This window comes from Poecilia formosa, unplaced genomic scaffold (assembly GCF_000485575.1).
Source record: "Poecilia formosa unplaced genomic scaffold, Poecilia_formosa-5.1.2 Scaffold675, whole genome shotgun sequence".
NCBI classification, from domain to species: Eukaryota; Metazoa; Chordata; class Actinopteri; order Cyprinodontiformes; family Poeciliidae; genus Poecilia; species Poecilia formosa.
In genome coordinates, this window is record NW_006800614.1 from 25,785 (window position 1) to 157,164 (window position 131,380).

Here is a 131,380-nt window from a genome sequence, read left to right on the forward strand (position 1 = left end):
CCAGTAATACCAAGATAATGTCATTGTTTGACTTGGAATACAATCCCTTATGAATGTATTAATACCCCTTTAAAGTTTTTCACATTTTTACAAGGATAGTGAAAAAAACAGATATCTAATCTTCAATTTTTTGTTTGTTTTTGTTTTAAATGCATTTACAGAGTATATCTGGTTTGTCAAAGTGGTTGATTTCACTGACAGACACTTCTTTAAAATCCTTGCTTTTTAAAAAGTGTCAGTTATAGGGAATTTTGGTTGCCCAACACGATTCAAATTGTGTGAGTATCACAGATGGCCTGAGGTCCCTTTCCTGACATGAATCATTTATAACCATCAGGGGTGGAGGTGGCTCCCATTACTTCTTGGTCCTGTTTGTTCTCTTTTTTATATTTTTTTCTCATATGCACACATGAACCAACATGTATACATTAAATTTCATTTTACTAGAAAGCACTTAGACAACTTTATTATCATACACTTCAGTAGTTGCAATTTTCTTGCCAAACTTCAAGAAAATTGAAGTTTAGCAACTTCAATTTTCGTCCTACAATTTTAGATTTGGGCAATAAAAGAACATTATGTTTTGAATTTTAGCCCTGGGATTTTATTTTTTCTTTACAGCTCTCATAATGTTCAACTTCTTTGCCTGAAGTTACAAAACTAAATAATCAAATAAGACATTTGTTTGTATTCAGCAGCTTTGAATTCTCCCAGTAAGGGAACGCAACAAGCTGTTATCCCAAATATCGCTAAACTCAGCACCACCCGCCCCACCTTCCTATCCATCAATGCAGCAACCAGTGATGTCTGAAGAAAAGGGATCAGCTCCTTCTGGTGTGTTCCCTTGGCCCATTAAGAGTAGGTCTCCACCCTGGGGCCTTCGGGTATGGCTCTGTGCCCTGACAGAGCAGTCTGGGGGAATGCACACCCCTGCTGAATGCTTTCTAATGGCTCAGAATCGGCTTTAATGAGCTTGAAGTTGCAGCGCTCCGTATGGTGCAGATCACCTGGGAAAATCACAATCTGTGCACTTGATGACGAGGCTTGGGTCTGAAACGGACACGCTCTCTCACACACATAAAAGTAAAAGTAGAAGCACACACTGAACTGGCTTTATGCAGCCTCAGCACACTATTGTCCCAGCAGTGAAAGGAGCTGAAGCATGGTCAGTCATGGTTCCTTTAGGGTGCTGCTAGCTGGAGGTCCGCTCTTGTTTGTGTTTGGGTAACTATGTCTAATTTTCTGTTTGTTGTCTTGCAAGAATTGATCTTGTTGTTCCCCCTGCCCCCACCAAAAGTTACTTTCTTTTTATTTTCTTCCATAAAGTGAAGTGCATCACAATTAGCTGCATTTTTAACAGATTCTCCCACCTGAGCTATGGATCGCTGCAACTCCTCCAGAATTACTATGAGCATCTTTTCTGCTAGTTTTCTAAATTCTTCCTTTGCCTGGGTTAGTAAATTAGGTGGATGTACCGTGCTATTTTTTTTCATTAATAAAAGATTTAACGGTGTTCCATAAGTTATCCCAAGGTTGGAATTAGTTTTATAACCTAACACTGTAGAAGGGCCTGAATAAAAACACAAGATAACGTCCCAATAAAATACATATTTACGGTTGTAACGTCAGAAAATGTGAAACATTTCAGGGGGTCTGAGTGCAAGGAAAGCTTCTGTAGTTACAAAACTCAAACTTCAATTGTCCTTAAAGTCAGCTTATATAAATCCCATGTTTTATGCATCTTTCCAATGCAGATGTGCTCTCGGTCCTGCTTCACACCTGAGTTACATGGTTCCACTTCACAGAGTCTCAGTGGTCAGGTTAGTAGAGCATTGTGAGCCTTGGACCCTAAGTCACCAGTTCAGGGCTCTTACTGCCCTGCAGAGGGAGTTCCGCTGGACGTAAGGGGAGGGACAGGGTGGCCCCGTTTGACAGCTCAACACACAAGGTCTGCTGGTGACCACGGGGCCATCTAGGGGGCCTTAACTATACTGCTTTGGATAGTACCACACCCCAGTTCCATCCCCCCGGCCTCAAGGCTGTTGTTCTCTTGCAGAAAAGGGTGTGTTAGCAGAAGAAACCAGGCAAAGACCGGCATGGCTGAGAACAAAAGGCGATCCTTGTGGCCAGCACTGTTCTGCATGGTAGCGGCTGTATTCTTCTCCCCTTTTTTTTTTTCCTGCCTTCTCTATTCTTTGGTTTAGCTGTCTTTGTGGAAGCATGATGAACGGTTGGGGTGGGGTGGGGGCGGGGGGTAGATATGATGGATGGAACTAGGGGGCATGTATGAGCTGAGCGGGGAGGGACCCACAGGGTAGATCCGTATAGAGGGGCCCAGTGTCGTGCTGCCTTTTTGAGAGGAACGTGCGAGGCGTGGGGTGGGCCTCGAGGCTCAGGTTAGGGGTAAAAGCGGTGAAAATCATTCAGAGAATGATGGGAGCCACATTGAAGTTGGTTTGCATTTTTGTTTGAATAAATAGTTTTTAAGACAACTTTTTAGCAAGCAGTTAGTGATATAACAGAAAAAGGAGCTTTCCAAAAGGCCAAAACACCTTCACACTAAACGAGATAATCGTATCTTAATAGCCCTAGTGGTGCAGGACTAAAAAGTGGTAAGTTATACTTGTTTCTAAAATGTGGTTGTTTGAAAATAGTATTTTGTATTCCCTCTGGTTATATTTGACCAACGTGCAACACAGAGTAAAAAGGAGAGGTCTTTAAAGAGACAGAGGCCCAACCTGCTTATTAAAAAGTTAAATTAGCAAGTAAAATTTTATTTCAAGTGATGTTTGCTATATCTAGCATTTTTATATTAACTGCAGTTAGCACAGTTCTTGATTATGCTATAAAACATAGCATAATCAATGCACACAATGTGCATTGAAAACAAATAAAACTGGCCCTTTAAATTGCCAAAGCTTGTATACTGCTGTGTTTCTGACAGTTACATCAGGTAAAAGGGGTCCAACAAATAAAAAAAAATAGTAATGAAGGAGCCTGAGGTGATTTGTTATTAATTACTTCTGGTTGGTATTGTTTACCACATCCTCATACCTGCTTAGGATACAAGAGAAAACAACAATGAAGTAGTCGTTCAAATAGTTCCACTTTAATATAGATTTAAAGACCTGAGCACATCTAGCAATTACATCCAAATATGCAATATGGGAGATGTTTTATCGTAGAAGTGAAATAATACTTGCGTGTTACACTGCCTGCTGCCCTACTAATGAAACGATGTGTGTAAAAGAAGTGGGTGCTGCTGTATGGCGAGCCCAGTTCTCTGGGGGTGAGAAAGACAGATGAGGGTGCAGAGTTGGGAGGAAGTCACAATATTTCATCATGGACAGTATAGGACCAGAACTGGATAAATTCTTTAAAATATTTATCACACGGCTGTTCTCTTCCCAAGAACATGTGATGCCACACATGTGGCAGATGATGTTGTCATCAATTCTGAAAGCTAACTATGGTCTCCCGAATTCTCGTCATCTGAGGTGTTTCTTTTATCACAAATATAAAGACTTGCTGTTGCTTTTTAATGGTGTACCCAGAAGAATCAACTCCTTCACTTGCCTTTTTACTGCACCTTGCACTCTGGAATGTCATCTCAGGAAATCAATGAAAGCCCGTGTCACTTCCTTCTCCCACTGTCCACCTTGCAGTGTGGAATGTCCTAATCCATAGAGAAACAGAGAAAGGTTCACATAACTTTAGGAAGTGTCAGAGCTAATGCTGCTCTGACATTTCATCAATTTGCATGAAAAAGCCCCCTTCTCCTTTTTCTGACATGGTTTTATTTGGGAACGTCTTGGTACTTAAGAGGCTATTGCACTCATACATTTTAGTGTCAAGTATGCCCCTTTCTGTTGCCAGCAAAATAAGCATTTGCAACTCCTTTATTTTGTAATCCAATTTTTTTAAATCTTGTTTGGTTTTCTTTTGCTTATTGTTAAGGTCACTGGAAAAAGCTGCAGGTCCAGCTGCAAATGTAGAAACCTCTGGCTATCCCTGCTTTGGTCCATTATATTAACTGGAGCCCTTTGCGGACCCATACCAACCACCTGCTGCATGACAAAACTCTCCAATGTCAGCCTTTCACATTTTTTCCCCTCTAAGAAAGATACCAAACCTCCTCCTGCTCCATCGAAATTAGGAGAAGACATAGAGAGAAAATCAGCCCAGACGTCAATCGTCAGCCCATCATCCCTATCATGAACTGGCAACCTGCTGGCATCCCTATGGAGGCCCAGGGATCAGTGTCTAGCAGCATGCTGTCTGTCCAAAGCAGGCAGGCTGGTGGCTGTCACCCAGTGCCCAGAGAGAGACATCCTCTTAAGGCTGGAACAAAGGTGGCTGGTCCTCAGGGATTACCCATTAGCATTCTAGTTTGTGTGTTTAACACTGGCCTGAATGGAGAGGACAAGAGCCAACACCCTGACCTATTCTTAGCCAGGGAAGTGTTACTGTTACAGCTGCTAATGCTGCTCTGACTTATGCATATATATGCATAAATGCATGTATATAAAGAAATTATAATTCCCTTGATCTACTGACATGATCATTTTGATGGAATGTTATACAGACAAATACAACTGGTTGTCCATTTGTCTAATTATATATAGTGTGCATACAGAGAGAGAGAAAACAAGTCAGAACTCATGCAAATAAAGATCAAATTTCTTGCAACGAAAAATCTTCAGAACCTATGTTGAAGTCCAATAAAATGTACTCATCCTCTATATTCATGCCATCTGAACATCTCCATTCTTGCTTCTTGAGATGCCATCTACCCAAATGTAGCAGAATTAACTGTTCTTTCTTTAGTCTGTTTGTTAAAAAGCTTGGATTTTGCTTTCTACGGTGGTGGAAATCCGTTCTTCATTCCACAGCGGTGCTTCATTGTTAGTGTAAAAACATATACCACCAGATATCAGATTAAAAGTATATATTTTTTATGTTAACTTACAATTGCTATAGCAAGCTGATAAATTAGAGTGACACATATTTGTAGGAACAAAAACAATCTTAAATTCACAGATTAACAGGTTAAAAGTTGATGTTTCATTCTTGAATTTCTGCTTAAAGATTAGAAAATGAATTTGAAAGCAGGTGGAGGAAGTGGATGCTTATAGTGTGTTTCTGAAAGTTGATGTAACTTATCTAGTGCTCCAAGGTAACCATAGTTCCTCTTTTTCCATGTGTTAGCCACAATTATGTGAAAAGCATGCATGAAATCTGAAATTTCATTTGTGTTGTTGTGAGCGTGTGTAACTGTGATTGTGTGAAACGTCCATCCCTTCCTGCCACCGCTGTGTGTGATTATGTGCTCAGCCCTGCTGGCTGGCGGCTGATAATAACACAAGAGGCCGTATTTCGTGAATCTCTTAGTCGAGGAGATTCCCACCGTGCTCAGCATGTCTGGGCTCTGTGTGTTTTTGGGGTTGCACGCGTGACTCCGCCAGCTGTTCTATTCTCCCGTTGGCCCCCTCAACTCTACCCGGCCGTCGTCCCTCGCCGACCCCCTCCTTCCCTCGGAGGCCTGCTCTTCATCTGATAAGGGTCGTCCTGGCCAAACCCTCAGCAGAGCTCCTCGGAGCCGCTTAGAGCTGCTCCATGCTTACAATGCACCCTCCTTCCTCTCCATCCACACACAATTTACATGTGAAAACCCTGGGTCTTATCTCCAGCTCACTGGAGCCTAGTTAGAGTGTGTGTTGGTATATGTATGTGTGAGGGGCCTTGAAAGAGCTGAGTGAGTATAAGCAAAGTGAATGGAGAACAGTCATGCGCCCAGTACTATATGTATTTTCAGCCTTTACTGAGTTTAGTTACTTTTTCTTAATAGAAAACACGTGAAAAAATGTATTTCACAGTCATTTCAAGAACCCAATGGGACATTGGGCAGCTTCATCAAACTTGCACCACATCTGAAGGCTAAAGACATTGACGATGGAAAACAGAAGGGAAACAGAAGAAGAGACAAAAACTTGTCTCCGTACTGTATCTTTTTGGAATATGGCCACGCAGACTGTTAACATTCATATTAATAATTTATTTAATAAAGTGGCTCTCAAAAGTTTTCAGAACCACAATAAAGAATTTCAATTTGTTTTCAACATTTATTGGGACATTCATCCTGTAAAAATTCACCTGACAGCAAACAAGTCTGTTAAAAGAAAGAGAAAAGTGCAGTAAGTTTGCTGACTCTTATGCTATAGTGCTTTGTGGAAACCCCTTCTGATTTAGCTTTCAGCCCAGGAAGGGAACTGTTCAGCATCCAGCATCTTGACTGTAATATTTGTTCTCCACATCCAATGAGTTTGTGAGGTCATCTCTTGTCCACAGACCCTTTTCAGGTGGCCCCAAACACTTTCATCAGAATTTAGCTATGGACTCTTGCCATCAGTTCTTGTGCTTTAAGCTTCCTCTCATGAACTCATTGGTTTGTTGAGTTGAATGTGTACGCTGAGGCACTTATATGCTGCCAAATAAAATTTGTCTTGATCTTCAGTTTCCTAGAAGTCACCGAATGGTTTGGAATCAAAACTAACTAGTATCTAGAAATATTCATAACTTCATGTACCATGGTAAAAACCTCAGTCATACCTTAAGATGCATTATCCTCTAATGTGGGAATGGCGGTGTTTTGGTGATCTATAGTTTTCAAATTTACCTTTGAATTCTGTAGGTCAGGTTTAGACTATAAAGTCTGGATGGTGTCAGCCCCAGAGTCCTGAAGAACTGTGAACCAGCTATGTGGCATTTTGCAGCACCTTTTCAACCTTAGCCTGACCCAATAGAAGGCTCCAGTTCTGTAGAATACATCTTGATCTGTCTTGATCCAGTACCTTAGAATGCTTGTGCATCAGTCTTCAGCTCCTTTAAACCTGTCCCCAGACTTATTACATTATGACCGCCTCGGAGAGACTCGGAGTGGATTTTTGGTGTCATTTTTCCAACTGATATCTGATACCATTTGTACAACCAAATCATTTCAATCCTTTCTAAGCAATCTGAAAACTGTGGCTTTAAGATAAAAGGTGAAAATGAGCAAATGTCAGGAAAGTCCAATTAGGAAAGTATTGGCAAGACTATAATTGATGGCAGATGGGAAGCCAAAAAGACTGAATCCTGGAAGCGAACCGAACCGAAAGGAGGTCAATTTAATTATCAATATGAACACTTTTGCAACCAGGTTATTGTACCTTTTATGTTATCTCATTTACTCCTCCTGGCTCTGATTGGTTGTCTGTCTAAGTGGTTTATTTCTGCAGATGACAGAAGGACCAAAGGGAAAAGGCAAAAGAGGTCAGTTTTTACAGATGATCTATTTCATATTATGTCATGGCATAGTGACAGTTTTAACAAATATGTAAAAAACAAGCAAACAAACATTTTTTTTTAAAATAAAAATTACCTATTACAGTTTGAAGGATAGAAATAATTCTTATCTTGATGATTCTCACCTTATCTTGGTTTATCATTGCTTCTGTTTTACATTAGTGCTCCTTTCACTAACATAACATGACATTCATGACTGACTATTGATCAGTCATGCTCAATATAGCCTACTGAGCATGACTGACCAATAGGTTATACTTTGCAGTATAGCACGATTCCCATCCTGCTTGTGCACCAGCTGCCATAAAGAAAAAGTGTACAACAGGCAGAGTAAGAAGTGTGCAGGCTTTTAATTAAAGTCTGTGTAGTTAAGGGCTCAGGCTAAGCAAACATGGGCCTCCAGCATCAGAGTTTAAGATGAGGTAAAGAAGAGTGCAGTGTCCAGAGAAGACTGGATAATTTTAGAAAATGGAGAGGGGGGTATAAAGGGGATGAAAATGAGTTATGTGCTTGGATGAAGGGGGGGGAAAGGACGAGCAGGCTGGAATAAAGGGTTCGAATGAAGTGATGTTCAGATAAAGTGACGGGAAACCCAAGCAAAGGGAACAGGCAGGGAAGTCAAAGATGGTATCATGCTATCTGATGTGTCTTAATGTGATGCGGATATTAGGGTGGGAATGGCAAAAGGAGATGGGAGGTTATAAGGGGATCATTACGATGCAAATTTGAGGCGGCTGCTAAACGCTGTTTGATTCAGAACTGAATGTGAGACACATGGAGTAGACGTTTACCCTCAATGTTATACATCAGAAGACAAATTTAAAGTCAAATTGTTGTAACAAACAGCTTAATAGATACTGTCCCTTTAAAAGCAAAGCAAACAATGGGTAAAATGTTCAAAAACTAATGTGCTAAACATCCAAAAACATCCAAGACAGGCGTCCCTTTGACATCCTGGTTTACTGAACTTTATCCTGGATGGTGACCTAGTGACATCTATTGGAAAGTTTTGGAACTGCATGCCCTTGGTTAAGCCACCCAAACAGTCGATAATGATAATAATAATAATACAATAACTTTTTGACTTAATTTGGTTTCTGTTGAATTGATATTTAGTTTCACCAGATATCCCATTTTACATGTTCCATAATTACACTGAATATTTTTTTTTCTACCATTTCAGTACTGTTTAACTGCTTTAGTCACAAAGCACTTCATTTCTCACTCCCTGACCTGGAGGAAACAGTAAAGTTACTGGTGAGCATGGAGTCTTTTCTGAGGGGGGTTTCATTCCACCTACAAAGCTTTTCTTGTGCACACAAAAAGCTGTGAAACTACATCTCTATTAATAATGTGCATCTGAATTTGCTCAATTTGAGCTTGTAGAAGTTAAATGTTTGGGCAAGCTGGTTCTGTGAAATGCACATGTTGTTGATCTGCTTATGAAGTGTAGGTTTTGCAGATGTTTTAACATTTCATTTGATTATTAACAAAATAGGAGTTGATAAACTCTCCTTGTGTCTAAACTTCAACTCAGTAGTTAGAATCTAACACGTTTTTGAGTAATTCAATTGTTGAATTGAAGTAAAATTATCTGTACCAGAACAGATCTGCAGGCTTTATATAATAAATATAATATAATATAATATAATGAATACTTGCAACCCCCCACCAAACCAACTAGTCAAATTATGTTAATGCTGACATCACTTTTGACATCCAGATCTACTGTAGTCAGTTCTAGCAGCTGACTACAGTAGATCTGTACAGCATCTCTTTCTCGTTCTTTTTATCTGGATACTGGTGTAAGTTCAAATAAGCGAAAGCAGTATTCCGCTTCAGAGTATAAACTTTGACAACCCTTTATCTAATCAGTCTCTATTACTGGAGCTTTAACACGCTGATTATGGATAATTTAGTATCTTAAGTACATGATTCTAAGCTATTGGTCAAGAGAAAAGCCTGACCAACAAACAATAAGACATTTAGTTTGACAGTAGAAAAAAAGAAATATCAACTCAGGATATGAATCGGAAATTTGTTTTACTTCAAATGTACACACTACATAGAACAAAGAAATCATGAAAGAAAACTTCACAGATGTGGGATTTGTGTGGATAGATAAAGTTAGGACTAAAAATCAGAAATGAAGAAGGACTTGATCACAACAAACCCTCAAATCAAAACCGAGATCAGCACTGGTGGGAATTCGACCTGAGACTCATGTCCAGTTTCACCCAATCAAACATTTGCAGTCGTTTTGGTGATAAAATTACAAACGCATAGTTGTTTCTTTTATTGGTAAACTTTTAGTATTCATATATTTGGTTTCATTTGCTTTTGTACCAGAATTAATTGCATTATAAAAGGAAAGGAAGGTACAAATGAGACCTAGAAGGTCTTACAACACAATCATATTTTACTTCACATTCTAAGTAGTGTTCTGTTTTAAATAGATTGATTTGTTTTGTCTTGTGCACAATTTCTTTACATGTGCATTTCAGACTAATGCCTTTTCTACTTCACACCCAGCTGTTGTTCCAAATTTGAAAGAAAATAAAAAAGGTAGTATAGAATCTAATGGCTGTTTGTGTTATTACTTGTCCCATCCCTGAAATGGAAGGAAAAAAATATATATATATATTGTACCGATGGCTAAAATGTTCAACTCAAGCTGGGATGTGACAATTTAATTTGTTTCTAAATCATTGAAAAAAAAAAAAAAAACAGAAATTGTTTCTATTTTAAAAGTTCATACATTTTTCTTTTAGAAAATCAAATAAGCAATAACATATTTTGTCAAACCACATTTTCCCCTTTGCATTCTTATGGAATATAAAGCAGATTGAACCCTGTTGGTCTTACAGGATCCAAACGTCTCGGATCCAAACGTCTCGGTTCTTCTGCTTAGAGGAATGATTTTAGAACATCAAGTACAAACATCGTCTCCTAAAACATAGGTGGTCCTATTACATATTGTTATTGGTATTTAACTAAATGGCAAGATGAGACACAAAGGAAAATATTTAATGAGTTAAAAGAAAAAAAAAAAAAGCCTAAGCTGATCTGTTTAAAATTGTTTCAAACAAGCAGCAAGGTATTAGTTTGTGTCTGTATGTCTCATATGATGGTTCATTTGATGAACTGGGAATTTAAGCTAAATCTAATTTAATTATATTTTAAATGCAAATAGGCACATTGTGGAGTATTTTAAAATATAGCAAAACTCATCCTACGCTAATCAGAAGTGTACCACAACAAAGACAAGCAGTTGATTTCTTCTTTGTAGTCTTCAGTATATTCACTGATAAGTATAATAGATAAAATGTCTTCAAGGAACTGAATTAAAACCAACTGAACACTTTGAAATGTAATTAACCTATCATGCCAGCAGAGGGAACCAGCACACAGGTTCAGTCTACAGGAGAAATGCTGGAGCTTCAGCAGGCTGAAGTGAAGGCAGCCAGTTTTGGACCCTTTTGAAGTTGATTAACTCTCCCGAATCTTTTCCTAAGGGTCTTTATTTAGGACTGTCCTTTAGTCTTTGACAGCTCTATATGGCTGGATTAGTGAATCCAGCTGTTTGACTGTCCAAAGTCCAATCAGTATACATGACGGGGCTACAGCTGGTCTGACTCCTCCGTAGGACTGGGACCCGTCTGCGAGTCCGGGGGAAGCATCCTGGGAGGTGGGGATGCAGAGCCCGGCGACGTGCGATGGCTCAGACCATCCTGCAGATCGTCGTACTGAGGAAGATTTCCCTCTGAAGAAAGTTCGCTGTCTTTGACGTAAGGCGGAGGGGGGAGGTCAAACCAAGGAGGCCGACTAGGGAGAAACAAAGCACATTGAGGCTTTACAGAGCAATTACACAGAGTGCCTTGTAAAAGTTTTCATACGGCATCAACCTTTTCGTACTGTCACATTATAACATCAAACTTCAATTAAGTTTTACGTAACAAATAAAAAGTACCATATAAATGGGAAGTGAAAGAAAAATGACACATGGTTTTCGAAATCTATTTCAATTACCTAAATGAAAAAAGTGGTTTGTTTATGTATTTATCTCCCTTCACTTTCATACCTGTAAGCAACATCTAATCGAACTGAACAGTGAGTGTTAATCAGAGGAGTCCAGGTCCAATGTGGCTCCGGACTCATAGTTATGATATAAGAAGGTTGTGCGGTCAATTGAGAGCATATTTTGTGTCAGTACAAATACACACACTATCTGTTCTTATTTTCATATATGTTTTAAAATGCTAAATACATTGTTACATTTTCTTGCAAAGGATTTTGAGAACCTTCCTCATCCTTTGTTCCACTTCACAATTATACAATACTTTGTATTAGTCTGTAGACAAAATCCCAATAAAAATCTATTATTTGTGGTTATAAAGTATGTAATAAAACTTCAACGAGTGTGAAAACTTTGTCAAATCACTACGAAAATTAAACAAGAGGTGCTTTTTTTTATACAAAAGAAGAAATAAGTAAAAAAAACAACAACATATGTCTGGAAAATATTTTAGGAAACCTTAATCTTGTAAAACTTTTTCTTATTGTTCAAATATCAGCCCTCAAATAAAAGGGCTATTTATAAGCCTGTTTATTCGACGGGTAGGCAGGAAAGATTTAGACACAGAGGAAGATGAGCTGTGGAGATGAAGAGCCGGGGGGAAAAGGCTATACAAGTCTGTTTATTCGGCTTATGTAGTCGAATAAACTTCATAATAGGCTAGTTGTACTTTACAACAGGCGAGCTGTCTGTTGTATTTTACTAAAACAGATTTTAAAGTGCAAAATGCCAAGAACGTTCATTTACCTGACATCCAGAACCGATTCAGAGTAAGAGGGAGGCGAGTCTAAGGACACTGAGGAGGGATACATGGCCCCGGACAGCAGATGCAAAGCTTGAGGAGCTGCGGTGTACTGGCCCGCAGCACTGCTGGAGCCGGGGCTGAGACCCAGACCTCTGGCATTAGCGTGACCCCGGTCCAGGATGACCAGTCGGGACAGCAGGAGGGGCTGGTGGTGATGCGTGCTCCCCCTTACGCTCCTGGGCAACAGGACGCTCCGTTTCCTCTGGTGATGAAGCACCAAGGCCAACAGGGCCACCACCAGGACGAAGATGATGGCGCTGCCGATGACACCGTATGTGATGCTGGGGTAATAGCGCAGACTGTGGTCCAGTGTCACAAAGCCAGGAGCTTCTGTGTGGAAGAAAAAGGAGAAGAGAAAACAGATGATAGCGTATGTTTCCTGATATAAACAGGGATGCTGTAGGGGAGGAAGGAAGGATTTAGATACAGAGGCTGAGGAAACAGGAAGATGAGGCGTGAAGATGAAGCGAGCCGGGGGGAACAGAGACGGGAGCGAAGGAGACAGCCGTGAATACAAAGCAGTAAATTGTTTTCACAATCATTTTGAAATATATCCTGCGCGATTCAATAACAAAAGCCCCTCTTGGAGATGAGAGGTGAGGCCCAATGAGCTCCATGAGACATAAAGGACAAGTCATGGATCACTGCTGAGACTTGTTGAGGGCTAATATGAAGGAACCAGAACAGAGACAGAAAGTAAATGAGTCTTTGTGAGGACAAAGCCACCCCCAGCACTCTGATATCGAATGCAACTTGCTCCGCATCAACGATGAGAGATGGCCTGCAGAACACCGGCAGCTGTCACACACCACCATGTTTGTCACAGTCACATAAGGACTCTGAAAAACACTTGGAAGTGCAGGAAACTTATTGGCCACAATGAAAGCTCGGGCTGGGAGGAACAAACTCAGAGCGAGCCAAACTACTAGCTTAAAGGAGGAGTGGGACGACTATAAAGCCAGAGAGCACTGCAGCTTATTATCCTGGATAGGATGAGGGAATAGCACTTAAACATTTCCACTGACTGATATTACAGTGAGAGAATTTCAATCAGGCACTTGGCATGGGGCTCGTGTAAATGGTGTTTCAGCTTATCAGCCGACACCACTGTTGTATTAAGCAGAGAAGAAGAGCGAAGGGAAGGAATCTTATTTATTACAGAGCTGCAGAAAGCATGTGCTAATGAGGAACGAGCTGCATAAAAGTATTTTACAGTTGCCGTTTCACTTCAAATTAAACTTCTGCCTCAGGGGACTGCGAACATCAAACGTCTGCACGTCACATAAAAAAAGCTTAAAAACACTCTAATGGAGGCTTTCTAAGCTTCGTCGTCCAGGCTTCTGTGGTGCTACTTAAAAGTTCATGTGCATCGCCTGGAACGTAAACCAGTCTCTGTCTACCAGCCATCAAGCAGGCTGTCGAGGATATTACCCAGAATGCTTGCCAGGAAATGACCATTACAGGAAATCTCAAGTTTAAATCAGTAGTCTAAAAAAAAACATTTCCTTCTGGAGGGATTTGATAGCAGGAAAATTGCGAGCAGGAAGCCATCTTGCAGCTTTTTGAATCATCGCAGGCATGGATACACTTATGGGCTTATAAATAAAACGGCGTTTGAACCAGTTCCACATTTAAAGAGCAGCGAGAACAGGGAAAACAAAATAAAGCAGACCAATGTGACTCATTTTGATCCACTTTGTCACTTTGAAGGCTTTTGAAGGTAGTATACGGTTTGTTTACGCACTGGAGCTGAAATCATGCACATGGAGTTTCCAAAGAACCTTTAATGTAGTGCAAAATACAAAACCAAGCTGCTATTCGCTTTATGCATTTCGTTCCACATGGACAACCGAAGACAGCGATCCACATGATTTATGGAAATCGACATGTTCAATCAACTTTTTTTTTTTTTCTTACTTACTTTTTTTCTTACCGATCTTTAATTTTCCGAAGCAAATTGTTGGCACCAAGGTAAAAATGAGCTGAAAGTTTCAAAAATAAAATACTTAAAGCTTATGTTAGTGTTGATCGATAAAATGTAATATAGAAGCAGATCATTAAGTAAACCACACTGAGGTCAAATATTGATAAGCAATTAAATCAGCTTTTAACGATTTCCTACTTTACTGTTACAACTAGCAGATAAAAGTATTTCATGGTTCTTCCATTTGATTGAGCAAACTTGCTTCATCACTTTAGGAGAAATGCCCCAAATGACTGAGTTCCTCTCACTGATTTATAAGTATCCTCATATCGGACTTTGCTGTGTAAGAGAGCTGTGATTGGCTAAGACTCCACCTTTCTGATTTGGGCAACAGCATATTCCTGTACTGAAATTGCAATCATTTTATTATGTTAATGTTAGTTTGGTTTGTTAATTATTACAAAATGTATTAGTTATATAGCTGCTTCTTAATATTGGTTACTAATTCTTGCTGATTAAATAAAATCTAATCATGAGACATACGCAGATATATTTCTTACGCTGACATGAAATAAAGGTTGCTTTATTTTTGTCATTTCAATAGATCACGAGTGATTTGTTTGTGAATATGTACAAATGCTATTAAACTGTCACTAAAAGCCTGATGCAATTGCTGAGATCTGTCTTGAAAGAAATATTATATTTCAATGAGTATTTCTTTTGCCTTGATAAATAAAGAATATGTATGTCGCACAATTTTTTTTCTGAGAGTACAATGCGTAAAAACAAGCACCCTTACAAATGATAAATCTTGATTTTCTGTGTTTGTCTTTGCTTTCAGACAACACAGTGCTTTTTTCCTCTGTCTATCTGACCTTGAGGGCCTCAGGGAGCTTCTTCAGTGTGTGAGTAACTGTGTTCGCACACATTGTTGAATACCTACCAACAACTATCCTGGCATACAGCCTTTGTAATGTACCACTGCAGTCAGGGGGCCCATGCCTTAATTAAATTTAATCTAATTCAGATGCTCCACCCGCATGCTGTCCCAACCAAAGGAAGAAAAAACAGCCAATAAAACAAGACCCACAGGTCCCTCCCTTGTGATTTAAAATTGGTCGGTCCTTCACGCTACCAATTAATCACACGCCGAACCCTCAGCAGAGAAAGGCCAAAACAAAGAGGAATTATTCACATAATTACCTAGCAGAAAAAGAAAAAAAAACACAAAACAAAAAGCTAAAATAAAGAGATCCCACCACTGCCAACCTATGCTGCTTTCAAGATTCATTGAAGTCTTCTGGGAGCAAAGAGAAACGCACACAAAGGAATCTCATAATGCTGTAACGCGAACAATGGGAGCATCTTCGAAAAGATTTGTGACGGAGCCCTGAAAGCCTGCCGCAAATGACGCACTGACTGAAAAGAAAAAGGGTGGAGACAGGCGCAGGCCCCGCTTTTCTGCCAGAGAAGAGGGGGGTCCCAGGAGTCTCTGGCCCCCTGCTATGTCTGTGATTGAGTTTTGGAATCTGTCTTTTAACCATGTTAGCTCTAGCAACAGAAAAAGGCAAGCTGTAAGGATTATATACAAAAAAAAAAAAACAAAACACAAAAAAGTGAGGTTAATAACATTTTGTTTTTCAAAATATGCGCTGCTAAAAACAACTTAATGTATTTTCCTTTTTCCAGATTTGTACAATTCTTTTGTTCATTTTTTGCTGAAAATCTCTTGTATCTATGTGTTTGTGTGACCTTGTTTTTTACATTTTACCTATTTTTGTCTTTCTTTTGCCTGAAACAGTGTACCTTCAGCTTTTTATGGTTTGAACATGTTTCACTTCTCTCTCTCAATCTTTCACCCTCTATTTATAGTTTATGTACTTGCTCAAAGTTTTTGTTTCAGAACTTTAGTGTATTTTGATTTTTTTTTTTTTTTTGTTCCTTACACCTACAGTACTTTGGATGTCCTGTTCAATGGTTTTGCTTTGAACTCTAAGCTTAAATTACACCAAATCCCTAGCCAGGACCTTTCAGCTCACACTCAAACTTGGTATTTAACAATTTGAATTGTAAACTCTTACCGTCGGGTACCTCCAAATTGAATTACAGTAATGAATGACTTCACACATCAAAGTCTCGGAAGGCTAAACTGATCAAAGATGCTGAGTACAGGGCACATGAATGAATATGAGCAGGGCAAAAAAAAATAAATAAAAAAAAAGCACTCAAATGCAATATTCTTCTGATGTATGCTAATATTCCATCACTTTTGATGATCAGATATGTAGTTGCTACAATGAAATACTATACAGGAATTGCTGGAATTTATTTGCAAGATTTACATGCAAAATCCTTTTAAAATTCTGCTAAAACCCAAAAGGAAAGAAAACTGACATGGTTATGTAAATGCATAACATTATATTTTAATCTTTTTTTCCCTTGTATGTTTTGGTTTGTAGATTTTAGGATCTGCTTTTAGTACTATATAATATAATTCATTTAGGGGAAGTTCAACATCCAGCTCTGGCATTTAGCTCATAAAAACACTGTTAAGTTAGTTTTAAACAACCGACAAAGATACTGTTGATCAGTCAGCGATAAACACATTCCTCATTCTCTTAACAAACTCTTTGCTGCAACATAAAAACAAATATTTTACAAAGCGCAGCTGCGGGGAAATAAGCCTCCATGTTGACCTTTTTTTCCAGCTGAAAGTATATAAAATCCACAAAGTACTTCTGATGTAAGCAAATGATAACTGCTTAGTCATGAAGCAGCAAACCTTACATAAATATTTGTTGAAATTCAAATACCTGAAATAAACAGGTAAAATAGGAAAAACTAGTAGATGTGAAGTTGAAACTAGTGATGTCCTGATTGTGTTTTAGTTGATCAGAGTCCATGGCAAAACTCAGACTTCTGCTTGTTGGTGTGCAGTTGGCAGTTCACTACAAACTCAGCATTTTCAGTTACATTGCTCATAAAGTTACATTGCAGGCTGTACCTGTTATTTTGTTAAACTAACAAATCTGAAATTTTGTGCTTTTTGAAATGAGGTTAAGAGTGAAAGAAAGACTGTGTTTACAACTCAACCTTCCTGTCTGAGTGTTTTTAAAACATTGACCTGCTCTGCACATCTTTCCCAGACATCTGTGTGTGTGTGTGTGTGTGCGTGCGTGTGTGTGTGTGTGTGTGCGTGTGTGTGTGTGGGAGAGAACAGATAAAAGAACATAACAAAAATGTACAATCTTCAAAACAAAAAGTTAAGCTTCTGATACAGGGCACCATCACATGATTTACTGGAACCGAATCAAACTACTAGACGAACTGTCAACGAGGCATGTCAAAGCAGAGAAAAACTTACCAACATTAGCTTAACTCTTTGGGAAATTAAATTTAAAAAATCATTATATTACTAAATACAATGGTTTTATATGTAGAGCATGATGTACATGTTAAAACCACATCTGCTTAACCCTGTGTGGGTATGAGAGAATCTCCAGTCTAACAATGCTTAGCCTTGTTCTTTTAGATTCTAATGTCAGAAACAATGTTATCACCACCTGCTGGTACTGCAAATGTTTAACAAGTTTTATTAAAAACATTATTCTTAAAAAAAATAGAGGCCTCAGAGGTAATGTTAAACTAAGATTAGAAGATTTTATAAATTTCTTTGTTTTGACTGATTGGGAATAAACATTAGCAGCTAGGTGCCTAATCTTAAAGGACTTGCTATGAGGGAAAATCCTAGTTTAAGCAATACATGTGCCTCTCATGTGCCAGCTAGTCATTTCGTGTAATTGGGGCAGCACAGATGCACTTAGGTTCCTTATTAACAATCTCACGCTGCAGTTCTCCCTGTGACACCGCCGCCTCTCTCCCACTGCATCCATACTGTATTCATAAACTCCTAAACCTTTCATATGTGGAGGCTTGGGGGAGAGGTGCAGCCTTTCAAACAGGCCACTTTAATTACATCAGAGTGCCATCTCCCCACATCCCTCGTCTACCCTCTTTCGCCTCCACTCCACTGCTCCCAGTGCATTTTGTGCCCCTCTTGTCTCTCCTCTGTTGTTTCCCGCGCCCTCTTCTCTGCTCTGTCGCTCTATTCTCTCCTCCTTCACTCTCTGTTTCACAGCATTCACCTCTTCATTTTGTTCAGTTGTCCTGGAGATGACATGTACCTTGCCGTTTTAAAATGCAACAAATATATGGATGGGGGAAATAACTATCTGTGATCAGAAACAGTCTTTCCAGTAGTTTGAGGATTTTGTCTTTTACCTTGTGATTTCACCAATACAATCCCTTGTAAGTAGACGTGCACCGATTGCTGTTTGTGGCTGATCGCCCATCTTTAAAAAGCCTGATTTTGGCCAAAACCATTTTTTTTTTTACTGAAATGTTGCTAAATATAGCAAGAAAGTTGCTGAGTTGGGTGACTATTGTTAACTGCAAACGGGCAGACATGATCTGGTCTGATAAATGCAATTAGCAAATTGCAACGTTTTTGGATAAGTCTGCATTGCTTTACATTTTGTACGTTGCTTGTGACGGGTGCTGGTGGGGAGAGAGCTTCAGTAAAACTGAAAAAAAGAATCTGAGGTCCACTATGTCTCAAGACAGGCTTTACAGTCTTGCCATATTGTACATTGAAAGCCATTTGGCTAGTCTTCGAGGACATGATCAGTCACTTTATTAGAAAGAAGGCTCGGCGCTGGGCTCTTGGTGAGTCAGGCTGAGCAGGCGCCAGGCAGCTGTCAAATGGCATATTTGAAGAAAACATTTGTGTTTGCAGTGGTTGTTTGTTCTTATCTTGTTAAAAAAATGTGTTGTTTTCACTACTTTTAGATGGTGATATTAGCTTATTTTAATTTAGATTGATTGTAAAATTAAGCTTATGTTACAATTTTATCAACATAATACAGATAAAAACGCATATGTAGAACACTTTTTTTATCTTTCAAGAATGTTTAAATAACTTTTTATTTTCATTTTCTTCAATAAAAAACATAGACTGATAAGACCCTTCGAGACATTTTTAATGTCTACTTTTAATGATGCTTCAAATAGTGAATTGTACGCAAACTGTTGCATGTTAGAGTTTAGATTTAAAACCCGATCCCAACTCGAAACTGGAGCCGGGTTGCACCAAAATTTGCTTATTGGACAGGTCCAGGTCAATCCTCTGTGGCACGTTTCACTGGCCAACAATACATACAATGCAGAGAAAACCAAGGGAGAACGCACAATATAAAGTTGTATTGATATGAAATTGCATGTACAGCAGTAAATATTGTGCTAGTGCCAGTACAAGACTGTTGCAAGCCTTTAAAGGTGGAACTTGAGAAAATTAGGACTAGTTCACAAGAGCGAACGACTGTATATGTTAACATGCTACAGACCCAGCAACACAGTAAAAACATACATACAGAAAAAATAAAACTAACAAACCAGAGACCAGGAGAAAAAAAAAATTCACCCATGAACAGTGCCAGTTGAAATATCTTACACACAGCTTCTTGAAACTTAACTTCACAGTTTCTGCTCCAAAAACCTGCTACAAGAGGCTGAGTAATACAGACCCCCACTGTGTGCTTTGCTCAGCAACAGGAACACACTCGTTTCTGCATGAACGTCTGTGTGCCATCCTTCCCAGACCCTACAGACGCTTCTTTTTCTTTAAAAGGGGAAATTAAAGTAACCATCTGAGTCTTTGTAATGACTCAGACTTTTTCCCAAAACCCCAGCAGTTCCTTTGCCTGCCATGCAGACTAATACTGGAGACTGTGAATGGCCATGAGGGATCACTGCTTTTTGTATGCATAAACACCCACTATTATAACGATAAAGAGAATACGAGTAAAATTAGAACAGAATCCAGTTGAAAGGAGCCGATTGAGGATGCACTCATAAATATCCAACAACACCAATTTGTTTGTGTGGCTGCATGTTAAAATCCTCCACTCTCTTTAAAAACAAAACAAAACAAAAACATCCTCGAAAGGCCAAAGGGATTTACATTATAATCTAAAACAGCCCACAGCAATAAGACGGAAAGCTTTCATATCAAAATCACCAAAAATACACACCAGCGGGAGTTTTTGGAAAGCAGAGATCTGCCGAGAGAGGCCACACACAAGATCAAAGAGCAACTTACTCCCACTGAAGCAAAGCACAATGGGCGACTGAGGATGCAGTGATTAATACAAGAACGAAGCTTTCTTTTGTCTGCTGTTAATCAAATGATGATGCAGATGAACAGCAGACTAGCCGTTGGGTTGCTGAGATACACGATCCTTTATGTTGTTGGAACAAGCTCCTTTGTCTCGTTTGGCTACCTGCCATAGAAAATGCTAATCAACTGCTGTCCGATTAGGCCCATCCGAAGGTGAACAGGCAAAATGAGATGAAAAGAAAGTGGGCTGAAAGAAAGAGCCATCATTTGATAAATGCCACACTTAACACACTTCTGAATAGAGAAAAAAAGAGAGCTGTGTTTTCAGCCATTTGAGGAAAAAAAGTAAGGAGATGAAACGGTGCAGTGTACAATTCACATATTTACAAAATCCATGCTTTAAAGGAGCCCAGGGTAGATGGGGTGGTGGTAGATAGTTTCCTTTGAATTTTTTTATGTCAAATTTCCATAGTTTTCCAGAGCTCCCTGTTCTTTTTATGACCACATTTCTTTCTTTTTTGTTCTTTTTGCGAGTGGTAATATTCAGTTTTACAGGACAGGAAAATGAGTAGATAGAGAAAACATGGAGCAAAGCGCTCAGGTCAGATGGACAGATGGATGGATGGATTAATAGATATTACTGGTAGTGGGATTAAAGTCTGGAAATGCACTTGTTTTTCAGAATCTATTTTCATTTTCTATACTTATCCACATCTGGAAAAGTATAACATTTCAGACATTCAACTTTGGCAGTCCAGGTTTCGCTATTTTTGCTGGCATACAGCAGCTTGGTGCTGGAGAAGGTCGTTTCCTATCTGATGATAAATGCACATGAGAAGCAGTTGACTAATTTGAGATCTGGCATCTTTAAAGATGTAGCTCTTCATTAGGACAAGGGAAGGAAGAGAGCCACTAGGGGGCAGGAATCTCATATTTTTATGCTAAGAATTTGGTAGACACTAGAGTGAGCTCAGGGTGTGCAGTAGGTGGAAGAGTGTGAGAAAGGCAGGATTCTATACGGTGTGAAAAATACCCACAAAAAGATCCACATGATTTCAGGATAGTTTATGTACATCAGATGTAAGATACTGTCATGCATAAATATTCATGCATAAAGATGATTAGAAAGGAAGTCTAAAAAAAAAAAACACTCACTCACACACACACCTTGACATTCGCAGACAGGCCATTTTTAGATTGTCACATGGCTAAAAACAGCAGAACAAACAAACACCAACAACTCTTTCATCCTGAAACAAAGTGAGCTCAGTTCAACTGTGTCATGTTGTGAAAGCTGATAAAAAAACAACAAAAAAACAGGGTGGAAACCAACCACTAAAAGAAACTTGGGGTGCAGTAATGACTTTGCTCTCTTCTGACTCCAGCAACAATGTAGTTTTGAGGTTGAGAGGATGAAAAACAAACTCTTAAAGCGAGCCTATAAACATGAAAAGGACAATAAAACTGAAACTGTTCTGTCTGACCCAGTAAACACGTCAATTTAAAACTAAATTCTGAATCAGGAATGCAGGACATCACTACACTGAATTCCCAGCTTGCAAACTTCTCTCTGGCTCACATTTTGAATGCATTTGGTGACATTCTGGTGCACAAGGAGCAGATATTAGAAGTAATGTGAAAGAACGTAATGTTATGTGTACTTCCATTTCCCTGCAAGGAAAATCTGAATGTCATGTTGCATAACTCTGATCAGTTGTATCTTCAAAATCTTTGTTTTTTTTTGTTTTTGTTGGCTATCTAATAAAAATTAATTATTCTGCAATCTGGGCCATCTTTAAAAGTGGCCTATTGATTCATTTGCATTATGACAACAATGTCTAAGTGCAACTTATTACATTGCCTGTCTAAATAAGACATCTAGATTGAAGAATATAACTATTCACATAAACCCCTCGCCCTCATATAGTTCACAGATTTGGACCAATCAGCTCAAGATGTATGGTGTTTTCTTGTGTTGTTGTATCCCACAGAAGAAACGTCCACTCAGGCAGAGCTGATAAATGGCTATAGATATGGGAGTTATCACCAAGAAAATGGGAAATACTAAAGTATATTTCATTTAGGAGATACTGGGAATTTTTTTTATTTTTATCTCATATGACCTTAAGACCAATCACATCTTTGAGGACAGGATATAGGATTTTTAATAAAGTAGATGATAGGCACAAGGTTTTCTCAGGGCCAAGTCCCAGAATTAAAGCTCTTTGCATAAATGCCCTCATGCATACATTGAGCCAAAAATAAAAATCATATTTTTAGTAGTTTCTTAATAATAAAAAAAAATCATATTTTCATTTTAGGTTTAATAGAAAAGGCTTGTTAATTCTCATAATATGATCACTTGGTTGTAAAACTACACTGAAATGTTTGAAAGCCCTTCTCTCCTAAGATCCTAGGTGCATGCAAGTCTTTACTCAAGTGACTAATCACCCTTACCATCTTCTGGTATGCATTAGAGGTTTTTTTTTTTTTTCTTTTTTTTTGCCAACCTTTCTGCCAACAAAGTTCTCTTTCCTGGAACATAAAACGCTGATTGAGTGAAAGCTGCTCTGCCAAAGCACAGTACAAAGCAAAAGGCTCTAACCGCAGCACTTTTCCAGATTCTCTTTGGCAGCTCACAATTAATATTTATACTCAGTGCTGTCACCCAGCTCCTTCACTTTTGGCCTGTCCTGTACTGCATGTCAACTTCACGTGTTTATTTTCTCATTAGCTGGCACTGAAGAAGGTTTTAACACACAAGAAAGACTGTACCTTATCTTGTATGACCTTGTTTGCGTTTTAGTAGTTTCTTAAGAGAGCATAGATGCTCATGCTGTTATCTGTCTTCCTTTATATTGAGCAGCATAGGATTTTTGTGCAGAAGTGATTATTTAAGGGGAGGAAGAGGCTCATGCTTTTATTGGTCTCTATTTGCTGTCCTGTAATAGCTTGTTTGCTCTATTCACTACCACTGTAGGATCTCATCGCAACACTCAACGTTGTTGTTGCTGAGGGGGAAGGGGAAGAGAAGTCGACTAGTTAAAGGAAGACTTTAGGAAAACAACTGAGTGACTCTAATGAGTTAAAAATGCAGCAATAAAACCAAAAGAAATATTCAAAAAAACAAAAGTAAAAAAATAAACTTCAGTAAATCAGGGCAAAATCAGTAGAGACTGGCAAAAGAAGATGAAATAAATAAATACAATACTGAAAAAGCTCTGTACATGTTATACTCAGGACAAAGAGTTCCCACTAACATGAATTATTCCTGAGGGAGATGTTCTAGTTTAGGAGTCAGCAGTACATAGATAAGAGAAAAAAAAAACATATGAAAGCTGTAGAACCAGATGTTGGTGAGGTAAAAATACTCTAATGAGCTAATTGATGTGGTCATTGACCTTTTAACCACAGGACAATGTTCACACCTGCACTATGACAGCTACCACTAGACAATGGTGTTTTTTGCACCTGTGGAATAAAAACTCTCACCAAAAAATGTTCCTGCTAATTTTAACTCTATTGTTAAGATTTGAACAGAAATGCATGAGGGATTTTTAATGAAGACCTGCTTCTCAAATGCAAGAAAGTTGCCTTTGGAGGACCCTGAAATCTTAATTTCTTGGAAGCAGAAGTCATAGCTTTTGGTTCCAAGAAATTATAGTAGCTTGCAACAATATTAATACCACCAACTTTTGCAACGTATGGATATGCATGAGTAAAGATGCATCCTTGTTCCTTAAGACTGGTCCAGCATCCCTATCCCATCCCCACAGCTTCATACTGCCTTCACTGTGCAGGCAAGCACTGGATCGTGGTGTTACATATTCAGAGGAATTAGAATAAATTAGGTTGAATAAAATGCCTACAAATTCGCAGAATTTTATTTGAACTTTTAATTTAAAAAAAATTGTCCTTCCTCTTTACAAATATTCACTGTGGGTCTATTATTTACAAGAAACTTTTGCAAAAATACACTGAAGATTGTGACTGAAAGGGCAAAAAACGTTCAAGGAGTATTACTGCTTTTGTCAGGCACTGCAATGGCATAAAGAACCGACGATGCGATCATTGATCGTTACGTCGTACAAGAAAGTCCAAAAACTGGAGATAGGAGGTTTATGTTTTAATTATTTAATATTTTAATAAAAAGTTCAAAGTTTAGAGCATTTCTGTTGCAACTGAAAAGGCAAGATGCGAACAGAACAAACAAATCTGTGTAAATACAAGAACTCAAATGCACTTTATGTTCCTTTTTCATAAGGGAACGTGTAGAGAAGTGAGAAATGACACAGAGGGGTGGCTGATGTAATTAAGTGGAGAAAGGCTTTGAGATGTGAACAAAACAAAACACACTGGAAGCTGGTTAAAAAAGGCAAAACATTTCCACTTCTCTTTGTTTCTCACAGAATTCAACAAGTAAAAAAAAGAAAAAAACTAAGAATGTGACACTCAATGTTCCTGTGGTAACATGTTAGATCCTCCATCCGAATCACACGTGCTGGAATTTTTATTTTTGTTAGCCTTTTAGTAGAGCACTGCGAATGTAAAAAGGGTTTGCTATGTTTTGTCTGGAATAAAAAGGAAGAAAGGGGAGGGCGAGAGGTTGCTCGGGATTGTTGAGGGCTTTTGAATATAAGCCTGTCCCACTAAACCTCATGGGTAAAATCTCCATGGCAACTGTTCTTTGGCACCAAAAGGTGAGCTAAGAATGAGCGGAAGGGCATCGGGTAGCCTGAATGTGGACACAAACAGAACTCAACAACAGAAGGCAAGGACATAAAGTCCTGATGTGGTGCAGATGAGTGTTAAGGCTACAAATATTCCTGTTTGGAGGCATTGTGAATTGTGCAGCAGTGTTTTAATGGAGCTCTGGTAAATGGAAGAACGGCCGCTATAAATTGCCGCCTGCAGGCTTCACTGACAGAACAGCCTGCAGGAAGGACATATAGGTGTAGAGACTGAGCCTGTCTGTCATACTTGTTGACAACATTCTGATTAATAAGTGCCTTTAAGACAAAAAATGTTAACACGAGCTGGGAAAATGAATTAGGGCAAAATAAAGTATCCATAGTTTTTTAACACTATATTCATGCAAATGTGCCATTAAAATGCTCTTGTTGTTGAATGCTTATGTAAGGGGAAATCTGGCATGTTCAGTCCATTAACTTTACTTGGCATCCAAAAAAATAAATAGCTTTACAAAGTAAGGGAACCAATTTTCAAGGTTTTAATTAAAATATACCAACAATTGGGGTTACTGTTTGATTAATATTAAAGTTGCAGTATGTAACTCTTATAAATAAAGTGTTTTTAACATGTTTGTTAAAACTGTCACTATAATCTGTGAAAAAGACTGAGCTCTTCTGCCTTCCCCCTGGGTTAGGGTTACCCAGAAATGCACCTCTCCTTGTCAGAATCCACCAATCAGAGCGAAGAGGAAGGTCTTAGCACTGTCAATCACCCTTGTGCATGTGCTGCTCGAGGACAAAAAAGCGTAAAGCTTACTAGACCTTAATACCTCAAACTGCAACATGCCCTAATAATGCACAATTAGTTTATGGTGATAAAATGAAACAAATAAAAGCTCTACCATCAGCTTCACTGTGGTTTTATCAGACTTTAGTCATGAGGATAAGGGAACAAAATTTGATACCAAGATGGAAAATAACAGAAAATGTTGTTCTCACTGTATGGAAGCATGAGCTTATTCCACGGATATTTAAGGGAAAATAAAACTTCTCTGAAGTGTAAAACAGAGGACAGACCTTTTTATGACAAAGCCCAATTACCAACAATCAGGCACCAGCAGCGTGTTTGTTCTGCAGCAGGACAAATTTTCTAATAACTAGATATTACACCAGGTTTTGCAGCTTTTTACTGCTAGTGTCTCACATTTCTCACCCACATTGTGCCCAGGATTTTCCACTGGGTTTTTTCTCTATTCTCTTACTGACTGCTTTAACAGATTTTTTTTTATTATTTTTACTTTTTTACTATCCATATAAGGCTCACTGCCAGCCAAAAATGATTTGCTCAGCTCTTAGAAGCAAAATCATCTTTATCATCAACTGTCTCAGATAAATTGATTTTCAGCTTGATCAGTGTGCTCGAAATGGTTTTCATGTCCTCTAAAGAGAACTAAGTCATTGACTACAAATATGTTTCACTCCAATACTTGCAACTGGGGCAATTTACATGAAAATTTTGGAAAGTTTTCCTTAGTCAAATTCAGACAATGGGACTTCAACCCTTGTTTTCTCACAAAAACATTTTACTTTTCAGATAGATGTTGCAGATAAAAATGAAAATGACAAAAGGTCAGGAGTTGATTTGCTATTTGCAGGATGTTTCCAGGCATTTGGAGAGGTAAGCAATGGAAAATGAGCTGTGTCAGTAATAAAGAGATTCAATAGAAGCGAAAAGACAAACATGACAACAGAGCACATTGGGGACACGAAGATCTGTTCCTGAAAATAAGACACATTTGGTTAAACTTTGGCAAACCTGTAACAAATCCCTCTCTAAAACGGGGATTGAACCAGAGAGTTCTTTGAATTGTTTTATAAAGGTTAGAAATATGAGTATATTAACAACTTGTCCTAATTAACACCAAAAAGAACAATTTGACAGAAAAGAAAAAAAAATATCTGACACGTCAGCTCAAGGTGCAGGTGTGTGGGGCTCGCTATATTTAATAATAATAATAATAATAAAAAAATATCAGTTGTTTAAAAGGGAAGTTTCAAAATAATCAACCACTCATTCACTCATTCACACCAATAAAAACTGAAACATCTCACAGGTATTTTACGTGGGAAAAAGAAAAAAAAGCCTCTGAAATACATAAATTTCATTTATGTATTTAGTTAGTCGCAGTTAGTCGCTCAAATACATCAGATCCCAAAAAAAGAATAATGTTGTGGGTCAAGTGATTCACCAGACTTTGTCTTTTAGAAAAAAAAGATAAGGAAACATTCTCCCCCAAAGTCCCTCCAGGAAGCGGATCCAATCCTTGCCCCGTGGGGCAATTAGTTGAATTTATTATATTTTATCAGTGAAATTATTTATTATCATTAATTGAGTCCTATTGCATGAGCTGGTTCTTGTTAAAAGAGAAGTTGCACAAAACTACACGTGTGTTGTCACAAGCGGCACGATAGTCATATTATGTGCAAGTCACATAATATGAATGTGGCTTATAAATGCAAAAGTCAAATTTATTTTGAAAGTACTAGGATGTAGACGAAGCGCGAGACGAAACGAAAGTTGACATGAAGGCCCACGGATTAAACTGAATCATGAAATGCTCAGTTTTGCCTTTCAGCTAAGTTAGATCTACTAATGTGTTGTGCTGCAGTACAAGTTTAAACACTGTAAAAAATGCCATACCTCCCAAAAAGAAATTGTTAAATATTAAGTCAATTAATATAAAATTGCATAAATATGGTTTGATGTGTCAAAATGTCACCATGGACAGTGCAGCTGCGTTCAACTCTGATTGAGTGCTGCCCCCATGTTCACACTCCGTAGTGATCAAACCGCTGGATGGTTATTGCAACTTGTTTTAAGTGGAGCGAGTCCCCTGTGTAAATGCCACTTTTATTGATCACATAAGAGGCAGTTAAGCTGTCAGTCCTCTCTGGGCTGCAGCAGTACAATCTCATCTGCTCAGTTTGTTCCAAAGAGCTCTAGTAGCTGACTGGATCAGGACCACTGCATCGACAAAGAAATGAACACAGATAAAACACATCTTTGAAAGCCTTTCACAGGCCGTGAATAATAATAATAATTAAAAAAAAACTGGATGGAGAACACATTACCACACACCTCGCTGAGTCTGGAGCTGACATTAGATTACAGACAGTAGACCGACAGCAGGGATCCAGTTGGACTTTTCATGGACTCTAAGACTGACCAAAAAGGTCCCTTAAACGGGATCCAAAGGATCAGGAAGTTCCCAAAATAGTTTCACTATTTATACAGCTGTAGCAGGAAACTAATAATAGTTAAATTATAACAATCAATGCTGGAAAAAACTAACTATACAAAAGTTAAGTTATGTCTTAGTGAGCTGTTCTGATCAGTTGCTAAGGTTGTTATTGTACCTGGTGTTAAATTAGAAAACTCTGATGCCTTCAAGCTGATGCAGATTCTAATGCTAATAGTAAAGAAATAAAATGCAAGTAAATGAAAAATACTAGGTGATGTATTGGCTAAACTCTAAAACAATATCAAACTACCTTTTACTAAAAATGTTACATGCAATACACCAGGTTTACGTAAAGTTGGCATGAAGTAAGTATATTTGGAAATTCCCGTATATGTACCCATGACTTGCATATTCAAAATGTTACCAAATGTTTTGACGAGATTCATGTGGCAATAGAAACTGATAAACATCTGTTTTTTTTATTAGTTATTTCATCATGCTGTTGTGTAAAACAGCGTGAAGTAAATACTATCCTGGTGCAAAGCGAGTATTTTTTCAAATGCCATGTGTAGAACACGTGATTATTACTCGGCTAGTCCTGATATATGCATGTCATTGGAAGCCAGACATAAATGCAGGCAGAGTGCTCAGGATTTAATTGAGTTTTCAAACAAGACTTGGAAACCCCATAAATATACAATTTTTACGGTGTTGCTTGCTGATTTGAAATCTCCCCCCACCCCCCCAAAAAAACTGGTAACCGTCCACCTACTGCACAGGCTCAATTTATCCTGGGAGTCATGCTACATAAAATCTGAGCTCAGAGAGGGAAAAAAAAAAAGAGTGCAGGGTGTCAAGCCAGGCCCTGTGTTTAAATAACGTGGGATAAAATGTATTCAGTCGCATCTATTCATACTGTTTGTACTGACAAAGTATTAGATATACACCAACACCAATACTGGCCAACAAGAACTACAGTGTGCAGGCCCACAGAGTACAAGTCCTCAGTCGTGCCTTATTCTTCACTTTGTAAAGTAACAGAACAAGACACTTGGGCCCATTCCATCTTTTAATCCCTCTTTTAACAATAGGCCTGGTCAGGCAAGTGGACGTGTGAGGAGGCCCTGCGAGGTCCATCAAAGTCAAACAATGGAGCGACACAGTCCGTGACTGAAGGTCTGCAGTTCCCGCTCATATCTACGCTCAGCTAAAGAGGAATCAATGGCCTCTGTCCGAATGATAAGAAGCGAGATGGTCAGTTGTACATCGTGTACCCATTCAATCCAAGTGAGACAGTTCAGCTTGAGGAGGCGTGTAGAATGATGGACCCAAGGGGAGGCTGGTACTTGGAGGGCAGAGATAAGGAAGCATCCAGAGCATTCTCAAAGATAAGTCACTGACCTTTGAAGTGCGGGAACCAGTGTGGAGCCAAAATGTGTCGGGAAGTTAAGCATTCTGTGCAGTTGGTACCAAGAATGAACTGTGTGATAGGTATAAAAAAAATAAAAATAACAATAATCTAAAATTAATTACCTGGTTACTTGTTTTGCTTAATCCTGTCTCCCAAGGGATTTGTCATAATATCCAGTTATTATCACATTTCATCTTACTTTCCTTTTACATACCTGAACCTGTAAGCACACAATATCAGATGTTATTTTAGGACAAAAATACTAAAGTGAAAAACTGCTCCATTTGAAACGCCACAACACTGTCACTCAAAGCATTTCTCAATTGTGCTCTTTAGGACCCACTTTTAGAACCCATCAAATAACTGAATAACCTCCTCAGCCTGCTAATTACCTATAAATTAATATTAGGTGTGTTGAGGCAGAGAAACATCTCAAACATGCCGGTCAGAGGGAGCTGAGGACAAGGGTTGTGACAGACTGCATCAAATCATCCCTCCGAACACTACTTTATTAAGAGAATAAAGTAAATCCTGCATATCGCTGAAGGGCAATGCTTTACCAACATGTCTTGTTAGGATTAAAGCAAAAATCAATTTTGCTTAATAACATAAAGTATATTAAATGACTGTAAAGCCTGGGGCTTCTTGGATAAATTGAAGCCAGAAGTTCAGGGTAAATTTAACCTTTATAATTGGGAACAAGGATGTAAGGGTACCCATCTTCATTTGAAGTTGATAATCTCTTCTTAGAGGGGCTCCAGTGTTATGCAGCCAGATGACTGGGTCAGGCAATCAGCTGGATGGCCTGAAAGTTTCCTCTTGTCAGCAAATAAAAGACATGCAGTTCTAATCTATCCTAAAATAAACTTGTATGATTTGCCAGACAGATATTATCACAAGACAGGGAGAAAAGCCTGTTAGTTGGAACGGATTGCACTGATGCTGACTGGGGTAGAGTGTTGTGCTTTTATGACTGTATGACTTGCAAGCTTCTTGTGAGTCGCGTTGTCAACAGTGACGTGAGTGGGAGCACTTTTTTTCTTTTATGAGGCGCTGTGTTGAAGCTCTCATTAGCCCCCTGCCAGTGCTTTTCTTCCTCAGCAGAAAGCCATTGAAAAGCTTCCAGAAAGCCTTTTAATGGCAGGAATTTTAAGTAGAAGTGGCAACAGAGTTCCACGATATGTCAGAGAAAACATTCCTATTTTTCTATTTGTTGGAGAAAGATGAGCCCAATTTACGTAAAAGCTCGACTTCTGCATGTATTAAGTAAACAAACTGACTCACCTGTCTAGTGTCTTGCATCCACAACTAAAGCTTCAGTTAAACTACCTTTTTCTGTTCTTTGGTCATTTTATTCCATAAAAAATATCCATTAACCTTGCTTTATACTAGCAGCAAATGCTGATAAACTTAGTTTTTAACGCAGATTGGTAATATTTCAATATAGAAGGTGGATAACTTACAGAAAAGCATTTTACATGCTTTAGAAATGCATATTTATTGCTTAGAATTTATATGCAATTTCACATATCCGGCTACCTTTTCTAGTTGTCTAAGGTTTTGTAAATAAGAAAAAAAAATTGAGTGAACAATTTTTGCTAATTTCCAGATACACTAATGTGTTAACATTGGAATCTATGAGACTAATATGACAAAAATTTGATGCGACACAAATAAGGAGGTGATGTCCTTCCAAGAGCATCAACAGAAGGTTTATGTTAAACAGGAACATTATTTTGAAATTTAAAAATTTCTAGCGTCAATGTGTGCAGGCTCACTTTTTCTGATAGCAGACATTGTTTGCTGCTGTCTCAGGAATCTTCCATACCCCATTAACACCACAATATCTCCATTTAAATTAGACGTAGGGACCTAAAAATAACATTTCAACTTTGCCTTCTCATACACTTGATATGGAGGCAAATGATTTTGATAAGCTACTGGTTTACACAGATATTTGGACATAGTGAACAGTTCTGTGGCATGAGTGTCAAAACTTATACAATATACAAAGTACAAACTTGATAATGTTTCATCTATATCAAGGCTTAGCAAATGTTTGTGGTGATCAAAACTCTCAGAACTCAGCATGCCATCTCAAAGATGGCGTCTGGAGAATTGAACTTTCATCCCCAGATCATAAAGCAAACACTAACGGGTTACTTCTGATTTTTTCTTTTTTTTTTTAATAATCCCATATCTGTGAAGCTATAAGATAGCTCTGCTACACAAACTCTAAAAGATTTTGTGTAACAGAAAATGGTTTAATCACTCTGAGGTTGTTGGAAAAGGGAATTAATCATATAGTACAAAAGGCAGAAGGTTACCAAGTTAGTGAAGCGTATCGGCTGTTTTAGCTGTCCTCAGCAATTTAACCCCTTTTGCCTGACAAAGTAGCGAAACTAAACTTTTGACACCCTTCATCCAAGTAGACATGCACTATAAAGAGATCGTATCAGAAGCAACCCACATTATTTCATATTTCTTGCACTTCATTTCTTCACATTTATACCTATCTGAAATCTGTTTTTAGATACAAAAAGATGAGTTAGCATGACGGCAGTTTTAGTCTTGTATCATAAAGAACCTAATTGTGTTCATTATTCCAATGTTTAAGTTTCTGGAATGCAAGATCGCTCTGCTAAGAAAAAAAACAACACAATAAAAAATACAACTTTGATATTGCTGCAGAGGATCTGTCATTAAGGACGTATATACTTTAACTGAGTCTGAAGATTGTGGCTAGACTCATTAGACATGTATTACGTATATTTTTTATATTTTTTTTATTGCACTTTTTCATGTAACTCACATTTTTAATGTAAATCCTCCTTTGCTGTTCAGTCATCTCCTTTCTCACTCTCTTTAAAGTATCAGCAGCTTTTTTGTATTCATTCGAATACAATGTCAGTACTTCTCCTGTGAGCCGCTTCTTTACTGTAGTGTGTTCGATATGAAGGGTTCTGCACCTCTGTTAGTTTACAGATCAGATGTCGGGAAATAGGGGGCTTTATCTGTGATGCGCTGTGTTATGAGTTTTCCAGTTTCAAAGTAGACTTTGGGAATCTCAGTTTACATGAATGTGTCAATCTATAGAATTCAATCATCTAAAATATTGACTTAGGTGTATTAATATGTAGGAAGAAGACATATGTAGGCATATGACTTCTTCCTAGTTATGTTAGCATGATGGCTACCATGATTACCTGAAAGATACAGAAACTTCTTGTCACAAAAATATTTAAAGATTTACCTGAATCCATATTTCTGTGCACATAGATGGGAATCTGATTTATGGACATGAATTCAGCTACTTACAGTTTCCTGCTTCCTTTGAAGTTTTGTGCTGTTTTCAATCCCTTTTCTGAAACCCACTGAATGGATGTGTGTGTTTGTACTCTTCTCTCCAACTCTGCATCCCCTTCATGTTGAAGTGATGAAAAGAATAAGGCTCAGAGAAAAACGCAGACACTGCTACACAAGAGGCATACAAACACATGCACACTCCATTATAGATTGACAGACTGGACAGCATAGTAGTACCCTACAAACACTGAGAGCTGCACAAAGCTTTAGTTTAAACAAGTAGCATTTATGTGTTGATTATTGCTGCTGCAAATCACATTTACAGCAACTTGCCAGCTAAAATGATCTTGTTTTCAGTTCTTTTTAGAGATTTGGATGTTGATCTTGTCAACCTTTAGGAGGTTCCAGTTTTGTTCTATAAGCTTTTTAAGTTGGATTGCACTTCTTTTGCCTCATAGACGTCATATTACATCAATTGTTCAAATTCTCCTTTTACCTCTTCTTCCGACAATGTCTCTGTCATCAAAGTCCAGCATTAGAGTCTCTTGGGGTGCCCCAATCTTGTCTTGTCCTTGTTTACATGATTGAATCTGTAACAAAACTAAAATCCAATACTTCTTTCTGTACATTATTACCAACTGCACCCAAGAGAGAATGACACACACTCAAGTTATATAAAAAACACAACAAGATTTAAGAGTAGGAACATGAGCCTCATGAAAAATCTTTGTCTTATAAAATCAGAAGTCAATGTGAACCAGCAAGTTTGCTTTGTGTTTAAAAAATATTGTTTTCCTCTTTGAGGAACTTTTGTTTATGCAAATTATGGGTTGTCAAGCCATCACTTATAAAAATAACGGTGCAGTTGCTGTAGATTGATTGCAAAGCTGCAATATATATATAATATTTTGCTGTTCTGTTAAATTGAGGTGTTTTCCAAAACTGCAAAGTGTTTCTCACTTTGCAGTTTTGACGACAGAGGATGAGAGTTTGCATTGGCTGCTTAAGGTACTTGTCTGTCTTATGTGACTTAAAAGATCTCCAGCGCACCCGGAGTGAAACACAAAACAAGGCGCTGTGTTTACATTTCTGCCTGCAGAAAATGAAAATGAATAACACACCTAAATATGCTTATATTGCAAATGGTAGCCAAGCACTTCAGCAAACTGCTTCAGATGAAAACATTGTCTGCAGGAACGTAACACAAGTTTGTTGAGGTCTGCAGTTGTTTGTGTTGAGTCAGATACATATTTAGAAACAAATGATAAGTTACCCCAGGTTGGAGCAGCATATTGAGGACGATAAGCAGAAACCTTGAAAAAAACGAGTCACTGTATAAGAGAGATTGCATCTTCAGCAACATTACTGAATGAGTAAAGTGTAGCACAATCAATTTCCTAACATAGAGCATGTCATAGACATGATATTGATTTTAATGAAGTACAGGAATGGAACTCAATGTCAGCAAATATCTTTTCTCAAATGATCCAGACTGCTGATGGGCTGCAAACAATCCTGATCAGAACATCCAATCATTAAGCCTAAATGAGTTATTTCTGAAACTGTAACCTAGGCAACTAACTCCATCTATCATTGGAAGGATTTTTCCCGTCTTTAGCAGGAATATTTTTGTATGTGACGAATAATCGATGAGTGGAAACTTGTTCTTCTCTCAGTTGAATTTCATAGAGATATCAGACAATTTACCTCACTTCCTCAGACCAGTGGATTTTTCTTACAGTAAGAACCCCAAGTGATTTTTTTTCCCTCCACATGAATGGATTACTCTATATAAATAACACACAGCTGATTTATTTGTCAGGGAACACAGCTGCGTCAGTGTTATCAATCCTCATCCTTGCACTCACATATTTTTGTTTCATCTCTGCAATTAGGGCTTTTGAAATAACACACATTTGCCGAAGATGCCATCCATCAGCACTAGTCCCAGGCATGCTTGGCCTTATTAGATAACGCACAGAAACACAATCTCTCAACCGAATAGCCACAGCTGGGACAGACCACACATATGATTGTGGTGCAGAGAGCAGGTGCCAGTCTAATTAATATTTCAGCTTCCAGCTTCTCACCGTCTATACACTGAGGAAGTTAAATGACACTACAAATTATGACTGGTTGCTGGCAGGCATCAGTTGGTGTCTTTGAATAACTAATGGTGATGTCTTCTCGGAAACTATTTGTAATTTATCTGTGACTCCCAAGTTCCCCCACAAACTGAATCACATAACACACAAAACAAAACAAAACAAAACACTCATGTTACTAGAAAACTCTCCATGAGTTTATAAACAAATAACTCAAACTTAATTAAATCAATCATAATGTGTGTTTATGGTTATATAATTACATTTTTTCCACCCCATTTATGTGTAAACTGAAAAGGAGTATCTAAGTTTGTAGATATTCATTTTCAGAAAAACAAATTTTTTTCGTCTTTGATGATATTAGCAAAATAAATTACTCTGATAAGAGCCAAACATCTCAATTGCCCAACATCAACACTGCAAAGGGATGGCATATAGTACTTCTTTGAAAGGTTGGTATTATATAAAATCAATGTAAAATCAACCTCTTATGTGGAAAAGCCATTTCTGCATTGATAAAACATGAATGTACTGCCACAGTCAAGCATTATTACTGCAAAAAAAAAACCCAAAAAACAACCGAAAACTGTACAAACAAGCAATGCCTTTAAATGAACAACACTAAGCAGACCCCACAAAGGAGCATATCATTCACCCATTGACAGAAATTCAAAAACTGGAGAGAAAAAAAGTCACTGACATCAATTTTTCAGCAGAACATTAGCACAATAGCAAGTCCAACTCACAAAGGCCAAAACAATGTTTTTTTTTGGTTTCGATTCTATTTTTTGTTTGACTATGCCATTCTTACAAATAACTGCATTTGCCTGAGGACAGACGGAGAAATACAGTACCATGTGTTAGTTTTGCTGAATATCTTAACCTTGTTAGGGTGAATTGGCCCACACGGTCTGCAAATGTTTGACATCTACAGTCCAATTTAATAAGAGATCTGCATGGAAACAGGACTGAGTGAAGTGTTCGATGTCATAGCTCCTGTTAAAAACTGGCAAGAAAGAAACAACAAACATGGAGTGGACCATAAAAAGAAGGCAAGAAGGAAAACAGCAGGGGTGCTTGTGTTTTTTTTATTTTTTATAGATAGAGTGTGAAGGAATGAAGCAGGTTTCCCAATACATATAGTGTTCATGAAAAAGTGCCGGACAGTTGGGCAATACATTGCGGTATTTTAAAATTATCCGATGAAAAATTATTAAATTGGCTGTTTTAGGGGTGATGTAAGCAGAAAATTCTCATACAAACTTTTACTGGTGTTTCTACAGGCAAAGTTTTAGATATACATATCGGTCTTTATGTCTATAGTTACACACACAACTGACACAAAGAAAAACTTGTGCTCTTAAAAGAAATTCATGAGTCGAGGTAGAGAATAGAATGGCATAGAACAGAACAAAAAAAAAACATGTAAAACGTGTGCATGCACATTTGTTGAAGAGGGAGTTTGTCTCCGAAGTCAAAATCAATTTCTTATGTATAAGAATAAGACTAATAATAGTGCACTACTGCAAGTTTGAACTACTGTTTTAAATCAGAAAATACTAGTGATGTCAAAAAGAGTGGAACATACTTGAAATACTCTGCGCAGTCTTGCCCAAGTACATATAAATATCACAGGCAGATACACTGAATAAGAAACACGAGTAAAAACATTGAACGTTATTGTAGCTAAATACCAAACAGTTGTAGAGAAGAAAGTAAACAATACAAAGCAGTTGTCTTTTTCTCTGTCTTACCTACAGCATATAATTAAAATATGAGATTACAGTCGTAATTTCTATTTAAATTGGTTGGTTTCCTAGTAAACACCTGGTTTTTAGGTATAGCTCACAAGTTCTGTATGGTTGAATCGTTGTTTTGGGGCACTCAACTTTGTGACAGTTTAAGGTTGATGTATTTACTGTAAAGTTGAAAAGATTTAATGTTTGGTCTTTTAAATTCTCCTGAGTCTCGTGCCACCAGTCACTGTGTTCCCATCTCCCACTTGACTCTGTTTTGGAAAAGCCAAAAACTACCTCAAACAATTTTTGAAAATTTGAGGAAGTTCTTTTGAACTTTTCCATCAACCTTTTCTAATGCAATGCCTCAAAATAAAATGCACAGACACAAACTGTTGATGGAAACACAGCCTATGGCTAGTGTGATAAATCTGTGGCATTCAGATCGCAGATTTAGAATTAGGAGTAAACGACATGAAAACACTGATCCATCTAGCCTTTTATAAACACTTTAGGCTTCTGATAGGGGTAATGATTTGTGGGGTTTCTATTTGGCACACCTTAGTCCCCTAAATACTAACTGTGTGCCATTTAAACACCACAGCCTACTTGATAATTAGTGTACAAAACACTCCTAATAATTACTATGTTCATCCCAAATCCACTGACGCATAGCAGACAGGGATGTAGCCATCAGTATGGATACAATCTGTTTGGGGAGATTTGGAGAAAAACTGCAGAATCTCCTTGGTACCGGAGGCAGTGACTAATAGAGAGGCCTGTAGGTGTATGTCAATACCAGAATATTTATGGCTTGTTGTACTTTAAAGGCTGTATATCTGGGTTGCAACCACATCATCTGATTGTACTCCCCCAGATGCATAGTGTGCATGCACAAATTTACACACACATTTATCCTGAAGCCAAATTTGGCCTCGCTTTCTGCACACTCTCGATCAAACAAACCAGCTTAGAAGAGGCAGCAAACATGAAATAACAACAAAAAAAAATAAAAATCTCTTTCTATTGTTCCTTAAATCCATTTCAACTTTTGTCTTCCTGTCCCCAAGCTTTATCAAATCCCTGCATAGCTTCAATGAGCATATGGCATGTGGGTGTCTGTACGGTCGCATCTAACAATTAAAACATAATGAAAGAGTTGGATGGGGAAGTGAGAAGGGTGATGGGGGAAGCAAAGGTGTCAGAAGGGATGGTGAATTATTGTGTAGCACATTCTGTTTTATAATAGTGGATCTGAACACAGGATATGCAGCCAATCACAGGGGGGGATGAGCTGTAAACACAGGGAGACAAGAAAGTCCATGATGAGGGGAGTTAAGACAGTGAGGCAGTTGAAGTGAAATTTAAAATAAGAAATGGCATGAAAAGGGCCTGAGATTAGAGACAAATGTCAAAGCTAGCAGAAGCAGATGGGAGGCCGATGGGACACGAGCCACGACAAAAAAGAAAAGAGATTGACAAGAAAATAAGAGTCTCAGAAGTATAGAAATAGAACCACTCTTAGATAATGGGTCTAATCTAGCCTTCTTTTCAGTCTACGAACCCTTTGAAAAAAGTCCTTTCACACTGCTTCTGTTTTTGCTTTTTACTCTTACATTATCCTGTCATCACTCAAATACCTCATCTTCTATGTTGCTTGTTGTTTCCATCTGTACCTTCACACTACTTGTGTCTAACCTGCTTTGTTTCATTCCCACTTCTCCACTCTGGCTCATCTTCAATCCACTGATCCGGATCCTTCTCCTTTGTTCTCCCCTGTTTCCCCAAATGCTTTTTCTCCCTCTTCTACCCTTATTTTTCCTTTTGCACCTGTCTCTCAGACTCCTGTCTGCTTATTCCTGTTTCCGTGCGTACCTTGTTTCTCGCTAACTTTCTCATCTTTTTTCCTGCCGCTCCTCTCCATGCTCAGCTTGGTGCATTGTTTCTACCTCTGCCAGCTTCCATGACCCAGTCCTCATTTACTCTATTCACATCACTGTTTTTTTTTTCTTTTCGTCTTTGTCTATCTTCTAATTCCCTGACTCTACATAGAGTGCACCCACAAGCTTTTATGCCTTTTTTTCTATCTAGCTTTCCCTCCCTTCCTAATCTCTCATCTCAATCAGCTTTCTCATTCTTCACCACCATGTCCCTCGTGCTTTGCTTTCCCCTTCCGCTCCATTGTCTTCACACTAACACTACGTTTTTTGTTAGCTCATATTTTACCTCCTCGGCTCCAATGTTGTCTTCTCGCACATCAATTTCTCACATTCTCTGGCATGCAATCTCTCTTTTCTCACTCTAGGGCACTCTTACACTTTTCTCGTTCCATTTAAGCTACCCTTCATTTGGCAGCTCCCTGGTGGATACGTTCAAGGCAGACACATACATAAATGTTTAACCCTCTTAAACCGCACTCATGCCATTACATCACAGGACACCTTTTGTAATTGCTGGGGATTTTTAGTTTTTTGAGTTATGCCTTTGTGGCAATTGCCTAATATGAAAATGCACACTAAAACTATTGGCAGGAAAAGCCCATTGCATTACAGTGACTGCTGACTGACACGCCATTCACTCTTGATAGCTGCAAATAGATAACGCTGGCTCTTAGTAATTAACACAGAATTATTTACTGTCAGACTGACTATTAAATAAATGCAAATCATGGTATCATGGGGTAGTATTCAGTTCTTGAAGATTTTAGGCGATCTAACTCCAAATCTCTAACCCCATGAGTCAGACCAGAAGGCTGACTCATATGATGATGTCTCCTGATATAACACTGGCTGCTGGCTACTCCTTTTGAGCTGCTTCTGTTCCGTCTCTCTTTCTGTTTTCCAGTTTTCAAAATATCCTCTGCTTCTGAAAACAAAACCCTGCAGGCCATCAACCAAAATACTAAATATGGCAAGGTTAGATGAAAAGATTTGGAACTGTGCAGCAAGGCAGTCCAATGTGATTTCTTTAGTAAATGGGGGTAAACATGTGCTTAACGTATTTGCAGATTTTGCACATTTGCCTTATAGGACCACCAAAGTTTATTTCCTACAGGCAGCACTTTGCAGTACAAGCAAGATTGGTGCATTTTTAAAATACAAAGTAAGCAGATTTATTATCCTGTATTTTAACATGCTGGTAATGTGGCCAATAACTCCAGTGCTCATGCAAGACATTGAAAAAAGTCACATTTAACCACACGGCCTTGCGCCACAACCGCTGATTTGTCGCAATGAGAACACAATTGTTTTTCAAAGGTATTAATTGCTCCTTGAACACCTCTTCTGTCAAAGCTTTAAAGAACCAACTTTTCACATAGAGCCACCATTAAAATTGCAATCTTTTAGTGTAACTATCTCTTTTATACATCTTGACACTAAATTGTGTGTGTCCAGACCTCCATTGGTCTGGCCTGGTGTTTAGAGACATTGTGCTGCTAAAAGGTGAAACTATGAGACAGCTTAGCTTCCAAGCTTCCAACAGGTTTTCTTCCAAGATTTTTCTCTTTTTATCTCCATCATATTCTCTAAGTTTTGGTTAAGTTCAGAGAAATGTATGGAACCATAGCAAAGATGTTCTATGAATAGGACTTAATTATGTTGCAAGACTTTGATGAATGTTTTTTTTCTTTTTAAATTTGGAAAAAGTAATTTTCAAACCTTCCACAAGCCATTTGGAACCATGCCGAGATCCTCACATCGTTTACCTATACAAGGTTTAGGGTAGTGGTTCCCAAACTTTTTCTCCTGGGCCCCCCCAGTGGTTTCCAAACTATTTCTGGGCCCCGCTTATGTCTTACAAATAGCTGTTTGTTTGAACATGTGTGTGAGCGAAGGGGGTGGAGGGAAGAGGGATTCTTGGAGACTCCCTGTTATACTCAGCCCCGGCTCTAGACAATCAAGGGGATGGGGGGAATCAACTTTTTTGGGGACAAAATAAATAGTAGCTAAACAAAGACAACACCAGTAGCCTACAAGCTGCTTGTTAACAAGCTTAAGATGCTGTATTGATATTAGCTAGCTAGTCATCCTTTAGCTAACTTTACCTGCATCCAACAGCTTTACTCAACTCAGTGGGTTAGTTTGGAGGGAAAAACTGTGAAAAGTTCTTTGCGTTTTGCTGGTTTGCTGCCGTGATTCTAACACAAACCTGCGTAGCTCTGCACAGCAGCAGCAGGTCTCCTTCACTGCCGCACAGGTGTAAACCCAACGCAAGCATCGTAGCGCTCATGTTGCGTTTAAAGGCGGCTCGGAAAAACAGGTTACGACATGTTAACGGATTAAACAGTTTTAACTGCTGATAAAAGTGACAGAGGACACATGGGAAGTGCGGAACCCCCTACTGTATCACATTGACAGAGGAATAACAGAGTTGGCCATTCTAAGGTAAAACCCCAGCGCATACAACATTCATGTGTTTTTGTTTTTTTTTTTCATCCAGACAACCCTGCAATGGCACGCCCCCCTCCCCCCCAGTTTAGGAACCTCTGGTTTAGGGCGATGTTCAGTCTTAGTTTTCTGCCACACACAGCATTTAGTAGGTGGGCCAAAAAGTCTTTTTTTTTTTCAGACACATTCCCACTCACAACCTGGCCACCACAAATGGAAGTGACACAAATGTGATTTTTTTGGGGGGAAGGTAAAAATATCAGAATTGTTCTGTTCAGACTGACATGAAAAAGTTGGATATAGGTCGCATATGGGAAAAAAAAACAGATTTGGGTTACATTTGCCTGCTGTGTGAAAGTAGCTTGAGTTGTTGAGATAATAAGCTTAGAGAAATGTGTCAAGGCAACTGTATCACAGAAAAGAATCAGAAAAATGTGGCTTAGTTGTAATAGCATTGTTACAATTTTTAGTAAGGGCATCTCCACTTCCTTAGTCTTTGATATCATTCAACTCCAGTTTCAACAGATTTTTGCCAGAAAATGTCCAAACATTTTGAGACTTACATTCCTGAAGTTTATAAAGGATAGATTCAAACACTGACTTTGGTTGGATGAATGGATGGATGAACTCATACAAAGTACTTATCAAGCCCTGGAAAATAATCACATCAAATTCCATACTTTTTTTCTACACTTTTCCCAGGCTGCGTAGGGATCCTGTTCTTTTTTCCAATATGACTCCCTCAAGATAAGCTCCTGATTTCCCATCTGAAACTGCAGCAGGCAAGAGCCATAAAACAGCTGAATGACTTTCATACAAAATATATGGATGGGTGCATTAGACATGCTTGGGGAAAAAAAAAGATAATACGGTCGTAAAAATAGCGTGGCAGGAATTAAATTGAGCACTGGACCCCCTAACTATCTTTGGAAATTACTTTGTCCAAATTTAAAAAAAAAAAAAAAAAAAACATTCATCAAAGTCATGCAACATAATTAAGTCCTATTCATGGAACATTTTTGCTACTTTTCTCTGAACTCAACTAAAACTTATGCAGACTAAAAATGTGGAAACAGCATTTCCTTCCTCTTTTGAAAAGAAACAGTTAAGTTGAAAAAAATAATGTAGAACTTAATGAAAATATTTCAAGGGGAAACGCACAAATAAGGAGTGGTTAAATTTCACTTTTCTGTTTCTTCTGTAGCACACTGAACTTATCAGGGACTTCATTAATCATCTTTGAACTTTTGCAAAGAAGCAGTGTTGCAAAGAAAACATGTCTTCCATTAGTTTAGAGCTGTTAGGGATTTTAACAAAATGACTAATGGATTGTCAATTCTAAGAGTCGGTGTGGCCAAAGCACAACTTGCTCTTTATTTCTTCTAATGGGACATTTTATAAAGAAGAAAATGCTTTCGTGAGCCATCTGGAGTCGGCCCAAGACCAACAAGACAGCAACATTTTCTAAATTTAAAGTGCACTGTGAAATGTGCTATGAATGCTTAAAATAATTCAGATGGAGATGTGGAGGGGGCTTCACTCAAGCGATAAACATTTTAAATGGTGATGTTACCTTCTGCTGTCAGACATTTTCGGAGCCTGCAAGGTTCAAATCTATCAGGCAAAGTGTGGTTGGAGGAGAGAAATGCATCCACCGAGGTCATGTCTGATCTGATACTTTTTTTGCAGATCATTAAGCTAATGAGCTTGTCTTTTGAGCTCATTTTTTTTAATCTATTAAGTATTTGGTTACTTCATAATCACATACCATACAAGCTCAGCCAGTAGATGAGACTTGAACTAAATTCACAGGCCACTTTATTAGTATTAGATACACCCTGCAATTGTAAACTTTTACTAAGTCATCTTTAAACCATTTATATAAATTCACTGAGGTCCTATCATGTAATTGGCCGAAAGTGTGAAAGCAATTAAAGTAACATATCCAAGCTGTGGATTTCTGATAGCAAAATATTTTCACCTGAGACAATTAAACAGAACATCCTGGGAAAATCTAAGGATTTTAAGCAGTAGATTATTAAATTAATCTTTAATAATCAGTGAAACAACTTGTGGATACAGGGTAGAAGCTTCAGATTCCTGCATCCAAATTGTCAAAGATAATTGTTTCGAACTCTCTGCTACAGCAGTATCTCTGACAGGCAGGAGGAAAATTCACAAAGTACTGTCAACATATATTTCAACATTTCCTTGAAATTATTCACAGTTTTCACTTTACAAATAGCAATTGCCTTTTCCACTTGAATTGCAACAGGCTCTCATTTTAAACACACAAGACACATCCTTGAGAACAAAATGTGGACATTTGCTTCAACATGAATACCTCACAGTTCAGAGACAAATAAATATTAAATTATTTCAGTCATCTTCAAGTCAATTACATGATGTCTTTACCTGCTTTTCACACCTAAAGAGGCATTTCTCTGCAAGAAAACATCAACTGTGATTAAGTTTGATTTGGGTCTGGTCTATGAGTGGATAATTTCTCACAGATTAAATTGCTTGATTTTCTTTCTTTTTCTTATTTGTTTGCCTTTCAGTAATACCCCAGACTGTACATTTGACAAGTTCTCTTTCAAACGTTTGCTTAACAACATCCAACTTCTATTCTATTTGAAAGGATGTAAAATGTTTGATTTTTTTTCCCCACACATAGCATTTTGCATGTAGGTCAGGATTTTCATTTTAGTCTCATCTGACCACAGCACCTTCCTCCAAAATGTTTAAAGTATCATGGTTTGGTGCAAAATGAAATTCTTAGGGCTTTCTTCCAATGTTTTCTTTTTATATTTTTCTTGATTCTCTTCTGCAAAGAGAAGCAAATAATGTGTTAGTCATCCAGAATACACGACTAACAGTTATTTCAACAGTTTTTTTTTCTATTTACTCTCAGTTATTTCTCTCTTCATAGAAGCTACACCTGGTCTGGCCTTCGTTTGGCTGTGGAGTACGTAATAAAAATCTCAAATTACACACAGTTGGAGAGTACTCACTCAAAAAGCTACTTCTGAAGGGTGCAGGTTATACTGGATTTTCTTTATGGCTAAACTGGGAAAAGGTAGATGAATATTTGCTCCATAATAACACACTAGTATGTTTTTGCCTACTTAAAGCACTAAAGTAAAATACTAAACTACATTGGCATCTGTGGCTGCAATGTGGCAAGAAGACAATTAATACTTTTGTTATACTCTCTGTACGGCATCATGGAGCAAACCTCCGTTATAAGGAAAATAAAGGGACATTTTCTCATATATGTATAAACCAAAAACCTCGCACTTAACCGCAGCTCCCTTCACCTGCATCGTCAGAGATGACTGTTTCAAATTGATTTCTATAGCAGCAGATATGGTAGGTGGAGAATTCACAAGATGCTGTCACTATATATTTCAACATTTTCACGGAATAATCTACACCTTTTTCTTTGCAATATTTCTTTTTTCTTAATTTTACCCACCTTGTTCCAAAAGTTAAATCTCATATTCAGAGAAAGTTGAGTATAAATTAAAAATAATTTTGATAACCCTCCTTGTGTTCCAGATTTTTCAAAAATAACCAGTTCTGCCACGGAGAAGGTTTAGTAAGCTGCTCTGCTGCATACATATCATCCTTAACGCCCACCTCCACTCTTCATCACACTGCACTCCTGAACAGCACTTCTGGTCTATCTCCACTCTTTGGATGATCCCATCATCCTTCTTCTTTCTGAAGGTACTCGAAGGTAAACAAACCAATAATAATAATAATAATAATAATAATAATAATAATAATAATAATAATGATAAGGTGTATCTACAGTCCACATCAGTTGGTGATAAGAATTATTCACAATTTATTCTTGCACTTTGTTGCACTATTAGAAAACTATTGTTTTGTGTGTTTAAACCGAACCACTTTTTTCAAAAAGGAACAAATAAACCCTCTCACAACAGAGGAGCAATTGTTCAGAGCGAAATTCCTCTGGTAGTCGGTGGGCACTGGTCACTACTTGACCAGGATCACCATGGTGACGATATGTTTGGGAGGAAAAGGTTGTTAATTTAAAGGGAGCCTTAAGTATGATGGTTGACTGGTCCAGATTCAAGGACAGGGATGAATCACGCAGCCTCTGGTCCCCAGAGTGACCCTCAAGCAGACACAGCCAATGGCTGCAAGGCTCTTAAAAAAACAGCCACTCTGAAAAGACCAGCACTTAGCCTTGGAGGCTGAGGGGATGAGGGAAGAGACAGCTGAAGATAAAACAAAAGCACATAAAACCCCAGTCAAAGCGCAGAGAGCACTCCCTTTTTTTTCATAGTGCTGGATCTTTAAACTTGCAGCGTTCCCTGCCATATTTAACAAAAACTCACACTGAGCTACAAGCAAAATCTATATCCTCCGCAGTATGAATTCAAACGGACAGGAATCTGCGCAGATGCAACAGCCCAACATCACCACCAGCAGCCAAAAACATTTTTTCCCCAACTGCTTGACCTTCCTCACTTTCACACCTAAGGTCCCTCAGCGCTTCTTTCTGAAATGAATAACACCACCCAAAGCAAAAACCTCAAAGTTTTCCATAGTTCAAGTTCATAGCTCTGTGACATGCGAACCCTCGCCCCTCACTACCAGCACCCCTCTATTTGTGCCTGTCAAGTGTATGTTGGCGCTGATAAACTGGCACTATTACATTCCACTCCCACACCTCAGTCTCCTGCCATTATATTCCTCTACACTATTTCACGCTCCCTCCTACACTGTTCTCTCGCTGCCAGCTCTCTGTGAGCGCTGCTGACAAAGGGCTTGAGGAGATCAGCATCGCGGCGTCACACACATCTTTGTCACAAACACTTGCACATAGATTAATTTGTCATTTAAATCTGCAGCACCTACATTATTTCCATGGCAGCAATCAATTGGGAGGACGTGATTGTGCGAGCAGCTATTAGCAAGGTAAAACGATACCAGCAACGGATGCTGGGTGAAGGGACTTTTAATCACTATGACATTCTTTGTTCTTTATATATCAGACTGACACAATACATTAATGTCTAGTTTACAAGCTGTGTAATAGTGAGGCAGAAATTACTGCTAGGTGTCAGCAGAATGCCACTGTGTATACGTCCCTTTCTGAATTACTGGCGTTTATTGACCCCATAAATGGCAATGCCATGAAGACAGGTTGTCAAATGCGCAGTACTTATGCAAAACAGCAGATGCATAGCTGGAGAATCTATCGCCGAGTTCTTACACGGCCTAAGGAGGATATAACAAACAGAAAGCCGGAGATTACTCAGTGGGAGGGGAGTATCCTTGGAGTTCAAAATGAGGGATTTGACATCTCAGACTGCATGCTCGCCACACAAATCAGAGGTTAGAACTGCTTATTGTGCTATTGGCACGGATAGGGAGGTGGTTGGGCCTATAGCGAGCAAAAAGAAAGTTAATTACCATGCTGTGTTTTAGTTACTGTTAGAACAGACTGCATTCCCCAGACAGGGACTGTGAAAAGAAATAATTCAAGCTCGGAGGCTCGTCGAAATGTACAAAAGAAACTGTCAGGTCTAATTTTCAACAGCAATGTTCTTTGGGGGGAAAAAAGCTAGATGTAGATAGTAGACCTTAAAGTTTAGATACTGGGTTAATATATATTTCTGAAATTCATCACAGTTGCGGCATTTGTTAAGGTTTTTAATCATACTCCAATGACTGTTAGATGTCAGGTAGGTAGCCAACAGTCTAACAGACACAAAGTGTAATAATATCTAATCCAGACCATTATTTTTAAACAAGACGACATTCATAAAGTTATTATGGAAGGATCATCCATGGTTTTTCCTGCTGTGAATTGGTTCTTTACTTTTGCCTTAGGTTCTAGCTAGGCTTCTTTCCCACCATGTCAAGAAAGTTCCTGCACCACTTTAAGACCAAACACCACTGTAAGGTTCTGAAACCTTTTCTGGCCAATCTCTAACTTCGGTTTCAGTTGCTGCATGTGCAAAGGAAAAATTATCCAGGTTCTCTTTCAGGTTTTGACAGCGAGTATGAAAATAAACATTAAATGTTTTATCATCTCATCAACGTAGCTTTTGTGTAGAGTTGGGGGAAAGGGTTCAGGTTAGGGGCAGTTTAGGGGAGCATAAATGCAAAACAGTTTATGAACTTGAAAATGACTGAGTGGTGGGTGCTGAAAACGTTCTTGATATAATCATCTGGCATCTTGCAACGCTCCTCCCGCCCCAATGTTTAATAAAAAGCTTTACACTGTCTGAACCCAATAGAGGCTCCTTCCTATTTAAGACACTGGGAGTCTAGCAGTTCTGATGCAAGGTTCTTTAGACTGATGTAAGAGTCTTTAGCAGATTTGAAGACGGGCTCTTTCATGAAAACTTCTGAAAGCCTTGTTGGCTTGCTAAATTAATTTTGAACTATACGAATATGAGTCTCCTAAAAAAACCTGTTTGCTTTGTAGCTACTTTTGCAAGTATAATGTCGAGACTTCACAAAACATGCAGAAATGATGGCATTAATCTTGCTGATATTCAGGAAGAGGCAGTCCATCATAAAAAAAAAAATCTTTTAAACTTCACAAACTTTTGATATGAATAAACATAAAAACAAAACAACCTTTTGATGTGTATAACTATAGAAAGCATGCCAAGTCTTCAAAGTCAAAATCCCCTTAAACCACTAGGGAGCTTTTGAAGCCCTCACATCATCCTTTGGCCCTCTTTTTTGTTTTTAGTCTCACATCATTTAAAGTTCCCATTACTGCTACAGTTTCTCTCTTCAAAGCTTCAGTCAACAAAAACAGGACAAAACTGCCGCTTCTTTAACTTAAAGGAGATGTGATCATAATTACCATCACAGTCTCATCGCCACATTAGGCTCTGTTTGTCTCTTCAACTTAATTAATGCATAATGAGAGGTGCTGATGTGAGCATTTCGAATCAATTATGATGCTGAAAACAGTCTAAGGGGAGTTCTTTAAAGCACACTGCAGCCCTGCTCATCACTTTTGTTCTTTAAAGTTGTCAGTGGAATGACCTTCGGAGTCTTTTTTTTTTTTTGCAAGTAAATATGCAGACACCACTGACAGAAACCTGAATTTTCTGTCTGTCTGATTGCATCAGCATGAGTTCATGCACTCAAGCGCAAGCACAGGTTGCTTCTATAAGGTGCGTAGATTGACTGTCTTGTTCTCTTTCTGTAAACAGACTGGAAGGATGGGGAGGAGCAAAGAGAAGCTCAGCTTTGCAAAACTAGCTTTAATGTCATGTCTGTTTCCAGAGCTACAACCACCGGGCCTCGGGGCTCGGCTCTCGATGGATGCGCCGCTCATCCTCTCCAGCTTATCGGTATACCTTACTGACTTCTATCCAAATCCCAGCCTTTCGCTGCCAAATCACCTGACTCTTTTTGTTTACCTCTGTCTTCCTGCACATTGTTATTCATTGCTTCCTTGTGACTCCATCTCAGGTTCACTGTGCTATGTTCCTGTGGCGCTCTTTCCATTTCTTTATCTCATGTATCCATTTCAGTGGCCCCATCCCGCACCCTCCGTCTCATTTTGAGATGATTGCACAAAAAACCTGAATCGCTGCATAGCGCTCTTTGCAATTCCATCGCTTGTGTCAAAGATCAACAGCTGGCCCTCAGATTGAACAAACAGTGCCAGCAGCTCTGGTTCTCCTTGTAGCACTAATCAAACCGTTCTGATGGAGCAAGATTCTGGTTATGTAGATTCTACCATTTCACCATTTGTATAACCAAATATACATAAACCCCCTCCCAAAAAAAACTGCAATGTGTCCATCAGCATGCTGCAAGCTACAAAGACAGTGGAAACAAACCTACAGACACTGAAGTAAGTAATTATGAGTAAGAGAAGGGAGTGTTGAACTGAGGAGGAGAGGCAGAGGCGAAAATTAGGGCGATGGTATGCTCAGGTGGCTTAGAGCGGATATTGTACGCCTTATCTGTCACCTGCAGGTCTGTGCTTATTATAGAAAGAGGCAAAGTCAGAGCAGAATGTGAGGCAAGTGTTTGAATGCAAACTGTGGCGAAGCCCTTGCTTCCTCCACAGCACAGAGTGTGGTGGATGAAACAAATTATATAAGCAGAAATAAACATTGGGCTCCTGTGATGTGTTCTAAAGGCCATGAAAATATGAAACTCGCAACCTTTCAGCACCTTCTGCAGAGGCAGCTGCAAAAAAATATGCAGGAGTACATTTAGGTCACCTGTACATCACAGACACACACAAAGACTATATTAAGATCCATGGTTGATAGGGACTGCTGTAGCAAAAGAACACCCATATCTGCTCTATTAAAAATCTGATACTATGAAATAAATATGGCAGACCACGTGAAAAATATTCTGGTGGTTATGTAAAGATGTAGGCATCTATGCTACAAATTCACCTTTAACTTTTCATATTTCATTTCACAGCATTATTGTATCTATTTTGAGAAGGAAATCATACATAGGTGAACTATAGTAACTAATTAATCCAATACGTTGCACTGATTTTTATTTTGGGACATCGAAGTGGATCAAAAATGCACACCACACTTCCAAATTCCCAAACCTCCATTTAACCATTTCATCATTCTGGATTAAAATTATTTGCTACTTTGAGTTTGTCCATTATGCAAAATCTAATCAAAAGCATTTGTGGCTGCAGCATGACAACATGTGAAAAATAAAAAAGAAGGGCTATGGATAGTTTGGCAAGGCGATGTACCATATTTTGGAGATGACACTGTTCTGCCAAAGGCTCGTCTTACTGCACACTTTGAAATAAATTTGCTCGAAGGAAGAGAAGTTTCTGCATTGCTAGATATGTTTTGAAAAGTGGGTGACATAATTGTATTTAGAACCTGCAATGTGCGTCATGTATGAGCCGCAGACATTTAAAGAGATTATGTTTCAAAAATCGAAAATGTCTGATCAACTCGGCCGAATTCAGTAGAAACTACTTGAGTAAATTTTTTGCAAAGGACCTAATAAAACACATTATTACAGAGCATAAATAAAACATTGTGTGTTTGCTTTGATAATTTGCTTTGTTTTGCCCCTGTAACATAAAGGTTTCTCCAAAGCTTTGTAGCTTTGAAGAAAGCTGGACAGCTTTAGTGTTTGCTGAGAGGAATGCCTCTCACAGTTCCTTTGGATGCTACAGTACGGAGATTTGCAGCTGAAGAATACGCTGCAGTTTTCATTCTTCACTTGTAAATAAGGAAATGGAGTGCAGTGGACACAGATACTGATCAATACTCCTTCATCACAATAAAGCTCCATTCAGCATTTTGCGTCTCCGTATTGAGTTGTGGAGTCTGAAAAGCATCGGCTGGTAATGAGGCATTGACTCACTTTGGGTGTCTCTCTCCCACAAAGGCAGAGGAAACTGAACAACTCCAATATTAGGGAGAAAAAAAAATGTCTTAAAGTAATTAGCGAGGGCAAGTAAAACCTAATTTAAATGGTGCTGGATGCCTTGCTTATGTCTTATTAGCTTCATAACGTTACTGTTTGTTTAATTATTGTCACAACAATATATCCTAACTATCAGAAACTGTTCTTTTTTTTGGCATTTTTATCACATTTCAGTTGAATATTAACAATGTTACATTTCTAGCTGTGATTGCTGATACCTAATAGACATGTTCTGTTTTGTTCTTTTTGAAAACATATTTACAAGCTACTAGTAATCAGCCTGACAGCCTCACCATGACGGAGGAGGACGATTTTTATTTCCACATTCGGCTGCTTGTGGATATATGAATGTCAAGGTTAGACTACTGGCAGAAAGTACAGCTGAAGAGTTGACAGTAGTCGACAGCTGTTCCTTTTAATGCCAGAAGAAAATGGAGATCCCAGCCAATTGGATGGCTACCTATAGCAGCAGGTATCTTACCCATCAGTGTGTATACTACCATATGTGTGTGTTTGAGTTGAGCCAGGAAAATGAAGATGGTTCTTCATGGACAAAAGGGCAAAATGAAAGCAGCATATGTCTTTCCTTGCATGGAGGTGATGTTAATTACTTTGAAACACAGACCGTAAGACACATTTTCAATAAGATGTAACTGGGATCCAGATGATGGGAACATTGGATGTCAGTGAACAGCACCTTCTCAATTTAACCATTGGATCTATAGTTTACACAGAGTCTTTATTGCCATCTACTTTGCAATCTGCTGCAGAAGTCCACCTAAGATATTTAAGTCAAATACAACCTGAGTGAATGTTACACATATACCTACTATCACAATTTCCATTTGGAGTGTTGCCACTCATGAATTATAAAAAATGAATATAGATTGACTATGAAACAGAAACTATGACATATATTGGTTTTATGTGATCAGAGCCCCTTCCTATGTTTGCCATTGTCTTACAGTATATGACTTATGGCAAACTGCAGACATTTGGTCCAATGGTTTCCCTTTTTCCACTTTTCTATAAAGCTCAAATTTCTGTGTTCAGTGAATATGACTTATCCTGTGAACAGATTTTCCAACATGAGCTTTAGATCTCAACAGCTCCCCCAAAGGCAACCTGGCCTCCTGGCTGTTTTTCTAATAAATGGTCTATATTTGTCCTGCAAAATTTGCAGTTGTTTTTCACTTTTTATTTTTAGACAGTGGAAGATACAAGCTTGGTGTATTGCTTCTCCTCAGATTTATTCTTGATCTGTCCACAGTGCTCATTTGTCCTCATGGTACTTTTGTTTTTACAAATGTTTTCTAGTAAACCTCTGGGACCCCTAGAAAAAAGCCATATTCACAGAGAATAAATTGCATACAGATTTCTGTGTACACAACATTTTTTTCAAGGGTATCATAGCACAAGGGCGTGAATGCATATGCATGGCACCCTTCCAGATGCTAGCAAGGAATATTGAAAACCACATATAGTTTAATTCTGCTTCTACACTAAATCCCATTACGTCTGCGGTTGTAAGATGACAAAATGTAAAAAAGGTTTAAGGATTATAAATAGCTTTGCAAGGTACAGTATGTTCCTAATCAGGCATAACCAGTGTGTTTGAAGAAAAAGGCAAATCAAATTGCTTGAAAATAGTTTCAGCCTTTTTCCTGCTGCAGTTCAGAGTTCTTCATTAACCATCAATCTTAGGCTGATTATCTTTGCCACGGTAGAGTTTCCATTTCGAGTTTTGTTAAAAAAAACAAAAAAACAAAAACAAAGATTTGCATTCATATTTCCTGTGCATGAATGTTTTCTTGGGAGATTTGAAGACCTACCTGCTGTGGTCAGGCAGAGCTCCTCATCACTGTTGTCCATACAGTTGTCCTGGCCATTGCAGAGAAAGCTTCGGTCTACACAACGGCCGTTTCGACACTTGAAGCGAGTCTCTGAGCACACTAGGGGGTTGCCTGCTGTGGTTGAGAAAGGACAAGTGTCAAAGGTCAGCAATTTGCTCACAGAAGGTCTTAGAGACAAAGTTTCTATTCAAACTGGCTACAACTGAAAAACAGGAAACAATTTATGAGAGACCTGAATCACGTTAAATATAAACAAATAATCTACAGGCAGAACTGCAGTTGTTTTATTTTCAGCTTCTCCCCAACCTGCACCATTTCATTCTGCTAAAATAAAATAAAACTGAGCTTCACCAGATGACCACTGGAGATGGGCTCCCCCCCTTCTCCCCCCGGGACTTTGAAAGGATAAGCGTGTTCAGATAATGGATGGAAGAGGATATTTGAAGGGCATTTTCTTTTTGTAAATGATAAGAAAAAATATAAACTTGTTCATGATATGATTGGTAAGTTCTGATAAAAGCCTAAATCCAGAGAAAAGAATAAAAACATGCCAAATCCCACTCGGAGCCACAAACTCCTTTTTAACTCGTGTTCAGCCCTTTTGTCTTCGTTCTACTTCTTAAAAGGAGGCATAATCACCTTCTGAGAATTTTCACACAATTACACAGTTGTGACGCAGTATTTGCTGCGAGCTTGGAGCAAAGCTCCTTTAAATGGAACGATTAGATAGTTGAGTGTGAGCCCTGCAGGCAAAGAACATTGTCTTTGACAATGGCGAGTGATAGAAGTGATTCTCAGAGGGAAAGCAGTGAAGTGGTTCTGTGAGAAGAAACTTTATTGGAAGTCATGCAATTCAAACGAGTGGAGATGACTTGACTTTTTTCAAATAAAGGTGACAGAATTGGAAGTGTTAATCCAAGATGCTACTAATATATGGGACATGAGAAAAACAATATAGAAATACTTAAGGAATATAGGTTAACAGAAAAGTAAATGTAGAGCACAAAAATTTCTAATTTTTAACCAGGATATTTTTTTATAGACTTCTGCTATACTCAAAAATAACATCTAAGCCGGGGTTTCATGTAACTTTTGTTAGCAATGTCTCATTATTCATATGCAGAAAAGTATAAATAAAATGAAGGAGGACTGAAGGGAAGGAATAAAGACATTGGAGAAACATTATGAGAAATGTGTAAATATACAGTTGTTCATGAATGCTTGGTTTTTACTTCCTTATAGCAAATTTACTGTCAGAACAGGTCAGATTTCTAAATAATAGTTTTAAACTATTATGTCTAAAGGATTAAGCGATACATACCCTAATATGACAAAATGTTGTCAGATTCCTCTTTGCCTGTCTTAATTTGACCTGGAAGTGACAAGTGAAAAGGTGATCCTCTGGGAAGTGCCTCAAGAAACTACGAGTATTACAAATTCAAATGTTCTTAACTGAAGACTTTATCTTTGTTCTGCTTCAGAAGTTTCACCTGACAGTTCAAAAGATTCAACTCTGGATTTAAGTCTGTAACCTAAAAAGAACAGTTTCTTCCTGGAAATGTGTTTTGCGCTCAGCTCACATAGCATTCCCTCAACCCCACAACGTGTTCAACTGTGAGGACACCTTGACCTCCTGGAAGACGAGTGAGTCTGTCTTGTTGATTTTCATTAATTTAAAAGCCAGTGTACAGTAGAGTGCGTAAAATTCTTGCCATATTTTTGTTTTATTACAATGCGCAGTAGTAAGTTTAAGCTAAGTAGAAAGTCCTTCAAAAGAGAGATCTGCTTCTTCAATTGTGCTGCCAGGCAAATGGTACGTCGCACCAGTAACACAGTTTGCACAATTAAAATGTGACATTTTGCAGTTTTTAAAGGAAACGTCACCAATGTTTAAACTTAAGTATTCCAGACAGTTTGCAAGAATAAGATAAAGATAAATATTTATTATCTCCTGAAAGCTTGTATAAATGTTCAAAAGAAAACTGAATGTCAAAAGAGAGTCCAGAATAAAATGAATACAGACATATTTTTAATTATTAAATCAAACAAATTATAATGGTCAAAGGTTGCAAAAATCTTGAGTTTTGCTTTTATTAATGACAGCAAATGACAAGCTTTAACAATAGCTGCATATTTGTACATCCTACAGACCCTTTTTTTTTTTGCAAAAGTTGGAATATCTGATGGTTAACCAATCCTGTTTAATAAATTAATGAATAATTCCTTCGTCGTTGACAGTCAGAAGCTATGCATTGAAAACATCAAAATGGTGATGTAGTATTTTGGTAAACATAGACCTGGTCCAATAAATAAACCCTATAAACTTTACTGTCCAATACGCTGTAATTTTTTTTCACATTTACACAAAATCCAAATGATCTCTGACATGGAATTACAAATGAAGTTCATCACTCAATCTTGCCATCCGGTCCAGAACTCCCTTCACAAAGTGAAATTAAACCTTCCTGGAAAATTACTAGTGTCTATCACCACCCTAACACTCTGCTCAGATTTTGCAGGAGTACTATTTAAATATCTCATGCCAGGAAGCCACATTTTTGGCCCTCTCTCATCCATAAAGTGTAATGACCTGAGGCTGGTACATCTTGGAACAAACTATAACGTTTTGTGACTGTGGCCTGGAAGCATATGAGTGTTGCTCAGCTTGGACACCACGGTGTGAGAGACTCACTGCAGTTCTCCTCGTCGCTCCCATCAGGACAGTCGCTGAAGCCATTGCAGCGGAACCTTCCGATGATGCAGTGGACACCATTAGCACAGGCGAAGAATGTGGAAGAACACTTAGACTTGACCTTAGCTGTCAGGACACAGGGAGTCAGGAGACATGTCACAAAGAGGGACAAAAGATTAGTCTGTGCATAATAAGCAGATGCAACTGCAGTTTTCAATGTGCTACATCATATTTTGTAACAGTATTAGCTTTAAATACGATGCATAAAGAAAAGGAGGAACTACCCAAAGAAGTCAACTGGGTTTTCTTCAAGGTTTTTTGTCGATAAAGCAATTTGCACAAATACTCTATTTCCAACTGAAAACTCTGAACCGAACATAAATAATATTCAAGGTCCAAACTTCAGAACAAATGTGTTGTTATAGAGACACATTACTATTCAGCACATATTTCTCATAAGGTTTACCTTCACTTTCGAACAAATATGACACAAAAGGATAGTTCTGCACACCAGGAACCAATAGGTGAAACCAAGTTACCAGCAAAGACAAAGACAGCAAATTGCGTGGGAGAGTGCTTGCATAGATCCCATCATCGATCAGCCTAAGTAGGCCATGGGTCTTATCTCCAAGGACAGGCCTGAGACTTGAGTGACAAGCCTGCAGAACATCAATGTTCACTGGACTCAGTTTAGCACAAACCCCACTAGCTTTTAGCTCATCTTGATCTTCCCTGGGAGCAAGAACAAAAAAAACAGAAAACAAAAACGTGTGGGCAGGAAATAATAGCATATGGCTAAGTTGACTGTAACAATACTGGGCTGCTGAGGCCTGAACACATAAAAGAAAAATGGATAAAAGACGCTACTGCTACTGTTTTTACAAACAAAGTCATCTCGTACATCTCCTTTGCTTTGCTTTGCTTCGGTTGCTGTTAAACTGCTTCGGAGTTATTCTCCTCAGGTACAAAAGCTTGAAAAAGTACTCCTATTTGTTTAACTTTAAAACCTTTCCTCGTGTCACATCCAAAACCGTTGAAATATTTTTTATCTTATTGCTTTGGGTAGGTCCATAACGTATAAAATCACTTTAAAGATTTACACAAAAAAAAGTGCATAATTGAAAAGTAGGGGGTAAAGTGATGCATAGTTTTCAAAACTTTACAAATAAAAAGTGTGGAAGTCATTTGCAATCAATCCCCTTTCCTCCAATGCCCCAAAATAAATTCCATTGAAACCGTTGACTTCAGAAGTCGTCTTATGAGCAAATAAAGCCCACCTGCATGTGATTTAACTTTAGTGTAAATACCACAGTTCAGCGAAGGCCTTAAAGTTGTTAGACCAAGTAAACAAGAGTAAGAAGAAACAAAAATAAATATTTTTGGTCAGCATGCTAAATGTGTGAAAATCAACATGGTTCAGACCTAAATTCATCTCAGAACATTTGACAAGACCTAAAAACCGATTGTATGCAAACACTGTACATTCTTAGAGTGAGTTATTTTGCAAATAGAGGGCATGATTTCAGTCTCTAGAAACTGGTACAGAGATCGGAAGTCTTGCAGATGTAGAAAAAAATGGCTCTACAAAGTATTAAATTAGGAGAGGCACAGTAACAATCTACAACTAAACATTTTATACTTTATTTGTAAAAATTACACATATGATCCACTACTTTGCACTATTTTGTATGGGTCAAGCTCATAAAACTCCCAAGTAAAACTGAAATAATACAATAAAAGAACACATGAAAGGATTAAAAGTATTCTGATGTCTATTAAATAGAAAAAAAAAAGTTGAAACAGAAAAAGTTAATTGGCAGCCAATAAATCTGAAAACAACCCACAAAGTATTGTGTGTATTGTATATTCTCTTTGTTTTCTGTACTGAACACAAAGGGTGGAACTGGCCTTCTCATAGGCTGGCAAAGGGTTGTCTCAAATGCCAGGGGCACACATTTTTCCCTGCACAATATACTTTGGCAGACTGATTTATGAGCTCTTTCAAGCCGGGTATATCAGGGTGAGGGGAGAGGACGCATAACAACCGCATTGGTTTTGGAGCGTGCATCCCTGGGATGAAACGTAATCCGCTGGATGCAGGAGGAAGACCGGATAGCAACCAATCTATGTGTATGTTATCTAGGGAGTCTTTGTTTACCTGGATGGCGGAAGCTCTGCTCAGCCAAATCACATTTTGCATGCTGTATCACATTCATTAGAGCCAAAGGAAGAAAAATAGACAAGCTTCAGGGCTGTAGAAGAAGCCAAAATAAAATAATGATAATAAAAATACTCGCCGCTGCAGAAGACTGAGGTAAAAATTAATTTAGCAAAAAAAATAAAAATAAACATCATTTTTTATTCTCTATCTGCATTTATATAACATCTGCTGTATTTCAATGTTTTTTTTTTTTCCTGAGAATTTCATTGTGTACTTGTCAGCTAAGATTGAAAGTTTCTACTTTGCTTTCACACAAGTTTGTCTCTCTCTATTTTTGGTGCTCTGCGAGCTTTGCTAAAAGAAGTGTTTTCTGCAAGAAGCTTCGTCAGTCACTTCCTCCCTCATCTGAATCCTCATTACCGCTTTAACTGCTGGCTACGATTCATCTCAGTCAATGTTTGCGCTTCAAATTAGCTCAAAAGTCAAACGAAGGGCAAACTCATGAGTGGAAAGCTGTGGGTGGGAGACGCAGAGCCCATCGGAAGGATAAACTTAATGTGCTTAGCTGTATTTTGTGGCTTTTTAGCCATTTATAACCTGAGCCAAGGAGTTTTGAGAGCAGGAAGTTAAAAAATTAATTACATGGAGAAAGCAGAGGGTAGAAGACATGCCAAAGATAAAAACTTATTAGCTTTTGACTTTTATTCTATGAAAGTTTACTGGTTCAATAGTCCTGAACTTTGGATGTAAACACTGCTGTCTACCCTGATATTACCGACAATCAGTTCTGTTCCACCTTGCTCATAAACCTTTGTGCAGTTTCTGCTTTACTGATGCCAAATATTCCTCCATTTCGCTCACCCTGTTTTTTTAGAAGTTGTTTACAAAAATCAGACAGAGTGTTGGACTGCTTCCAAACTTTGCTCCAATGTTCAGCTAAGCAGCACAAATGAAAACGAATGAGGTTAGCAGTTGAGCTCGTTCCTTGAGGAAAGACTATCACTAACAGAAAAGCATGGCAGTTTCACAATAAAGCACACCGTTGGTGGACACACACCCGCATGCACGTGCACACACACACACGCACGCGCACGCACACACACACACACACATGCAAACATAGAGGCAGAGAAACAAACAGATAAGCCTGTCCATTGTCTCTCTGTTTTACGGCTTGCTACTGAAAATGCCTCTAAGCTTCTTTGACTGAAACAACTTTAAGACAAAATCCACAGCTTTTGTTTGGTATTTATATTTATATCCCACATAAATAAAAACACTATACTGTACAGGTGTTTATCGAGGCATTAGAAGAAGTTAGTTTATTACACCATTCAAATTAAAATAGCAGCTACTTGTAATGTTACAGGGTTAATGAAGAACGGAGGTTATTGTGATGACGTATTTAAGGCGGAGTGTCAGAAAGAGCAGGAGCTTCTTAAAGAAACAGAAGCTAATTACAAGGTGTTAAATTGCAAAGTCAGTTCTCTTGTAAGTCAAGTTCGATACATCTGCAGCATTTTTTATAACAACTGAAGGTAGCACAGTTACTTCATTATGCTATAAAATGTCACTATGTGCCTGGAAAACAAATATATCTACCTCTTTAATAGTTGATTTTAACTAATCTGCATTATTGGACCTGGAGTCACTCATCTTCCTCTTGTCAGAAATCCATAGATTTTCCATTGAGCTTAGTCCAATCATTTTGCTGTTAATGGTCACTAACCAGGTACTGGTACTTGGGGCAGTTTGGGTACCAAGTTCTATAGGAAAATAAAATCACTATCTTTGTAAAACTTGCCAAAAGATGGGAGGAAAAGCAGCTGACTTTGGACTTGATAAAATACAGAGCAATATCAGCGGATAACATGGCTCCCCAAATCATCACAGACTGTGGAAACTTAACAATGGACCAACTTGGATTCTGTGCCTTCCTGTTCTACTTTCAGGTTCTGGGACATTAATCTCAATACTCTGGAGACAGCAGTAACCCCAGTTGCTTGTACAGCATTGTATACCAACCACTTTCCTTCCCCTAAACCTTCCAGTAATGGGCTTAGAAACAGCAATGAGAGCAGACAGCTTCCTTCTAAATAAACTTTTGTGACTTATCCCCATTAAGGAGGGTGTGAGGAGTGTCTGCTGGACACCTGTGGAATTAGCAGTCATCCAGATGATTGGACAGGTCAAAATATAACATTTTTGGATGGCAAATTCTTTATTTTACTGTTTTTTTTATATAACATTTTAAAGTTCTGAGAAAACAGTTTTGCCATTTTGTTAACTCTAAGCTAACAAAGCTAAAATTAACAGAAAAAGTTTGTAATTTTGTGCAATACATTAGTTTCATTTCTAGATTTGAATCACTCAACTTTATTGAAAGATAATGGAGAGATAATTTTACTATTCTCACACTCTGAAAGGTAAAACAAAGTGTTGTATGTTGGAAATGAAAATTAGTCTTTACATAATCTTGGTGAAAGTAAAAACATATATTTAAACACATATAATATTGTTGTTTGCTTTCATTACCCCTGTGGCTTCAGGATTAATATCTGGTTTGTATTCAGGATCCTGTGCTCTGCTGCGTTCACTTATTCACCTCTTTACCCTCCAACCCCTACAGCCTTGCCCCGAGACACACACACACACACATGCACATCCGCCCTTTTCTTTCCTTCCTTGGTTCCTCCAAGAACAGAATAACTTTCGATACAGGTAAGCTCGGTCATGGTGCATGATTGACAGAGTGTGGAGAAGGCCTGGGAGAAGAGACTAACAAGAAAGAAGGCACGGAGAGCAGAGGAACGAGATAATAGAAAGCGAGAAGGAGTGGAGACAGCTGAGGACATCAAAGGATTCTCTGACCTTGCTGGGCATTTCTGAGGGGGAAAAATCAATAGGTAATGGAGTCGCAGTGTAAGCAAGAAGCAAACGGGCAGTTTCACTCAAACAGGCCCTGTGATCAAAATAATCACTCTGTACATTTTACTGTCTATGCCTTATAAATGCACTGTAAAGCAGAGTAGGCTTTTATAGGAGAAATTACAATATAGAGCTTCCTTCAATTCCAGGGGAAAGCATTCGTAGGCTTCTGGCATCCTGCAAATCTATCAAGTTTCATGGTAAATGATACAGCAATTCTAGTTTGTATGCCATGCAGCAACAGCATGAAGAAGAATGCTGTCATAATTTACCAGCTTCTGGTAAGAAAAAAAGAAAAAGAAAAGTGGAGCAAAAGAAGGGAAAACCTAAAAAAAGCAGAGTGTAATTTATCAGATCCACGAACCAACGCAATATCCATCATACGCAGAAAATGGCAACACAGTTAAACAGACTCATTTTGGTTGTTCCTATTAAACAATAATTTTCTTAAAAGAAGAAAGACACTTTTTTTCAATGGTTTAAAGATTTCAAAGCAATTACTTTTTCTTAATTTGTGACTATTGATGTGACAAATTAGCAAGACCAAAAGAAAAAAAAAAGACTGGGACAAAGCAAAATAAAAAATGAAAACATGATGCTGGGAGTCTAATAAATATTTCATCCTTGTCCCTTCGTATTAATTACAGTCGGTCATTGATCAGAAACGCATTAAGGGAATACAATCCACCAGACATGTCATAAAACCTTTCTTTGATTTTCAGGCTTTCCCTTATTTTAATGTTTTATATTTTATTTATCTATCATACCTTTGTCTCAGTTTTTTTTTCTCTCTCTTAGTACAAACCAATATTTGCACAGGTTTCAGAATCACAATTTCCAAAGTTAAACTCCCTTTTTCCTTAATAATGAGTTAAAGAGTTTGTATTAATCAACTTTTATTATAAATTAACAGTCGCTTTGCAGCTGTCTATATTGGCACTTAATTAGTAGGGCAAAGCAGTTTTTCCTTTTTAGGAAATTATACTTGGTTTGACCATCACTTGCTCATATAAACATCTAGACTGATCAAATCTATACTTGATTGTTCTGCACTGAGCAAACATCTTTCCTTTGCCTCCTGCTTATCTGCTTTCTGCAGCACATTCCGGTGGATGTCGAGGTGTTCAAAGGCCAGAAGAGATATAGAAGGATATAAGTTCTGTGTCTGCCCCAGTGTTGTTATCCCAGTGGAACAGAAACCCTCCAAAGAGGCTCCATGGAGACATCCAATAAATCCATACTACAAACACATTCTGCAAAACACTGCTTTAGATGGAGTCAAAAGAATAAAGAATAGTTTTTATTCTACTTGTAAAAACATTAATATTTTTTTATGGTCGTTTGTCACCTATAGTGGCCTTTATTTGATCATGAAGCAAAAGGAAAGTTGGTTGTGAGAGGGGCATGTAACAAAGGTCAACAGGTAGGGACTCAAACCCAAGACTACAGTGCAGAAGACTGAGGTCTCCATACATGGAAAACAAACAAAAACAAAAAAAAAAGAACAAAAAAAAAAAACGCTTGAATCTGTTCTAATCTCACTTCTTGTGGAAATATTGTCATATTCTTGCCTTTGGAGTTGAATGTAGTGTGACACCCCTAATTGGGGATTGTTGAGAAATCAACAATTTTCCAAATAATAACTTCAGTGAGTGTTCCTATCGATTTATCACTCTTGCACTTTGGAAATGCCCACTTAAGATCGGAGCATAGCTTGAGTAGGTTAAGCTCAGTATTCTGGTGGTGAGAGTAAGTATGGTAATGAGCTTGTAAAGGCAGTGTGTTGCTCGAACGAATCAGTTACTACTTTCAATTTCAAACATTTTTTTTACTCTCACGTGTCCCACAGCTGACTCATCAGTTGGTAGGTTGAGCTTATAGACACGCACCCTATATCAGCCTTTCATTCTTGGTCCAAAGGATGTGATTTCATTTTTTTCCCAAGGTTTCCTATCTCAATCAGTTAACAGAGCACAAAAACAACACTGTGTCTTTCTTATGAGAACTGCTGCCTGCTGTTATCTTCCAAAGACAGCAGAGTGAAACCAGAAAAAAAGGATAAAAAGAAGAAAAAAAAACAAAACCTCTTGCTGCTGCACATCAACGCTGACTGATTGCTAGATTTATCCATGAGTGTGTGTCATTTGGCTCACCTGAAAAAACAAATAGCTTTTCAAAAGGCAAATGTCTGAATACTGACAAAAAAAAATCCCAGCAAGCTAACCAGGTTTCCACGGATTAAGAGACTAAAACACCAATCTTCTCTTTGTGTTAAAATTTCATGTCGTGGCCGCTTTTCTTATCACATGAACACACCCTGCTAATCTTGACAGTCCTTTCCCTTTACATGATGAGACTGCTAAAGGACTGCAGCATGTAAGCTCTTAATTTAAGAAAAAAAAAACAAAAAAAAACACCTCAGCATTCTTGAGCATGTTCCACCCCTGCTGTTAAGCACAACTTGTTGCTGTTGATAAGCATTTAGAGGCTCTTTTCAAGTCAATATCTCAAAGGAATCCAGTGGAGGTCAGTACACAAGGGAAAAAAAAGTAGCCCAGTTGCTTTGGCTCCAGGCTCAGGCTTGTGTTTTTAATCCTCAAAGTGATAATGTAGAAATAATCTTTAATATGATCAAGGACAATATCAAACAGAGGATTTTACTTAGCTCCTAAATGTTACGTCGATATAATTACATCAATAAACAGGGGAGCGGGAAATCGAAACTCCCAATAATTATAACCCCCACTGTTAAGAAGCAGACACTTTGAAACAAATAACACTGCCTTTGTGTGTTTGTGGGAACGCAGTGTCCCCCACTGAGTTAAATAATTTACAAAAATACAAAATAATCACATAATTTTCAAAAAAAGATTATATTTAAGCGAACTAAATAACACAAAGCTGGATGATATTTGGATAAACCCACCCATGTCATCAGCTCATATTGTCAACATACCGCAATGCAATACATTTGAATTCCTTTCAGAAACTTAACCCACAGGAGTTATCTCTTGGCAACTGCCCTATACAGTACGTTGTTTTTAAATCTTTATTGTATTTATTTATTTACAGAAATCTAAAAATGTGGCACATATACTCAGGCCTTCTGAATCAGTAATTTTTGCAACAATCACAGTTGCAGGTCTTATGGAATTTGTTTCCATCAACACCACACATGTAGAAAATGACATCTCTGCCTTTTCTCTGTAAAATAAAAGGAGCTCAATCAGACTGGATGGAAGATTTTTGAGAACATGAATTTTCAAGTTTACCTCAAAGAAACTTCATTGATTCTTTTGTTCCATGTTAAGTACTGTCGTAATTTTGGAAGGTGAACTTTCACCCCAGTCTAAAGTCTCTCAGGTTTTCTTCCTGTACTGCCCTGTGTTTAGCATCATCCATCTTCCCATCAGCTCTGGCATACTACTCTACCTCTGCTGGTGAAAAGCATCCCATCAAATGATGATGTTAGTACCACGTTCAAAAGAACAGGTTGATTTGGTTAGGACATTTGATTCACCTGTTTTGCATGTAGGTTAAAAAGAGTTGAATTTAGGTTCATCTGACTGGCTTCCATATTATCTTTGCTGCATACACTGCTTGTAGCAAACTGTAACTAGGATTCCTCACGGCTTCCATTCAACAGTGGCATTTTCTTTCCCTGTTCCCTGTTCAGGTTTGTAAAGAGCATGACTAAGAGTCGTCATGATGTGAGTTCGCCATGCCCGAGTTACGAATCTCTGCAGGTCCTTAACAGTAACCATGGGTATGTTGTATGCTCTGAATTTTAATTAGAGAGATCAAAAAAGGGAATTAATATCTTCACATGCCACAGTTCCGTGATTTTTATTTCAAAAAAAGTTTTGAAAAGCATGCCCTTCTCCCCTCCCGCTTCACAGTTATGCACTGGAGTCTTGGTATAGATATATATCCTATTTAAATACACTAAATGTTGTGAGATAAATATATTTTTTTTAAAACTTGAAGGGGTATAAATGTGCTTGCACAACACTGTCTGGAACTGGTGAGACATGAAAGTAATTTCCCTTTATTAAGATCCAGTGTACAAATTTTAAAAATGCCATCTAAATTTTAAACACAGTCATGTCTCCAGCCACTGAACACTGTTTAGCCTTTGCAGGAACTTAGCAGTCAGTGAAAAGCCATTTCTTAATGTCATGGTGTTCTTATCTTTTGTCTCTGAGCACTACTGGTCCCGCTGATGGTCAGAGAAGTAAAAGCTGAACTTTTACAGATGGATGTACATGGTGCGTTCTGAACACATGAATTCTCCCACACAAAGAGGGCATGACCATGGCCTGCAGGTCTGCTTCTTCTGAACAATCACTGCTTTGAAAAGTGCTTCTGTCTTTCTTCCCCTCTCTCTCTATCCAAGACCCATTTTTACAAGGGCCTACGTCTTTGATTCCCCACTTCTTGCTGTATGCATCACGTCCACTCCCACTTTCGGCCCTGCAATGTTTCTGCTGTCTTGCTTGCTCATGCCTTGCTCAGACAAGGGCAAAGAGGCTAATCCTGGCTCTGAGGCCCAGTAAGCTCAGTCAGCTCTCCCCCTTCTCTCTTCTGTCAGCAAACATTTCATCTGACACTCTCCTAGGCCGGTGTTATGGACACCAGGGAGCAGGATAGTACTTTTGACCTCTTTGTGAGGAATTATTCAGGACCATGCCCTCCTAATCTCCGCCTCAGGTTCACTTGATCATGCCAACAAATATATTAATGATTCTGTTCCAGCAAAATAATGCAGCTAAATGCTTGTGTTGGTGTTTTCCACTGAAGGTAGTATATTGTGCCAGACTGGCTTTTTTTTATTTTTATTACTACCTCAGTAGTTCAAAGCACTCTGAGTTGAATCTACTCTGTGAGGTGAAAAACTCTGCAGCCTATTAAATGGTCTGAAAGAAGCTCACCTTCAGGCTTACAGCTATCACAACACTTTTGTCATACACAAACTTTGCTTTCTGATTTTCCATCTGAAGAAAGAAGTCATGTCTAAAAAATATGCACACAGTTAAAAAAAAAAAATATATATATATATTAAATCTGTGAGCTCAGACTGACAACATCTGACGTTGTGCCTGGATAGCATATCCACAAGCAAGAACTCCAACTCCCAGAGCCACAGTTTATTAAACCAATTTATTCATGACTTGTTTTTTTTTTTTCCCTCTGTTGACAGGAGGTGAGCTCCACAGTACACAATGACGCATAAAGTTATAAAAGAGCTCCAGGTACAGATTCAACCAGTTATGGTCAATTCAAACACACACAAACCCAAACACAAAATGTATTTTTTTTTTCCATTCTGAGTCACTGAAGCGTCACATGGAGTGAAACACGGCTGATCCCGCTCAAGTGAAGTGCCTTCCAAAAGGATTCATTCCCCCTGAACTGTTGTTATACTTTTTGTCTAGTTGCCACCACAACATTCAGAGAATTAAGATTATACACCACAGGTGACTATTTATGTGAATAAAAATTTGAAAACAATGTCATCCAGTTGCAGTCACTCCCCTCGGTCAACATTTGACAAGATCACCTCTCGCTACGATAACATCTTTTGATGGATTTCGTTCCGTTTCTTTCGGGCAAGTTCTTCTTTGGGAGTGAATGGAGAACACGTGCATGGCAATTTTCCGATTCTCAATTGGACTGAATTTGTATGCACCTCTTAAGGAAGAGCAGCCTCACAAAAAGGGATTTTGATCTAATCTGACAAAAGCACCTTCTTCCACATGTTGGCCAGCTCCTGCATGACTTGTTGTGAACTTTAAATGAAGCTTTCAATTGTTTGATTTTCTTCCCTCTTCCACAAAAGCAAGACGTGTGTAGCACACAGCTAATAAGTTTCTTGTCAACAGATTCTCAGTGGAGCTGTGAACTCATGTTAGCTGCTTCTCTGATTAATGTTTCCTTGCCCAGCCTGTCAGGTAAGGTGGACCGCCATGTACTGAAGCTGTATCAGATCCTTTCCATTTTCTTACGAAAGATTAAAAGCACCTCCTAAGATGTTTAAAGCTTGGGATACAGTTTCATAAACTGACCCACATAAATTTTTCTCTTTGAACTGCCTGGTGTGTTTCTTGGTCTTCATGTTGCTATTTGTTCACACGTGTTCTCTAACACGCCTCTGATCTCCTTACAGAACCGCTGGATATATACCGGATCCTCCAACTTCATGGTAATCTATGCAACACAATCCTGATAAAATAAATTCAATTATACAGTTATAATGTGACAATATGTGAAAAAGGTTTAATAGGTTTAAATGCTGTTGCAAGGCACTGTTACTGTGAATTAGCAACACGAGGACTATGAAGAGAGAAAAGGTAATCAACTGTGAACGTACCACAAAGTGTACAGATAAGCTTCTGTTTGAAATTTGGCTAAACCTTTGAGAAAAAAAAAACAAAAAAAAAAAAACGTTCTCAAAGGTTTTATCTTGCTGAGAAACTCTAGTCTTTCTCAGCAGGATACTAATAGTGCATCCTTTAACGTTACATGATGATCGCTTCTTCCCAAAGTATGAATTGAAAAACTTAACTTACATGACTCAAGCTGACCTTTTTCCAGAAAGCTTATTCAAATTAAATACCAATACTGACAAAATTACCAACGGTGTTATTTTCAAGTGTCAAAACCATTTGAAAGTAGTATTTTGCTTAACATGCAAAATGCTTGATTTTAAAACCGACATTTAGTTAATGAGACAGCAAAATGTAATCACATTTGACCTTTACTTGAGGCACCATAGTATTCCTTGGGTCTGAGACAGCCACATCAGCACAATCTGCTGCCTAATGGGCTTAAAGGGGATCAACTACAGCTGTCTTCTGGTTCAAATGCTTGCGGTAAAATTGGACACTGATTTGGAGAAAACTTTGCATACGAAATATATATGTTCATGCACAAAAAGCGCACTCTTGTGTTGCTCTTGTGGTGGACTATGACAGATTCTCCTGGACTTTAGTTCTTGAAACTCCTTTTTTAAGCAATACGTTTTTATTCGCCTGCCTCGCCTGCTCCTTTGCATCCAGCTCTCTTTACCCTTATATGATGTGAATACGTTGCTAAAACTGCCAAAATGGTTTCCTTCTTTAAACTCTGATCAACCAAGTTAAAAATGCAACATCAAACAACAATCAATATGAGTACATAAGCTGTGCTGCTGGATTGAGATGGATTTTGGCAAGTTTTTTATGGGTGCTCTGAAACATATTCAACTCTACAGCTCCACAATTGGCTTTTCTTACAAATATGTCATTATTTCAAGGATGTCAACAACTAAGGATTCGTTTATACTGATATGCAATACAATAATGGGTATTGGAAATATTCAGATAGAAGCCCCCATCACATGTTACATAGGGGGAAAAATATATATTTTAATATGTCCAAAGCTTTCCCAACATGAGAATGACTTAAAGTCAGGCCATTTATGTAAAGTATGATCAATGACACTTTAAATCCTGACTGACTATGAAAACATTATGTTGGAACTAGTTTCATTCACTTATTCGATTGCAAATTATTGAGTCACAGTAAAATATACTTTTCAAAAACAAGCTTCAAAGCAAGTCTAGTCAAGTTAAGTGTGACCTTTATTTATTTATTTTTTTTTATTTATTTGCATGTTTTTAATTAAAAATGTCCCGTAAAACATTCTAACTTTTATGTAATCACCATCCGTATAGCTCTGGCAACACCTCTGAGCCACATTTCAGATTATGACACTGTGTCTCAGAATAATTTGTTAACAATGAACCGCATGGTAGTGGCTCAGGGAGGAGGGAAAAATGGCAAGATTTCATCTGATCTGCAGAGATCATTTTGAGTCAAGCTGCTATCAAGACCCAAGGGCCTTTTTGATGAGGAGTCAGAACTCAAAAATGATTTCCAAGTCCAAATATTATATCCTGCCAAGACCTGAATACCCTATAACTACAGTTATGATGGTAGTAAGGCAGAAAAACCTATAATGAGAACAATCTGTCCAGTTAGCCCTGCCATCCCTGTACTTGAAGTACAGCCTATTCTGCAAACATCAATACAGCCGACACCACGGGGAAGGACTGAGTCCCTGCAGCCAGAAAAAGGCATTTTGTTCAGGCAAATGATTTCTTTAGTTCTGTGCATCACTTTATATTTGCATGTTTCCCACAACTCAGTGTCCTTGCATGACATGTATCTATAGAACACGTATTAAAAGACAAATGTGTCTTATGAATTGTAAACAGACAGAAACCAATCAAATGGAAAACATTCAATCAGGAAGACAATCAATGTTTGCTTTAGCTTTGCCATCCATGCGTGTAGGCATCATAGTTCCAGAACCAACGGAGTCAAACTAAAACACGTAAAGTGGGACCCTTCAGATCTCAGACCCTCACTTTATCTAAAGCTCATATTTTTATTTATCTAAGTTGTATTCCTTGGGGGTAAAAGTCTGACAGAGGAGATGAAACGGCTTTAGATGCTACATCAGAAGCTAATAAAGCTTCCTTATCCAATGCAGTGTTTACTAACGCAAACTGATAACTGGAAACCTTACTGCCGACTGCCGACTCTCATTGATCAACGTCGAGTCTTGTTACATCATGTAACGTTGAGCCATCGTAAATATGATGCGAACCTGAAATTCCACTAAAATTAAATTTCTTACCGTTTCAAAAAACTTGGTACCTGGGTGAAATTCTGCAGAGTAAATGTATAAGTAATTGCACATTTTTTTTATGTGTTACAGATATTAATAAAGATAGATACAATGGGATACAATAACTAAGGTGATTTTAAAAAAAATGTATGTGTTGTAACAAAGTGAAAGCAAACTGTCATTTCTGACAGCAACCTGTCATGCCTCTCTGTTGAATAAATACTGAAACATGAGTTTTTGTGTGTGTGTTTCATCTTAGCAGGGGACAGATAATTATGATTCTGCTTGCAGAGCAAAGTACTGAAGCCCTAAGGTTTCCAGGCATTGTGTCCTCCTTAGATAATACCTTTCTTGACACAACTACTGCTGAAGCTATCATAATAAGTCCTTCCTGGACCTTTTCTCCTTCCTTTACTTTTCCCTTTCCCATTCTTCCATTTATCTGTCTGTCTGTGTCTGCAGAGACCCTGTTGGAGCAAGAGCATTTTCATGAGGCAGCCGGCTGACAACTAGCCATCTATTTAGGGATAATAGGGCCTACTTACGCCAGAAGAGATAATGCAGTTGTCTACAACAAGTGCAAATAGTCCCCTGACAGCAGAGGCAGGCCGAGTGTGATGGCTGAAGATCTTTTGGCATAGGCGCTTCGCAAAATATCAGCAAAAAAACCAAAACAAAACAAAACAAAAAGAAAAAAAACTAGCTTGCTTTTATTCTTAATAAAAACATCTTCAGGTAAACTGAGTCAGACATAGGAGAAACTTAAGATTTGAACCCGCACCAGATGGGCAAGTTTTATTTTTTACAATGTTAAAGTCAGAAGTACAGGTAAATTGGGTGGGGGGTTAGTTGATAAAAATATTTTATTAGCTAATTACCAAAATCAAACAATTTTCACCTATTTTTGCTCTTACCACTTACTAGCCATGAGGGAACAATACAATATCTTGTCATTACTAAGCTACAGAAAGACTAAAAAAAAAAACATGAAAATATTGTTATGAACCATTAATATTGAAGGGTCTGCTAGTCTATTTAGAAAATCAATCAATCCATCAAATATAAACTATAAACTCCCAAATAATTTTGTCTTTGTTTTAATGATTTCTGTAAAGCTGCTTAAAAGCGACTTCTCTCTTACACTCGTTGTGCGATGTTCCTGTTGGTTATCAATAATTAATGACTACCCAAGGCTGGAAGGCAAAACATGCTGGGGTCACAGCTCTAAAAGCGAGATGAAAATCTGCAATCTGTACAAAAAAAGTCACAGCAGACTTAAATGACTGATGACACAAAGCCGTGCGCATGTTTCTTTGTACTGATGCGCTATGGGACACTGTCAAAAGTTGTCTTCCTGTTCCCTAAACTGCCCACAAGACAACTAAGGGAGAAAAGACAGCTAGACGAGGGAGAGAACAGAATATGAAGAGAAGTGACAGAAGAGAGGATGAGCCATTTGTAATTTTGTTTTTCTTACCAAACAGATTTAGTCAGGTAAAAAGAGTAAAACTCCTTTAAGAAGTGGTCTTAATGTTTTCAATAGAACAGCTTCTACAAAGAAAATTAGAAATCAAAACCATCAAATAAGATAAATTAGGACGCTGATACACAGAGAAATAAATGAACAGGGTGAGAGGGATTTCAGTTCGTCTTAGAAACTCAAAGTCGATCTTCATCAGCAATCCCATCTTTGCGTGGAGCTCAAAGTACGTTGGGAGGGAAAAAAAAGGAGGAGCAGTGAACCAGAGGGATGAGAGCCAGCTAAATGCAAAGATCAAAAAATGAGCCAAACAGCTGCCTTAGAGTAAAATGATGTGTTCCTATTTCTACAGAAGTAATTGGTCTTGTCTTTGATGGTATTATGTTTTGCCATGTTACTAAAGTGAGGCTAAAGGGATGGAGGAAAAGGGAGTAGGATGCTTGCAGTGGGGGAGGGAAATGTGAGCGCTGAGGAGGGAAGTTAATTTATGTCGGCAGAGAATTAGGTTCTACTGGCCCTTGTGGCTCTGTGGACCGGGTAGGAAGAGCAATGAAGACTGCAACGCTTTGTGCTGAGGAAGGTCCAAGGGTTGAAAGACCACTACACGGCTCTAAGTAGGCAATCTGGCATTAGCACTTTTAGACACAGCTAGAAAGCTCTACAACAGTTCTTGACAATGGGGTTTAAGCTTGAACTTACGACAGCCTCTCTCGTCGCTCCCGTCAATGCAGTTGGGCACTTTGTTACACTGCCAGTCACTTGGGACGCACATTCCATCTCCACACATGAAGTTCCCAGGACTGTTACACTCAGTGGTGAAGTTATTCCCAGGAAGTTTTTGGCTCTCTGATTTGGGGGAGAAATAAAACAAAAAAAAAAAACAAAAAAGAGAGAGAGTATTTTACAATTTCATCACTCCATAAATAAATCAATTAAGGATGCATCAGCAGCACAGTGAAAACGCATAAACTTTATGATCTGACTCCCTTGAAGGCATAAACGTATTAAATGGAAAGCTTTTGTTTAAAAAGCAGAAGGGGAAAAAAATGCCAGAAAAATGAATACTTAAACTGAGAAGGTCTTTCAGGAATAACAATACGGTTGGCAAAACTATTCCTTTAAAGTGAGGCAATATCTTAATGGAAAAGAGATAATAACCCAAACACTGGTAAACACATACACAGAGCACGTAGATGCACTGATTCCCATACATACCAGAAATAGACACTTTCACACAAAGAATGCACGCTAATCGGGGTTGGGCCCGATCTAGTTGACGCAGTGCAGCTGCAGCATAATAGGCTGGAATGTGAAACATGACCTTTTGGCTGAGGGTTGACACTGTGCGGCGAGCGGTTTCACTCGTAAACAAAGCTATGTGACAGTAATGAGGAGTTCCGGACAGAACGGAGAGCTCTTATCCTGCAGCGTCAAACTACAGTATGGCCCACTGAAGGGCCACTTCATGTAGATTCAGAATGAGATGCAAAAGGTGAACCTGCCGTTAAAAGTCCTGATCACTTTTCAGGTTCAAGGTGGTGTAAGTGATCAGAACAAAGTTGAACTTTCTACAGCAACTGCAATTTAGTGTCAGGGCAAGAGATGAATAAATGAAAAAAAAAAAGTGCAAAATTTGACACTTTTCTGATTAGTTAACCTCAAAACTGTATTTAGTAGCTTCATTATTGTGTGTTAAAAATATTTAGTAGGGTTTAATAATTTAATATTTTAGAACAATAAAAAAAATAATAAAGCAAAAACATTAATTGCCAGCATTGCAAAAATATTAATTATCTATAAACATGAGTGCTATGCTAGTGTGTTTGAATGGTTTCGTGTCTTGAACAGGAGACCTGTGCTGTACTGCGCCTCTGACCAACTAACTACTGACGCCCCACAGTCCTGAACATGACTATGTGTACACATATGAAATGGATAGCTTGATTTTCTGTTAGCCTAGTTATACTACATGGCAGAAGAAGCATTTTTATTTTGATTAAACTTGCAAAAAGGAAAAGACAGCTGGAAATACCACAAATTTTAGCATACAATGTACATATACAATTTTTTTCCAGTGAATGTTGGAAATTTCACAATCAAGCCAAGCCTAGTTGTAGGTGAAATCTTCACAAAAAACACATGTGACAAACACATTCACTTAGCACAAAGGGATTTTTTTTTTGTTTTCTTCTACATTTAATGTTTCAATGACACAATAACAGCGATGTAGGTTTGATAACAAAATTGGTCACACTCAATATACAAGTGAACACTGAGATTGTGTTCAGAGTTTTCACTGACATTACACATAACTGATATTAGCTCAGTCCAAACAGACAGGCAGAGTAACTGATGGGAGAACAATCTTATTTTTACATCAGTTCCAGCTCTGCTGCTTGCTACTTTTGCAGATACCAGGAACTACTTACAGCTCCTCACTTAAATGGCACCACCTTTCTGATAATCTGTTGAGATGATGTAAAGTTCTGTTTTGGCTTTTGCAATTTAGAAATGGGATTTCCATCTGAAAATTGACACAAAAAAAATTACTAATTTGAAAATAGTGTTATGATTTCTATTATGTCTACCTTTACTCTGATTCCAGATTTACAATATTAAAAAAAAAATGCAATTGCTGCTTTCACAAAATGTGTTACTATGGGTGTTATTGCTCTGTGGCAGTTTAATCTGTCATGCTTGTTTTGAGATAACAAAATTGCATCAGTCACAAGAAATGTTCCAGACTATTTCATGTAAACAACACCTTACTTGTGACAAGGGTGGTTGGAAAAAAATGTTATCATGTACGAATCCAGACTTCTGCCGGTTCACGAGTAAATTCGTGGCTGTCAATAAAATATTTCCTGCTGACACGCAAAGTCAAGAAATAGCTTAAAAGGTGACTTGAAAACATATTTTCATTTCTGAATGTAAACACAATAAAGGAAAAGGTGTCATTTTTTAAGACCCTCTGTGTTTAAATATATTATTTAGTAAGATGTTTAGATTTGAGAATTGCATTGCATTGCACAGATCCAGCTCTAAAGGACACAGCTTTCCCATCTCTATCTACACATTTTTACAACTTTACAAATGGTGTTATTTATTTATTTATTTATTTATTCATTTCAGATATAAATTAAGAAATGAAGCTTACCATTTAACCCTTTAATCTCAATGCGCAGTATCACTACAAAAACTAACAACAGTGAAGGAAGCCTTCCTAGTAGAAAAAAGAATATAAAAGCTCCGTTAAGTTTAAGAGCACAATACATCAGCTACAATAAGCGCCCTCACCACATTAAAATTATTATGGTGGCAGCCTTTTGAGTGCTGTGTCAGGGTGACAGACGAGATATGAATGTTTTGTAAGCACTGTGAGTGGCCAGCAGCAGGTCTGCACTGGGAGAGGAGCACGACTGCAAAATAAACATCGCTCAAATTAAAGGTCACCTTACAGAGAAGCAAATTTAGGTAGTTATTTACAAGAAGCAAAAGATTACACATTCCCATTTGGGAAGTAATTGACAAAAACGGCCAAATTTCAGCTTATAATTCCAACTAGAAATCCCACGATCTCTGCTGTCTTTTTCATGTTTTGGTTTTATTTGCTCAGCTTCACCAGAAAAAAGGATTTACACAATATGACAGCGCTGTAAAATACTTGTAGGGCAAGTGCACCTACCTAACACGTTACTAATATTTGGTGGGAATTAAAACAATCAATGTCCGTTAGATGTGGAACGACATCTTGTAATTTTAAAAACTGAGCTGAATATTTCTTGCCAAAGTGAAATTCTAAATCCCAAATTTGTTTTGGTCTAAGTTGTTGTGCCAGGATATCACGGCAAATATTTTAAGCTTGATAATCTGTATGTTTGAGACTCTCATGTTAAAGCAGCACAGGAAGTAGTTCTTGAGTTGGTTGATAGTCAACAGAGCAGACAAACAAAAACTGCATGCTATGTTGGCTGACATACGATTCTGCATAAGCATGGATGACGTCCTGATCATTTGTAAATTATTTTAGTGGCAGCTTCTGAGTGCTTGGTGGGCAAAACCCTGATTTTCCCCAGGTCTTACCACAATTCTAATTCATTATTAGGTCAAACAAAATCAATAGTTATTTACAAAATAAAGTCGAAACATGTTACTCTGTTTCAAAAGACAGTTTACCAAAAATGTGCACAGAGTTAAGATTACTTGTGCTGTTCTTGATTTCTTTGAATATATTAATGATGGTGCTGCTAGCCTACACCAACAATAAAACTGACAGACGTACCCAAGCTTATGCAAAAATACATCTGATTAAGGCCTCTCAGTGTTGACAGTACTGCAGGGAAAACCACGCCAAAAATGTCCAGTCAGAAGAACGCAGAACAAATGTAAGAGAGACAGACCCATGCGAAAATAACTTCAAAGGACTGCTGCAGGGAGGCAGCGGGTTAATTGGAAAGTTGCTTTCAGGGCATGGCGGAATGGCAAAGGGACTGCGTGTGGCCAAAAAGTGCAGAGGAGAAAGAAGGCTTGACAGACAGCTAATCTGTTCCAACGTGTCTTTGATAATGCCAACAGAAAATCTTTTGTAGGCAGGTTGGGAGCCCTATTTTCTGGCGAGCTGCGCGCATCTCATTCCAAACCTTACATTGTTGAAGTGGTACAGCAACAAGCCTGAAAATGCTTCTGTTGTTTACCACTGGGGTAACGAGAAGTTTTAACTCATTAGGAAAGTAAGTGTATCAAGCTCATTACATATAACTTCAAAACAGAAATAATGTTCTTTGCAACACTCCCATCTGACAGTTCTATTGGCTGTATCCATGCACACTCTGTAAAATAACCAATCTGTATACCTTATTATGTTGTGGGTAGCTAGAAGCATTGTGAACAGCAGCAAAACTTTACTGTTGTGTAAAACCGTGGTCACAGGGAGATGTATGAGGGAGAAGAGAAGGAGATAAGGCACGGATGCTTCTGGACAGCTGTGTAACTTGCTGAAGGAAGTGTGGACCAATTACTCAGAGTAAATATTGACTATACTATCTTAGCCTCTCCACATAGTCAGACCTCTTTCTATCTCTGCACGTCTTCTCAGGTTACATTTAGACTGTTAAATCATAGGTGCTAGAGACGCAGGCTAGATACTTTTTTTAATTAGCATTTAAATTTCTTCTTGTTTTAAATAAAGCCTGGGCGAATCACTAAGGGGACATTTCTTCCCTCCTAATTTTTCAGTCCAGCTCTTGTTGCTGGTGATCTTTCAGAGCACACATTAATTCTAATTTAAAAGGGAAAAAGGACTTTCAGCATAAACTCAGGTCTAATTTCCCAGTGGTTTTGAAAAAAACTCCAACTGATTATTAAATTACCTGCTGCATATATTTTGCTGAAATTTCAGCAGATAAGGTGGAACAATTGGTACACGTTGGGTGACAAATGGTATGCAATATTAGGTCCACTGCTGGATTCTGAAATTATAGAATTAGTTCATGCAGAATCATTTTTTTTCAGCTAATGCTTGAATATTGCTACAGTAGTCTTAAGAAGAGCCATGACTCTTTCCACACCATTCCAATATTCTGGCTCACGATTGTCTTTTTAAAGTATTGAGAAGACAAATAAAAGATAAAAATCACAAATGCGCCAAAGAGATTTTTTTCTGGCCAATTAGAATTTTAGTAGCTAATGCAAAACAACAGCAACAACAAAAAAATAATAATAATTGGCCAATTGATGCCAACTGCTGATGACGTAAATAATTAAATGATTAATCATTAACTGTAACAGTTTGATCATAACATCTGATTTAATTTGTATTTAGAATTATTTAATGCAAAACCATGTGCTTTTTTTGTGCATTTTCTTTTATTAACTAACTGCCAATGAATACAATTATAATATTTTGAGGGCCCTAAAATGGTAGATTAGCGAAAATAATAATAAAAAAAGTCTTCCCTTCACTTAAACATTCCCTAATTACGAAAAGTTTTAGACCATAAATATTTAACTTGATCTAATTGTTTTAAATAAAAAAAGAAAAGCAAACTATTTTAATACTGCTGTCAAAATAAAGTAATATGATTGTTAACTATAGTAATTATACATAACTTAATATAATGAGTGCTGTTTTTCTCTTTCAAGAGAAACATAAGTATAACCTGAAAGTCATACATATAGTTAGTGCCCTGAAGTTGCACTATTTATATGTTTTTTCTTTAAATGTTTAAAGGAAGCCATTTAGAGAAAAACATTCTCTTTGGCACCTATGTTTTGAAATTTGTACTCAGTTTTCAGTTTCCACTAAACACTCTGGATGAAGGGAAATGAACTCATTGCTCTATTCAACTTACTCACAAATGTTTGTTTAAAATGAAAAATGAAAATATATGTCCTAATTAAGTTTTAAAAAAACAACAACAAAAAAAACAACTGCATGTTATACGATTGAATGTTGGAATGATCTTAGAAAAATCTATCCAACTAGATTACAAATAATTTAGAGTAATGAAATTGATGAAATTGATTTATTTTTATTTTTTTTTCCTGTTTTGTGAATATAAAAATAACATAATGTATTGTACATGTTAAGTTTCCAGGAGGTAAGATTCTTTACAGCACATGATGCTTCTCGACATGGCAGCCTGGAGACCTCAGTGCTCTCTATGCATTTCTCAGAATATGAAAAAATACGACCAGCCACCCACACACATGGGACTGTGTTACAAATCCTATGAATATTTTTACACTACATGTCAGTTAGTTGCTGGAAAGCCTATTTGGTCATACAATCTAAACACTGTAACTCTTGACACCAGCTACAGAAAATATGGCAAACTTTAAAGGATACGGATGGCCTAGCGTCTCCTTAAAATATCCCTTGAGTCCTGTTTGGCCGACTCTATTAGAAGTAAATGTTGCTACAAAACTCAACATGGAGATAAAGCCAAGCACTTTACTGTTGGAGGAAAATATATATGTTGAAATCGGGGACAGTTAGAGAGATAAAGCCATCTTGATCAGCCCTGATTAAAGACCAACTAGTTATGACTCAAAACTCAGAATTTTTGTCAAACAGTAAAAACACAAAACTTAAGCCCAACATCATTCTTCAGTGTGGAAGCTATTATGAAGGGAAGAAGATAATAGTATTAGTAAGGTGTTGAGAAATAGACTCAGAAGAACCAGAGGGATGTCAGAATTTCTTTCAAAAAGTATCTTCAACAAAATGTAGAGGCGTATATGTAGTTTGTGAGAAGGAGGCTGCATAAGACGGAGAGAGAACAAGACTTCCTATACAGAAAAGGTGATCTTATTCTATGCTTTGGAGCTTTCAACCTCAGTTTGTCAGGGAAAATAATAGATTTAAAAATGCTGCCGATCTGTTTGACATTTCAGAGTGAAGTTCGTTCTCTAGAAAAAATGCACAAACGCTGCAATGTTAGTAATGACAGCCATTTTAACTGGCGTTAAAAGCTAAATACAACTTAAATTGTGAACACCTTAATCATTTTCTGTTTGTTATAAAGTAACAGAAAAATCTGGCTTTTACCCACTGTGACATTTCCTCTGCCCCAAATTTTGAAGTCTGTTCTTATATATGTATATCTGTATATAAAAATATAAGCTGGTATCAATCAATATTAGCAGGCAAAAGCTTCACAAAAAGTTTTGAGAGATTGGAAATGGACCACAAAAGAGTAATCAGTACATCTGTATTGTGATGCTCAAACAATCTGACTATGGTGTTTGATTCTTTAAACGGCGTCACCGTGCAAGAAAAAGATGGTGAAAAAGAATCATAAGTGAATGAATAGAAACCAAGAAAAAAGAAAAACTGGACATGGGCATACTAAGCAAGCAATTAAGCAAGAAAATGGCTGAGAAGTAGGCTAATAAAAATGAAGGGCCCCATTTTCCATCCCTGGATCCCAAGCAATAGCTGCCTTAAGCGACTCTCATACCGTGTGCTCTGCAGAAGAAAGGTCAGTGATATAAATCTAAATCTGAAAAGACTGTTGACTGGGCTGTTACGGCTTTCACCCCCTGTTTCTCTGAAGGCCTGGACATCTGACCCGCATTGATTAGCCCCGGATAAAGGTTCTAATTCAGACTGAAACAGCGCCGGAGAATTGATTGGGCTGGCGTTGTTCAGTTTGCAAGACGGAGTGAAAATGAAAGTAATAACAAGGGAAGGAATGCAATAAAAGAAAACAAAAAAAAATCAACCAGTTCTGTCCTAAAACATAAATGTCATCTTCTCATCAGTGGACCATGAACATAAGCATCTCCAGTAATGCACCAGTCTGTATCAGAAATATCTCAACCGAATCAGGTGGATATGTGTGCGCATGAAAAAGCATGCCGAATTAAATTCCAGCCTGATGATATCAATTCACACATGGGCAGCAAGGTCTGCTACCATGGAGGATAGAGAAGGGCTGAATCAATACAGCACAGCCCTGAATAAAAACTAGCACTTTCAGGTTCACGGATAAAAGAAGTATTTTTCAATTACACATGACTTTTAATGGGTTGGCTATACAAGCTCGAGGCTTTGAGGCGCAGCAGGGGGGTGGAGGTGATTTGGCGCTTCCCTTCACAATGCAAGACACACAGAATATATCCTTGTGTGTTGGTTAGAGAGAGGGAGAGAGAGAGAGCTACACAGAGAGGCAGAAAGAAAGAGAGAAAACTTTCTAAAAAAAAAAAAGGGATATTCTGTTCTGTTCCTTCAGCTCACTGAAGTGTTCAGCATAAATAGGCACAAGTGTAAACAAACTGGTCTGCATCAATTAGAGCCACCTCAAAAGGACAGACTTACAGGAAGCCTGATGCAGGCAGTGAGCATCAGAGCAAGCAAGGCCTTAATGGCCACAGATAGAGAGAAATCAGTCATCCATGGAAATAAACAACAAGCCGGAAAATTATGAAACCAGCTTCTGGCCTACTGAGCCGCTGTTGAGCTTGTTTCATTTTATTTCCATTCAGTGTCAAAGGGCAAATCTCTTCTCTGGATCCGTTTGTTTACAGGGAGGTACTGCTGGCTCCAGGACCTGTTATGTAGGTAGTGTCATGTGGCAATAAAAGCTAAATGAGCAATTGACAATAAAGTTAAATTGAGCAAGGACCACAATAAATTTGAGCTAATTTAATTTTACTGTGAGAAGAACAAAGTGCAAGTTAGAAAAATGTTCATGTAAACCCACGCTTGTTAAACTCACTCCAGTCAGCCAGAGGTTGCATGATGAACAGCTATGAAAACCCATTACTACAGTTTAAAATTTGGAAATAATCTTGAAATTTCTCAAATATTTCATATTTCTGATATTGTATCAGGTTTTTTTAAAAAGATTTTTATACTGTATTGTCATTAATTGAGGTTCTGATCCTTGTCTGAGCCAGCTGATTGTAATGACATATTATAATGATCAAACCAAAATAAGTTCAACAGAAGAAACCAAACCATCACACCACCACCAACATATTCTTGATTTTCTTAGGCTGAGGAATGATTTGCTGCTTAAAAATTCATTGTCTTTAAATATAACTTAATAAGGAAAATGTTTAGTTTTTTTTTATTATTTTTATTATTATTTGGATGAGGATTGTTTGAATAGGCTTTTCACCCGAATAAGTGGATTTTGTATTTACTCAGATGATCTTTGTCTGATATTAAAATTTGTTGTCAATAAGTGTGGAAAAATAAGCAAAATTAAAAAATATATATATGTCAGGGGAACAATACTTTTTCACAGTGCTGGATGTGCTTTTTCCCCACTGAAGAATTCGTTTGAAGACTGACTGCTTGTGAGAGTATTCAAGTCAAGTTTTGTTTTTGAACTTTGCCTTGGATATGAAAACACATATCAGAGGAATTTAAGTCAAAACACAAAATGTGTTGAAATGTTCGTGTCCTAACCTCTTTGATGTTCATCTACTTGGGAACAAAAAAATGTTGTTCCCAGGTGAGTTACTCACATCAACGTGACTATTTTTTTGTTGTCATGAAGTTTTATTTTTGGAATCATGCTTCGTGATGGAGAAAATAAATGAAATGACCTACATACTGAAATAACCACTATCATAACAAAGTCAACACACACAGCAAGGCTGACAATATTAAATGGGGAATGCAGTAGACCAAGGGTATGCAGCTTAAAAATCTTGCCACAATTTTAGCCATAAAAAGCATGCTGGGTGGCCTCTTCCATTGGAAATTAAATTAATACAAACAGATAAAATAATAGTTTTTCATTAATGAGTTGTTGTTTTTTTTGTGGTTGTTTATTTTGGCTCCTAGAATATAAATCCTTAAAACAAATTTTGATGTATATTTTGTTGGGTTGCTGGCCAATTTCCTACTTTCTTACTTTGTCTTTCTAGTAATTTGTGCCCACTTTTTAGAGGTAAACATTTCATCTGTCTGCCACTTCATGCCTGCGTTGACAATTAGTTATTTAGTTTGTGACCTGAAGTGAACTCGGGTTATGCAGTAGGGTAAAGAACCGAAAAACATCATTGAGTCTGCATGACTGAAATCAACAAAATCATATTTTCAAATTTAAATCCAATTAAATTGCTGCTTCATGATGCTAGAAACCTTCAATATGGCTGATTTAAAACAAACATAAATGGGCCAAAATTCCTCCACAGAGAAGTACAAGACTCAATGGCAAAAATATTTCATTAGTACAGACATTGTCCTACATATTTGTAACATTTTTAAAAAAATCAAATCAAGTTATTTTTGTCTCTGGCAGACAAAAAAAAACTGTTGAAGGGCAGGTTAGGATACATAAATATGGTCTTAAGGTACACAGTTGCACTAGGTATAACTTCTTGGTTATTATGGTTAGCTGCTTTAAACTGCTGCATCACAGAGATAAGAAACTGGAAAACCTTGTTAATGTACCTTGAAATGCTATAATTTGCTCAAACTTTATTTGATGTATTTTGTCTTTTTGGAAAATGAGCACAAGGTTGATTTTTGACAGTTTTTGTTATGGTACAAAACCTTATTGGTTACATTTGATCCTTGCTTTTTTTTTTTTTTCCCCTTCACATTTGATCAGTGAACAGCTTTGCCACAAAGCTATATCTCACTTCAGTCCCTATTCCCCTCCACATTCGTCTTTGCCTACATCCTCTGTGATGTTAATCCTGGACTGACACTAATAGGCTGAGGCTGTGTTTATATAGCCACTCTCATCTCTTAGAGGATTAGATGGACAATTGGCCGTCTGATACCCAAGTGGTTAAAAGAGAAATGCAACAAAACTAGATGTCTGAAAGTTCCTTTTGCTGCCATCGTGAGAGTGACCAATACAGATTTGAGAGTTTAGCACAGAGACTGTGCTGTACTGTATTTGTGTTCTAATCCTTATTTTACATCTCAGTTAAGATGGACTCATAAACAGCAAGTATAAACTGTTTGTAATGTATTATAGGCTCACTGTGATCCGTGATCCCACATTTAATGGGCGGACAGCCAGTGATTAATGGAGCGCAATTTCACCAGTGAGACTAATTTAGCCAGTAATTGCTCCAAAGATTCAAAGAATACACCACAGAAAGAGCAAGGCCTGCTTGAAAAAGAATTTGCCTCTAAATAATGCATAATAATAACACACAGCCCAGGCAATATGCTCTATCAATGCTGCCACAAAGCTGTAGGTGCAAGTTTAGAAAAATTGTAATGTCTTCATCATTAATTACTCCCCAAAATGATAATGTCATTATATTATTTTTGGGAATCCAAAAACAAATGAGGGCATTGTACCCTTTTCCAGTTCAATACCATGATCTTGGATTTGGAGGTGCTGATTTTCATCCCAGTCACTTCACTCTTAGATGCAAACTGCTCCAGAAAAATCTGAATACTATGATCTGATGAAACCAACAGAGCTGGAGACATCTTTGCTGTGCCTACACATTCTGTCCATAAAGGTTAAGATGTGACCAAATAGAAGTGTGTTTTAATGTTTTTATCTTTTTTTAAATCTTTTTCAAAATGTCTCTTTTTCTCACTGTTTTTTTTTCAATGTCACATGCTGTTTTTATTTTTAATTATGTGAAGCACTTTGAAATGCCTTGCTGCTGAAATTATTTATTTGCTATACAAATAAAATTTGATTGATTGATTGATAGTAAATTTACTTATCATGCTATGCAGATGTGGTTTCTAAGATAATTCACTCACCTCTGCATGCTGAATGATTGAAGTGGGGCCAGTTGAAGGACAGTCTAAGCTATTTTCTGATAAATGTAGCTGATAGTCTTGTGCTTTGATCAGCTGGTTAGCCACTTATTGAATAAAAACAAATCAATTCCCTGTATTCCAAAACACATGTACTAGTTTGCATCATAAGCAACACATATTTTATTGCATTACAATATCATAATATTTGATGGGCATGATTTTATATATACAAAAAAAAAGTTAAATGGAGCTTTTTTTATATTCTTGCTATTTATTCGGAATCTCATGCACTTGTTAGAATAATTTAATGGTTTTCTTTTCTAAAAGGTGCAACTGGAGCATCTCAAAATATATTTTTTATAGCTATTCTAATAAAGAAAGACACTTTCAAAGAAGCTGTGAATAGCCTGCTTTCCTTCCAATGCTAAGGGCATCTATAGTCTTCAAAAACATTATCACGACTTCACAGATGGCAGAGACATCATGCAAACACACTAAAATACTCAATTGAAATTAAAATGTTCAAATATTTCCCCAAGCCTGACAACCAGTGCCTTAAGGATTTGCTTACCGAGGGAACACAAAATCAATATTTTCTTTTCTGATTCAGCTTTTACTTTACTCTGCTGGAGTTTACATTTTTACTGAAACTACAAAGTGCTTCTCCAAACTGTACACATACAGTCCACATTTGGGATTTTCAAAGTAACCCCAGTGATCAGTAGATCATTTGAAGTTTTAACATTTTACAAATGCTAAAAAAAAAGAAAAAAAACAAACAGCTGCAGCTGTAGTCAATATAACAAGCTGTTCCATTGTTTTCTAAAACCGCTATGCCTTTAAAGAACTATTCTATTCCCTCTAAATGACCCTTTTTTCCTCCAACATCAGATATACCCCCCTCCCCATCCGACTCTCTATTTCTGCCCACTGATGCACCATCAATAACCCAGCCTCTTTAACAAGGCCAAGGCTTTTAGAGTGAGTCTCGCCCATGTAAATCCCTGCTGGTTGCTGTGTGGTCTCCTCCTAATGAAAAAATCCTACATTTTGCTCTATAAGGCTGCCTGAACCTCATACCCTGGAATGTTAATAATAAGCTTAAAAATGTTTTGCTAAGATGTGGAGAATATATTTATTACGAGATGTTCTGGTTTATATTTAGGTGCAATGGGGAGGATTCCTAACGCATGAATAACTCTGACATGCTTAATCTACCTAGAAATAATTTTAGGTTTTGATGTAGAGAAAAATTAAAAAACAACCTTCAATTTCAAGTAGAATTTGAATAACCTAGGTGCTGTGGTATGATTACAGCTTGAGTATGATTCAATTTAACAAATTCAAAACATTCTAAATTTAATAAAACATGCCTCCTGACCATTAAAAAAAAAAGAAAATAGAAAATAAAACAATGCACAAGTAATTGGATCCTACAATCTTCCATACGTGGGTCAAAACTGGCACGTTTTATAATTAATGTGTTTTGAGACTCTTTTTTTATTGTTATACTGGTTAAGGACAATTATTTGTAATATGTGTTGCTCTATGATTGTGTTCACATATGAATGAATTCAAGGTTAAAATAATCTCATCTTGAGCATTTTAAAAACATTGAACCGTTTTGGAAATTGGAAGTGAAATTGCACAACACCAATCGAATAATCAGCATCTATTTTGTTTGCCTGTGTGTGAAAGAGCATGTATGTGAAGGCGAACGTATCTGTTCATCCAACATCTATAGAACTATTTCAGCAGAATGCCATGCACCTATGATACATTGATGAGGAAACATAAAACGACAAGAAAAATGTGATTTCTAAGCAAACCTAATTATCGATATGCATCCACACATGCCAGAGCTAAAACACACAGGAACATCTGAGCGACACAAGAAAGCTAGCTACCTAATTTAGCAAACTATACAATGTAAAACAGGCTAATTAAGTGATAGATGACACCTAATGAGATATATTCTTTTACACAGTAGTCATAAATGAGACACAGACACACACACTATAAATCACGTAAATTCAACTAGCTTAGAAAACTATTAAATAATGATAAAAAAAAAGGAATGGCAGAATCACACACACCTGCACAATCACACACAATAATAATGGAGATTTATCTCTCCACTGTTGCGACATGCATGCTCAGGTTGAAGGATTGCTGCACCGGCTTATCAAGGAGGAGTGAATCGAGTCAATGACTCAATGCAATCTGTTGGGTCTTCTTAGATACAAAGTTGTTGTTTTTTAACCAGTTTAAATAAAGAACTTAACTTGAGTCACTGTTTGATGACCATGGTCAACAGAAATGTGTGATTGTATTGAAATTTTTTTTTTTTGCTAAATTCCCTGAGAAAAATACGTGTTCAGTCTGGAGTGTCCGATAAACACCAAAACTCAAACATCCACATAGCATAAGTATCATGGTGCAGTGAAGACGGTTAGCAATAATTTAGAAAAATTAAAGAAAAATGTTGAGAAACTGGATGTTTGTCTAGAATTAATAAAAATATAGAATTAAAACAGATTTTGGAATCTATCAAGATTTTGACAGCAAGATTACAGTAAAGGAACTGTAGGGAGTTCTGTCAAGTGCTGATTCTGCTGTAAAACATGATGAAAATCTCTGGTATTTTCTATATGTCTGGTCTAATAGGTAGGGCTGCACAAACTGATTTTTTTTTCTTTCAAAGGGAATGTCAACATCCAGCTAAAAATGCTTTAAATCTTCTGAAACAGCGTGCTCTGCTGTGACAGAACCAGACATGAAATTCCAAAAAGGCTGTTTAACAGAAACAACACTGGACATTGTGGGAGAAACACCATACTCACAGTGAAACATGGTGGTAGCACTAGCTGGGCTCAGTTTTCTTCAAATTCTTCAAATTGAAGAAGATGGGTTTTTTTTCAAGGTGTATAAAATTATCAACAGACTCTAATATCAGTCAGTTTTGATCCAAACCCTTTGGATATTTGGGTATCTTCTAGAAATCTGAAGGAGAATTTCATTTTCCAGTTTCACTATGAGTCCAAGAATATGTTGAAATCAACAAATAACTTCACCAGAGGAAAGATAAAGTTTGAATTTGAATTAGTTCTGGAACTAAATTTAAGGAAAAACTATCTGGGTTACAAGAGGAGCACTGTGGACAACAGATGTCCGTGTAATCTGATGTGGACAATTTTTACAAGGTAGAGTTAAAAGTCAAGATGGAATCTTGACTCCCACTAAAGACAGCTGAATGCTTAAGTTAAAACAAGCATTTTGCATTCTTGTTTGTACTAGTTAATAAATATGAAATATTAAGAAGAGAATATTTTTACATGGTTAATATTCTCTCTTGAGACATGTGCTCAGAGTAGTGTGTAATGAATAATATTTTGTCTAATATGTTTTCTTTCTCCTCAAACACATGTTTAATAAACTAACGGAAAGGATTAAAAGCACATCTACTCCATGTTTCTCATCAAAAATTCAAAGTCCTATGAATATGCTAATGCAGCGATGCCTCTCGGCGCAGTGGCACGCCACATCACACCCACTACTGCAGTGGCGGTGGTCTGATTACACTTCAGCCTGAGCGTATCCGCTCAAATCACACATTTCATTTCATAAACACTAAATTTAACTGCTGCTTGCATGTATGTGTATTGCACGTGGCCTGCAACCTTTTAAGCCGTAAATTCAGGAAGGGTGAGAGGATCAAAACACCACAATTTCACTCAAGATTTGTTTCCTCATGTGCCAACGTGACATTTTCAATCCACTAGTTGTACAGTTTTACAAATATCTGTGGAATGGGGTCTTTTTTGTCTTACAACTAGAATATTGAATGCCATAAAATGTAGATGAACGCATCACGGACTGCTGATCAAGGAAGATTCAACATTATTTTACTCTTCAGCAGAAACCGTGTTGTTTTTGTTTAGCTTTCTTACTCAGCAGGCCTTTTTTCACTCGATCTATACATCTTTCAGCTGTGTGTATATGCAGTAAATGAACAGACAACCTCGAAGTGACACAGTCACACAGTGGGAAATATATATTTCGAAGAAATATTACTCTACAGCAACATCATCGTCAGATTGACTGAGATGCATGTGGCAATGTGGTCACTATCAGCTGTCTTCAGTGTCATGCTGGGTCTTTGTTTTGATAAAGTGTTCCTAAACTCTGTGAGAATCAAAAAAAAAAGAAAAAAAAAGACATGGTTATAAATTTTGAAGCAGAGGATACTCTCTCCCCTTACAATTCTGCATTGCATCAGAGTAACTGTAGTATATATGAATTATAACATGAATTGCAAAAATGCTCCTTGAAATTAGTTTTTTTTTCATGTAGGCTGTTACACTATCATTGCATCAGCAATCCATGTGCAGCTTGTCATTTCCCTTAATTGCTGCACATCATGTATCTAGATGATTATACAGCTCAGATATCAGAGTCTGCCATTAAAGGAGGCTGTGAAAAGCCTGCGCTGGAAAGATGATCCAACCAATTAAAGGCTGCACTGATATCACACCTCATGTTACTGACATAACTTGATTTGTCTTTAGATTATAAAGATGAGCATTTCCAGTAATAACTCATCTATTGGCACTCCCTGTTTTCTTTAATACTGCATGATAATGCAACATTTAAGTCCACTTGTCTTTCGTCAATAAACACAGACACAAGGCTTCCTTAAACTCTGATTTGCTTTAGCGAGGAAAAGTAAAAGCACAGTGAAAAAGCTATTGGGGAGGTGAGGTGGCTTAGGAAAAATGTTGCTTTTGCAATTGGGGCTGCACAATACAGTATTAGGAAAACATGGAATATGGAATATTGGTACATAATGCCATATTGTCTTCAGTCTTTTCATTTTATCATAACACTCAAAATACTTCTTGTGGGCTGTAGCATCTATGTTCCCAATCAGGTGTGGGTATCTACAGCAGAAAGATTGATTTCTCTAATATTTTGGTTGACTCAAAAGTATACATTTTAATCACCTTGCTTGCACCCCAAGGATTTTTGTACAATATTAATATTATGTACACTGCCATCCATATAGCAAGGCTTCTAATATGCTCTGCAGCTTTATTTTGGACCAAATTCTTCCAGAAAGTTGGTCAAAACTCTGCTGGCCACTCAAAGAGCCTCAGCATAACAGGAGAAAATGCTGCCTCACTTTGAATCAATAGAATCTGACCTTCACTCCTTTAGCTGCAGCACAAATGGGAGCTTTGAGAAGGCAGTGTTTGTGTGTGACATTTTAGCTTGTTTTTTTTTTTTTTACTTTTGTCTTTTTCTTTTGACAGCATTAAGGCTAAAAGATTTCAAAAATCAGCAACACCTTATGCAGAAATTCAACCTGACATTTGATTGCACCAACATTGATGCCAACAACTCCCATCAAACATTTGCAATGACTGCAGAATAATTTTTGACCATCCTTCATCGAAAAGACGGTTTTTACACATTGGAGGGTGTTCGATTGTGAAGGACTTGTTTAGGGTCATGTCACAGAATCAAATTTGAGAAAGGACTTCAAAATGGTTACTGAAAGCCAAAAACTGTATCACTGTTACAAATTTTTCCAAAAGAAAATACAATTTCAGCACATTTGGGAATTTTAAGGTAAAATCTAAAGCTTTTCATAGATTGGTTTGAATGTAACTATATGCTACAAGCATATATAATGCAAACATATTTGTCGAAAGTTGAGTGATAGGAATGGTAGGAAAAATTGCATCAGCAAGATGGATAACCACAGCCTTGAGAGGACTGTTAAGTAAAAAGTGGCTTCACAAGATGTGAAGTCAGCACATGAGCAATTACAGATACAAATGTGATACTCTTCATGCAGGCCACTCCTGAACCAGAGACGTCCTAACTTTCACTGGGTACGGTTTCTCAATGGTCCATCGCTCATTTTACGATGGAAGTAGAGCTTGCAAATCAAGAGTAGAGAGGTACAGAATCTACATGTGCTTGAGGTTCACTTTAAGTTGTGCATAGAAATGAACCAACATTCCTGAAGTCAGATATTTATGTTTAAGATATCCTTATTGATCTCATGATATACTCTACAATGATGTTTTTCATTCTGAATTTTTTTTTATTTGTTCCTATAGTTCTGAATTTTGAATGTGAATAATTCCTGTGTGAATCAAGCTTGAAACTAGTTCTTGTTAAGGGTAAACCAGCACAACATGGTTACAGTCTGTAATATAAAAGAGCTATGACACCAATGCTTTATCATCTTTCTATTTAGACTCTATTAGTCTGTGCAGAAGATTTGACTAATCCTGTTCGGTAAAATATAAACTCCTTATTGTACCATTACATATCCAAATTGCTATGACTTGGATTGAAATGGTAGATATTTTTTCAAAAGCAGTGCAATCACGGTTTCAAGCAAATCCAAACCCAAACATTTCTAAAAAATAAATAAGATTCTAGAACCTGAACTATCGATAGAGTTGCTTTTTTGTTCATCAGTCTTGGAGGAAACGTTTCCCCTCTCACACAAACATCTATTCCATTCATAAAACGAAATGTCAACACTCCCCTGCGTCTCTTTCATCATGCAGTCAACTGTGGCAGAACACACTGGTAAACAGGACATAACCTTCATCCATCACCATGCTGCGAGAGCCTTCACAGACTAAATTGGCATTTCAGCACAGCCAGCCAGAACGGGAGAGATGATGCAGACAGCACCACTGTGGTAATCTGCAAGAGCTGACCTTACGGTGCATCTATAGAGACTCCCTAAATACCGTCTCGCAACGAACTTCTCGCAGTCAGAAAACCAAATGAATCACAAATTCTTCAATGTAAAAAAAACAAAAAAAAACAAAACAAAACTGAATCACAAGCAAAAATGTAATCATCACAGGAGGTGAAAGTTTATTACATAATAATATTTATAAGAAGAAAACCATGCTAAGATGTCAGACATTGAACCGTTAATTGTTCCCAGCACACACCGGCTGATTTTATACCACGCTGAAGATGTACTGTAGACAACGACGAGAAGAGTGAGGAGGAGGAGGGAAGACAAATTACACCCTTTTGCTTAAAATGTGCCTGGGGATGGAGTGAGATAAAATGATAGAAGTGAGCTGCACACAACACAGAAACGGCACAGACTGCCTTTGTCTCCCTTCCGCTCTGTGTATTAGCAAGTAATGAGCTCCTAATTGTGCAGCCAGGCCGTAGAGTCACTGCAGGGGTTGAAAAGCAGCGGGAATTAACTGTATCTGCCAAATGCGCGATGGCAAAGAGATTGATAGAGGAACTGAAAGTGAGAGCGCAAGGTGAGAGAGAGAAACAAAATAAAGGGACGGGAGATATAGAGCCTCCTTATTAAGGAGAAAAGGGTAAAGGGGAAATGATGAGGGCATTACAATGAAAATGTGTATCTCAACAGAATGCAGATGAGGGCAAACAAGTACCAGTGGCCATTTCATGTGCTCTGTATCTTCCCTTGTTATAACCGTCTCCTCTTGTCGTGTCTCTTAAAGACATCATCTTTCCAGTGGTAATGAGCTAAAATGTTAAAAAGTTAAACGGAGGGCAGGGGATTACAACAGTATTGAATGTATGACTAGTTCTGACAGCAGGAAATGATTCTGTGACTAAAGTTCATTCCAATAGGATTTTTGCAGATGCTTCCTGTAAAAGGTCAACTTAGACGGAGAGCCATGACAGGAAAAGACATGAGTTATGGTGAAAGAAGGTCAGGAAATTTAGAGAGAAATATGTCTCCGGTAACTTATAAAGAGCAGCTCAAGTTTGTTAATTAACATTTTCTGATGTCCATTAATCAATATGACTGTGCTTATAATAAGGGATTGGTTTATTTTCAATTTGGCTTTTGTGGGATTGATATCTTAACTAGACTCAAAGTTGTGTCAAAGTGGATACATGCAAACACATTTAAACAGAGCAGATTTCTGCTACCTTAAAGAAAAAGGTTATTCTCAAAACATTCTAACAGGATATGTTATAAATGCTTCCTCACTCCTGCCACATTTTTATCTAGATCTATTATCCTCAAACTGTGGTACAAGTTCCTATGGCAGCCCTAGGTTTGCCTTCTGAAGAAATTTTAGTATGACCTATTTGCTAAATAAATAAGAAGTATTTCACTGTGATGTAGAGATACTAAGCACCTACAGCGAAAACAATGAGTTGTTCACATTCATTTTATGCTCCATCAGAAACGGTTTTGTAAAATGTGATTACTAAGGCAACTTTTTCCATTTCCAAGTAGTTGGGAAATCTGAGGGATTTCTTAATTCTTGTGATCCATGACTAGGCTAGTTGTTTATACAACTGAATGTTAAAAACAATAGCTTTGTATTTTACACTTTCAACACCATAGCATCATGTTTGTTAAATGAGATTTATAGCACTCTGTGTGTGTTAAATATTTAAAATGAACAATCATCAACTTGTCTTTTTTTTATTTTTTATTTTTATTCTGCTAGTATAACAAAGTTTTTAGATCCTTTGGGGGGGGGGGGACCTCACCCTAGGAATGAGAACTTCACAGAACCTTCCTGTACTTTTCCAAATGTTAGAAAAACAGAACACATAACTAAGCGGTACACTTCAACAGAACATGCATTGCCAGCTAATAACAATATTTTATCTGTGATTCATCAGCAAAAAAGTATAACTAAATAATAAAATAACAATGTAAGACGTATTTTGTTGTGTTCACGCCACTTTGCTGTTCCACATAGATAGCTCAAGTACACAAACATCATGGCGTACGTGACATTCTGTATCCCAACATCATCTGGTCAGTATAAATTACTTTAGACATTAGTGTAAATACCAGTTTGCTGCAGACTTGAGCATTTTAAATCTCACAGTCAATAACTGTGTCTTATGTTCCAGACTGCTCTACAGTAGTCAAGATTGAATCCAAAATTAATCAATCAAGCATAAATTCTTAATTTGAAAGACATTAAGATACACTTGTGTTATTTTGAAAAATCAGCCCTGGTGTGAGCCAAATTTGGCTCTTGATGATAGAGTGTGGAATTTGTTTCTTCTTTTATGTTTAGTTTTATTATAACAGAATAAGAACACTGAGTTCTACATCATGCTGCAGCATCACATTACATAAGTAGAGAATGAGAAAGGACGTGCAGTTTTAAGACAATTCATAGGCTTCTAACTGAGACAATACATCATTATCAGCTGAGTGTTAGCATTAATTATGTTGTTGCAAAAGGACCATTTGGAATGCAATACTTGTCTTTTATTTCACAGATACATATATAAGTTAGCAGTTGGATGGAGTCTGTTTTCTGTATATGCTAAAACCTGACACAGATTACCGTGTCCGAGATTCTAAAGGTCATAGATAATGTTGGAAGCAATAATTTCACAATCCAATTTCCTAATATCTTGAAGACCTTCTTGCAATCACTGAAGTCAAAGGGTCACAGCTGTTCTAGGGCACTTTAATTAGCTGTTATCAGACTAAATATTCAGTAAAATACAAATATTGTGTCTATTTTGTTGGCTGTTTTTTCAAAAACACAACTGTTTACTGTAAGCTAACGTTCAGTTTCTCTTGCTAGTATTTTGTCACACATGATTCCTGTCACTAGTAGCCAACAAAAATCATATTTAAATTATACTATCAAATAAATTGATAGAATAAATTAGTTCAGCCAAAGATATAAAAAAGCTAGGCATATGTAAATATACAATCTAATGTTCTTCTCATGATGATTACAATCCAGACTGTTTTTCCTAGTTGCTACTTAAGCCTTCTTCCAAGCACTTCACTCCCTCTCTAACAATCGGAAGTTTAAAACTCGGATGCGGAAAGACCCAGACCTCTATGTTGTCATGGTAATGAGCAAAATGGGTTTTCACAACAGTTCCAAAAAGCTTCTAAAGACTCGCATGACAGGCAACCATTTACTTCTCACTCTTCAACATGTCAGATTTCCTACTGCTGCAATTACATGCAGACTCACATATAGAGCAGCAGTGCTTTGAAATCAAAGTACCAAAACGACTAACATTCTTCCACTTCAGCCACTGTGTCTCACGTCCTTTGCTCAACATTGATTTGCTTTCCCAACTTAGTGGCCAGATGGCTGAACAGGGGTCAGCCCATGCTAGTAATGAGCACCTGTCATTTCCCTGCAGCAACCTGAGTAGGTTACATATTTTGAATTTTGCCATTTCCATCATCCTTTTCCAATGCGATATTTCAAAATGGGGGTGAAAGAATGTTGATGGAAATCACATTATTAAAATAAAATGAAGCCATGCAGGTATGGGTTTTTTTTTTTTTGTGACTGGAGGAATTTGCATGGCCTTGTTCATTGCAGCTAACCACAAAACACTTTGCTTTTCCAGTCGCCATTAACTACAGCGATACAGCGATAAAAGCAGCTGACAAACATGCTCATCTTTGAATAGTTGAGTGGAGCTCCGCCTGGGCTCTCAGGTGAGGGGTAGTGCCCGTCGATTGTGACTTAATGATGGGAAAGCTTTTGAAACTGCTCCTTTTCCATACACCAACACAACATTTACTTCTTGATTATTATTATTTTTTTTTTAGCACTTGAACTTTTTCTGGAAGTAGTAAAGACCCAAATGGAAGTACAAAAATGTGCATGAAGAGAATTTTGCATAATATGGCCGTTTTAACTGAAACAAAGGTGGGCACATTAAGTGGTACTGTTCTGAGTGCTTTGTAAATGAAGAAAGCATTAACTTGACTTGTAACTTGACAGACAAAATCCATTTTTGTAAACAGTGCATAGAATTAATTAAACCTACAAATTAGTTCATTTTAAAAAGAGAGATAAACTAGGCAAAAGCTTCACTCTGCACCTTTTTAATCAATGTAGGGATATAATAAACTTTTACTGCATTTTACTGTCGGTGTCAGAATGATTGGTATGAAGTGCTGACCAAGTTGTGGTGCAAACAGCACCACCATTCATTTGTCGTTATGTGTAGAAATTCAGAAAGGAATCTGTGACTGCAAAGGTCAGTCAGGGAAGAATCCATCACAATCTACCATGCGGGTTTTTTTTCAGGACAGATGAGCTCCTGACTTATGGCTGCCACAGTGTGGATGAGAATCACATGAAGGTTAATCATGACGTTCACCAGCTTTATTGGTTTCTCTGTGAGATTTCTTTTAAACTTTAGCTTCACAGACAGTGCAAACAGGTTGAAGTAATTCTTACATTTCTGAGCAAATTGAAGAAGTTATAGTATTTTTTTGGAGGAGCTTTAAAAGAGTTTAAAAGACTCCACATTTGATATTTGGAAAATTCTTAAAACTCTGCAGGACTCAAAACATCTGGAGTTATTTAACAGCTATCATTATTTAACAGTGTTCATGCATGCTGCTCGGTCCTTTAGCCTCTTCCTAATCAACCAGCATTATTATTATTTACATAAACCACAGTCAAGGTAATGATAACAGCTTATAAATAAATGTTCAGGAATAATTATTAGGATTTTATTGTCTTGTAGTACACAGTCTCCAAAATGGAGGTGGCTCTGGCAAACCTCCTTAAAAGTCCCAACCTTTTTGAAGTTGCTGTTTTATTAGGGCATTTGTAGGCCTAAATTATACAAATGGAGGGAGAAACTACTGAGAACTTTTAAAGTCGGGCATTATACAAAATCATAAATCTTTTTTTTTAAGCTATAGATCGTATTATAGTGTCATTACTTCATCAAAAACATATGTGTGGAGTGTTGCTTTGACTCATTCATGCATGTTTGAGGAATCCTTAAATCTCCAGTGGCAGCCATTCCCTTAGCACCTCCTTTGGCAACATGCTACCTATGTACCCAAACCTCCACCTTGCAGTCCTCAACTGAGCTGCTAACTAACTCAGTTGAGAACTGCAGCCCAGACCTCCCCCACACAGCTCCATCAGACTAGCGGCAGCAGCTAAATTACATCAAAGCAATAAAAACACACTGCTAGGATATTGGGTAGTGTGCTTTAAAATTTCCGCACTGAACTGTCTACATCAGATGAAGAAAATCAAAGAGTAAGATCCAGCAAAAACCTGACAACACATGAGAGATGCATCATCCTTCATCCGGTTATGACCAGTGTTCAGATAAGATCTACGTCCAGCTGTGCTTGCTTTGATGTTTTAGGACTACTTTAAATTACAAGGCAACAACCTGTTTCATATCAGGCTGCTACTGAAAGTGTCAGCAGATCCACTCAAAACTGATCCCCAGTGCTTGGTTTCATCAGCTGAGAAGCACTGTTAGTCAAAGGAAAATCATTTTCTTTAAAAACATTTTTTTTGTGCAAAATAGCCATATAACATAACTTTTAGATATTTTAAGATGCAAAACACATATTTATAAAAACACCAACCTGTTTAATACTACACAATAACAGAATTAGCAAACAGAAATGTGGTTAAACTCATTCATGTTCTTAAGCTCTTTGTAATGAGCTAGGAATATACAAAATTGTCTTCACTTGTAAAACTTTGAATTTAGAAAAATAAAACAAAATTTTAACATTCACTAAAACAGATTTCATTAGGCCTAAAATATGCTTGCATGTTATATTGTATGTATACAGCTAGTGTCAACTTGAATCCAATAGAAGATCAATGGAGTGAGCTAAACATTAGTATGATGGTAAGGAGGATTCTAAACCATAATTTCAGAGTGCTTTCAAAGAGTTTGACCTCTGTAGATTGGTCTATTATGTTTTGGGAGAAGTCCGTCATCAAAAGAATAGAAACCTCTGTTTTGAATGAAAACAACTGTAAATCTTGATCTCTCAGGGGAATGAATCATTTTGATCTTTAGTGTAAATTCAGAACTTGATTGGCAGTTTTCTATAAAATGAATCAGACTGAGCTAGGAATCATTGCATACATTCTTTCAGATTAGCTGTTAATGGAGTAAGCTGGGCCTGACCTTCTGTTCAACTTCCCATTCGCAATAAATGTGTCTTCCAACCTTATTTTCTGCTCTGTTTGATTCTAAAAATCAGAGCGTGATATTTATTGGTTACTCTTCATTCACAAAAACCAAACACAAATACCTCGTGTTTGGTATTCAACGAAGAATCGAAAACAATTTGCTATGTGGCCTAGTCCTGGGGTTTGTTGCCAAGTCATGCTTAACAGTGAAGCAGCATTAAGACAATTAACAGAGGTTTGCATTTGATTTTGGCTGGCTGAGCTGCTTCTGCAAACAGCACGAAGAATCAGGAGGTTATTTCCTGTGAAGAGGAGCACTTCGCCTCCCATGGTACGGGCCCAAGAGATGATACACACTTATACACATATCACACATCCATCCCGCATACCCTATGCATGCACAAACAAACTATACATACCCTGTGAGTTCAAAGGAATCATGGCTGTCAGAAAAGAAAGACAACCGTGGGGAATCAAATAGAGTACGCAGTCAAAAGGAGCTCATAGCTCAGGGGGTTAAGGCTTGTTTGTGCGGCTGCAGAGGTGGAGCAACACCTTTTCCATGCATTAACTTTCAGTTCTCTTTCCGTCTTTTTCTAACAGAGAAATAATCTCTTACCATCTTGACCCTTTTATCCTCAATTTAACACAGAGCAGCTCCGGATTCAGCTCCATTTCATGGACTGGTTTTCAGGTAAGTAGGTTTGGAGAGTAAGATTAATTGTGACAAATTGGCAATTATTAAGTCAGAAGAACTGAGATTGATCTTATTTTCAATCTATGCACTCTGCAGGAGAAAAAGAGGCTGAGGTCCATGATAGCTTTTATGCCCACAGACTGAAATTTCGCCTGAAAGGCTGCTAAATTAAACATGTGTCTGTGTGAATGAGCACACAGTGATAGGTGAAAATAATTCAATTGGCACTGTCAACTTAATGTCAATCAGGTGCAGAAGCAGGTGCAGATCCCACGTCTCTTGTGCTTTTTGCAAACAGACAGGATCTCACAGCAAGCAAGATTTAGCTGTCGTCTCCGCTCACTCAATCACGCCTGACCAAGCACACATACTCCCAGAGGTACAGCCGGTGTAAAGTGTCTGCACGCAGAAAGTTTTTTTGTGATGGAAATTATTTCACAACTTTTTTTGTTTTTTATGTGACCTGTGACAAACAAAAAAAAAATCTTTTGAAGGAGGGAACAAAGGTAACAAAAAATGTATTAAAATGGCTGCCTTGGGGAGTGAATTGTCTTAAATCACTAAATCCTTTTGGATAGAAGTCTCATAAGCATTGTGCATCTTGACCTGCTTGGTTTTGTTATTATTTGGAATAATGTTCCAAATTGTATTGCATGACTGTGGGTCTTACAAATGCTTTGTCTGGTTTGTGGAGCTAATTAGCATCCTAGCCACCACTAACCACAACTTGCACAAGGGCTCACTGATAACCTTCAGTTTTTCTTTTTTTTTTCTCTTCATGCCTCATAGATTAATTACATTCAAAGAAAGGACAGTTCAAAAAACCTTGGTTTTTTTTTTTTTTTGCAAACTTGTCATGTTCCATGAGTGTTTGAACTTCAGACACCATGTTGCTGTCTTTACTCCTACGCCTCGTTTCCACTGAGCGGTACGACAGGGGTCGATGTGGCCATACGCCTCTGTGGAAACGAGGAATGTGTCATCAGGTAAGCTGCTGCAACTGAGGGGAAGGGCTAGTGTCTGTGTCTGTCAAACTCCTGTGAGAAATCCGGAAGATAACGATGGTTCACACAAATTTTGGTGCAAAGGAGATCTTGAAAAAAAGTATTCACTCATTATCAGTTATACTGAAAAAATTATTTGACATTTTGACTGTAGTACTGACTCCTACTTTGTATGCGATTGGTATTTAATTCTAATCACATCCACAACACCAATAATGTATATCTATAAAACGGTGTGCATTTCTATGCAACCACATTATTTTTCCTGTATTTTTCATTTCCTCCCCTAAATTATTTTGAGCTTATTATTTTAATTGAATTGTGCACAGGTTGCATTTCACATTAAAGCTGAAAAAAGTCTAAATGAATAATCTTGGATGTTGTTTTTATTTGTTTGTTTGTTGTTTTTTTTTCCCTAATCACAAAAAGTTAGTTACCAATATGGGGTATAGAATTTTTATACCAAATGTAATTTACTGACAGATAAATCTGTATTTTACTACAAATGTGAGAACCAAATCCATATGAACACAGCTGTGAGATAATGATGCCACATCACAATCTCATTTAAACCCTGAAAAGAAATCCTACGATTAATATCCATGAGACACACGGATATGCTATGTTCATGTGGGAAAGGGAATTTCAGTGCAGTCTGTAAATTTCACACTCTGCAGCTCCTCAATTATGATTGTGAGGCTCCATTCACCAAAGGGCTTGTTTCATGTGCCAGTAGTGCTTGATTGTTAGTCTTTGGGTTAGAATCTGTCCCAGACCTATGAACAATCAGAATTAGTGGTTGTGCATTAAAGCAGAAAAAGAATGCTGCAGTATTGATACGGATTATTCTAATCCTTCCGATGAATGCATCCACACAGGTAGTGTTCACTGATAGACTGGTTTTAGAAACTTGCATCTCATTATGCTAACCTAAGCGAAAGAATGAATTTGGACCAATCAATATGGTGATTAAAGTGCCTTAGGTATATCAGGAGCACAAAACAACCATGCATGAGGCTAAAAGTTTATTCACACAAAGATTTAGTTCTGCATAATTACCTCCACAGGGATTGTAGTTGATGTGTGTAATCTTCCAATATATGGATACAATAAAGACTGCAAAAGTATACTAAAGCAGAAAAGCAAACATGATATTAATGCAGCGTGTTGACTTTTTCCTATACTTCTTTTTGAGGCTTAAGAGGAAAATCCACTGACTGACAAAGTCACTAGTTTTAGATTTTATAGGGACATTTTTTTAAGTTATGGTATAAAGGCTGTATAAATCCATTTTAATTTCGTAATTAGAGATGCACTAATTAATCAGCCAGGGATCTGACATTATTTCCTTAATCGGCTACAATACAAGTACTACTTAAAAATGGACAACTCTGACTGTTTTTCATCTAAATCCACATAAACTCATCAATAAAAAAATGGTTTCACAGTATTTACATAAATATTCCAAATACATTTTTATAAAATCATCTAAATTTATTTAAGCTGGAGATAGGCACCAGCACCGACCCCAATGGGACAAGTGTGTAAGAAAATGGATGGCTGGATGGGTGGAGTTAAATTCATTTATATACAGCATAAAACCAACAATTATTCATATTGCTGCAATATCATAGCATCTATAGCACGTATTTTGTTATTATTTTAATTCTACACTGCTCAAAAAAAAAAATAAAGGGAACACTCAAATAACACATCCTAGATCTGAATGAATGAAATATTCTCATTGAATACTTTGTTCTGTACAAAGTTGAATGTGCTGACAACAAAATCACACAAAAATCATCAATGGAAATCAAATTTATTAACCAATGGAGGTCTGGATTTGGAGCCACACACGAAATTAAAGTGAAATGTTCCCTTTATTTTTTTGAGCAGTATATAATATTAGACAGATATGGGCTCAGAATTTACCATAAACAACATTGCATGTGTCCAGGCTGGTGGTGGAGTGATGGTGTAGAGGATCATTTTTGGCATGCTATTGGTCCCTCAGTATCAAATAAGCATCAAATACAACAACCTGCCTAAGTTTGTTGATGACCATGTCCATATCCCTTCATGCCTCCTACCGCTCTTCTGATAGCTATGTCCAAAAGGAAACAGTACCATGGCAAAAAAGCTCCAGTCATTTTCAACTGGTTTACTGTTCTCTGTCTTAACTGGTCTTCAGTCCCACAGAGTTCCTTTGGGATGTGGTGAAATACAAGATCTGCATCATAGATAGTGGAGATGACAAATTTGTAACAACTGTGTGATGGACATGTGGCAGTACAGACCAAAACCGCTGAAGAATATTTCAAATGTCTTGATCAGTCTGTGGCATGAAAAAAATGAGTCAACCTTTAAGGCAAACGGATATCCAATCCAGCACTAGTTAGGCGTACCCAGTAAAGTGACCATTACATTTCTGATGTAAGTCAGAGTAATCTTGCAATACTTTAATTTTCTACTTGATTCAAAATTACTACATGTATCAGAAAAACTGTAACACATTTTTCCTAGTTTATATGTCATAGTCCATTGGAGGAAAAAGTGAGATTGGAAAAAAATCTACTAAGATAAGAAATCAGAGTTCAGTAGTAGCTCGCATCTTTAATGATAGCAATCTCAAAATCATAAGGGGAAAAGGTTAAAGTCAAGAAAAAAAAATTCAGAGATGTATACCACACATAGTTTCCCTCTAGTCTACAAACAAACAAAGGATCAGCTGCCCTGATGTTATCTCTAATCCTCTATGGGTTTTTGTTGACCTTTAAGGTAGGTTTTTGTTTGGTTTGACAGAGGAATGCTGAAATTTCTGACTAAAATAGCCTGCCAGTGTCCACACTGGCTGACATGCTGGCTGTGAGACACAGGACAGCAAATGACTGCTAATCACGAGGGACAGAAGGGGAGCCAGCTGTCACCATTCCAGCCTCCATTCCCTTTCTGACAGCAGGCAAAGCAACACAGGGGAGTCATACAGCAGATCCCTTTCGTTCCCGATGGGTCACCTTAGATGAATATATAAAGTTAGGAAGGTCATCCAGCGGAGTGAAGCTGAAGCTGTTCAGGCCTTGCTGAAAGAGTTGGCAGCCTTCTTTTTTTTATCAAATAAATAAGAAAAAAATCACAACATCAAGGTTAATGTAATTTGCAGTTTCAAACAAAAGTGCAATAGGGCAGTGACATACTGCAACTGTACTTCTGTTGTAGATTCTGCTACTGATTTATGCTCTAGTTTTTTTTTAAATATCACTTTAGGGAGAAAGGTTGTTCTTTTAATGCATTAAGCTCTAAGACATCCTCTATACCCAACTAGGTATTTGTTTTCTTTTCTTGTTCAAATTAATATATCTAGCTGTTGTTGCTATGGTCAAAAAAGTAAAAAACAATAAATAAAAAAATAACAGAATGCATGGCATAATATAATAATTACATATATTAAAAAAAGTTGTCATTGTCTTGCCTTCAAAATTAATCTGGAAGCGAAGCAGGCTTGGGGAAAATTTAATCAACAATTCCTATGTAAAGAGCTCAGAGAGCCAGCTCACAAACATTTTTTTTTTTTCTAACAAATGCAACAGTATAACGTCTCTGGTGACGACTGCTTTCTTCACAGACATGAGCAGAATGTGTTTCATGATGCTAGAAGGCTTGTAGTATCTTTTTTTTTTGCATTCAAGAAAGGGATAAAGCTCTAATTGCATGCATCAAAAATTATAATAAATTTAAACTTAGTCTGTATCAGGTGGTCTCACTATAGAGCTGCACACAAGTTTTTACAAGAAAAAAAACTCGTGTGAGCGGTGTGACAGGACACACTGTGCAAGAATGAGCAGACGCATCGCTGACTGGACACTGCACTTTGCCAGTGAACTATGAGGAATGTCACAAAGTTATGTGTGCACAAAAAGTACACTTTGGTTCACGTCTTCAAATGCAACATTTGGAAGGCTGCTGCACCCATTTGTATATCGCAGCTTTAGTAATTAAGAAAATAAGGATAGAAATGACTTATGGACACTGAAATTCCCCTAAATAACGCTGTGTAACAAGTAGGGGTTTTTCGAGACCTTGTGGCACAATATCACAAGTAGTGATATTAAAATGTTTTACTACATTTCATCCACATGATGTTTGTCTCAAGCAGCATTATCTAACTGGTGTGTTAGTATACATTTTGGTAAAATTATGGATACAAAGGTAAGTGCGTCAAGCTTTACACTCTGTTGTATCCGTATTTCAGACTCTTAATTTGAAGAAAGAAAGAAAGTAGTAGTTAGGTTGTCTTATTCTGTTGTTGCAGCTGACAAGTAAAACCTGCCGACTGGACTCACTGACAACAGCCTTGAAGGAGCTGCTGCCATTTTCATAAATGTAACAAAGTGGTGATGAAGTTGGTGTAAAATACATAGCCTAGAGTCGTAAAGGAAATGTATTTTCATTGTTTTTAAATGAATATAGAACGCATTCAATCGTCCTGCATTCAAATGGTGGAACTAATTAAATTGGAACTGGATGATTCCATAACTGACAGATTTTTTTTTCAAAGTTTTGTTAAGCATAAGACCTGCCTTACTTTGAGACTGCATGTATGAAAAGTGCAATTTAAAGGTCAAACCTTGAATGAATTATTCTTTCTGCACTAAATCATTCTTTAAAACAAATTTAGTGATTTGTTAATCTTTTGCTAACTTGTGAAAACAAAAAATAGGTCATCTAGTTTGATGAATTATGTTGTCCAAATATTGTCTTATTCACAACAACCTGATACTTTGTATCACTGCTTCTCATGGGTTAACTGTATTACTGTACGTCTACCTGACAATACTGAAAAATAAATAATGCCTAACCCTGTGACAGCTTGTACATTAAAAACATATTCCTTGCAGTCAAGGAATATGCTTGACTGCAACAAAAGTTACCACATCTTGTCAGCATGGAGTACGCTCCTGGGTTGTTATAATTCTTTTATTTATATAACAACAACAAAAGAAAATCAACAATTGTGCATGCAAGTATGTAAACTGACATTGCATATTCTTTGGTCCACAAAACGTTAAAAAGTTTTAGGATGAACGTGCTTTAGACAAGTCAGTGGAAGTGTGATGAAGGCTCAAAAGACATAACACACCAGTACCAGACAATAAACAGCAGAGTAACGAAACAATAAAGAACTGAGAAAACCTATCCATTACCTTATAGTATATTAAAAAAAGATCAGTTCAAAAACAATCAATACTGAGCTATACTCAAAACCTTTCCCCACTTCATTTCACCCCCTTGTTTCTGCTGTCTACTTCGATCCATTTACACTGGAGTTCATAAAATATTTCACACCATGATTTATTGATCAGACAAGCACAGAGACTGGTCAGAACACATACGATATAATCTTATACAGCCAACTCTATAAAGTCCAACAGCACGCCAACACTCTATTGGTGAAACCCATTAAACAAATAGAGGGGTATTGTTAGACTTTGAAATGATGAGGTAAGAATCACATTAATAGCTGTCAAAGCTGCTCTGTCACTGGGCTCTGAAACGTGACTCCAGTCATGAGGTTTTGTTTAACGACTATGGGAACCAGAACCACGTTCAATCTCAGGCCATCTCAGAGCCATTTAACCATAGCTGGAAACCCCCCCCCCCAAAAAAAAACCACGACGGACACTGTGAAAACATGCCTTCACCTCTACTTTCTGCTCCAACGACATGCAAACATAAGCACAAACACACAACACTGATTGAGTCAGGTGGCTTGTTTCAGCAAAGCCACTGTGCAGAAATACAAAGAACAATGAGCAGAGCGAGAATGTAATTATTTTATCCAGTCCACTGAATGACCCCAATACCCCGTGCCGGGGACAATGTGAAAGTATTCAAATCACCTGGCTTATGTGTGCAAAGTTTCTAAAATGTAGGACACGTTCATACACGGCAATGCCGTAAACTAAGCACACACTCCATATGCTGCGTAACTACAAAATTTAAAAGTCATTGTCAAGATGGAAAAATAAATACAGCCAAAATAATGTTCTGTTTGCCATCTGTGCAAATGTCACAATGGTGTTTAACATCCTAATGAATGCCGCCTATTATTTACAGCCGTCACTTTCTTTTAATTTATGACCCAAATGTTCAACTAGCACACACTGGGTGGCAAAAATGTATTCGACGCAGACCTGGTGTTATTGGTGCATGACTATAATGAAAAGCGCCACAAGATAATACTGTTGGCTGTTAACAGCTGTGCAGATTTCTAACTTCCAAATTGACCTGAATGACAGAGCAACACATGCGATCAAACACAATATGTGGCTTATGTCCTTACCTTACCATTGATTTACTACCACAAATACTGTTCAACATTACTAAAGCACGCAGCATTGAAGGACAATGCTACCATAATCCCATTAAGAAGAAAATTCTAATTTTAGTGAATCCTTATGGAAAAAGCTGGTGCCAACACTGAAAATACAAGACCAGGTTTTGACACAAAAAGCAATCAAGAGTGTATTTAACCCAACGGGACATGAAGGAGACATTTTAAAGAAAAAAAATGTGTTTCAAATGACTGAAGTTTAACATAGGAACTGTAATGATCACCTTTTATTATTGTAAATTTTGATTTGAAAATTAAAAATGTATTAAGTGGTCAGTGTGTTATTAACAGAACAAGGACACTGCTCCAGAGCTATAAGGCAGTAACATCAATATGACCTCCATCAGAACCTATTAGCTTAACTGTCAGTTAAGGTTCATATGCAGCTCATTTGGCAAAGGACATGAGGACCCAGTGGGTCAGGATAGAGAGGCTAAAACGGCCTCCGTCTTTTTGTTTATTTATTCCTAATCTGGCATGTGCACTTGATGGGTGCATTAATATGGAGTTACATCAATACTAAACTACGTTAAATCATTAACATTTTTATTACATTTTCCCAATCTGTCAAAATTTGATCTTAAGCATGAGCCGTTAAACTTTTCATGCAGCAATCTCCATTTTCCAGACTACAAATAGCTTTTTCTCATGCTGATGCACGAGTCACTAACTGAGTTTCCATTGACAGTGTAATTTCTCAATTTGGCATTCTGAAAAGAAATTTGCTTATTGAAAACACTCCAATTCAGAAAAAAAAACAAACAAACAAAAAAAAAACTGTAGTTTTTTGCTAAAAAGTGAGGTGGTTTCTTTGGCTTTATCAGAATTGGTTTATTTAGTAAAACTGCAATGAAATCGCTATTCTAGCATCACATGAGTCACATAACGAACAACCAGATGTTTCAAACGGCGCAAACCACAAAGAAGAAGATAAGTTGGAGGACTGCAGTGTGGCATGTTTATTAATGACTCTTCATGTGAACAAACTTATTCACATGTGATTTTATTTGCATTTGGCAAATGGAATTGAATGGTTCAAAACTGCAAGAATACATGTTGAGGTTAGTGAACAGTACAGTTAGTATGTCTCCACACCCTATTTGCCAAGGAGATGAATATAAATGACTTTGTATGTAGACTTTTTTGGTGAAACGCTTCATCCTGCATGCATCTCCCCTTCACTGCGCACTTCACCAACAGAGCCGAGTCATTTCTGACCAACCTAATTTAGAGCCAAAGTTGAAAGATTCCACGTTTGTTGAAAAGCAACCGGAAACATCACTGGACAATATAATTAACATGGAACCCCTCATGTCTGACACTTTCTAAATGCATGCAACTTACAGTCCAGTGTCACTTCTACACGTTTTGTTCCTCCTCTGTTCCTTTTTTTTTTTAAGATCTGGAAATTTTTATTTATTTATTTATTGAGGTTTGCTTTAAGTAGAACAGATTGTGACATTATGCAAATGAGGGGTTCAGCCTGACATCCAATAACTGAGGTGCAACCAAGTGTTTCAAAAATGCAGTTCGAAGCTTTTTAGTAATGAATGAAAGGCATGGAAACAATTCAGCATCACGAGTGCCCATTATTCTCCTTCAACCGCTCTCGCACTGCAATAAAGCAAGCGCTGGGCTTAATCCTTTCAAAAGGAAAAATATACAAACATTTGAATTGTTTCCTTGTGTTTTTTTAAACAACACAACACAAATAATTTTGAATGGAACAACTGTGCTTTTTATTTTTCCACATTAACCATAATTCCAAGATAAAATGCACTTTTGAGGCTGCAGCCACCTGCTCTATCACCTGAACCGCTGCTGTAAATTGTAAGGTGAAATCTAAACCATACTTCTAAAAGGTTCCTCTTTTTGTGATATGGAAGCTATACATGCAATCTAATTTGTGGTGAGATAAGACAAAGATTGTGCTTTTCGACAATAAACATTTCAAGATGACTCGGTGTTAAAGAATGCATATAATGTGGGTTAGCCCCTCATGCCTGCTGTTAAGTAAAGGGGGAATTTCTGATGTGTGGGCCTGTTTCTTCTTCAAAGCCCTGTGAACTTTATTTGACTGCAGGACATCACAAACTTATAAAAATTCAAGAACATTTTAACTGTTAAAAACAATAGACTACAACAATGGGTTTATATTGAATCTTTCTGAAGGATAGTGATCCAAAGCACATGGCAAAAAAAGCTCACCAGATACAAAATCAGCCTTCTTCCAGGACCAAGATCTAAAAACCAATGCAAAACCTCTACGGTGAGTTGAAGAGAGGAAAGAATTAGATACGAACCAGAACTCCAAATATTCCTCTGGCTTTGTGAAATGTAGTAGAATAAGACCAAAGTCCTGTCCTGATTGTAAAAGGCAGCTGTACTGTTCCATCAACAGCAGGACTGTGTCCATTTTGTTAAAAACTGTTATTTCCTAGAGTGGAAAATATGTCCTGCACTGTATATCCTAAATGTATAAACTCTTTGCATCCATTCATATAAACAGATGACCTAGTGACGTGGTTCTCACACTGTGGGAGATCTTGAGCTGTCTTTAGTGGCACCCAGAAACAATTTGGGCTGAATTGTTTGCAGCATTAATACAAACAAACCGTGGAGTAGAACTAATAGATTGTGACATGTAAAAAGACCAATTGCGCAAGCACATTGATCTTCACTTTGTTGGAAACTTCATAAAAGAGAAGTGCATAGAGAATGTTTCTAGAACTTCAAGTGTACCTGGACAACAGTGAACCAGTAACAAGTGTTTGTGCCTTATGCTGTGTTTCATTTACATCTGCACTCAGAACTTGGATTTAGAAGTGGCTTCATTCCAACTTCCAGGCATAAGGATGAAAACCAGTTATTTTTACTAATTGCTGCATATAGAACTTCAGTCATCAGGCTAACCACTATAATCAATGAAAAATAGTAAAGTATTTCTCTGCTATAGCACCACGGTCTTTAAAGGGTTTTTTTTAGCACTGCCTAAGTACTGGCATTTGTTTAATTTCTCTTATTGAATAAGAATTTGTCCTGTGAGAAAAACGGTGAACTCAAAATGATGATATTCTGCTGAGTCTCAGAAACTCTTAGTACGGGTGATATTGTTACTCTTGCTGTTTGAACTATTTCTATGCATCTGGTTCGGTGTGATAATCAATAAATGCTGTGTTTAAGTTTTAACATTTTCAGTTTACACATTGTGTGTTTTAGAAGCAGTTTCACTACTGAAAGTATTAATGTCTTCGATAAACAGCAGTTTTGATAATGGTTACGTTTTAGTTTCAGGTTAGTATTGGTTTTGCAAATTTATTGTGGCTTTACACCACAAAAAAAAAAAAAAAAAAAAAAAAAAAATGTAAACACAAAACATAAAAATCAACACAAAATATGGCTGAGAATTACAAATAGCTTTTTGCACTTGAAATTCCAACTTTACAAAACGTCTAACTTTAAAATATAGAATTCAAAGTATAAATGAGAAGCAAAATTAAAGACATCAAATTAATTCATTTTAAAATGCCTGTGGTTATTATGGTGACACTGCCATGAATTTGTACTTGCTACAAGACCTATAGCCTATGTAGTCTCGTCAACAACAAGCTAATGTTTGTAAACAGAGCAAAAGGAAATTGGAGACTAACACATATAACTATGATGCAGGCAAGCTGTGGAAACTCTCAATATGTTGCCAGACATAATAAGACGTCACTTCACTTGTTTTACCATCTTTTTTGATGGGTTTCAGTTTGAAGAAATGCTATCTTTTAAGTTCAAGCCAACTTGTCAGAAGACAAAAGCAGCAGCTCCCTGGAGCAGATTTGTCCTCTTCCCACCCGCACTGATGCGTGTCTGCGCCGTGACAACGACCTCGGCTCCTCTGAGCGCTTAAACAAAACTTACCAGCAGTTCTCGAGCCTGACCCCGAACCAAGCAGAAGGTACCAGATCCACATCGTATGGTCGCTCTTTTCTCACCCGTCGTTGGCCTGGTTTTGTTGTCCTGCCCCGCGACGGGGCCAGACTCCGGGGACAAAAAAAAAAAAAAAAAAAAAAAAAGAAAAAATAAATAAATAAAACACACAAACTTCTCCGATGCTGAAACTCCTCTAAAGTTGGACTTTTGTAGCTTCCGACGGAACGATGAGCGCGTTTAGTTCGGTAGGAGTCGGATCGCGTTAGCAGAGTGGCACCGAGCCCGGTTTGTGGAGACTGGGAGGAGAGAAGCTCACAAGTCGGAGCTGAAGGGGCTTCGGGGTGGCGGGCAGGCTGGCTCTGCAGTCGGTCGGAGCTGAGAGGGAGGCGGAGCCGGAGGCAAAGTACTGGAGAGCATAGGTCGACTTGTCCGGGTCAGCGGATCTCAAACTGAGGACTGAGGACTGCTAACCCCCGCAAAATGAATGAATGACTGAATGAATAAACTCATTAATAAACTTTAACCTGCAGACTGCTTGGAGGGGGGGGACATAAAACGCTCACAATCTTTCACTTTTCTGAAATCTGGCTTCCATTAAAGCATTTAAACCCATCATTATAGCCACCCGCCTAATATTGTGTCGCTCTCCCTACATGGGAAAACAGCTCTGACCTGTCAATGCACTAAAATGTTAGCACTTTGTGAAGTACAACCCAAAGATGCTCGATTGGGTTGAGTTCTAGAGCTTGTTCTACACATTACAATATTTTTAGGCATTTTTGATCATTTCATGAAAGGTTGTGGCTATATGTTCTGTAACAATGCTTTGAAAGGTGGGATGACTGCCACAATAAAAAAAAAAATAAAAACATAAAAATAGATGGGGGGACCTTTCCAACATACTGCCTCTGCTGCCTTGGCTTGTTCCTGGTACCATGTGTTTTCCAGACAAGTTGTGTGCATCCAGCTGTCTGTGTGAAAGAAGCTTTTTTTCCCCCCTTCCTCTATGGTCCAGTTTTGATACACGTGTTCTCTTGGAGGTGGACAGGGGTCAGCATTGATAGCCTCACTGGTCAATAACTCTGAAACCTTTATGTCAGAATCATCAATTATTTGTTCAATACCAGCTTCCTTCCAAGATACTTGTCCAAGTATCTTGTCACTTGGACAAGATACTCAATGCAAAGTTCTCTTCTTTTAAGAGGAATATAATACTTGTGTCTAATTTAAATTAATACTCTTACAGGTGAAATTGTCATTTCACTTTTCATATGTTATGTTTTATGTTGTGGATTTATGTTTTCTAACTTCTGATTTACAGTAAATGTATCAGGGATGATAAAAGTCCAAGCTGACCTGAACTTGCTTGTCTTTCTTCTACACACATAGGGGGTAGTTGTCAATAAAGAACTCATGCAGTGCATTATATCAATCAATCACATTTTATTTGTATAGCACATTTCAGCAGCAAGGCATTTCAAAGTGCTTCACATAATTAAAATAAAAACAGCATGTGGCATTGAATAAACAGTGAGAAAGAGAAAGAGATAAAAAAAAAAGATTAAAAAAAGATAAAAACATATATGTTCCCTTAAGGCTGTAAAAAGATGAGTGAGTGCAAGCAAACACCAGCACATGTGTAAGAAATGAATATGAGTTTTAAAAGTCTTTATAACCATGGAACCTTCACATTTTTTTCTTGTCTCAACCATAAACAATCACATATTTTCGTTGGATTTTATATGATAGACAAATGCTAGGTATAAAATCATAATGTGAAGCAGCGGATAAAAACTATATACTAATCCTCGTTTTTAATCAAATGTTTTGTACATTTTTTTGCAAGTAAAACTATGAAAACTGCTGTATACACTTATTCTCAGATACGCCTAAATGCAATCCAATGCAAGATATGTTAGACACCATTACTTAATATAACTAAAACAGAGAAACATGACTGACAGGTCAGAGGTAGATTGAAACCATGGTTACATCTTTGCACCAAAGACTATGGCATAACTGCAAGACTTCCAAAGACATGGATGTGTATGTAAACTGACAGGCCAGTGTGTATAAATCAGAGAAGCAGGCAAGAGGCCCATGGTAATTTATTCCTTAATTCACTCCTCAAATTTGATCTTCATGGAAGAGTGGCGAGAAGAAAGTCATTTATTAAAAAAAAAAAGAAAAGAAAAAAAAGCACAAGACGTCCTTTTTGCATTTGACAACAAATCATGTAGGGAACACAGCAAACATGCTGAACAAGGTGCGATAATCACAACCCTGAATATAACATCTCCATTGTGGAACAGGGTGTAAGGAGTAACACATGATGTGGAGATAGCTTGTTGTTTTGGAATATTGAGGAGCTATGGGTCAGAGTTGAGAAGAAGAGCGTACACAGACGTGAAGAATACCCTGTCCTCGATGGAGATAGCCAGCATAACCCCATTTAAAATCCCAGAACAGTAAAATAAAGTTTGGGGTGTAGAATGACAAAATGTGGAAATCTCCTAGAACCATGAACACTTTAACAAGGCACTGTGTATACAAGATAGAAGGTAGGGAAAGGAAGCATTCCAAAGCTTTACATTTATGTTTAAATGTAATTTAGGTTGAACCCGATCGCAGAAAGTCAGGGGGAGGAACAGAAAAACGAGAGGATTCACCTATCAGGCCCCTCTCCTCTTTATCGTACAACTGCAGCTGTGTGCAGACACACAACCTTGCTTCAAACAAACCCTGCTCCTTCTGACAGCATGCTAACCTGGAGGCATGTGACTGGGATGAGTCCCAATATCTAACTCCTTTAGCTCACTTTATATTCCTTCGCAGGCTGCGCTATCAAGCCAAAGTCTTGTGCAGGCTCACACTCTGAAGGAAGGGTCTTGGCACATCAGCCTAATCTGTCAAAACTTTGTCAAAGATCCCAGTTTGATAGCTTCTGCAATGGCCCCATTGTCCTCCACTCCCCCCATTGCTGCCTGCAGGGCCTCATGTATTATTGTGTTCTTATTATGTTACAGTGAGTGCTGATGGGAGATGAGTGAGTGCAAGCACACAGAGTAACCACTCTTCTCTGCAGTTTTCAGTTGGCAGACATTAATTTTTCAGTGATTACCAGAGTTAACAAAGGCAGACACAAGTCTCCTTAACACAAATCCCGGATACAATCATCCTCTAGTCTAACTGAATGCTTGTTGAGGAGGAAGAAGATTTGTCAGTCAGCGTTGAATGGATTTTATTCTGCTCCCCTGGAGTTATCATCAATGTTAATGCTGTGCTGTCTCCCAAATTACACAGCCTGATCCAGTAACCAGAACAGAATAATCTTTTTATTTTATTAGTTTTTTTGCGGGGGCTGGTGAAAAAGGACTAAAAGCAGAAATGTGCTTGAATGCATTCCTGATTGACATTGTGTTCCACTAATGCCCATCAAATAGCTTAGGACATCTATAAACAGCACCGACCTAATTAGCTACTGGCCAACAAATGGACTCATTAAGAGACATTAAGCTCTAATATGCTGGCTGTTATTGAGTTAATCGCTGAAGAAACCCAATTAGAGGCCGAATTTGAAGAATGGCTCTGAGGTAGTGCTACAATCTGATTGGCAAAAAAGGCAGAGGAACCTGGGATGGCTTTGCCTGCGGGCGAGTGGCGGCGCAGAGAGAAAGATTCAGCCTCAGATTAAGCAGGAGGTACGAGAATGTGTACAGGAGCAACACAAAAGAAAGCCTTCCTGGGTGTGTGCATGTGTTGAAATAGAGAAAGACAAGGGCTTTTTCAGAAAGGCAGGGAAAAAGATGAATATACTAGGATGCAAAAAAGTGTGATGAAGAAGGTGAAAAAGAAGGGGGAAAAAACTGGAAAAAAAGAAATCACCCTTTGATATGAGATAACAAGTCAGAGAAGGAAGGTGCTTACCCAGAATTCCCCCACCTTACTAAAGAATAAATTGCATGCTTCAGACTACGAGTGAAAGCAAAGATATTCAAATTTCAGCAAAAAAAAAAAAACAAAAAAATAAAACCAACGAAAAAAAGCTGAAATCCCTGCCACTCAAAAATTTGATAACAATATATCAGACTATCTAAGCGAAATATGGGCTGGGGAGGAAGAGGGGGAAAAATAGCTTTTGTGCTCTTAAGGATGACATGTCCTTGTCATAGCAGACAGCTATCGAGGTAGTTGTGAAATGCCAAGGCCCCTCGAGGACTGTCACACACAGGTTCACTCTCCGCTGAGAGCCTGTTGACATCCGTTGTACCTTTTTAATAACCAGTGCACCAGTGTGAAGCATGTTGTTGTTTGTGAGTGAGTGCATGGTTCTGAAATGGCAGTATGACAGGAGACAGGACCCATCATGTTGCAAGGCTGTGATGAATTCTGTAGCATTCTCAGCTTTGCCCTTCAAGAATCCGATTAAAATGGTGAAGAGTCTGAAACAGTCCATTTGTAGCTATTCCTGAGCAACACTGCACATAAATGTTTGCATATTTGCCAACCGTTTTAAGAACCGTTGTGCCTTATGGGGACCAAAACCAGGTCCTTACATTGTGATCTCCCTTGTTTAGGTTTAGGTGTCACGTTTAGAGGTAAGCTGGGAATTAGGTTTTAGTTAAGGTTGGGGGGTTAATACTGGGAAAATGTCTGGGTTAGGCATAAATGTAGATATTGAAATGAATTAAAGTCAATGCAAAGTCCTAATATGGGTAGAAATACAAACTTGTGTGTGCGTGTGTGTGCGTGTGTATCTGTAAGTAGCTGTCAATCTACTAGGCTCAGGCAGAACGTCTGATAAAGATTAGATATTGATCTGGGATTTCATGGAAAGACAATTGCGAAGAGTAATGCCTCGAGCATAAACAAGTACCTTTCTAATTTAATAAAATTGATACATCGTTGGTACAGCATTAGCACAATATTACAATTTTAAAACAGTTATTAAATAAAGTGAATCCATCCCAGTGCATTTTTAGGGAAATGTAAATTGTTGATGACTTCGATTGCTATTTATTGATTGCTCATTAAACCAACACAGCAGAAAATCATTATTAAGTTAATTGTTTTTGCAACTGAGTGAATAATACATAATCCTTCAAATGTAAAGATGCATACATCTGTTTTGCTGGATACAAAAAACTTTGTATCCAGAACTTCAAACTTCAATCTTGTAGCTTGAGTCCAGAACAAGCTGGAGTTAGTTAATGTTCAACAGACTCCGGTCATCCGTGATTTCATCTGTTCTCCACACAACAGGCAGACAAAAACATGAAACAGGTCTCGAAAAGTCTCAAACACTGGCCAATCTTCTGTCAGTCATGCGGGTAATTAGAAAAGCCTTAACTGATTCACCATCAAGGTTTCCTTCTTTAAATTTTGCAATTTAGAAAAAAAACAAAAAAACAACAACAAAAAAAACAACATAAGGTAAAATGATTCTCATGCAAACTTGTCACGTCACTCTAGATGATTCAATCATTGTTGGTTCAGTTTAAAATGATGGTTGATTAGGGAAAAAGATACACCAGAGGCAGCTTGTCAGACTCTAAGTGTCCTCTGGGAGCATAAATTTAGGAGCAGTGATGGCCTTTGTGGAACGTGGTTGTAGAGTACAGCCAAGAATGCAAACACATTTCCATTGTTTTGCAGGCACTGCTTCGGACCCCAGAGTATTTTTCTTTGTATAATAAAATCCTGATCTGATCTCTGCATAACAAGTAAAGAGGTAAGTTCCACCGCAAACATAAACCTCCTGCACAAAGCATCACTTTGACCTAGTTGAGTCACTGAATCATATCTTTGTAGCTGCTAGATGAAGTGATAAAGATGAACCGTACAAGCTTTGTTGGATGATTTTTTTTGGACCTCTTGGCAATGCCACATGAAACGTCACACATGAGAAAGAGAGATGCACCTTCTGGAAACCTTCCAAGACTTGCCCTTCCACTTAAAACTGACTTGTTGGAAAAAGAGAGAATACTGTGAGAAGTAGCAAAATGGTCAATTGAAAAAGAGAGAGAGAGAGACAGAGAGAGAGGAAACGAGACACTGTCAAACTGCTCCCTTCAAGCTTTTCCAGTGTAATCTGGTCGTAATCGAACATCATTTCAAATCATTTCAGTCTCTAGATGTGGAAAGCTGGAAATTCAATGAATGGTAGCTCAACACAAACGCATGCCACACCATTCAGATTTTTCTTTGTAAGCATTTTTGACAACCATGTATATCCTCTTCCTTCCTTTTGCAATCTTGCCCTACTTTGGGTTCATTTGTAACAGACAAGCTCAAGAAAATACAAGAACATGTTGCTGTGTGACTAAACGGTAAAAGTTAAACAGATATGAGTATTTTGAATGCAGTTAAATTAAAATTGCATTCAGTACAAAAAAAAAAAAAAACCTCTCAAACTCTCCTGAACACAAAAGCTATGGTAGCCATGAAAAACAAAAACCGCATTCAAAATTTAATAAAAGATAAACAAAAAGAAGGAATTGGAATATTTCAGAAAATCAGCAACGAGGTGGAGGAAGCCAGATAAATGGGAGTGTTAAGTCTGGAAGGTCATGTAATGGAGACAGGCCAAGATGAAAAGAGGCACTATCGCTCCCAGCTGGCTTGGCCTGTTTTATAGCAATCATTTTGGCTAGTCCTACTCTGCTCATACCCACAGGCTACCTTCATTTAGGCAGCCACCAACCGTCTCAGGTGTTTTTTTTATGGGCCAAATGTGGGCCACTTTTTTCTTCCTTCCCTGTCATGACAGCACCCTGCTCTGCATTTTCCATCAGAATGCTCTAGGCTCTTTGATAGTTTTAGATAATAAAAAAAAAGAAAAAAAGACCCAGGTTTGCAGAAGAGTGAAGCTGAGAATAACCTTGAGAACAGTGCTGTGTGTGGTTGAAACATATGAGGGGTAAAAATGGGTAAGTAAAGCGCTTGCGAGAAAGTGACACGTTTGAGCTACTGAACTGTGTATTAGGAGAGAGGCTATGGTGGACAGCCTCTAAAAGCATCGGTTCACATCACTTTCAGCAACAAAATTAGCAAATATAGACGACTGCAAAAAGAGCTGGGAGGAAAGGGTGTGTGAAATGTCTTAGCTGAACTGAAAAGCTAGGAGTGCTGCTAAGAGATTCTGTCAATAGTGGGATGAGTGGATGACAGTGATGCTCAGGAGAGTTAAACAAGAAGGGAAATAGTGAACATTGAATCAGCTGCATAAAGTTTTCCACAAAGGCAAGAAGTGAAATCAGTGGTTGTATGTCTGGGTGCAGTTAGAGCACGCAGATTGACCGTGTGAAGAGGAAATTGGGTTAGAGGGGGTACAACTCAGCACGGTGAGGGGGTTACCAAGCAAGACCTTAATAAGCAACACCGCCACAGGGTTATAGCTCACGCCTGGCTGCTCTTGACTGTGATTGGAGCAGTGAGGAGCAGGGGATGAAGGGAGGCCAAAGTGAACCGAGCAACGGCGGTAGGGGAGCTCGCTGAGAACTGAGCCTTTGATCACAGGGTGAAGAATTACCAGCTCAATGCCTGCTGCTGCAGGGTCCCAGCCCAAGAGCACTGTGGGAAATGTTCACATTCAAATATCAGCTTCTTTCTCCAAACACTGATTAATTTATTGGCAAAATACACTCACAAACAGCACTAGACACAAACAAATCGCTTTGTTCTCCGGAGTTGCCGTGGGCGTGCTCTCATTAGAGTCACTGCTGCAGGGCAGAGGGACTTTGTTGACATGTATCGATGCAGTTCTTTGCACAGGAGCACGCTCTGTGTCAGGCTGAGCTGAAAGGGGATAGAAGTCTCCAACAGGTGGCGCTAGTTTCTGTTTGACAAATGAGCGTTAAAAAAAAGTGTTAGCCTTCTGTCACACACAGCACTTTGCACGTAACCTGAAACCTTCCATTTCCATCAAACAAGAAACAAGAGCACCTTCTTTCCCATTTGCTGTTTTCCCTGTCAGCTGTGGCAGACTTTCCTTCTGGTCACAGTTCCATAAAGATTCAAATTTGCAAAGTGAATGACTAATAGTTGTCCTTTCAACTCTGCAACTCCTCTTCAGAGTTACCTGCTAATGCTCTCTCTGCTCATGCCAGTTCATATGTACGGCTATGTCTCGGTAGTTCATAGCTGTGCAATACCTGTTCATTTAGTCTCAGATTAAATTACACGCTCGACGACGAGTAATAATAATAATAATAATAATAATAATAATAATAATGAGCTGATTTCTAAAAAAGTTTGCTCTATATATTTTGTGTTAGTCTATCACACTCAATTCCAAGATAATAAAATTAAGTCTGAGGTTGTGAGAAAGTTCAAACAGCATTAGTGTTTTTAAGGCAGTGTATGTACACATAAAGTGAATTGAATTCATTGTGAATGTCATAGCAGGGGCTGAGCAAAATCCAAATTTTGCTGTGGCATTTAAATGCAAACTGTGATGGTGCTGGAGAGCATCTCCCCTACAGCACCTAAGGGAGATGTTGAAGAATACGCAAGTGTTCTTGAACGTAAATGAAGAACACTTACGTTGTCTTGACAGGAAGTTTACTTTGGTTAGGCTTTGTAATGCTTTCATTTTGAAGTTCACCAACCTCTCCTACTTCGATTTGAACTTCTTGAAGCTAAGATTTATGGCGTGCACACATATCACAAACTAATGACTTCACCCTGGAGGGAATTTCTTAATCATCCGCCGTATGGCAGGTTCAACACCACAAAACCTTTGCACAAAAACAAAAAGAAGAATTTCAACATTCCAAGCACTACATTAGGTGAAATGTAGAGCCACCCAGCCGAGAATCAAGAGGGGAAAAAAAGAAAAAAAAAACAAAAAAAAAAAGAAGGTGTCTTAACTTGACTTTCTTAAACATATTATTTTATTCAGTGGTTAAAAAAAAAATATTGAAAAGCAATTTGACTTGTGTACAGACTCGGATCCTAGAGCTTACCCACAAAGTGCATTAACAATTTTAGTAACAGTCAAAAAGAGAGCTCCTTAACAAATCCTGCTTCCACGTTTCCGTGCCCTTTGGAGTGTGCCTGAAGTAGCCCTGTAGCTAATACAGATGTGTGTACAGGCTGCTGGGAATTTCCCACCAGTGTTTGAAGGGAGGGTATATGACTGTGGAGTTGGACGAACTATGATCATTCACAATCCTGAAAAAAAGGAATGAAGCACTGTTAGTAAACCAATAAATACAAAAGGCATTCAGTATATGTGTCAGATGCAGCTTTCACAAACTGGTAAAATATTTTATTATGTTTTGTTCTTTTTCTTTGAGTTAAAAATAACTAAACAAAACACGAGGGGGAGATATCATTTTTGAACTTCCTCTTTCTGTCTCGTTGCTTTGCCCCTACTCTACATCTGTGACATCTCCTGGTTAACTCCTCAGGGATTAAGGGTCGCATTTGGAGTATTACTTGAGCTCTAGAGATGTCAGTCAGCTGCTCATTCTTGTAAAACACCTGTCTCATTGCTATGGTTACAAATCATAACAAGATGATGAAACTAAAAATGTAACAACAAAAGTCCTTCAGGAAGCACAGCACCAAAACCTAGATCTTATAGAAACTTGATAAAGGAAAGCCTAAAAAAATAAAAATAAAAAATAAAAAATAATTGCAGCAGCAAGCTGCCACCTTCCAGCAGGACATACAATAATATATCATAACTTCAGGCAAATTTTAAATAATTGCCTTTGAAATTTCCATTAGGGTAAATGAGGAGCTTTTTTGTATCCCTGCTGAGATAAACAAAAAGCTTTCACAAGGAAAGGGTTCTGCATATAGTGAACTGTGACTCCAGTGCATCGCTGATAAATAGAAACTGTTATTCACTTTCCTCTGAGCTATTATGTTGGGATCTCAGCATCTGGAGATGGAAAAAAAAAAGACTCTTACCATATTTTTACACAGTTGTTTGCTATAAAGCCCATTGTGATGGCAGAGAGAGTCCACATTTGAAGTGCGTACATGTTGGAGATGGACTTATGTAACTGTCCACAAGTGAGAGGAGGAGAGAAGAAAAATTGAATAAACCTATTTTTATGGAGCCGTACTAGCACATTCAAACTAAGGTTGTTTTTTTTTTTTGTTTTTTTTTTAAGTTTTCAATCCACAGCGTATAGATTTAGGCTGTGAGACATTTAGACAGTCATTGGATCGAGACAGCTACAGCTCTCACTTTACAGTCCCACTATGCTGCAAGATTTAGCAGGGCACTCAGAGGGGCGGTAGAAATTGGAACACATTCATCTCAATACCCGGCCTGACGCCACTAATGGATGTTAGTCACTTTTGGAGAGACAACGAGATCGAAGAACAATGGGCTTCAGGCTCTTGTGGACATGAGACAAAAGCATAAATACCTTTAATCCCTTTCCGCTTCTGTGAGTATCATGCACAATTTAAGACTGAACAGCATCTGAGAGCTTTCTCAACTTTCTCACGTTTAAGTTGCCTCCCTGTACCAGACGCAGGAATTCAGTTTGTAGCACATTTAATTTCCCTTTATTCCATCTCCACAGTGTCAGTTGTGTCATAATTCACATTCCTGGGCGGCAAATGAAAATGTACAACTATTAGAGTTTGAGATGTTTCTACCCCTTTACCTCCCGCAAAATTGCCTCCAGCCCTTTAGGTTATATTTACATAATTTCAAGTTGCATGTTTGCTAGTTGCATACTGAGCTCTATGTACACATTGAAAGATATTTCCTATCCCCAGTAGTTTTCACCAGCAGGTGCAGAATCTGCCAAATGGCTTGTTTACCGATTTATTCTCTGTCTCTCTATTTTTTAGGATTCAAAATGCTTCTCAGTTGAAACATTATTTGTTATGTTTCTTTCCACCTGTAAAGTACTTCTGTCTCTTCCTGCAGGAACATATCTCCCCTTGAGACTGCATACGCTATGCTTCATAAAGGAGAAGCAAAACCACAAAGCAAGTGATGAAAATATATATTCTGCCAATTTGCTGCTCCAGTTAAGAAGCCTAATAAAAAAAAAAAAATCCAAGATTTTCACTCTGCACTGAAAAAAAAGGGGCCCCAGTCTCTGAGGCAGGTGTTGAGACTTCCTAAAAAAAATTAAGAACATTCTCTGAATGAAACTGTTGGAGAAGAGCCATCTGAATAAATGTGTACCATTGTGGTATAAACTGTAAATGAGGGAAATTTCATAGACATAAAAGTCACTTCTTCTGAGTGATTTATGTAAACTTTACCCTTTTTTTCCGTTTTCTTTGACTTCTTTGCACAAAAAGTGAAAAACAAAACCTGGAAAATAGAAAGAGAAGTATTTTCTCCTATTATGTAGAGGTCATTGACATATCTGCACATCTGCAAGGGTCTATGTTTTTTTTTATCACATGCAGCTACACTGAAATGCAAATTTAGATGCAAAAAGTGCAGCGTAGAAGTTAAAGATCACGCTTTAAATAAAATTCTAGACAACCATTCAAACTTACCAGTCCATTTTTCGAAAAAATATTGTTAAGAAATTCAGGTAACATCTTTTATTGAGGCTGATTCAGCATACATGAATGTCTGCATGTTCAGTTCACATCTTACCAGTCGTGGATCCAATTAGGATGTGATTTCAAGCTGCTTGTCATCTTGATTAAGAAGTAACCATGGGGAGTCAGCGGAAGAAACACTGAGAGGGAGGGAAATACAAGGACAGACAATGACACCGATTATCACAGAAGAACTAAATGGAAAACATCCCCTTTGACAATGCTAATTTTTACTGATGCTGATATTTGTTTACTTATTTCTCTGAGCATTTTTAGGCCAGTTGATATTAAAACATTTCAAAATCCCTTGAAATATGTATCTACATATATATATCCATACACTTGCACAGACACACAAATATATATATATATTTTTTTCCCTTTTTTCTATTTTATTTTTTTTTTTACACACACTGCATGTTAGTTACATGCTGCAGATGACAAACATACTGAAAGTCATGCTTCATTTTTATTCCACTTCATAATTATCTTGTGTTGGTCTGTCACATATTCCAGTAAAATATGCCGCAGCTTGTGCTCACAAAGTGACAAAAATGAGGAACAATTAAAGGAAGTGGGATACTATTGCGCAATACACCTGAACTCCATGGGCCAATTGAGCTCTTGTCAAGCTTTTGTTGTTCTTTGTCTATAATCACAGTGCCATCTGTAGAAAAAAAAATCTCAATCCCTGGACCAAACAAGGGAGCCGATTTGTTTTTGTGATTGCAGATGGCATTTCACTGCCATCATCATAAAAAGCCTAGAAAATTGCAACTTCTTTTTATACAAGTGACTTCTCACTAAATCTCTACGAACAATAGCCAACTGCCTACTGACGATAACACTTTTTTCTTTTTAAGCCACGATTGTGGGGAACCCTCTTTTAAATCCATGCTTCAGTAGATTAGTTAGTTCTTACAAGCTCTTAACAATAGTAAAAAAAAAGAAAAACTTCCTATCACTGAGTCACTTTTCTCAGCTTTGGGATGAAACTTTGATCATATTAACGTTCTCTAGCTCCACTAGCAGTTCAGGTTTTCTCTTAGGATTCTTCTGTGTTTCTCCTGTTGTAAGTGGATGTGAAGTTTTGCTGAAAACGAGTCAGTGAAAGGTGCTTTGCCACACCAAAACAGACACAAACACGCTGCATTTAATTTAATCCTTGCACTGAATTTAAGACTAAGTTTGCATATTTTAAAGAACCATCCTTTTCTGGACAATAAATCAAACTGCCTCATTTTTGACATACAACAACAACAACAAAAATCCTCAGATATTCCTTTCTCCTCACCAAATACTACCCTTGATTTATCTAGGATCATTACCACTGTAACGTATCCTGTCTTTTCAAGGATGCCCTGATGAATGGAAGGCACTGATTCCAGGGCCCAATTTCAGAGAAACCTATTTGCGCGGCAGCTGGCATTTAGCTCTGCTATTTGCATGCATGTGGGTCTACAAATTCAGCATTTAATCTCGTTGCATCAGAGTAAAGAGAAACAAATAAATTGAACAGATAACGCTGAGCCCCTGGGGTAATATGACGGCCAACTCAATATAGTCAGTTGTCAAGCTGCTCTACTTATACTGTATATGTAAATGAGTTGCCGCGTCGACCAGAATACAAAAATACTCTGCTGTTTTTTTGGTGGATCCATTATTCTGACAGTGTTGAGCGTTTATCTGCACTATCATACAATAAATACTAAATTTGACTAAACCTACTGTTCCATCCATCCATCCATCCATCCATTCCATTCCATTCCATTCCATTCTTGTCTGTTATATCAAATACATTACCCTCTCCAAATCACAATCAATGGCACTTGCACCCCTAACATTCAACCTTCATGGACACTCTCGCTTCAGTCTGGCTAAGCTTGAGCTGTTTAGTGAAGAAAAATGGGTCAGGATTTGAGTTTCTATGTGCCAAATTGGTAGTTGCATATAACCGAACGACTTGCAGCTCTGCCGGCAGGGAAGCAGTGCTTCCATAAAGTACCGACTCATCGAAGGCAAGTGACCAGCTTGATTCTATAAACATTTATTCCTAAAGGAAAATTCCTTTTACTTCTATTACAGAGATGCAAACAACTTTTTTTGTTTTTGTTGAATTATTACCTACAATCCGAATGAAATGCATTTAAGATTGTGGATTTAATGAGAAAAATAGCTTAAGGAGTACAAAAATTGTTCAAAGGCACTGCATGCTATCGTAAAAGAATAGAAGTTATTTTAAACACTTTTAATACCAGTTGTGCAGTTCAGTATAGAAGGTGATATACTAGCAGAGTAAATTGTAATTCTGCAGCTTTTGTGGTGTGTAATAATCCACTATTAAACTGAGCTGTGAGTTTTGTAAGAACGAATCAGGGTTGAATAAAGCAGATTAACAATGCTGCATGCTGCTGCTGTATGGGATTATGGATTGATAATTATTGAATTGTGACTGCGTACAAAGAAAGAGGTTTTGTTTCCAAGTAAATGACTGTATATATATTTAGTTCTGATAAAAATAAAGAGCTGTGAAAAATGGATTTGGGTTAATGTGACCCTGATCACTGTAAATTCAATATAACACAATTCAACTCACTTGATGGGAATTAAATGTTGTACCTTATTCAATTTTCTCCAAAGAGTTGTCGTAGGGCCTATATTACTTTTTAAGAAGCTGTGATGTCATCTTTTCCCTCATCTGTTAACTTTATTTTTTTAGACCAGGGCATGATATAATTAGTTTTTTATTTCTTTTAGCTTATGTTATGTCATTAAGCAGCTGTTTAAATTATTCTACAAGTCCTTAAGTCGGGCATTAATCTGGAACAACAAAATAAGGTCATTACTTTATCACATAAGCAAAGTTCGGTTTGGAAAGCCTTAAGAAATTAAATACACCCTTGAAAAATCTTTATCTGTTTATGGAACCTGACATTGTTTGATTGTCAAAAACATTAAGTATGCCTGAAATAAAAGAAAGCAATAAAAAAGAAATCTATAAATGCTAAGAAACACCAGGTCTGATTTGGCATCTGACCCAATGGAAAATTGAATGAAACGTTGTGACAACGTTAAATGCATCCGGTTTGGGAAAAAATACAAATGGAAATCTTTTACTCACAAAAGCGTACCCACGATCAGGGCTCAAAGGTACAGACAAAAATTAAAGAGTAAAACTGTAATCTTGTCTGAGCTTGTTTGAGCAGCTGGCTTGTGTTAATACTTGCAGGATTTCTGGTAAATACTTCCGCGTGAATACTCACTCTCCTGTGAGTCTGGTGGTCCGTAGGCGGACACAGGGGCGCAGCTCTGCACTTCCTGAGGTGCATGTGGACACATTAACTACAGCACACAGAGACCTGTCATTTTACTAGTAACTTAAGCCAGTCTGCAAATTTACAAGCCTCCTCTTGATAGACTGACATAACTTTAATGTCCATCAATCACTTTAAAAAGCGTTTTTCATCCCTACACATCTTTATCCTTGTCCCTCTTTGTTTTCTGTCCCAGAGAGCTTTCTTTTCTGCTTCTCCAGTTTTAGTTTCCTGTGATAACACAATTCAAACAAACAAAAAAGAAAAAAAAAAGCACCCCAGCGCGTTCTTGGCTAGGATTTATTTCTCCACCATTGTTTTGGTGACGCCACTATTGCAGCGCCCCTAAGCATCGCATTTAGTGCATACCCACTTTTTCCACCACTGGACGAACCGTGTGTCACGTCAAAATTGGATCGGAGCGTGAAGAGTCCGATGCAAGTGCTGTGGGGTTTGCCTTAACGGAGCAAATATTTTTCACAGCCCTGTAAACAGGAGTAAACATATTGCGATATTCGTTGTACGTTGACTGTTTAACACATGCAACTGCTGGAAAATAAATCATCGTGTCCATGACTTCATTGATGCTTTCCATGCAATGTCACTTGCTTTTCACAGTGTTTACAAAGCATCCGCCGGAAATGCACAAGATAATTTAGCCTGAGCTGCTTCGATGTGTCCCACACAGCCATCTAACGAACCCAATTAAAAGAGCAGCACAAGTTGGATGGTAAAATCTACCCCCCATAAAATTGTTAATGCCACCCGTCTCATCAAACGTGGAGACATGTATCTAATCTCACTGGCAAAGGGCAGACCTTCAGGCCAGACTGCCACACCTTCCTCCCCTCAGGCCAGTCCAGAGCAATTACGATTACTACTTCACACACAGACCTGTGTCACCCACGCAATTAACAAGCTCTGGAGAAGCCTGGGCAACCAGCAAGGGGCAGGCTGTGTACACAGCATGAATAATGAGAGGAATGACGAAGGATCGAAGGGGGAAAGGAAAACATCACACCAGGTTGCCAGGCTTTGGTGCACTAAATGCTCTCAGGTCTTTAAGATTTTAAAGCCACATTTCCGAGCCCATATACCACTTTCACACCGCAATTTAAACATAATGCATTTCAGTTTTAAAGATCCTTTGTGTGTTGACATTTTGCAAAGCGAGCCTGCAAATGCGATCATTTTCCTCCCACTCTACATTCTGCATTCATCCTTGTTGCGAGGATTATTCATCACAGCTGTGACACGGGGAGCGTAATGTGTTACAGCTCTCACTGGGAAAACACGAACTGTTATCTGTGTGGAATGTTCATTTTATTCAGAGGCGCGTTTGATTATCAGGCGAAGAAAACATAGCACCCTGGTTTCTCTTCAAGCTGCAGCCAGGGCATCTGGATCAACATCTCTTATTGCCTTGGAATGGCCAGTTTTACTTCTTCACTAGCATTACTTTCAAAGCAGGTTTCTAAAAAAACCTCTTGAAGCACATTTAAAGGTAAACGACTGGGGAAAAAATTATTTCACTAAATTGTGTCAGACTAGTTGATCAGATATTAAATTTTCCACTTTAAACTTATAACTGTGTAAACCCATGTTATCCTAAATGATCTAAATTGAACTCATTAGCCCTGCAAGTTATTTGGCTATTTCTTAGAAATGTGACCATATTCACTTTTCCCATTTTAAACGCTGCTGGAAACTGACTCATCTATTGGTCTTTTGATCTCTGTATCCTTTTAGTCTCACCCCCTCATTTCAGCCTCTATAATTCTCACTACTCACTTAAGTGGGATGCCGAAAAAGACCGCATCGGGGATGGGGAGAGGAGCCTTAAGGTACCTCTGCTGAATTGAGTATCAAAGAGCGATGGGGGCTGTCGAAAGCAGAGATGGATTCCATGGCCTGTCTCGTCTCCACCCAGTCATTGTTCATGAGGCCGAGTTGCCAGAGAGCTGTCTGTACCTGCCACTTTTGACAGATACCTACTGTCAGTCAGTCTGGGATGGTCTACAGTCTCCATCCTGCTATAGCAGGAACTCGTATGAGTCACAAATTCAACGACCAGGGGAAAAAAAAAAAAAAAAATCCATCTCTGTTAATATTTCACAGATGTGCCGCATATGCCTAAAATTGAAAAGAGAGAAGAAAAAACAGTAGCGCACACACTGAGACCATCTTTCAGTTCAACAGGTTTTTATCAACAAGGACATAAAAAATAAACCATCATAAGATAATTTTAGACCTTTTTACTTACCCTAAACTATTCTACAATGAGAGAAGGGAAGCTCAAACACTTAAAATGTGCAACTTCTTTTTTTCTTCTTCTTCTGAATAGTGCAAGTCTGATGATGTTCCTCTTTCTGTGGCCACATTTCCTTTTTTATGGAGCAAAAATGCAGTCCAGATTTAAAACCCCTACAAGTTAAAACAGGGGAGAAAAACTTACACTTAAAAACACAATTTTTCATTGGCCACGATAAATCAAGTCAGGTATTTCAGCGTGATCGCCAGCGGTTGCTTTTTCTGCAGCTCTACATTGAATGACTTCAAAATCTAAGCTTAAATTCCAACAATAATGGCTATTTTATTGACTTTGTGCATTTTTGTGTGAATGTGAAGAGAGAAAGGGGAAAAATAAAATAAGAAAGCACATTAACTGTGAGTCAAGCAATACATTTTCTTCAGTGATAAAAACAGATAGCGTAGGCGTGGCTCACTGCATAATAGCTGTTTTTTTGTTGGGTTTTTTTTTTTACACATGAATACATATTTTTAAGCACATGGGATGCACACACATCCGTCTGAAACTGTTTCAGAATTTTCGCCATCTCTTCCACTGCAATAAACAGAATCATTAAGGTGTGTCATAACAGGTTTTTTGTTAATCTGCTTCATTACCTTGAAGCCGCAGACTCCGACCGGCTTCTTATAAGGATGCCAGAGAAACAGGCTCCATTAGAGGCAGCAATCAAGCTGCTTCACCACTAGCACGCATGTCACGTAGCTAATTCAATCTCACAAGCCATGAAGCAATTAATTTATGTCAATACAAATACACAAATAGTCCTTTTTGGCCCCATCAGGAGAGCGGAGGGTCTTAAGGCGGTGCTTCTGTTTATTAGCACATCCTTGTGCCTCTGTGTGAACATGCTCAGTCATGTGGACCTGGAAGAGCAGGTGTAATTGGGTGTGGAGTGGAGGGGGGGATAAAAAGCAACCCTGTGGTCTCGCTGCCTAAATGAGATCAGACAATCTTCTTCTTTCCATTTCCTCCACTGACAAGATGCACATTGTCCCCCTTTCAGGTTCTTTATTATTGCTTTGATCATACGAAATGAATATAAAGAGTGGATTATTATTCTCTTTTTGAAGGCACCTGTGCTTGGAGCATACTGCGACAAAGTATTCCTCCTCTTACAGATGTTGCTTTTCTTGAAACGTTGCAAAAATTCGCATCGTCAAATAAATGTTATTAGAAAACTATAACGCTGGTAAATACTAAATACGTGTTTTTTCGTATTCATTTGGTGAAATAAACCCACCAGGCCTGATGAGAAGATTGCCTCCTAAATCTAATAACAGGGTGTGCCACCTTTAGGAGCATCAACTGCCATTAAGTTGCTGTGACAAGACTGCAAAATGAATACTGGGAAATCATTTAAAATCTGCGTTTTGTATTTATTCAGGTCATCTTTGTCTGATGTGAAAGATATTTGAAGATCTGAAACATTAAAGCGCAACAAGAAGAAATCTTTAGAGGAGGGAAGTACTTTGGCACATTGCTGTATCTGCAGACAACTGCAACAGAAATTCTCGCAAGGTGAATTTAAATGCACCAGGGCACAGTCATCAGGGTACTAGCCTATGAGCACCTAAGGTCAAGAGTTAAGCTCAGAAGAAAATGTAAAATTGTCCATTTCCAACAGGGTAGCAAGCAGCGGTGGCTAAACAAGTATCTGTGAATCAATGTATTAGGGCCGGTTTCTCCATTATAGGCAGAGAGGATGAAACGGCTCAGATAGGAGAACAGGTGTGGCACTAATGCGCACCAGATGGGACATCTGTCAAGAGATGAGATGAAGAAAATAAACAGCAAAGACACAAATGGTTTCAGATTGAGTTCAGGAGTTGATCAGCATTTTTTTTTTTTTTGGCTTGTTTGGAGGCAAGGATTTTGGTTAAATACATCAGTCTCTCTGGGCAGAGAGAGAGGAGGGGAAACCCCAAAGATCGCTCAGGCTCTGCCTTCCCCCTGCTCCTACACATCTTATTCCCAGTCCTATCTGGATGTGCTGCTGCTTTGAATTTTAATGAAGAAAGAACTTGAAATTCTCCCCATCCTGAATTCTTCTTTAAGCCACTTCATCACTCTTCCTGTCTCCATCAATCATAGAAAAACCTTACATGGCTGTAAGGGTTTCTTTTTTTTTTTTGCTGATACCACCGACTCGGTTGACTGGTTGACAGATGCTTTTCAGCTGTTTCCCCGAGTTTTGCATGAGTCAAATAAAATACAATAAAATTTCTTAAAATGGAAACATAAATGTCATCTACCTCCAGTTTTAAGAAGCAGACTGTTTATTTATAGATTTAAAACCAAAACAGACAAATTACAACAGAACAGTCAGACTCCTGCCTGCTGTCACAATAAGAATACAGAATAAGATCTTGCTGTTTTTTTGTTTTTTTTTTTCAATCGGCTGTTGACACATTAACAAATCCCTCGAGTAGGTATACAACTTTAGTACATTTCTGAGCAGCATTACTGTAGTGAAAAAAAGGATTTTGAAACCCATCCCAAATATCAACAGCATTTCAGTTCAGATATTAAGGCAACAGAATTAATCACAATAAAAAAAACAAACAAAAAAACAAATTGCTGATATGAACACAAAACTGTGGCAATGCGTCATGAGTGACAGCTGCGACTCAGCAGGTCAAGGTAGAAAGTGCATTCGCATCTTTGGACTGCAATCCGTCATACGCTGCTGACGGGTCGAGAGTAATGAAGCTTTACGTTACAGTACACATGGAGCTGGTAAATGCAGAAACGCTGTTTTTGCACAGCTAAATTGAAGCTTCCTTTAAAAGATTCAGCAACATTTACCAGTCAATAGGTGTCGGAACACACCTTGAGTTTTATAAATCATCCAAGAAACACAAGAGGAACAAGTCTAAAAACATTTTTAAACAGCAAATGCAGAAGTGAAGGCCACAGTATGGCACAGAACAAAACACCATTTTTTTTTATTTTATTTTTGCTTTGTTTCTCCCTTTTTCAATCAAAATACCACCCTTGTACACAGATGAACGTAAAACTGGCCAGAGATCAAATCTGGGCAAATTTTTCCTTTTTGCCAGTTAATTAAATGAATAACAACTGAGAACTTTCACCATTGTGAACTACAGATGCATCAACAAACAGCATGAACATGGATTACTTTTGTGTTTCAGTTAAAAATCAGATGAAAGATGGGTTTGGACATGGGCTGGGCTAAAATCCTCAAGTTATGATAAACTTGAACACAAACATCATGGCTTTATTGTATTCGCAAAATTTTTTTTTTTAACAAAACATCTGTATCACCTAAATTCTCACTGAATAATTTCATTCATTAACTATGAATTACTCCAACTCTAAACTGAGCTTAGCTTAATAACAGGGGCTGTTGGTGATCGTTTAGCTTCCCAAAGTTTAATTGGAAATGTTTCCAAGCTGCCAAATTCATCTGTTTTTGTACGAAAGGAAACAGAGACGGAGCCTCTTTTCAGCCAGCTGAACAGCAGCAGGCAGGGGCAGTGCTCCGGTTCCTGTCGCACTTTGTCTTGCACCTAAACAAAAAGACTCAAAACAGTTTGAATGGTGTGCTGGAAAATGTTAGCAGTTTGAAACCACAGCTTTTTATAACCTTGGAATAATTTGATAATGGAAACCAGCCCATGCCTGTAAGGAACACATACTTTGATGGTTACAGCTGAAGAAAAAATATTTACATACACTGCATAAAACATCAAATTTTCAATATCCCAGCATATCTAGAGACTCGCTTTTTTTTCCTTTTTTTTTTGTTTTGTTAATCTCTTCAAGTTCTGTAGTTTACATACACAAAGGTATAAAGGCCTTTCAAGCACTTAGGAAACCCCAGATGATGATATAAAGGCTTTGTAAGCTTCCGGATAATTCACAACATTTGAATTACACAGAGGCAAACACGTGGATGTATTTTAAGGCAACATCTCAAAAGTGCTGCTTTGTTGTATGATATTATGCACAGAGAAATGTATCTTCTAGTTGCTGCTGAGTGAGAACTGCAGAGGGGAGTGGTACATTTCACAACATAAGAGGGAAAGAAAGACCAAGAGATGGAAATACTAAATCAACATCTCCACACATCGTCCAAGAAGTTAAAGCTTGGGCTCAAATGGGTCTTTCAAATGGACAAGAACCTTAATCATACTGGCAAATTAGTTACAAACTGGACTAAGGACAAAAGTGTTTTGGAAGTGGTCACTACAAAGTGCTGAACTCCATACCATTAAAAAAATTGTGAGAGATAAGGTGTCTGTCAAATCTGACTGTTACACCAGATATCTGGGAGAATGGGGCAGCAAATTACTGAAGGAAAGAAAACCCAAGATGAACCGACGGTCATCTGTCAGTCATCAATATTTTCCATTTGACCGAAGACATGAATATTTCTATCACATTTTAGAACAATTTGTTTTAAAACAGCAATAAAAAATATCTTGCATGTTATTTAGCAAATTCAAATAATTTTGTTAATCATTGTTAAAAAAAAGGAAAATATAGTTTTTAAACAGTGAATGTAAATATCTGTCCCAATTAACATGCATCATGTAATTCCTTAAATTCTGAAAGAGCAGCCCATTTTTAATTCTGTTCTCTTTTTTATGGCATATAGTTCCTAAAAGGAAAAAAAAAATCAGCAATGGACAAATTTGGAACCAGGAGGCCAGACCTCAAAGTAAACTAGAAATTGGTATTGGCCAGTCAAAGTCATATCAGTGCACCACTAGACGTAATAAAATCTCTTTAAGATATAAGGCTGAATGGCAGAACCATAATTATATTCCAAACAGACGAGGAGTGTAACTCACTGCATCACATACTTTTGTTTTTCTAACATCTGTTGAGCTTAACAGCTGCTTTTCACAGCTGCCTGCCCAAACTCCTCTCTGAATCAGCCAGGCTCACCAGTGAGCCACAAATCTGGTTGGTTGTGAAAATTGAGCCTGATGGTAATTGATTGCACATAACTTCAGCGCTTCAATTAAAGAAAGTTTGTAGCAAGTGAGAAATTAGGAAAAAAAAGTTTGAGTGTGGAAAAGCTGTGGCCATCCATATTTGTCACTGCAGCCTCCTCTCAAGGTCACTGCTGTGGAAGGGAGGGGAGGCGGGGGAGTGGTGGGTGGAAATGACTGACAGAGAAGGGGCCGGCCTGACGGCTCAACTGGGCTGATGGCGGGCTGAAGCAAATCGTCAAGGACAGGTAGATGCACGAGGAGTCTGGTCCGCTCACATCACGGGGCGTGGTCCATGGACGGTCCAGAATCATTGTCTTCAAGGTCCCGTGGGTCCATGGGGTTCGCCCTTGGCTCCGGCACCCTGCAAGAAGGAAAAGAAAAACAGAGATAAACATGACACTGGTTGCAGAGCTCCAGCTGCTTTTTCTCCTCCCTTCCTTCACAACCACCTGCATGTAGCCTCGCAAACACAAACTCCAGCCCCGTGATGATAAATTACGGAAATATAATAAACCTCTGCAAAATGCAATCAGCTTCAATCAAGCGTCGCCTTAAGCAGAAATCATTCATTCAGTCAGTGTTATATTAGTGCGACAGAGACAAAGTGATAGCTGAATTGCAGGGACCTGTGGTAATCTGAACCAGGCTGATAGATTCAATTTCACTTGAGACAGTCTACACTAATCATATGCTCTAATTGAACAGTGCAGCGAGGACGGCAGAGCCCTGCTGCCTGCTGCTCCATGAAAGGCAACTCTCCTGGAATGTTACTTGCCAGTCATCAATATTTTCCAATTACAACTGTAGCACGGTGATCCACCTTCAAAAGATTACACCTGCGAGTTTTTCTAAACACTTCTTAATTAACTTTATCGCGTTTATGCCGTTTCAGGCGATTCTATTTTTTACATTTTAATTAGGTACTATTCAATCAGAATGTTCAAACTTATGCGGTTCTGAACAGCTTGTGGATTCATTTGTGAGTTCTAACAATAGGAGCCATGCAAACCACATTTTAAAAAGGAAGCAAAATTGCTAAAAAGGTTTTCTGAGAACTCTTCTGAAAACATTCCTGTTTCACAGGGGGGAAAAGAAGCGATATTTCTCATCGTTCATTATACATTTTGAGGGAGCAAATCATCCCAGTTCAGCCTGCAGTAAAAATCTCAAGAGGAGAATGTTGCATGCAGGATTCGAGAATATAACCGCTCACTTTTTATGTAATTTTTCTATTGTTCGAGGTCAGGTACTTTCAAGTGTTATTGAATCTGAAACATACAGGATCTTAGTGAAGTATTCATACTGCTTCAAATTAAAATTAACACAGTATAGTCACAAAGCTCAATTTATTTCACAGGGACTTTATGTGATACTTAAACACTCGGACATGAAGAATTGTCAACTGAAAAGAAGACATGGTTACAATAAAATCACCTATTTTTAAGTCACAGCTCTCAAAATGATTTATGTCTGGACTTTGACTAGACTGTTCTAAGTCATGAATATGCTGTGATCTAAACAATCCCAATTTTATAAAATCCTAACCGAATGCATTTACATTTTTTTGTTGAATGTTTGAGGAAAAGTGCATATCTTTCTATCCTGGGCAAACCCAAATGCAAAAAAAAACAAAAAAAAAACAGAAAGAAAAGGA

The 131,380-nt window shown here is 37.9% G+C and overlaps 1 protein-coding gene across 1 annotated transcript; it reads right to left on the reverse strand.

Moving 5' to 3' along the window:
• Positions 1-9,368: 9,368 nt before the first annotated feature.
• Positions 9,369-108,089, reverse strand: ldlrad3 (low density lipoprotein receptor class A domain containing 3). The gene is made up of 6 exons (XM_007542288.2): positions 107,591-108,089; positions 71,131-71,277; positions 55,189-55,314; positions 52,476-52,610; positions 12,167-12,554; positions 9,369-11,169 (listed from the first exon to the last, which is right to left on the reverse strand). Exons 1-6 carry the CDS (start codon positions 107,640-107,642, stop codon positions 10,965-10,967), a joined length of 1,053 nt encoding a protein of 350 aa, XP_007542350.1. The 5' UTR covers positions 107,643-108,089; the 3' UTR covers positions 9,369-10,964.
• Between the last annotated feature and the right edge of the window lie 23,291 nt (positions 108,090-131,380).

Coding starts and splice junctions, on each gene's coding strand:
- ldlrad3 (XM_007542288.2), bottom strand. CDS start 107,642: ATGTGGATCTGGTACCTTCTGCTTGGTTCGGGGTCAGGCTCGAGAACT. Junction 71,278..107,590: donor GTCAGGCTCGAGAACTGCTG/GTAAGTTTTGTT, acceptor CCCCCAAATCAG/AGAGCCAAAAACTTCCTGGG. Junction 12,555..52,475: donor GCTCTGCCTGACCACAGCAG/GTAGGTCTTCAA, acceptor TCTTCCACACAG/AAGCTCCTGGCTTTGTGACA.